General features: G+C 35.5%; 2 protein-coding genes and 1 long non-coding RNA gene across 4 annotated transcripts in view; 2 read left to right on the forward strand and 1 right to left on the reverse strand.

Moving 5' to 3' along the window:
• LOC136027460 (ADP-ribosylation factor-like protein 2) overlaps nucleotides 1-30,857 on the reverse strand; it is a 274,558-nt gene extending 243,701 nt beyond the window's left edge. For both annotated transcript variants that reach the window (XM_065704749.1, XM_065704748.1), the window contains exon 1: nucleotides 30,642-30,857. In XM_065704749.1, the coding sequence (XP_065560821.1) occupies nucleotides 30,642-30,702 (61 nt within the window). In that variant the 5' untranslated portion in view covers nucleotides 30,703-30,857. The remainder of the gene's footprint in view (nucleotides 1-30,641) is intronic.
• A 21,789-nt stretch (nucleotides 30,858-52,646) lies between these two features.
• LOC136026782 (serine/threonine-protein kinase 32A-like) lies at nucleotides 52,647-110,281 on the forward strand. The gene is made up of 4 exons (XM_065703481.1): nucleotides 52,647-53,094; nucleotides 67,437-67,530; nucleotides 92,827-92,952; nucleotides 110,176-110,281. The coding sequence occupies exons 1-3, from the start codon at nucleotides 52,875-52,877 to the stop codon at nucleotides 92,828-92,830; spliced, it is 318 nt and encodes a 105-aa protein (XP_065559553.1). The 5' UTR covers nucleotides 52,647-52,874; the 3' UTR covers nucleotides 92,831-92,952; nucleotides 110,176-110,281.
• Nucleotides 110,282-136,641: 26,360 nt separating this feature from the next.
• The window catches only part of LOC136027461 (uncharacterized), a 13,506-nt gene continuing 5,968 nt past the window's right edge, over nucleotides 136,642-144,179 (forward strand). Inside the window, exons 1-2 of the long non-coding RNA XR_010617602.1 lie at nucleotides 136,642-136,737; nucleotides 143,780-143,999. This is a non-coding gene — a long non-coding RNA (uncharacterized LOC136027461). The remainder of the gene's footprint in view (nucleotides 136,738-143,779; nucleotides 144,000-144,179) is intronic.

The following is a 144,179-nucleotide window of genomic DNA, read 5'->3' on the forward strand; positions in this document are numbered from 1 at the left end:
CGTCATTTATATATCCCCCTGTGCCCCCCGGTGTCCCCGTTGTAGTTGTGTCCCTGTGTCCGGGTCGTCATTTATATTCCCTATGTCCCCGTCGTCATTTGTGTCCCGGTGTCCCAGTCTATATATATATATGTCCCAGTCCCAGTCATATATATAGACTGTCCCAGTCTATATATATATATGTTTTTAACTACGTAAAACTTGCGAATATACAACATTCTTTGCTGTCCCATCGTCTGTGCTTATAAATAGATTGTCAGGTTTACCGACTCTTGAACATGCAACGCATAATGGTCCATGGGAAAACAATCCGTATTCAGATCTATACCTCATGATTCTATTGATTGCCCTTGAGCTTTGTTGATGGTGATTGCTAATCAACCATTTCCTTTGTTGCCGTCGTCATTTATATATCCCCCTGTGCCCCCCGGTGTCCCCGTTGTAGTTGTGTCCCTGTGTCCGGGTCGTCATTTATATTCCCTATGTCCCCGTCGTCATTTGTGTCCCGGTGTCCCAGTCTGTGATTTCTATTTGAGTGTCCTGGGCGTCATTTATATTCGTCAGGATATTGTAGGGCATCGTAGCATCGATGAGTTTGAGCAATTCTTGTCAACTGATTGTTTCGCCTATAAAGAATATAATCTCGAAGTAAGAACTGATCACCGGCCACAACGATTGCCACTTTGTTGATAGTTGCGTATCAGGAGGCATCAATTCGATTGCTGTTTTTAAGCAGAAGCACTAAATAATTATTTTTGTGGAAAAGATGATATATATAAATATATATATATATATATTTTCTTTTTAGTTTTTTTGCAGTTTTTACCTTTTTTAGTTTTTTTCTTCTTTTGTATCAATGCTAAAGCCAAACCTGGAGCCTCTCGGACCTAGAACCTGAAACATAACGCTTTACCAACTCAGCTACTTCGGCGTGAATACATTCGTTTTGAGCAGCTTCCTCGGGTGTTGCCATTGTAGGTTCTTCAGTCATTTTACAATTAGAAATTTCTCTTTCAACGGTCTTCTTACAATTAGAAATTTGTCTTTGAACGATATTCTTAAATACCTGTGTCCTGGTCGTCATTTATATTGCCTGTGTCCCGGTCGTCATTTGTGTCCCGGTATCCCAGTCTGTAATTTCTCCTTGAGTGTCCCGGTCGTTATTTATATTCCCTCTGTCCCGGTCGTCATTTGTGTCCCGGTCTGTAATTTCTCTTTGAGTGTTTTTTCTTTTTAGTATTTTTTAGTTTTTTACATTTTTTCTTTTTTCAGTTTTCTTTTTCCTCTTTATTTTTCAGCTTCACTATGAAATACATATCGCCGAACCTTTGTTTTTTTAACTAAAATCTGGTAGGCATTGATGACCTTATCCAAGTCAAAATCCCAAACCCAATCATCATCGCTATCATTTTCAGTTTTGATATGTTTTGACTCTCGCTGTCCAGGTGGATCTTCTTCTAACTGCGCGGTTTTGCGTTCTTTAGCCTCAAGCCTGTTTCTTTGCTGTTCTTTTGATTCCTCGGCACGCTTTCTTTTCTGACTTTCTCTATCAGCAGCAAGTTTTTTGGCATAGACTCTTTGAGCATCTTCATCGGCTTTTGCCATTGTAAGTTCATCAGTCATTTTAAACTTAAACATTAATAGATTTCTACGTGAACATATGTCTTAAATATCTTGAATGACGTCACTGTCAAAGCAAAAAGTGACGACAACTAATTTCATGACGTCAGTCGACACAGAAAAATGAAGTCACCTGATCCACAGACAGATCCACAGACAACTTATTTTTATATATATATAGATAGATAGGCAAGATTCGAGCCCTTCTTTACCGACACATTTGGGAATGCGGTGGGAGAGATATCCTAAATCTATCCATAGCACAGAACTTTTTTTTTTATATTAATGAAAAGTCGGGTGTTGCGTATTTGCAACATTCGCAAAATGAGCTGCCAATACTTCACCCGCACTTGCAGAATTTTGAGGCGTATATTTGATCTGCGTTGACAGTATTGTGACAAAACTATACAACTAAAATGAGAGGAGGGTAGGTCAGTGATTTTATTTATTGAAAATATAAATGTACTTGTTTGTAAATTTTAAAAATACATTTTTTAATGGCTAATTTTACTAATAGCTAAAGAAAATTGAATTAGAAAAATTTTTCAAATATAAAGTCTCCTAAGTAACCTCCTCCGAAAAAAAGAAATGAACCTCTCAATATTTTGAAGCTTAAGGAGGAGTGAATGCTGTGAGCGCAATTATGTAAATCATCATATTTCGAAGTCCATCAACATGAGCTAGAATTTTGAAATTAATCACATCTGAAGATGATGGTATATGTGGCTTTCATTTGCTCATTATTCAAGCTCTGATTCAATACTATCAGTACTCCTCCATTCTCATGGTGCTTTTATGCGAAAAGCCATGTCAATAGAAAATATATTTAAACTTTCTTTGCGTCCGGTTCTCTTAAGTAGCACGACCTGATTATATATCTGTTGGAATATAATTATGATAATTATGTGCCATCTGTAATATGTTAATGATGTTTAGGATGTTTGCAATGAGGTTTAGGCTTTCATCTTTAGAGTCTCAGGTGTAAAGTCTGGAGCCATCGACACTTATTTACACTATTAAGTTAGTCTTATGTGTGTGCCATGCCATTCAAATATGATAAAGAAGTCTTAATTAGACTGTTTTCACCTGAGCTTACTCTGGCGCCATCTTTTTTGCAAAACTAGTTACATTAAATTTGCTCGGAAGAACGCCAGATGACAGACCACTGCCCCAAGAGCCCCTGTCTAACCGTAAGAAGCGGAAGCGATGCCGCAAGCGTGGCGGAAAACGAGGTCAGCTGATAATCCCAGTTATCGTTTCATTAAGATCAACTAGTCTTGCTCCGAAAACCTCGCACCATCAACGTATCCTTGTTAAGATAGACTGTTCTACAAATGCCAATATGCCATCTCTTGTTCCCTTCAATCAAGCTCCGGTATGTTCGACTAGTAGTGATCTGCCTCCCCCTTTATTAAGGTCAGTGACTTTTAATTCGAAAAATAGAATGCCGAATTTTCTCGTTATAAACTGCCAGTCATTATGTAACAAAATGGAAGAAATTGAAGTTATCGTCCGGCAAAATAGTATTCCAGTTATCGCAGTTACAGAAACTTGGAATCTTGATAGGTTGTCTGGTCATATGGCAGGATACGAAATTTTCCTGAGCACACGTGCTGATCGAGTTGAGCATAGACTAGGTGGAGGTGTTGCCTTGTACATACGGAAAGACATCCCTTGCAAATTATTACCGGAATTATTTGATCCAGCTCATGAAGTAATCTGGGCTATTTGCAAACCTAAATCTCTTCCCCGGCGCTTTTCTTGTATTATAGTCGCTTCAGTATATTACCCGGAAATTGCAAGAAACCGGGGTGACTTGGTCTTCTACCTCCAAACGACTGTTGATCACCTGAGAAGTATGTAGCCCTGCTTTTATTATAGGAGGAAACTTTAACCAAACCAAGAAGAGTTGGTTATCATCTTGTTTGTCTTTAAAACAAGTAGTACACATACCCACCCCCTCTTTGGGGGGAATATTGGACCTTATACTCACAAATTGTGATGATTTTTACTCCCCTCCCTTTTTTCTTGGTCCTGTTTGTACGTCAGACCACAACGCAATTCTTTGGAAAGGAAGAGATTCTTTACCAAAGCCCAAACTATCCCGTGTCACCGTTCGTCCTTGTACGGAGTCGGTCATCTGTGAATACGGTCGATGGATTGGCACATATGACTTCCCCGAAGTGTACAATATCGGGCTCTTGGAAACTAAGGTATCCGATTTCAATGCCACGTTATGCAGTCAATACCTAAAGATCTTTACAAAAAAATTATTTGTTGTTAGTGAATGCGACAAACCATGGATTTTTCCAGCTATTAAATCACTAATTAAAGAGAGGTCTCGCCTCTACTCCTGGGGTGATATAATCATTGGCAAGAAATTGAGAAATCAAATAGTCTCTTTGGTAAAGAAAGCCAAAGCTCGGTATGGTCGTAAAACCATGCCCCCCCAATTACTTACTTCAGACCCGAAAAATTGGCACAACGTTGTGAAAAAGGTGGCCGGCCAAGCCTTTGACAGCAGTGTAAAGATCAGCAATTATGGCGGGTCCTTCATCAGTGCAGAAGAAGTAAGTGAATTCTTCACCAAGATCTGTACTACCTATCCAACTATTATGGCTCATGAAAAGTCCACCATACTTGAAAAATATGAGCCAAAATGTGACCCTGAGAATAACATAATAGTCAGTGAGTTCGATGTTTTGCTTGCACTTGGAGTACATCAAAGCAAGTACACATCTGTAAACTAAATGCCTTTCGTATACCTCGATTTTCGAAGCGATTGTTGTCAAATCCTTGTCAAGGTTTCATCTTTGAGCGTGCTACTGGTCACAACTTTAGATCTAAATTTACTAAGATATGTAATTTTTTGAGCAGCATATGCTCAAAATAAAGATTTGTAGCTATTGATTTCCAACAGTAGGACATGTGCATGTAATTAATCTCGCTTTTCGTTCTAATATCTCTTGAATGCCATTTGGCTCTATAGCTGGGTTTGTGTTTGAAAAAAATATTGGTAATGACCAAATCATACATTTTGCCAAACAGAAAAAGTCTTTAATTCCTGTTACATCAAGCTTAAAGACATAAGTGGCTCATGGCAGACTTTTCCCTGATTCTGGCATTGAATTTACCTCCAATCAAGATGAGATCTCATTTTGGGATCAATTGATTCAGTAGGTTGCCTATGATTGACACTCTTGCTTCTCTATCTGGGATAGACTATCACTCTAGAAACGACCTCTTCGCGAGGGATCCAAACTTGATCCCAACTCCACCATACTAAGATCCATCAAGAGATCCAAACTTGAAAAAGGTGAAAGAAGATTCCTCCTCAGAAGTTCAGGATTTCTTGTCAGATTTCATTTACATTGGGGGGGAGCTACCTTTGTGTCTTTGTTTCTATTGCTGGATAAGTTTTGTCCCTGCAGGTCATCAGAGCTTCAGCAGGAAAGTATGGTACCGCTTTTAATGATCGATTGCTATTGACAGTTAGAGCTGGCTAAGTAGTTTGTCAAAATACTCCTTGCAATGATTATCTACAACTCGTATTGCGGAATAATTTGAGAGTAACCTGACGATATTGTCTTTGATGAAGGTACTAGTAGGCTTATGTGATTTACTCCTGATTTATCTAAGGGGTTGAAATTTCTTACCGTTTTTGGATCTAGAGGTAGCGGCTACCATATCCTTAGGGATTTTTCCCCAGTGCTAGTTCTTATCATTCCCAGAGAATTGGCGGTATTCTCTTCTCAGACACTTGAACAGCTCCTTTTTCTGTTTGATATATGTTGCTTGTGGTTAGCCAGCTGGACTCTACACGTTTACGTCAATTTTTTGGAGAGAGTTTTGTGGTATCCCATCTCGGCTTCTATTGCCTCAAGAATTGCATTGGTTAAGGTCAAGCATTCTTCATCCAGGATCTCGGTTTGCTCGTCCGTCGCTTGCATATGACTTCTGGGCATATGATTACTGGGCTTGTGTTTGACTAAGGTAGTGGAAATGACAAAATCATTTGCCATAGAAAACTGAAGAAGCCATGATTCCCTTCTACATCTAGCTCTAAGACCGAAGTGGCTAATGGCACACTCATCATTGTACACTTTTCCCCTGATTCTGGCATAAAAGTCACCTCCAGTCAAGAAGAGGTCTTGCTTTAGGACCAATATGTTGAATAGCTTACCTTTGAATCGTACTTTTGCTACTTAATTTAATTTGTTCCCAATGTAGAAGTAACCTCTTTGCGAGGGGGTTTCAAATGATGCCGAATCAACCATACGCAGATATATTAAGACATCTGGAGTTAAAAGAAGAAAGAAGAGTATTCCTCAGGAGTTCAGGATTACTTGTCAGACTTCTTTTAAAATTGTGTGACTTCATGCTAACACTTAACTATATTTAACGCTCTGATTTTTACACAATGACGTTGATTCGAGTTTTTGCACATGTTGTACCACAATAATTCCCCAGCGATGAATGACAGTGCTGTCAGGTGTTTGACAACAATAGGGCTAATTTTGAGTATGAGCATATCATCACCGTCTAACTTTAGAAATCAGAGCTATAGCAAGAACAATAATATTCATCACTGCAGCTACTGCCTTATTCTTAATCTGCCTGAAATTCAAATATTTTCTTATTTCCAATTTACAAAATTGTTCTTCGTTGACTTCTTTATCCATCAGCAACGTAAAGTATAACTCACCAGATTTTCTATTGATGAGAAATTTTTCCTTTTCCATTTGTTTTGATGCTTCAATTTAGTATTTACGACGTTTGGCATATTTAAATGTAAGTATTCCGAAATTTCTTTGGTCTTTGGCCGTTTGTTTGGATCCTGGTTCAAACACTTTAACAATACATTCCTCACCAGAGGTGAAATTGGGGATGAAAATATTCTACTTTCCAAAGCTTCTGCGCACTCCCAAAACACTTTCTGATTAATTTGTAAAAGTTGTGCCAAGATTGCCCCTAAGGACCATGTTGTCATTGGACCTATTCTATAAGCTCTAATCATTTCTTCCTCTATTTTCCTGTCACTTTCTAAAATGAAATCATCATAATTATCAGTATTGCATTTTTCTTTCATTCTTTGGTGATGGCTTTTCAATTCGGTAGGAGGATAAAAAACATCAAATGAAGGTGTAGGTTTTGAAATTTCCTCTTCCGTTTCTCTGGAGGAACCAAAATCGATTATAGTTACTTTAAAATCACCATTTATAAGTATATTATTCGTCCTTAGGTCTCTATGAGCAATTCCAGACTCTTCTAATCTTGCAACTGTTGACACAATTTGTTCGAATATTTTAAGCACTTCATATTCATTCCACCACTGCCTACTTATTATCCCATTTTGTTTCATATCCTGTTCATGCTTGATGGCTGCAGGTAGAGTGCATGTTATAAATTGAGCCAAATCAAGAGAATTTTCTGGCAATTCTGTAACGATAACAGCACTTTCGTAGTCAACATAAGATTCAATATACTTTTGGCAGCCTTCTATATTTTTTACTTTTTTTAGCCAGTAAAGTTCTATCGGGATAATAATTACCCACCTATATGAATTTAGGCTTGCATATACTGGTCTCAAGCTTGAATAAGTCTTACCAATTTGTCTTTTATCATGGCATTCCGGATGTCATCCCTTTGAACAGAATCAAAAGCTATTGTAAAATCTATGAAAAGATACACTTTCGGTTTCTCTTCTTCTATTAACGACAAGTTAGTTTGTGGAGACTGCTGACATTACTCTCTCTAGCCATACTTATAAGGTTCAGCCAGAAGAGGCTGAGGTTATGAACATGTGTTTTGTAGGTGCGCCGTAGTTTATTGAGATCCGACCTATAAGTCTGATCTCAACAATTCAGTTTCCTTTACGTTGGCTGTTGTATTCATTGTAGTTACTTTTGCTTTTCGATCTTTGATCTCTGAAAGATGTGTGTGTGTGTGAGTGTGTGTGTGTCTGTGTTTGTGGGCGTGTGTGTGTGTGTGTACGTGTGTGTGTTTGTGTTTGTGTATGTGTGTGTGTGTGTGTACACTCTTAGAGGGTGCACTTTCATTGTAGTCAGTTACCTCAATTTGTGACAATCCAAGACGTAGTTTGTCCCAACCGACGTCAGCTATTAGTTCGGTTTTCTTTTCAGTTCTGGCTGGTGTTTGAATAGGAGCTTTCTTAGGAGCTATAATCTTTATAATATTTCTCAGCATTTTAGTTTTAGTAACAAATAACGTAGCTTATTCTAAATGAAGGGATATTTTTTGGATAATCGAAACTGTGTAAGATGTTAAAATTTATTACTGTTTACAACCTTATAGTTCCAGAATCTTCTTGACTTTTTTAGCAAATATTAAACATTCATTTGCATTTTTTAGCTTTTGAAAAAAAGTGAAAATTTTTTTATAAGACCAATAATTTGCTGTGAAAAAAATATTATGACGTTTTAAGGGAATATTGCACATCACCTATGACGTCATGGGATGATGTCAAACTGTTAGAAATCATTGCTTGGTTCTTGAACTCAGCTAGAGAATTTCCATAGTAGCCATTGTCTTTGCAGTGATGTCATAGAGACCAAATTCTCTTTCTATTCCAACATTTGAAACTCAGAGCAGGTTTTTTCCCCAAAAACGACGATAATACCACTTTCTTAAAAATTAACTAAAATTAGGTTGTTTTTTTCCGATCATACTAGGGTAAGTGTTTTGTAATTGATCAGATCCATAATAGTGATATTGGGTAAATAAAGCAGAAACATTGACAAAGATTTAACAACAATCGCTTTGAAATCCATGTATACGATAGGAATTTAGTTTAGAGATGTCTAAGTGCTTTGATGCACTCCAAATGCAAGCAATCAGCGAGCAAACCCAGAGCTTGGATGAAGAGCGGGTGACCATACGTGAGACTATTAAGGAGGCTGCAGAAGCTACGACAGGATACACTAAAAAACTATCCAAAAATGAATCTCAACCCTTACAGTCCGGCTGGCTAAGCGTAAGCAACAAATTTCAAACGGAAAATCACATTTGTGCAAGCGAATGCGAAGAGAATGCCACTTGTCTGCTCAGGTTGATGAGCACCAGTACCGGGAGAAAATTGCCGATGACATGGAAGATGATGGTTGAAGATTTGACAACAGGAAGATTCATCTTGTCCTAAGATGAATCGAGAGTGAATAACTTAAGGCTACTATTACCTCCACTGATGATGAAACCGGCGAGCTCCTACAGAATAATTCCGAAATACGAGGAATAAATAGTGGCTGCAAGGAGCACTTTGACAAACTCCTTAACCAGTACCAACTCTCGATGGGAATGGATAGTAATCAGCATTGCCACTGCCCAAGCCACAGCTCTGAAGACTGGCAGCAATGAAACCTTGTCAGCAGTAGAAACAAAGTCGTAATGTGGCTCTTCTCGAGTTAAATTTAGTCCGAAAAACAATTAATTGCCTAAAATATAATAAACCCCTGGTCTCAATGCTATCCCGGCAGAACTTGTAAATATAGATGAACAACACTGGAGTCGAGAGTGAATAACTTAAGGCTACTAGTACTTCTGCTGAAGATTAAACCGGTGAACTACTCCAGAATAATTTCGTTGTACTGTATCAGATTAACGACTCTTCTTGACTTCTAAGGTCCCTGCGTCGGCCCTGCTGTGCATTGCCCGTAACAATTTCAAATGCAAGCAATAAATAGTACCTGCAAAAAGAACTTTGACAAACTCCTTAAACAGCACCAACTCTCGAGAGCAATAGATCGTAATCAGCATTGCCACTGCCCAGGCCACAGCTCTGATGACCTACAGGAATGAAACCTAGTCAGCACTAGTAATAATTTGGCTCTTCCTAAGTTAAATTTAGTCCAAAAACAATTAATTTCCTTAAAAGTAATCAAACTCCTTGGCCCCAATGCTATCCTGGCTGAGCTTGCAAAATATAGAGGGATAACTCTTGTTAGCAGGATCCATGAATTAACCAGTCGTATATGTGAAGAAGAAATGGTTCCACTGGATTGGGAAGACTCTATCTTCCTTCTGGTCTTAAAAAGGGCTAAAGGCGAAATGCAGGCATTACCGTGAATTCTCCTCATCCGTATTGCTGCTATAACTATTTGCCAATGTTCGGCTGCACCAAGGCATGGGAACAATCGACCAGCTATTCGTCTTAAGAAAAACCCATGAACATAGGGCAAAACACCAAAATCTGACAGTGTCTGTATTCATAGATTTTATAAAAGCTTTTGATTGTGTTCTATTGGATGGAACTTTCGGATTCCCCATTGTAAAGTGGCTTTTTAGAGTCCGTTATCATTCATACGTAGAGCGTGTCCCAAATATATCCATCTTCTGACTCCGATGATGTGATTTACTGAGGGGGTGTTGATTCATTTTTCGGATGGACTATTTTGTCAACTTCTACGATCGGTGGATAGTAAATACTCTTTACCAGCAATATACATTACTGACACACTCTATGAAGAGACAGGGTATTCTTTGCGATATTGCTTGGACTATTTCTACAGCAAGAGACGGGGCCATTTTTACAACATTTTATTTGACCCTTCTCACGATCAAGTGGTATTTTACCACTCCCTTTGTCTCGCATACATACGTGTTCTTGAGAGGCAATCCTTTTAGCTGGCTTTAAGCCCCACGCAACGATTTCAAGACATTATTTTCTGCCCACATTGCAAACATATTAGACTCAGAGAGGACCACCAGAGGACCATAGCCTAAGCAATGATTTCTAATAGATTTTTTCCTATCCAGCTTGTGCACTTCCTTTTTGGTAAATACTTCCTGACAGATTGCATAGACAGAATACGGACTGGTCTTTTCAGCTGCTTTTATTGACAATACTGACACAATAATATTTTTACCTGTATTGTATAGACTTTTGACAATTTTTGTTTGTTTGTTAAAAATGACAACAACCCCGTTACATTGGGAATAACAGACACTTATTTTGTCCAGAAGCTATTAATTATTTTTCAAGCAGATTATTATTTTACCCCATATAGACATTTCAAAATAGCTTTTTCAGACAAACTTCATCCCTCTGCCTTATGGTTTTCTAAAAGGGAACTTCATAATTCCTTCACGAGACATATTGTATTACATCATTTCTATCAAAAATTAACAGACTGGTAAATATATCCTTAAGAGTATTTTCTAGAGAAAATTGCATAGAGGATACAGTGCAAACTAAAGATTGTAATTTCTGTCTTGAATATGTTTGTAAGTTCCACACCAGAGATTTTCTGTGCCCAATATCACTATTATGAATCTGATCAAGGAGAAAACACTTACTCTAGAATGCTTGGAAAAAAACAACTTAATTTTAGATAATTTTTAAGATAGTGGTATTATCGTTGTTTATAGGGAAAAAACCTATTCTGCCCTTCAATTGTTGGAATTAGAAGAAAATTTGGTTTCTATGACATCACTGCAAAGACAATGGCTACTATGGAAATCCTTTAACCGAGTTCAAGACTAAAGCGATGATTTCTATCAGTTTGACCTCATCTCATGACGTCACAAGTGATGTGGCAAGGGTTTTGTGTCTGGTATGGCATCAACAAGAGTCTTCGTATTTGCAATATTATGAAATTGTCAGCAGATCCTCCTCCTTGGGTTACGAGAGAATTACAGGAAATAATTGCAATGATTCATCATTCCGAACAATAGCATACTGGCATCAGTTTTTTTCCAATCATTTATTATTACAAATAATAGAGCTCTGATGACATTGTATTATAGTTAATAATATATCATTTGACAAAAAAAAATTGATTCCGCTAAGCTGACAGTTAGTATTCGGAATAATACCTATTGCGTTATTCCCTTAATATGTCATATATTTTTTTTTTCAGAGCAAACTATTGGTCTAAAAAAATAGTTCACTTTTTTTCTCAAACTAAAAAATGCAAATGAATATTTAATCTATATATATATATATATATATATATATATATATATATATATATATATATATATATATATATATATATATATATATATATATAAAGACAAAATATATAATAAAGACAAAACTAAAGAAAAACAAAAAACAAAAAAAAGACTAAGACTGAGACTAAGACTAAGACTAAAGACTTAGAAAAACTAAGAGAAAAACAAAACTAAAAAAACTAAAAATTAAAAAATAAAAAGGTAAAATGTAAATGACGACCGAGACACTCAAAGAGAAATTACAGACTCGGACACCGGGACACAAATGACGACCGGGACACAGGGAATATAAATGACGACCGGGACACAGGGACACAGCTACAACGGGGACGCCGGGGGACACAGGGGGATATATAAATGGCGACGGTGACACAGGGAATGTTCGATCAGCAATCACTATCAACAAAGCTCAAGGGCAATCATTAGAATCATGAAGTATAGATCTGAATACGGATAGTTTTTCCCATGGACAATATTATGTTTCATGTTCAAGAGTCGGTAAACCTGACAATCTATTTATATGCACAGACTATGGAACAGCGAGTTTTACGTAGTTAAAAACATATATATATATATATATATATATATATATATACTAGCTGTTGGGGTGGCGCTTCGCGCCACCCCAACACCTAGTTGGTGGGGGCGCTTCGCGCCCCCCCCCAAGCCCCCCCGCGCGCGTAAGTCGTTACGCGCCATATTAGTTACGCGCCATTGTAGTTGTGTCCCTATGTCCCACCTGTGAATATATATATATATATATATATATATATATATATATATATATATATATATATATATATATATATATATATATATATATATATATATATATATATATATATATATATATATATATATATATATATATATATGTTTTTAACTACGTAAAACTTGCGAATATACAACATTCTTTGCTGTCCCATTGTCTGTGCATATAAATAGATTGTCAGGTTTACCGACTCTTGAACATGCAACATATAATGGTCCATGGGAAAACAATCCGTATTCAGATCTATACCTCATGATTCTAATGATTGCCCTTGAGCTTTGTTGATGGTGATTGCTAATCGACCATTCCCTGAGTCGCCATCGTCATTTATATATCCCCCTGTGCACCCCGGCGTCCCCTTTGTAGTTATGTCCCTGTGTCCCGGTCGTCATTTATATTCCCTGTGTCCCGGTCGTCATTTGTGTCCCGGTGTTCCAGTCTGTGATTTCTCTTTGAGTGTCCCGGGCGTCATTTATATTCCTTGTGTCCCGGTGTCCCGGTCGTCATTTATATCCCCCTGTGCCCCCCGGCGTCCCCATTGTAGTTGTGTCCCTGTGTCCCGGTCGTCATTTATATTCCCTGTGTCCCGGTCGTCATTTGTATCCCGGTGTCCTATTTTTTTGTAGTTTTTACCATTTTTTTTAGTTTTTTTAGTTTTTTTTTTACTTATGTCCTGGTCGTCATTTATACTCCCTGTGTCCCGGTCGTCATTTGTGTCTCGGTGCTTTGTTGATTGCTAATTTATATTATATTTATATTTATATTTTTTATATTTATTAATATTTTTTTAGTTTTCTTTTTCTCTTATTTTTCAGTTTTTTCCTTTTTTTTAGTTTTTTCTTTTTTAGTTTTTAGTTTTTTTTTGTTTTTTACCTTTTTTTAGTTTTTTTTTAGTTTTTTTAGTTTTTTAGCTTTTTTAGTTTTTTTATTAGTTTTTAGTTTTTTTTAGTTTTTGCCTTTTTTTAGTTTTTTCAGTTTTTTTTTAGTTTTTAGTTTTTTACCTTTTTTTAGTTTTTTTTTAGTTTTTTAGCTTTTTTAGCTTTTTTTCTTTTTAGTTTTTTTTGTAGTTTTTACCTTTTTTAGTTTTTTTTCTTCTTTTGTATTAGTGTGAAATAATTCAGACGTCATATGCGGACAAACACGACGTCACTCGACAGACAGACAGACAGACATAACCCACAAACAACTTATTTTTATATATATTTATTCAAATTTTTTTAGTTTTCTTTTTCTCTTTTATTTTTCAGTTTTTCCTTTTTTTTAGTTTTTTTCTTTTTTAGTTTTTAGTTTTTTTTAGTTTTTTACCTTTTTTTAGTTTTTTTGGTTTTTTTAGTTTTTTAGCTTTTTTAGTTTTTTTATTAGTTTTTGTTTTTTTTGTAGTTTTTGCCTTTTTTTATTTTTTTCAGTTTTTTTTTAGTTATTAGATTTTTACCTTTTTTTAGTTTTTTTTAGTTTTTTAGCTTTTTTAGTTTTTTTTTCTTTTTAGTTTTTTTTTTTGTAGTTTTTACCTTTTTTAGTTTTTTTCTTCTTTTGTATTAGTGTGAAATAATTCAGACGTCATATGCGGACAAACATGACGTCACCTGATCCATCCACAGATCCACACACAGACAACTTATTTTTATATATATATAAATGACGACCAGGACACAGGTATTTAAGAATATCGTTCAAAGAAACCTACAATGGTAAAACCCGAGGAAGCTGCTCAAAACGAATGTATTCACGCCGAAGTAGCTGAGTTGGTAAAGCGTTATGTATCAGGTTCTAGGTCCGAGAGGCTCCAGGTTTGAACCTTGGCTTTAGCATTGATACAAAAGAAGAAAAAAACTAAAAAAGGTAAAAACTACAAAAAAAACTAAAAAAAAATATATATATATATTTATATATATAATCTTTTCCACAAAAATAATAATTTAGTGCTTCTGCTTAAAAACAGCAATCGAATTGATGCCTCCTGATACGCAACTATTAACAAAGTGGCAATCGTTGTGGCCGGTGATCAGTTCTTACCCCGAGATAATATTCTTTATAGGCGAAACAATCAGTTGACAGGAATTGCTTAAACTCATCGATGCTACGATGCCCTACAATATCCTGACGAATATAAATGACGCCCGGGACACTCAAATAGAAATCACAGACTGGGACACCGGGACACAAATGACGACGGGGACACAGGGAATATAAATGACGACCCGGACACAGGGACACAACTACAACGGGGACGCCGGGGGGCACAGGGGGATATATAAATGACGACGGCAACAAAGGAAATGGTCGATTTGCAATCACCATCAACAAAGCTCAAGGGCAATCAATAGAATCATGAGGTATAGATCTGAATACGGATTGTTTCCCATGGACCATTATGCGTTGCATGTTCAAGAGTCGGTAAACCTGACAATCTATTTATATGCACAGACGATGGGACAGCAAAGAATGTTGAATTTTATATATATATATATATATATATATATATATATATATATATATATATATATATATATATATATATATATATATATATATATATATATATATATATATATATATATATATATATATATATATATATACTAACTGTTGGGGTGCTACCTCAACACCTAGTTGGTTGGCTTCGCACCCCCCTAGCCCCCCCCCCCCACGCGTAAGTCTTTACGTGCCATATTAGTTACGCGCCATTGTAGTTGTGTCCCTATGTCCCACCTGTGAATATTGATAAATATATATATATATATATATATATATATATATATATATATATATATATATATATATATATATATATTCACAGGTGGGAGACAGGGACACAGCTACAATGGTGCGTAACTAATATGGCAAGTAACGACTTACGCGCGCGGGGGGGAGGCGCTTCAGATCTTATACAGACCGGGACACCGGGATACAAATGACGACACGGGGAATATGACTGACGAAATTACAGACTGGGACACAAATGACGACCGGGACACACGGAAAATAAATGACGACCGGGATACTCAAAGAGATATTGCAGACTAGGACACCGGGACACAAATAACGACCGGGACACAGGGAACATAAATGACGATTGGGACACAGGGACACAACTACAACGGGGACGCCGGGGGCACAGGGGGAATATATAAATGACAATGGGGACACGTTTGATTAGCATTTTCGATCGATTTAGCAAGGTAATGTTTGATTAGCAATCAACATCAACAAAGCTTAAGGGCAACCATTAGAATAATGAGGTAATAAATCTGAATACGGATTGTTTTCCCATGGACAATTATATGTTTCATATTCAAGAGTCGGTAAACCTGACAATGGGACAACGAAGAATGTTGTATATTTGCAAGTTTTACGTAGTTAAAAACATATATATATATATATATATATATATATATATATATATATATATATATATATATATATATATATATATATATATATATATACATATATATATATGTTTTTAACTACGTAAAACTTGCAAATATACAACATTCTTCGTTGTCCCATTGTCAGGTTTACCGACTCTTGAATATGAAACATATAATTGTCCATTGCTACACCGGGACATGACGACCGGGACACAGGAACACAACTACAACAGGGACGCCGGGGGGCTCAGGGGGATATATAAATGACGACGGCAACACAGGGAATCGTCGATTAGCAATCACCATCAACAAAGCTTAAGGGCAATCGTTAGAATCATGAGGTATAGATCTGATAACGGATTGTTTTCCCATGGACCATTATATGTTGCATGTTCAAGAGTCGTTAAACCTGACATTCTATTTATATGCACAGACAATGGGACAGCAAAGAATGTTGCATATTCGCAAGTTTTACGTAGTTAAAAACATATATGCATATATATATATATATATTCTGCTTTGAAATTGCCTCTGAAGGCAGAATGAGCAGAATTGCTCATTCTGCTTTGAAATTGCCTCTGAATTTGAATTCTACAGAAACCCTCACGTGCAATATTTCCAAATCATCTGGGATGGGTAAAATATTGCGGCAATGCAAACTTATTATTTGGGAAATATAAATGACAACCGGGACACAGGGACACAACTACAACGGGGATTTTTCTCTCTTTTGTATATCCTACTCTCTAATACGCTTGTCCTGTTTGGCGTCCTGGCATCTCCTATGAATTGTGGGACAGAATAGGCAGTTCAAAAAACATGTCTAAAAATTATTTTCAAACGGAATAAAGGACTTTACATTTCCCTTCTTTGGAGAGCAAGTCTAGTCACCCTTAAGGTAATGAGACTACAAATTTCCTTGCGTTTTGCTATTTTCCCTAGTGAACATTTACCCTACCCCAAGTCAAGGATGGATCCAGGATTTTTTTGAAGGGGGGGGGGTGCATAATGGGTTGCTCCGATAAACTTGTGGACAAATACATAACAGCAATTTAAAGGAAACCGCACCAATTTCTAAGTCGTAGGTAGGTAGTTGACATGAACTTTAATTTAATATGAAATACGATGAGTTCTATTGAAATTAAAGTCAAGTAGAAATATTTATACAAAAAAAGTAAGTTTATAAGACCACCTCGACATCAAAACAATCAAAAGGCTGTTCACCCTCTACAAAAAATTGATATATTTAATCTTTTCTTCTTAATTTGTAGCATTTTCACTTCTGGCGACTATAGCGAGTTAGTTAAACTTTGTATTTTCAAAATAAATTAGTCTTGAACCATTATTTGGTATCATATATTCCTCACGGAAACCCTCACGTGCAATATTTCCAAATCATCTGGGATGGGTAAAGTATTGCAGCAATGCAAACTTATTATTTGGGACGAGTGCACAATGGCACACAAAATATAGCTCGAGGCTCTGGAGCAATCATTACGAGATTTGCGAGGAAATTTGAAACTGACGAAATAACAGACCGAGACACCGGGACACAAATGACGACCGGAAGACCGGGACACAAATTACGACGGGGACTCCGGGACACAAATGACGACCTGGACACAGGGAATATAAATGACTGGGACGCTCTTAGAGAAATTATAGACTGGGACAATGGGACACAAATGACGACCGGGATACTGGGAATATAAATGACGACCGGGACGCAGGGACACAACTACAACGGGGACGCCCTGGGCACAGGGGGATATATAAATGACGACGGGGACACAGGGAATGTTCGATTAGCAATCACCATCAACAAAGCTCAAGGGCAATCATTAGAATAATGAGGTATAGATCTGAATACGGATTGTTTTTCCCATGGACAATTTTATGTTGCATGTTCAAGAGTCGGTAAACCTGACAATCTTTTTATATGCACAGACAATGGGACATAGAAGAATGTTGTATATTCGCAAGTTTTACGTAATTAAAAACATATATATATATATATATATATATATATATATATATATATATATATATATATATATATATATATATATATATATATATACATATAAATATACATATATATATATATATATATATATATATATATATATATATATATATATATATATTTATATATATATTATACATATATATATATATATATATATATATATATATATATATATATATATATATATATATATATATATATATATATATATATATATATATATATATATATATATATATATATATATATATATATATATATATATATATATATATATATATATATATATATTTACATATATTCTCAGGTGGGACACAGGGGCACTACTACATTGGTGCGTAACGTCTTAAGCGCGCGGAGGGGGCTTGGAGGGGGGAAGCATTGGGGTGGTGCAACTAGTATTTAATAATAAAGTCAAGAAGATTTAGGAACTGCAAGCTTATACAGTAATAAATTTTAACATCGTACATAGTTCCGATTATCAAAACAAATATCCCTTTATTCAGAATAAGCTACGTAGTTCGTTACCAAACGAAATATGATACGATATCTGCTTAATAAATCATAATTCCAAAGAACATTTCTGTTCCAAACCAAGAAGCCAAATATATGATAAAAGAGAAAATATAACTGGAAGCCTTCATTGGTCGGGAAAACATCAAACTTTCAAGAACTAAAGTTGTAAAAACACACCCTGCAAGTCTACCTTGTAACGACAACTGTAATATTATAAAAGATGGAAAGCCAAAAGAAAAGACAGCGTGCAAAAAGGAATCTGAATTGTTGAGATCGACTTATAGGTTGTTTCTCAACAAACTACACTGCACCTACACCACACAAGTTCATAACCTCAGGCTCTTATGGCTGAACCTTATAAGTATGGATAGAGAGAGCAGTCTCTGAAGTCTCTGCAAACTAGGCTGTCGTGTAGGAGAAGAAGAGAAGACACAAGGCAAAACATCAGAAACCGAAAGTCTGTCTATTCATAGATGTTATAATAGATTTTGATTCTGTTCTATGGGATGACATCTAAAATACCATGACACAAGACAAATTGGTCAGACTTATCCAAGCTTGCTACCAGTACATGCAAGCCCAAATTCATATAGATGCGTAGCTCTCCTTAATGCTCGAAATTGAATTTATGTCCGAGAGGGATCCATATCGTTTTCTGTGTTATTTAGTTTCGCTGTCGAATTTGAAGTCGTAGTCCGAAGTCAAAAGTCGCAATCGTATGACCAGAGCAATGACGAATTTTTGAGGCATTGAAGAAAGTCACAGTTTGTTATCGAAGATTTAGACTGTGCAGAAAATACTTAGCTGAATCTCGTTCAGAAGTGTGATTCATTCTATCAAAAGATAGCCTGATTCATACTATGTTCTGGTTGACGTGAAGACAAGCTCCTCGAAGTCAAAGCTCATGGTGAGAATATCACCTAAGATATCCCTCCCACAGAAAAAATGATAGAATTTATATATTATCACCTATGAGCTTTTGATTCAAACTTTCACGAACGAAAATCTAAACAGTTCATTAGCATGATGTTTAGTTATGGCCTATTCCCTGTAATTAATGTTTCTACTAGGGTAACTGTAACTAGTACGACATTGGTTTATAATATTTTTGTGAATGTAAAGCAAAATTTGATGTATTCTCGACCGTGAGTGATAATAATTGATCCAACCGATCACTTCGGGACTGTGGCTACCTGTGAAGCAAGGGGACTTAGTCTTCATGGTTCTGGGACCAGGAAAGATCGTACTTATTTTAATCAGCGGTCTTTGTCTAATTTTAAAAATAATGAGAATATAGATTGGAATTTACTAAATGAGTGTAAATCTTACAATGAAAAAAATGAGCAAAATTATGATAAGATGATTTTTTTGGTCAATTGTGTGTCACTATCACTCCTTGGGTGTCATTAGGTTTCATTAAAACTCCCTCTTAGTCCTCCTGTCCTGGCATCTCCTATGAATTGTGGGACAGAATAGGCAGTTCAAAAAACATGTCTAAAACTTATTTTCAAACAGGATAAAGGACTTTACATTTCCCTTCTTTGGAGAGCAAGTCTAGTCACCCTTAAGGTAATGAGACTACAAATTTCCTTGCGTTTTGCTATTTTCCCTAGTGAACATTTACCCACCCCCAAGTCAGTGATGGATCCAGGATTTTTTTGAAAGGGGGGGGGGCGCATAATAGGTTGCTCCGATAAACTTGTGGACAAATACATACCAGCAATTTAAAGGAAACCGCAGTAATTTCTAAGTCGTAGGTAGGTAGTTGACATGAACTTTAATTTAGTATGAAATAAGATGAGTTCTATTGAAATTAAAGTCAAGTAGAAATATTTATACAAAAAAAGTAAGTTTATAAGACCACCTCGACATCAAAACAATTAAAAGGCTGTTCACCCTCTACAAAAAATTGATATATTTAATCTTTTCTTCTTAGTTTGTAGCATTTTCACTTCTGGCGACTATAGCGAGTTAGTTAAACTTTGTATTTTCAAAATAAATTAGTCTCAAACCATATTTTGGTATCATATATTCCTTGCAGCTTATTTTTGATTAAAATTTTAATAATAGTTCGTTTGATGGTGTAGCAGGAAAAATAGAACAAAGAAATAGAAATAGAATGTTTCCTTAATGTTGCTATTAGCAGCTGATCAAGTCAGAATTTTGAATCTCCCCTCCTTGTTATTACGAATGAAGATTTTCACCCCCCAGTTGGTATTTGTGGTAATACGGACGGATTCCATTGATAAACCTAAATTTAATCAAATACTTTTTGGCGAAAAATTGGTTCAAACTTGTTTGCAAAAAGAAACAGTCTTATAAAATAATTATATAAAACCTGTTTCAGGTTTGCATTCCAGATTGCATAACTTGACCAAAAAAAAAACAAACTAAAGCACGCTTTCTTGCGAGCAGGCTTGGATGAGCTTGATCAATTTGTCTCTTGTCATGGCATTCCATATGTCATCCCTTAGAACAGAATCAAAAGCTATCACAAAATCTATGAATAGACACACTTTCGGTTTCTGATGTTTTGCCTTGTGCCTCTCTTCTTCTAATACACAACAAGTTAGTTTTTAGAAACTGCTAAAACTGCTCTCTCTATCCATACTTGTTAGGTTCAGCCAGAAGAGCCTGAGGTTATGAACTTGTGTGGTGTAGTTGCGGCGTAGTTTGTTGAGATCCAACCTATAGGTCGGATCTCAACAGTTAAGATTCCTTTTTGCACGCTGTGGATCTCTTTGTCTTTTCTTTTGGTTTTCCATCGTTTGTAGACTTACAGTTGTAGTTACAGGGTACACTTATAGGGTGTGTTTCTACAACTTTAGCTCTTGAAATTTCAATGTTTTCCCAACCGATGGAGGCTTTCAGTTTTGTTTTCTCTTTTATCTTACATTTGGCTTTTGGGTTTGGACTAGAAATATTCTTTGGAGTTATGATTTTATCAAGCAGATTTCGTATCAATTTCTTTTGGTAACGAACTACGTAGCTTATTCTGAATAAAGGGATATTTTTTTTATAATCGCAACTATATACGATATTGAAATTTGTTACTGTTTGCAAGGTTGCAATACTAGAATCTTTTAAACGTTATTATCACACATTAAATATTCATTCAAATTTTTTAGTTTGAGAAAAAAAGTGAACTATTTTTTTTTATAGGACCAATAATTTGCTCTGAAAATAAAAATATTACGACGTTTTAAAGTAGTAACGCAATAGGTATTTTCCCAAATGCCAACTGTCAGCTAACTGTCACCTATAATACCATGTCATCCAAGCTTCCATTATCAATAATAATAAATGATTGGAAAAATAACGATTTTAGTATACTATTGTTCGTATTGATCGATCATAGTTATTATTTCCTATATATAGGAATTGCTGACAATTTTAGAATATTGCACGGACGAAAACCCTTATCGATACCATACCGGACGCAAAACCCTTGCCACATCACTTATGACGTCATGGAATGAGGTCAAACTTTTTTGATTATAGTGTAACGTCATTCAAAATTATCTGCAATGACATCATTTCCCCAATAAAAGTTGTCTTTTAAATCGAGTTGGCTCATTCTAGGAAAGCTATAGCATAAGCAACATGAAAAATATCTTCAACAATTGGTTATTAACCCATATGCAAAAATTAAGAAGCATTTCAGCCTTTAAGAGTGATTTACTATGTTCTGTAGAAACAAATGAAAAATTCAAAGAGCCTTCCCTTAATGGTGTTACACCTAAGAAATGTGATTTTGAGCCAGGAAATGAAGCAAAATCAACTAATAATAGGTACAAGTACAAGAAAAAGCTGTATGCAGACTTCATACCCTTTCAAAAGACCGAAGGAAATAGCGGCTGGCACCAATCTATTTGTCACTATGGTCTTCACCCGAATAAGAAGATAGAAACATGTATCTATGACAAAATAAAAAAGCCTGTTTATATGAACAATATGTTCATTAATGTGGAATATAAGCAGCATGTAAACACTGCACCGATTATGAAAAACCTAATGATTGAAATTAATAGTCAAGTTTACCATGCATCTGCTATGATGCATCATTTAATCGATAAGATAAGGAGAATTTTTGACGATGGGCTGCTTAATTGTGTGCAAAAAGTAATTAATATTTGGGATTTCAATTGGTTTTACAAATATGTCTATGCTGGGACTATGGCAAATGCAGGTTTTTTGGAGCCTTTCCAAAAGGTTGATGCCATGTATAATGTAAAATGCAATGGTAGAAGACAACTTGGTTTCAACACATTTCAGCAAAGAGGCAAACGATCAGATTGGTATCAACCCATTTTTGGCCTTCACGAAGAACATTGTCATCATCATGATAAAAGGCTGTTTGGCAAACTGGGAAGCAAAATTAGCTGCAACTTCAGACAAATGCTTAAAACGATAGTGGTAGGAATTAAAAATACTATTGACAAAGCTAAAACTATAATTTCTAGAGCTAGATGTGATGATGAGCCTCTATCCAAGATAAGCAAAGTTTCTAGGGGCAGCGGCAACCTGAAAAAGAGTTCAAAGTCATGCATAGAGATGTTTAATGATGAATACTGCTTGAGCAAGACTGTGCTTGGAAATGGACAATCAGGATTTATCTACCTTGCAAGCGAAAGAAAACCTAACGGAAGAAAAGTTGCTGTAAAAATATTGAAACTAAAAAATGTTAAGACGATCTGCGATGAAATATCCGGAACTATTATCCCGATAGAACTTTACTGGCTAAAAAAAATAAAAAATATAGAAGGCTGCCAAAAGTATATTGAATCTTACGTTGACGACGAAAATGCTGTTATTGTTACAGAATTGCTAGAAAATTCTCTTGATTTGGCTCAATTTATAGAGAACATTCTACCTGCAGCCATCAAACATGAAAAGGATATGAAACAACATGAGATAATAAGTGGAAAGTGGTGGAATGAACATGAAGTGCTTAAAATATTTGAACAAATCGTGTCAATAGTTGCAAGATTAGAAGAGTCTGGAATTGCTCATAGAGACCTAAGGACGAATAATATACTTATAAATGGTGATTTTAAAGTAACTATAATCGATTTTGGTTCCTCCAGAGAAATGGAAGAGGAAATTTCAAAACCTGGACTTGCATTTGATCGTTTTTATCCTCCTTCCGAATTGAAAAGCCATCATCTAAGAATGAAAAGAAAATACAATACTGATCGTTATGCTTTCATTTCAAAAAGTGATAGAAAAATAATGAAAGAAATGATTAGAGCTTATAGAATAGGTCCTGTGACAACATGGTCCTTAGGGGCAATCTTGGCAAAACTTTTACAAATTGAACAGGAAGTGTTTTTGGAGTGCGCCGAAGCTTTGGAAAGTAGAATATTTTCATCCCCAATTTCACCTGTGGCGAAAAATGTATTGTTAAAGTGTTTGAACCAGGATCCAAACAAACGGCCAAAGACCAAAGAAATTTTGGAATACTTACATTTAAATATGCCAAACGTCGTAAATACTAAAATTGAAGCATCAAAACAAATGGAAAAAGAAAAATTTCTCATCAATAGAAAATCTGGTGAGTGGAGCAAATTTAAGTTGCTGATGGACAAAGAAGTCAACGAAGAGCAATTTCGTAAATTCGAAATAAGAAAATATTTGAATTTCAGGCGGATTAAGAATAAGGCAGTAGCTGCAGTGATAAATATTATTGACCTTTCCAGAGCTCTGATTTCTAAAGTTAGACGGTGATGATATGCTCGTATTCAAAATTAGCCCTGTTGTTGTCAAATACCTGACAGCCCTGTCGTTCATCGCTGGGGAATTATTGTGGTACAACATAGAAATTATGTGTAAAAACTCGAATCAACGTCATTGTGGAAAAAATCATAGCATTAAATATAGTTAAACGTTAGCATGAAGTTACACAATGTTAAATGAAGTCTGACAAGAAATCCTGAACTTCTGAAGAATACTCTTCTTTCTCCTTTTTAACTCCAGATGTTTTAATATATCTGTGTATGGTTGATTCGGCATCATTTGAAGCCCCCTCGCAAAGAGGTCACTTCTAGATTGGGAACAAATATCAAATTAAGTAGCAAGAGCACGATTCAAAGGTAAGCTATTCAACATATTGCTCCTAAAAAGAGATTTCATCTTGATTGGAGGTGACTTTTATAACAGAATCAGGGGAAAAGTGTACAATCATGAGTGTGCTATTAGCCACTTCTGTCTTAGAGCTAGATGTAGAAGGGAATCATGGCACACTCATGATTGTACACTTTTCCCCTGATTCTGTTATAAAAGTCACCTCCAATCAAGATGAAGTCTCTGTAAAAGGGAATCATGGCTTATTCAGTTTTCTATGGCAAATGATTTTGTCATTTCCACTAACTTATTCAAACACAAGCTCAGTAATCATATGTCCAGGAGTCAGATGCATTCAAGAGATGATAGGGGAAAAATCAAGATTGATTGCATCCTCATGTCCAGCTGCTGGAAAGCAACTGCTCCGAATAGTAGAACGTACGCTGGAGCAGATAGTGGCTCAAAACATGGATGATATCATCTTTTTATCAAGTTAGATCTAAAGTTTCTACTAGCAGAACACCCCAAGAAGAAATCACGACAGAAATTTAACAACAATCGCTTCGAAAATTTAAGTGTAAGACAATGATTCAGTTTAAATATGTTTAGTCACTTTGGATGTTCTCTAAGTGCAAGCGACTGACGAGCAAACCGAGAGCCTGGATGAAGAGTGGGCGACCTTAAGCAATGCAATTCTTGAGGCAATAGAAGCTGAGATGGGATACCACAAAACTCTCTTCAAAAAATTGGCGTAAACGTATAGAGTCCAGCTGGCTAAGCACAAGCAACATATATCAAACAGAAAAACAGATTTGTTCAAGTGTCTGAGAAGAGAATACCGCCAATTCTCTAAGAATGACAAGAACTAGTACTGGGGGAAAATCTCTAAAGATATGGTAACCGCTACCTCTAGATCCAAAAACAGTAAGATTTATCAGCCCCTTAGGTCAATCAGGAGTAAATCACATAAGTACCTTCATCAAAGACAAAAACGTCAGGCTGCTCTCAAATTATTCCGCAATAAAAGTTGTAGATAATCACTGCAAGGAGTATTTTGACAAACTACTTAACTAGCTGTAACTGTCAATAGCAATCGACCATTAAAAGCGGTGCCATAACCCCCTGCTGAAGCTCTGATGACCTGCACCAAAACTCATCCAGCAATAGAGACAAAAACGCAAAGGTAGATCCCCCCAATGTTAATGAAATTTGACAAGAGATCTTGAACTCCTGAGAAGGATTCTTCTTTCACCTTTTTTCAAGTTTGGATCTCTTGATGGATCTTGGTATGGTGGAGTGGGGATCGAGTTTGGATCCCTCGCGAAGAGGTCTCTTACAGAATGATAGTCTTTCCCAGATAGAGAAGCAAGATTGTCACTCATGGGCAACCTATTGAATATATTGATCTCAAAATGAGACCTCATCTTGATTGGAGGTAATTTCAATGGCAGAATCAGGGAAAAGTATCCAATGCTAAGTCTGCCATGAGCCACTTATGTCTTTAAGCTTGATGTAACAGGAAATAAAGACTTTTTCAGTTTGGCACATTGTATGATTTTGTCATTACCAATATCTTTCTCAAACACAAACCCAGCTATAGAGACAAATGGCATTCAAGAGATATTATAACGAAAATCCAGATTAATTACATGCACATTTACCACTGTTGGAAATCAACAGCTACAAATCTTAAATTTGAGCAGATGCTACTCAAAATATGACATATCCTAGTAAAGCAAGATCTATAGTTGTGACCAGTAGCACGCTCAAAGAAGAAACCTTGAGAAAGATTTGACAACAATCGCTTCGAAAATCCAGGCATACGAAAGGCATTTAGTTTAGAGATGTCTAATTGCTTTGATGCACTCCAAGTGCAAGCAATCAGCGAGTAAACCCAGAGCTTTGATGAAGAGTGGGTGACCCTAGGTAATACTATCCAGGAGGTTGCAAAAGCTATGATAGGATACCGTAAAAAACTATCAAAAATGCATTCAACCCTTACAGTCCAGCTGGCTAAGCGCAAGAAACAAATTTCAAACAGAAAATCAAATTTGTTAAGTCGCCTGCGAAGAGAATGCATCTTGTCAGCTAAGATCTATGAGAACCAGTACCAGGAGAAAACTACCGATGGCATGGAAGATGCTGGTGTAAGATTCGACAACAGCAAGATGTGTCATGTCCTAAAATCAATTGAGAGTGAATAACTTAAGGTGACTAGTACCTCCGCTGAAGATTAAACCAGCGAGCTACTCCAAAATAATTTTAAATACGAGCAATAAATAGTAGCTGCAAGGAGCACTTTGACAAACTCCTTAACCAGCACCAACTCTCGAGAGCAATGGATGGTAAGCAGCATTGCCACTGCCAAGGCCCCAGCTTTGATGACCTGCAGGAATGAAACCTAGTCAGCAGTAGGAATAAAGTCGTAGTGTGGGTCGTCCTAAGTTAAATTTAGTCCGATAAACAATTAATTTCCTGAAAAGTAACAAAACCCCTGGCCGCAATACCATCCCGGCTGAACTTGCAAAATATAGAGGGACAACACTTTTTATCAGGATCAATGAATTAACCTGTCGTATATGTGAAGAAGAAATGGTTCCACTGGATTGGGGAGACTCTATCTTCCTTCTGTTCCTAAAAAGGGCTAAATACAAAATGCAGGCATTACCGTGGAATCTTCTTATCTACATTGCTGCTCAAGTATTTGCCAGTGTTCGACTGCACCAAGGCATGGCACCAATCGACAAGCTATTCGTCTTAAGACAAACCCTTGAACATAGGGCAAAGCACCAAAAACTGACAGTTTCTGTATTCAAAGATTTTATAGCAGCTTTTGATTTTGTTTTATGGGATGGAACTTTCGGGTTTGTCATTCTAACGTGGCTTTTTAGAATCCACTATCATTCAGACCTAGAGCATGTTCCAAATATCTCCACCTTCTTACTCTGATGATGTGATTTACTGAGGGGTGTTGCTTCATTTTTTGGATGGACTAGTTTGTCAACTTCTATAATCGGTGGATAGTAAATACTCTGTACCAGCAATATACATTACTGACACACTCTATTGAGAGGCCAGGAAATATGACGACACTCTATAAAGAGACAGGGTATTCTTTGCGATATTGCTTGGACTGTTTCTATAGCAAGGAGTGGGGTCATTCTTACAACATTGTATTTGACCCTCCTCACGATAAAGTGGTATTTTACCACCCCCTTTGTCTCGCATACCTATGTGTTCTTGAGAGGCAATCCTTTAAGCCCCACGCAGCAATTTTAAGACATTATTTTCTTCCCACATTGCGAACATATGAGGCTAAGAGAGGAAATCCTTTAACCGAGTTCAAGACCCAAGCAATGATTTCTTACAGATTTTTTTTTCTCCCTATCTAGCTCTTACGCTTCCTTTTTCGAAAATAGTTCCTGACGGATTGAATAGATATAATACCAACTGGTCTTTTTAGCTGCTTATATTGGGCATACTGACACAATAATATTTTTACCTGTTTTGCATTGAATTTTGAAAATTTTGTTTTTGTATCTGTAAAAAATCATTTCTATCAAAAATTAAGAGACTTGTAAATATATCCTTAAGAGTGTTTTCTAGAGAAAATTGCATAAAGGATACAGTGCAAACTAAAGACTGTAATTTCTGTCTTGAATATGTTTGTAAGTCCCACACCAGAGATTTTCTATGTGCCCATTATCACTATTATGAATCTGATCAAGGAGAAAAAACTTACCCTAGTATGCTTTTCCTGTGTAATTTAGTTTCGCTGTCGAATTTGTTGAGTCCGAAGTCAAAAGTCGCAATCGTATGACCAGAGCAATGACGAATTTTTGAGGCATTGAAGAAAGTCGCAGTTTGTTACCGAAGATTTAAACTGTGCAGAAAATACTTAGCTGAATCTCGTTCAGAAATGTTATTCATTCTATCAAAAGATAGCCTGATTCATACTATGTTCTGGTTGACGTGAAGACAAGCTCCTCGAAGTCAAAGCTCATGGTGAGAATATCACCTAAGATATCCCTCCCACAGAAAAATGATAAAATTTATATATTATCACCTATGAGCTTTTGATTTGAACTTTCACGAACGAAAATCTAAACAGTTCATTAGCATGATGTTTAGTTATGGCCTATTCCCTGTAATTAATGTTTCTAGGGTAACTGTAACTAGTACAACATTGGTTTATAATATTTACTAGGATGGTTTATATATAATGTTCACTAGGGTAACTGTAACTAGTACGACATTGGTTTATAATATTTACTAGGATGGTTTATATATAATGTTCATTAGGGTAACTGTAACTAGTACGACCTTGGTTTATAATATTTACTAGGATGGTTTATATATAATGTTCACTAGGGTAACTGTAACTAGTACAACATTGGTTTATAATATTTACTAGGATGGTTTATATATAATGTTCACTAGGGTAACTGTAACTAGTACGACATTGGTTTATAATATTTACTAGGATGGTTATATAATGTTCACTAGGGTAACTGTAACTAGTACGACATTGGTTTATAATATTTACTAGGATGGTTTATATATAATGTTCACTAGGGTAACTGTAACTAGTACAACATTGGTTTATAATATTTACTAGGATGGTTTATATATAATGTTCATTAGGGTAACTGTAACTAGTACGACCTTGGTTTATAATATTTTTTGTGAATGTAAAGCAAAATTTGATGTATTCTCGACCCTGAGTGATATTTATCAATCCATCTGATCACTTCAGGACTATGGCTACCTCTGAAGCACGGGGACTCAGTCCTCATGATTCTGGGACCAAGAAAGATCGTACTTATTGTAAATAGCGGCCTTTGTCTAAGTTTTAAAATGATGAGAATATGGATTGGAATTTTCTAAATGAGTGTAAATCTTACAATGAAAAAAAAATGAGCGAAGTTATGATAAGATGATTTTTTTGCTCGATTGGGAGTCACTAACACTCCTTGGGTGTCCCCTAAAACTAACACTCCTGGGAAACCTTGGATGACAAAAGCACTTCTAAGATCAAACAGTTCGTGGTAACGAACTGTAGTAAAGAGCGACCCGGCTAAATAGTAACCACAACTCTAAAGAATTGAATTTTGATATCAATAGCTACATCAAAAGAATTGCATTTTAATGCTGATTTTAAATATATAAGTTTCATCAAGTTTAGTCTTACCCACCAAAAGTTACGAGCCTGAGAAAATTTGCCTTATTTATGAAAATGGGAGGAAACACCCCCTAAAAGTCGTAGGATCTTAACGAAAATGACACCATCAGATTCAGCGTATCAGAGAACCCTACTGTAGAAGTTTCAAGCTCCTATCTACAAAAGTGTGGAATTTTGTATTTTTTGCCAGAAGACAAATCACGGGTGCGTGTTTATTTGTTTGTTTTTTTGTTTTTTTCCCCAGGGGTCATCGTATCGACCAAGTGGTCCTAGAATGTCGCAAGAGGGCTCATTCTGACGGAAATGAAAAGTTCTAGTGCCCTTTGTAAGTGACCAAAAAATTTGGAGGGTATCTAGGCCCCCTCCCACGCTCATTTTTTTCCCAAAGTCAACGGATTAAAATCCCTCGGATTAATCGGATTAACGGATAACGGATTAACAATCCCTCGCTCTTTACGCTAAAGTTTGACTTTTTGCCACTATTCTACTTTTTAAAAAAATTAAAAGCTTTAGCGTAAAGAGCGAGGTAATGTGGGGGGGACAACCCATTTCATATACGGAGTAATTTCTGTTCGTTTTAAGTTTTAATGTCGCTCCTTACTTCCAGCTAAAAAAATTAGTTTTTTTTATTTAATCTCTGACAAAATGGCAAATCCTCTATATGGTCAGTGGTCTCAGTGACCCGTGAAACAGATCGACAAATTTATAAAAAGTACAAATTTGCATTAAATAGGTTGCAGCGGAAAACAAAAAATAAGTATTTCAAAAAAAGTTCCAAGAAAATCACGGAGTTCCTGCTAATATTTGGGAGACCCTGAGATAAGTTATTGGAGTAAATAAAAAGTTGTTTTGCCCTCAGACAATGAAAATTGCGAGGCACCAGATCTAGTAAACGATTTGGCCCAACATTTTACGGAAGTAGGTGAGTGGGTGAAATTATCATGAAATATCTCAGTGATGGAACTTTCGAACAGCACCTACACCCAAAGTCAAGTAATACCATTCTTCGCCTTCGGCCGACTTCGATGCATAATGTGAATGAAAAATATAGTGGTATTCAAAATGGAGCAGGAGGAGCAGAATTTCTATGATTAAAAGTAACAAGTCTTATCTTACCTGTGATTCTTACAGATTGTGTATCATTAGCAAATGGCTGTTTCAAAGAAGGAAAATTCATTGACTATCTGAAGACAGCTAGACTTGTACCTTTGGTTGTACCTTTGGTGACCGAAGTGATTTCAACAACTATAGACCGATCTAACTACCGACTTGATCACAGTTTTTTGAAAAGGTAATGCATATCCAAGTAACTGAATTTCTGGAAAAAAAGAATTTTTTTTTTTACAAGAACCAATTTGGATTTAGGAGAGGTTTTTATGCATAACATACTATAGAATTTCTGACAACTACAATAAATGACACGCTTAATGACAAGCTTAAAGTTGCAACTATTTCTTTGGTACATCCTCAAGGCTTTTCATACCATAGACTCAACAGGCAATTTCTGAGTTGGTGCGAATCTGGGTGAAAAAACTACAAAATAGAAACCAAGAAAATTACTTGTTCTTTTTGCCGACGACACCAACCATTCAGTTATGGCACCTACTGAGAGCCATTTTTTGTCCTTGGTGAAGAAAGATATGATTCGTATAGAGATATGGATTCGACTTAACCAGGTCAAAACTAATTACCACAGGTCTGCCTTTATTATTTTTGTACGATCGGCAAACTATTACCTGTGGCTGAAAGAACTTGATATTGGTGAATCGGTAATGTCACAAAGAAAAGCTGTGAAATATTTAGGCCTTCTGATTGATGATACAATGTGTTTTTCAGAACACATTCAGTGCATATCGTCGGAGATTGCAAGAAACGTGGTATTGTTAAGAAAGCTGAAATACCAGTTTCCTCAAAAACTGTCACGGCTACTTTATTTCTGACTGATTCATCCATGTTGTCGTATTGTTGTTCGGTATGGCCTAATGCATTTGCGACCCATCTTAAGTAGTTGCTGTCATTACACATCAAACGGTGAGAGTGATATATGTGGCTGAGAGCAAAACTTCTCTAAGATCCATCTATTCTTGCATCCAAATACTGCCGTTCTCTGGATTAAGTAAGTTTTAGATTTTCTGGATTAAGTAAGTTTAAGATTTTGTTTATGTTTGATATTATAAATCATTTTGTTCTGGTTTGCTTTCGAAAAATGTTTCTAATGCTGCGGATTTGTAGAGTTACGGAACCAGACAGGTAAGCCAGTTTAGGTGACCGCTGAAGGTATCGACAAGGTCGGCATTTTCCAGTCGTCATGCTCTTCCAGCACTGTGGAATGGGTTACCTTCTTTGTTAAAAATGAGTTAGATAGGAGTGATTTCCATTGCCAGTTGAGAGTCATTGCCTTTATGAACATGAGTTTTATTAAATTTTTCTTCTCTCTCTCTCTCGAGCAGAATCATAACATTGTGTTGGAGTATTGTTAGATGGAAAGTGTGGTAACTTGATGCATTTGTGTAATGTAGAGTATTCTATCAGTAGGTACACATGGCCATTATACTGATCTTCGTGCTTTTTCTATATAAATTAGTTATGTAATATAGATCTCCATTATTAAAAAAAACTTATAATATTACATTAAAGCCTTACGGCTCTGTACGGCTTTTTCACGGCCCCTTACGGAAATTGCAATCTAAAAAAGAATACAAGAAGACGAAGCATTCATAACTAACAAAGCTTTCACTTTTACCAGCAAAAGCTAGTTTTTGTGAAAATCGCCAAATAACTGCAGCATATTCTCATATCTAGGTGAAAATTTCACATTCAGGTGAAAATGTCATGCTCAATAACAGCATGATTCTACTTCACTAAAGTTCATAAAAGAATTTTCAAAATACGCACTAAAGCCAAAGGGTTTCTATCAATTCCTATATTTGCTGACAAAACCTCTTCAAAATGAAACGGTCGGTACTCTAATTCAATAATTGACATTTATTATCGAAAATGAGCCCGAATAAATAAAGCCAGAAAAAAATTGTCCCAGGAAAAATAATATGGAAGAAAATAAGAAGAAAAAATTGAGAGACAAAATAGCATAAAAAGAAAATTTCATATCTTATTATTTGTGTAGATACCTCTTCGGGCAGTTTCACAAGTATGCTTCTACTGTCTGTTTATGCATATTTCCCTCCAAACCGACCCCTAGCTATGAAAAAAGAATTTCAACATCGCTTTGTAAGTGATTCTGACACAAAATACCAAAACCAGATAAACGGTAATTCCCTTAAAAAAAATGTGTTCAATAATAAAAATGCTCCAAGGTTTAAATCAAGCTTTTTGGAACCAGTATCCTGGTCATATATCCTGGTCAGTATCCTGGTTTTAATAGTATAGGGTATTCGCTTTAAAACATACTTTTCATAGTTTTTTAACATTAAAATCGTTCTAAATCTGCCTTCTTCAAATTAATCATTACGAAAATGGAGTCAGATTTAAAAGCTTCAAAAGCTTTTTTTAAAAGTTATACTGATAAGCCTTAACTAGGTAGGTAGGTAAGTAGGTCGGTTTAATTTTTATTCACAATATAAACATAAATAAAAATGACACGAATAAAATATTGCAGCAAAAAGAAAGTCCTAAGGACTTGTGCTGCAAATTCATATTACGATTTATATCTTATAAAGAAATATCTAAACATAACATCTCATGATTTTCCACCTGATTAGCCCATCTTATATATAGATAGATAGATATATAGTTTATTTTAGCCCACCATCAGAACAACAACATAGCAGAGTATAAAGAAAAAAATAAAAAGGAAAAATAAAAAGGCGAAAAACAATACTTCAAGACTGAACGATAAGATTACATTCACTATATACATTCATAGCGCATATATGATGTGAAACGGCAGGAAATCATAAAGCTGCTCAAGGGCACCTTTTCTAGCATTAGTCTCCTGCCCTGCCACAGCTTCATGGGGATCAGGAATTTGATACTTGTTCAAAAGAAATGAGTTTCTCTCGAATAGCGGTATGCGTATCAAAAACTTCAAATATCTTCCAAAACGCGGACCTAACTTTTAGTCTCTCTGTTTCTGTGAACCATTCCCAAAGCGGAGAAAGGTAAAGGACATGTGGTATTGCCACTGCTCTGTACATCCTCGCCAAAATTTGCCGATTGTAAGAATACTTCAGCGGGGCTAGTTTAGCATGGCTCACTTGCAGGTTTGACACAAAGGTACCAAGGCAAAGAGTTCTTGTAGTTTTCTTATCTCAGCCGTACCGAAGAACTAAATATTTGAGCGAAGGTGGCGGTGGGATAATAGCACCATCTACGGATACAGTTGGTGCTGTTGCCTCTTGTTTTGCAGAGCTGAATAAATTCCAAAGTAAAACTCTTCAAGTTTAAAAATCGTTTAGTCACACATTTTACCTAAAAGTAAACGAATTGACGGGGTTACTAGTTCACTAGTTCACTAGTTCAAATCATTTACAATAGCATACTGTCCTAGTTAAGGGAACATTCAACTAACGATTAATATCCTGTAATTTCATAAATGTTATATTTTCAGTTTCACTGGATAGCTTTGAAGTTTTGCGTGCAATTGGTAAAGGCAGTTTTGTAAAAGTAAGTACCATTTCCATTCGTTTCTCTATTGTTGTGTACCAGGACCATCAGATTTGCTTACAAAATTTCTTAAATACGGTAGATTGATTTTGTATATTTATGCAGTTGTAAATCATTCTATAAGGGTTTTAGGAAGCTCTTACACACTAACTCATAATTTAAATAAGGCTGTTCAGCTGAAAATGAAAGAAAAGCAGCGTTTTCTAAGAAGTGTCACATGGGACATGTTTTCCACAAGAGAGTTTCTTTAAAACGCACTTTACAGATTTTGGCTGTTATATATCATGGCTCACTGTTTACTAGGTTGCAGCTACTATTGTGTTGAAAAATAAGCGTATCGCATCACAGCTTGAATTTAAAAAAAAATACTTTGAACTATGTATTTAACAAAAAGAGTGCTAGATCAGTAAAACAAATAATCGGTAAGACTGTTTTGAAGCGAGGGAAGGATTAACTTAATTGTGGATCATACGGCCCTATCTCCGTAGCGTATAATTTAAGTAAATTATTCGAATATGTACTGCTCTCATTTATTGAACACAAGATGGATAATAATGCAAATCAGTTCGGTTTTAAGTCGCGTATGCCCACCGTATACTTGCAACAGTGTTACAGAAACATATCAAACAGTTCGTGGTAAGGAATTGTAATAAGGAGCGACCTGGCTCAATAGTAACCAAAACTCTAAAAAATAGCATCATAGGATCTTAACGAAAATCACACCATCAGATTCAGTGTATCAGAAAACCCTCTTGTAGAAGTTTCAAGCTCCTATCTACAAAAACGTGGAATTTTGTATTTTTTGCCAGAAGGCAGATGACAGATGCGTGTTTATTTGTTTGTTTGTTTTTTTTTTTTGTTGTTGTTGTTATTTTTTGTTTTTTTTCCCAGGGGTGATCGTATCAGCCCAGTGGTCCTAGAATCTTGCGAGTGGGCCCATTCTAACTAAAATGGAAAGTTCTAGTGCCCTTTTTAATTGACCGAAAAAAATTGGATTGCACCTAGGCCCCCTCCCAAGTTAATAATTTTCCCAAAGTCAACGAATCAAAAGTCTGAGATACCCATTTTATTCAGCGTAGTCACAAAAACTTATAACTATGTCTTTGGGGATGACTTATTCCCCAACAGTCCCCGTGGGAGGGGCTACAAGTTACAAACTTTGACCAGTGCTTGCATATAGTAATGGTTATTGGGAAGTGTACAGACGTTTTCAGTGGGATTTTTTGGCTGGGGGAAGGGTTTACAAGAGGGGGATATGTTGGGGGAGCTTTCCATCGAGGAATTTGTCATGGGGGAAGAAAATTTCCATGAAGGGAGCGCACGATTTTCTAGCATTATTCAAAAAAAAAACAATGAAAAAATAAATATGTAAAGTTTTTTCAACTGGAAGTAAGGAGCAGCATTAAAGCTCAAAACGAACAGAAATTATTATGCACATGAGGGGCTCATCCTATCCTAATACCCCGCTCTTTACGCTAAATTATTTTTAGTGATTTCAACTATTTATTCTACGGCTTTTGTGATTCTGGGGTCATTCTCATTGAATTGGGACAAAATTTAATCTTTAGTGTAAAAAGCGAGGTACTGACGAGGGGGTGAACCCCTCATATATGTAGTAAAAACATGAGGTTACAAAAGTACGTTACGTAGGCTGATTTATATGTTACGTTTATCTTTTACTAATAAAAACATTCGTAAAAATCAAAAGTTGTAGTTGCCTTTTTAAGTAACCAAAAAATCGTAGGGCAACTAGGCTTCCTCCACCGTTCCCTTTTTTCTCGAAATCATTCGATCAAAACTATGAGAAAGCCATTTAGCCAAAAAAAAACCTTGCAAATTTCGTGTTAATTATTCCTCTTCGGAGAGCCAAAATCCAAACATGAATTGATTAAAAAACGTTCAGAAATTAAATAAAAAAACAAGTTTTTTTTAGCTGAAAGTAAGGAGCGACATTAAAACTTAAAACGAACAGAAATGACTTCGTATATAAAAGGGGCTGCTTCCTCATCAACGCCCCGCTCTTTACGCTATAGTTTTTTACTGTTTTAAAAAGCAGAGTTGAGAGAAAGAGTCAAACTTTAGCGTAAAGAGCGGGGCGTTGATAAGGAAGCAGCCCCTTTCATATACGAAGTAATTTCTGTTCGTTTTAAGTTTTAATGTTGCTCCTTACTTTCAGCTAAAAAAACTTATTTTTGATTTAATCGTTTAAAAAACGGAAGTTCCTTTTTGTGCGTTAGACTTATCTAAAGCTTTCGATACTGTTTGTAGCTCTCAAGCATGACTTTCTCTGGCACGTCCGAGTGTGAATAGTTCAGTTATCTCTGTATTTCGATTTTAGTAAAATTTCCCGTTAGATCTGGGGTCCGTCAGGGTGGTGCGTTTTCACCTCGTATTTTTAAAGATTGCTTATCCAATGTTCTTAACAAGATACTGTTTTCATACTCTTCAGGGTTGTGAAATGTCTCCTATATTGCAAATGCGGATGATCTTCTGCTTGTTAGCAGGTCCAACTATACTTTAACGAAGTCTGTGTTTCTTGTATCGTGGTTGTATGGGGAAATTAACGCGAACATAAACGCGAATTTTTAGTGTTCAATTCAAGATCTTCTGCAAGCCGCTTGATTGTGGTTTAATATGTATAAAATATATCGAATCTTTCTGATGGCTTGGGATTAATATTTGCAAATCGCTTACGTTATTTCGTTTCCGGGCATTGAGTGATATTAAAGAGAAGCTTAAACTGGGTTACGCGAAAATTGTGCCCAACAGGGGAAGATATAACAGAAAAGCACTGACGAAATTGTACTCGAGTTTTGGTGACCATGCTGTTTTTTTCCCAGCTGGCCTTCATATCCTTTTTGACTAGGGGTTATTAGCGATATCAGAATAGTGTATTTTCAATATTGCAGGTTTTTATTGTATCTGCCCCACAGATACAGTAATAGAAAGATTATGCGGATTTTTGGTGCTTCAGATATTGTAAGTTGTTTTGTCAGTCAAAGTAGCCGTCTTCAACAGAATATTTATGCCACCTTGGGTGTTAACCACCCTCTTGTCCGGGTAGCCATAGCGCATTGAGTGTAATATTTATTTATATGTGTTGATGTTAAATGCATTTTCTTTCTCTTTTATTCTGTTTCTCCACTTCATTTTCTGTATAGTGGGTAATAAATAAATACCATATTATTATTATTAAAGTTGGTTGTGTAGTACCCAGGTCGGGGCTTTTATTTATATCTGAAGTGTGGACAGCAGTTTTCTAAGTTAGGAACTAAGGAAATTTTAAGGTGTCTAAGACCGTGGAAGCCTATTGCCAATTTCGATGCCCAGGAAATTTAAAGAAGTGCAGACTACCTCTTACTGCCTCAATTTTTCCCCTCTCCTCGCCAACAGCATGGTCGAATACTAATACTACTACTAAAAACTCCCCGCAGCACCAAGCTTCCTGAGGTCAACACAGCTACGCACGCTGCTCCTCCGTCCGAATGTATTCAAATCCTCCCTTTTTACACCCTCCCAAGAAGTTCCCATTTCCTTCAAATCTTTCTTTATGACGACCTCAATTACTTACCACCCCAAAGAAGGACAAACTGCTTCCTGTTTAGCCCTAGACGGTTGGCCAAAAGGACAATCTTCGGCACTCTGTCATCCTTCCTCCGCACACCGTGTTCTATCGATCTAGATTTTTCTTTCATTTTAGCACTAGAAAGCGTGATTGAACCATATTTTTTTGTAGAGCCTACTGTTTGAAATACGGTTAGTCAGCCAGGTACCCAGAACAAACCGTAGGCAATTTATCTGGAAAACATGTAGCAAATCTTCATCCAATTTTCTGAGCACCCAAGCTTCAGAGCCATATTTGACCTCTGTCATCACTGTAGCTTCTAATATTCTAATCTTGGTTTGCAGACTTATCTTCCTATTCTTCAAAACTTTTTTTAACTATGAAAAACCACCATGAGCCTAGGCTATTCTACTTTTAACATCTTCAATACTACCATCATCTTTACTAATTAAAGTAATAAGGTAAGTGAAGCTGCCCACCTGATCAATCGTTTTCGTTATCCAACGCCACCTTTTCATCTTCACTTATTCCTAGCCTCAGTGACTTAGTCTTCTTAACCATAATTTTCAAACCTATTATAGCACCCTTAACTCGCAAAACCACTCAAAACTCATTAATTTTGCTCATTATTTCATCTAGGATGCTTAAATCATCAGCATAATCTAATTCCAGAAGAGTTTTTCTTCCCCATTGGAAAGCATGGCCTCCCATTGCCTTTTCTGTACTGAGTATATCGAGAGACAAAGTATATCAAACTGATCCATATAAAGGAGGATATAACACAACTCCTGGTTTAATACAAAAGCAGCTACTAACCTCATTTCCCACCTTAACCACAGCAGTGTTATTCTCGTACATAGCACTAATAACTTTAATGTAGTTGTCCGGTATACCATACAAGGATAAGACCTTTGCTAAAGCTTTTCAATCAACAGAATCAAACGCTTATTCATAATCTATTAAACCGAAAACCAAATGTGTTTGACAAATCAGGCACTTCCCAATTAGCAACATAAGAGTGAAAATTTGTTCGTTACATCCGCTACCTTTTTGAAAACCGCGCTTTTCTTCTCTTAAAACTTTGTCTGCAGCATCTCTCAGTCTAAGAAGTGTTATATTACTAAGTAATCTGTTAATTATGCTTCGATAAATGCTGCGCACGCTCTTTTCGCGTCTCTTATGCAGTGGTATAATTAAGGTTTTCTTAAAATCGTTAGGTACTTCCCCTTTTCTCAAAATTTATATTCATAATCTTCAATAACCTATTCCTAACCTCAGAGGCCAACATATAAAAAAAACTCATTTACCACACTATCAGCACCTGGAGCCTTATTATTTTTTTAAATTCTTTTAGTACTGTCGCTAATTCTTCCTTATAAAACAAATCTTCCTTCACATCCAAGGTATCACAAACTCCATTTTCAACTATATCTTTTCCTGCAACTCCATCTCGGTTTACCACATTATCAAACTGTTGTGCCCATCTTTCTTTAACTTTTTCCTACTATTTTTCACCCCGTTCCTATCTTTAGTTAAATAAAAAAAAAACAAGTTTTTACAACTGAAAGTAAGGACTCACATTAAAACTTAAAACAAACAGATATTACCCCGTATATGAAAGGAGCAGTTCCCTCCTCAACGCCCCACTCTTTGCGCTACAGTTTGACTCTTTATCTCAATTCTAGTTTTTAAAACAGTAAAAACTTTGGCGTAAAGAGCGTGGCGTTAAGGAGGGAACAGCCCCTTTGGATGGATATATGTTTGTTTGTTTTTTTGTTGTTGTTTTTCCCCAGGAGTTACTGTATCAACCCATTAGTCTTAAAATGTCGCGGGAGGGCTCATTCTGAAGGAAATTGAAAGTTGTAGTGCCCTTTTTAAGTGACCAAAAATCAGATGGCTCCTAGGCTCCTTCCAACACTCATTTTTCCCAAAATCACCACATCAAAAGTAAGAGATAGCCATTTTTTTCAGCATAGTAAAAACATAATAATTATGTATTTGGAAACGACTTAATCCCCCACAGTCCCCGGTGGAGGGGCTGCAAGGTACAAACTTAGACAATTGTTTACATATAGTAATGGTTATTGGGAAGCGTACAGATGTTTTCAGGGGGATTTTTTCACGTTGGGAAGGGAGTTACGTGGGATGTTCTCTCCATGGAGGAATTTATCATGAGGGAAGAAAATTTCCATGAAGAAGGCGCAGGATTTTCCAGCAGTAATAAAAAAAACAATGAGAAAGCAAATAAAAAACAGGTTTTTGCAGCTGGAAGTAAGGAGCAGCAGCAAAACTTAAAACGAGCAGAATTTATTATGCATATAAGGGTGTTCGTCTCCTCGAAAATATCTTACTCTTTGCGCAAAAGTATTTTTAGTAAATTCAACTATTTAATCTGTGGCCTTTGCGGTTCAAGGGATAATTCTTAAAGAATTGGGACGAAATTCAAGCTTTAGTGTAAAGAGCGAGGTATTGACTAGAGGCGAACCCTTTTATATACATAACAAAAATACACAAATATAGAAGTCCTTTACGTAAGTTAACTCGTAAGTTAACTTATTTATTACAAAGAAAACCCTTCAAAAAAATAAGAAGTTCTAGTTGTATTTTTAAGTAGCCAAAAATGGGATGGCAACTAGGCCTCCTCACTCACCTTTTTTTAAAATCAAAATCGTCCAATCAAAACTTCGAGAAAAAGCTATTTAGCCAAAAAAATTATTAATATGGAAGTTAGACTTATTAAAATATTCCTGGCCGTCTGGCAAAAAATAAAAATTCTAAATTTTGGTAGTTCTGAGCTTGAAACTTCTTCAGCTGGTTTCTCTGATACGCTGAATCTGTTGATGTGGTTTTCGTAAAGGTTCTATGGCTTTTAGTGGCTGTTTTCCCCTATAAGGCAAATTTTCTCAGGGTCGTAATTTTTGATCAGTACGACTAAACTTCATGAAACTTATATATTTAAAATCAACATTAAATTGTGATTCTTTTGATGTAACTATTGGTATTTGTAAGCAAAGAAATAAGCTTTCCAAATTGGTAAGCAAAAGAAGTTGCTAAGTCTTTTTTAGGCTGCGAAGGTATTAATCAAAGAATACTAATTGCTCCTTCCTGCCTGAGTAAACAAATTCTATATAACCTGATTTCATTCTTCCTACCCCTAGAATATGAGTTTCTGAAACTCCTAGTAAGTTCGGTTTGAATCGTCTGAATTCGTTAGTCAAAATGTTGATACAATAGTCATTTTTTAATGACATAAAAATCTAAGTTCAAAATTTTCATGTCCTTTAAATCATTGAAATTAGCTTGGCCTCAGGAATAGCAATGATCCCGGGTATCAGTGCAGGACGCGGATCACTTATCTTCTCAAGTCTACACCGAAGCGCTTAAGTCGACTTAGAACCGGACAGGAAGGGTTCATGGGACCTCCAGTATGAATGGAGGCTTTGTGCAATGCTGAATTAATCTTGGTCGCAACATGGCTTTCAGCACTTGGCGATTCTCTTCAAAATCCTGCACAAACAGTCTCAGGCCTATTACCCCCAGCTCATTATATATTCATGCCTACAAATATTATGCTAATATGGGGAGGCAGCCCATAATAGAAAAATTAGCTAGAAAGAGGTTTTTCAGCCCGAAAACACCCGTCAAAACAGACAAAACCCAGAAGAATCATCCATTAATTCATTTTTAATTATTTTCTATCAATTCATTAGAATCCTTTGCGAATGCTGCGTGGTTTACTAGGATATAATTTATTCGAGGGGTTCCAGTCTTCAAATGGGGATATAGCTTACCGTAGGGTCTCCAGTCTTGTAAGTATCCCGAAAGGGTCGAGGAAGCCCTTTGGAGAGGCTGTTGTCCATATATCTGGATCTTATGTCCTGCCAAAGTTATCCTCCTATGTAGGATCCTCCCACGATGGTGTTCTGCATCACCAAGCAATTAAAGCCATTACTGGGAGAAGGTTTTTAACTCACAAGACGTGTAAACACGCCAGTGGGCCCTGTTGACTGTACATTTGAGGAGCCTTCTTCCTCCTCCACACGTGTTAATAGCCTTGAGTTAGGGTGCCCCAGTTTCTACTATGGACCCCCTGGAACCAGGTCTCCCCTTGGTCCGTGCCTCCTACGAAGGTACCCTACATATTAGTAGGGTGTTCCCCTAACGCCATCTCGGGACACGCTAAGTGGCGTGGGGGAGGCCCCTCAAAGCTGGTAATTGGTAAATACATTTTCTTATAATTACGATTTAGCTGTCTCAAATAAAAATCACATATTAATGTTGCCATCTATTTTATAGCAAAAAAAGTCTTTTAACTGAAATAGTTTCACAAAGAAAGATGAAGAGGCGAAAAAGAAAACAACAGAACTCGGATAACGAAAGAAAAAAAAGAAAAGGAAAAAAATGAAGACATTGAGTGTTATTCAGCGAACAAAAAATTATACAATTAAAAAACGATATAGTCATATTAATTGTTAAAAATCAATCTCGCGGGAAGCCTTACATTGAGGTTTTGTATTGTCCATTTTTATTCCCAGTTTTTGTGTTTTTCAGGGATGTGGCTCAGGTCAGTTTGTGGTAACGAACTATGAATAAGGAGTTACTTGGCTCAGTTGTTACCGAAACTCTAGAAAACAAAAATTTATATATATATATATATATATATATATATATATATATATATATATATATATATATATATATATATATATATATATATATTAATTCATCAAGTTTAGTGTTACCCATCAAAAGTTACGACCCTGAGAAAATTTGGCTGATGTTCAAAGAAGGAGAAAACACCCCCTAAGACTCAAAGAATCTTAATGAAAATCACAGCACCAGATATAGCACATCAGAGAACCCTTCTGCAGAAATTTCAAGCTCCTATATACAAAAATGCGGAATTTTAGATTTTTACCAGAAAAAAGATCACAGATACGTATATATTTGTTGTTTTTTTTCCAGGGGCGATTGTATCGAAATGGTGTTCCTAGAAGATCGGGAAAGGGTGTATTCGAACGGAAATTAACGGTTCTAGTGCAAATTTTATTGAGCAAAAAGATTGGAAGGTGACTAGCCCCACTCCCACGCCCCTTTTTTCCCCAAAGTTATCGGATAAAAATTCTGAGATAGTAATTTTGCTCAGCATGGTTGAAACATCCAATAACTATGTCAATAGGGATAACATAAATCTCCCCCCGTAACCCGTGCTTGGATTTCCAATTCCAGAGGCTATTTTCAGCGTGCTCGGATTTTCGGGAAAAAATCCATGGAAGGGGGATTTCTGGAATTGTCATTGGTGGAATTTTCAGCAAGCATGGAATTGTACGGAGGGAATATTATAGGGGAATTGTCCATAGGGAATTTTAAAGGAGATGTATTTTATGTGGGAGGAGCTCTCCACGAAGAAGTTTTCCCAAGAGGAGAGGGAATTTTTAATGGAGATTGAGCCAGATTAATAAAAAAAAATAAGTTCTTCAGCTGAAAATAAATTCAACAATAAAATTCGATATAAACAGAAATTATTCTGAATTTGAAGGGGTTGCCCCTCTTCTCTATACCTTACTCTTTACGCTAAAGCTTGACTGTCTTGTCCCATTTCTTATGATCAACTTCGGAAACACGGGAACCGTTTAATTAGAACAGGAATCTTTTTTCAAAGTACTTACAACTTTAGCGTGAAAAGCAAGGTATTGAAAAGGGGGTCAGCGCATTAATATATGGAATAATTTTTTTCGTTTTGAATTTTAGTGCTACTACTTACTTTCAATTGAATTTTTTTTATTTAATCAATACGAAAGGGTGATTTGCCCCTTAAATTCTATTTGAGATTAGGTATGTATTGAGGTATATGCTTTTGGGTCCCGGAATTAGTAATAATCCAGCCACTACCCTATTTACATAGTATATCATCGTGCCATCAATTTTCTTTGATGGCAACCATGCTCAGTGAGCTACTACCGCAATTTTTAGGTACTTTGGGTACATTGAATTAATCACGAGATTAGTAAACTGCTAACTGAGTTTTGATCCTAAAGAGCAATGGCTCGTATACCGATGACCTGATTGTTTTGAGAACAAACAAAATTGAAGAGAGGGAATTTTAGAAGTTTATGTTATTTGTGAATTTTTCTTACCCATTAGGTTTTTGAACGATTCCCCTTGCTCTGGTAGCCACGTCTTTTTATTCACCTTATGGTGATTAAATATTCTTTCTTTCTTGGAGGCTCAAAAGACAATATGAAATGAAAATAAAACAAGGTTCTTTAAGTGCAAGCAAATAACATTACCTATTGAGAAAGACTACGTAATGTTGGTTCAGTATTTCAGTAAACATTTGTTTCTATTTTTAATAATATAAAAAGAATCCACTTTTAGCTTACAGATGGTATAATACCTTTGATTAGCTTCTTTTCTTCCACATATATAAAACAATGAAGGTTAGATTGTGCAAGTTTTTCAAAAAGTGTATTCAACACACGACATGATAGCAGTGCTAAAATAGGGAAAACAGAGAATGCTATCCACAGTGTTTATGCGAAGAAGGGCCCTTTAAATGATTGGACAGTTGTTGTTTTTTACATAGTTTCGTAAAACAATTGCATTCTTTCTTACTTCTGAAGAAAAACGAACCTACCCTTAAAGAATGGTGTGAAATAATACTTAAGTAATTCAACTTGAGTACATCAGAGTTGACTTAACTTACTTAGTACTAAACAACTTAAGTACTTAAGTACTTCAACTTCAGTAAAGCTGAGCAACAAATAAAGACAATGAAATATAATATCTGGTAAGACAGTATTTTAAAAGTCTAATTGCGTCTTCTGTCAGGAATAGTAAAGTAGTAAAAAGTACAAACAATTTTTGAGTCATGACATTTTCTGCAAGTAAACTGTCTGTTCTTCTGTAGTTCTTAGCGTCAAGAGATTTCTTACTAGTAACCTTTCTGTCTTCTGCAGCTCTTAATAAACTTAAAGTGTTTCTACAAGTAAGCTTTCTATTTTTCTGTGGTTCTTAACGTCACGTCTTTTGTAAGTAGACTCTCTGTTTTCTGTAGTTGCTAAAGTCACGACGTTTCTACAAGTGACATTTATGTTTTTATGGCACTTGGTATTAGCCAAGTGACATATAGCAATCGCAAATTCTGTCCGTCTGTCTGTCGGTCCCGGTTTGGCTACTTTAGTAACTTCCAGGTAAGCTAGGATGGTGCGATTTGGCGGGCGTGTCAGGGACCGGACCAAATTAAATTTGAAATAGTCTTTTTCACAATTTGGCTATCCCGGGGGGGGGGAGAAGAGTGGGGGGCTGTTTAATTCGGAAAAAATAGAAAAAATGAAGTATTTTTAACTTACGAACGGTGGATCAGATCTTAACGAAATTTGATGTTTGGAAGGATATTGTGTATCAGAGCTATTACTTTAAATCCCGAACGGATCTGGTGACATTGGGGTTGGGGGGGTTGGGAGGGGAAACCTAAAATCTTGGAAAACACTTAGAGTGGAAGGGTCGAGATGAAACTTGGTGGAAAAATAAGCAAAAGTCCAAGATATATGATTGACATAACCGTAACGGAACCGCTCTCTTTGGGGTAGTCGGTGGGGGGGGGGTTATTTCGAACATTTAGAAAAAATGAGGTGTTTTTAACTTAAGAACGGGTGATCAGGTCTCAAATAAAATTTGTTATTTAGAAGGATATCATGTCTCAAGGCTCCTTTTTTAAATCCCGACCAGATCTGGTGACATTGGGGGGAGTTTGGGGGGAGCCTAAAATCATGGAAAACGCTTAGACTGGAGGGATCGGGATAAAACTTGATAGGAAAAATAAGCAGAAGTCTTAGGTACGTGATTGACATAATTGAAACGGATCCACTCTATTGATGGAGGAGGGTTAATTCTGAAAAATCAGAAAAAATGACGTATTTTTAACTTACGAGGGAGTGATTGGATCTTCATTAAACTTCATATTTAGAAGGACCTCTAACTTAGATCTCTTATTTTAAATCTCAACCGGATCCAGCGTCATTGGGGGGTCTGTTAGTGGGACCGGAAATCTTAGAAAACACTTAACTTGTCTAAGATACGTTACTGACATAATCGGACCGTATCTGCTCTCTTTGGTGGAGTTGGAGGGGGGAGTAATTTGGAAAAATGAGGTATTTGTAACTTTCGAACGGGTGACCAGATCTTAATGAAATTTGATATTTAGAAGGATCTTGTGCTTTAAAGCTCTCATTTTAAATTCCGACCAGATCCTGCGACATTGGAGGGAGTTGGAGGGGGAAACCAGAATTCTTGGAAAATGTGAAAATTGCGGTATTTTTATCTTACGAATATGTGATCTGATCTTAATGAAACTTGATATATATAGAAGGATCTTATGTCTCAGATCGAATTGGAAAACTTAAAACGAACAGAAATTACTCCGTGTATAAGAGGGGCTGTTCCCTTCTCAACGCCCTCCTCTTTACGCTAAAGTTTGACTCTTTCTCTCAATTCTACTTTATTAAACAGAAAAAACTTTAGCGTAAAGAGCGGGGCGTTGAGAATGGAACAGCCCCTTTAATACACGGAGTAATTTCTGTTCGTTTTAAGTTTTAATGTTGCTCCTTACTTTCAGTTATAAAAACTCGTTTTTTATTTAATTTCTGAACGTTTTTGAATTAATGCATGTTTCATTTTGGCTCTCCGCAAATAAATTAATAAAATGAAATTTGCATATAAATTCTTGTTTTAGCTAAATGGTTTTCTCTTAGTTTTGATCAGACGATTTTGAGAAATAAGAGCTGAGGAAGGAGGCCTAGCTGCCCACCAATTTTTCGGTTACTTAAAAAGGCAACTCAAACTTTTAATTTTTAACGAACGTTTTTATTACTAAAAAATATTCGTAACTTGAGAATTAACTTACGTAACAAACTTCTACATTCTTATATTTTTTTATGTATATGAGGGGGTTTTTCCCCTCGTTAATACCTCACTCTTTACTCTAAAGCTTAAGTTTTGTCCCAGTTCTTTAAGAATTACCCCTGAATCAGAAAGGCCATATAATATATAGTTGAAATTACTAAAGACACTTTAGCATAAAGAACGAGGTATTTAGGAGGAGAAGAACCCCTCATATGCGTAATAATCTCTGTTCGTCTTAAGTTTTAATGCTACTCCTTACTTTCAACTGAAAAACTTTTTCATGTTTATTTTTTCAGTGTTTTTTTTTTTATTATAGTAATACTAGAAAACCCTGCGCCCTTTTCATTGAATTTCTCTTCCCCATGACATATTTAACCAAGGAAACATCCTCTTACATAGCCCCCTCCCCTCAACCCCTCCCCCTCCAAACCAAATAAATCCCCCTGAGTCTATACACTTCCCAATAACCATTACTGTTTGTAAACACTGGTCAAAGTTTATAACTTGCCGCCCCTCCCCTAGGGACTGTTGGAGAATAAGTCATCCCCAAAGACTTAGTTATTACGGTTTTTGACTATGTTGAACGAAATAGCTATCTCAAAATTTTGATCCGTTGACTCTGGGAAAAAATGAGCGTGGGAGGGGGCCTAGGAGCCCTCCAATTTTTTTGGTCACTTAAAAAGTGCACTAAAACTTTTCATTTCCGTTAGAATAAGTCCTCTTGCGACATTCTAGGACTACTTAGTCGATATGATGACCCCTGGGGAAAAGTAAAAAAAAACAAAACAAATAAACACGCACCCGTGATCTGTCTTCTGCTTTAGCGAGCTGACTTTAAAGAATGCACTCATTTATTCTAAGAGACCTTAATGTTATTTGGCCAAGAGAAAACATGCAAAGAGGATTTAAGACTAAGTCTTCCCAAATTATTTTAGAATTTGATATGGCAATCCAAACTCCTTCGGCACCGTTGTCGTCATCATTTAGAATGTTTATTTTGTAAAATAACGCTGTACTTTAACTGAGTTCAAAGGCTTAAGAGACAATCAATGTAAAAATGTCCTTGTACCCTTGAGTAAGGCAATAGGAAAATTAAATTCATAACAAAAAAATATGCACCTTTTCTTAAAAAAAAAAACAAAAAAAAAAAAAAAAAACAATTCAAACCAAGCAAATGAGTAATTAAAAAAGCACTTCAAACCAAGCAAATGAGTAATTAATAGTATTTGAAGCATGTAAAAGAAAAAAATGCTTGAAACACGTAAAAGGAAATTCAGATCCGTATTCAAATGAAACTATAAATATGCATTTAAATAAGTTTCCCACGTTCAAAAACAGTTTCTAAGCACGTGCTTCATGTTTGTGTTGCTGTGATTCTTGGTGTTAAGAAAATAATCTGTTATCTTTCGACGAGATAAAAATCTATTGGCTTGCTCGGCAAAATTGGCTGAACTGATTGGTGGATCCAAGAAGAAGGGGCAGGAGGGTTCACAGCCTTGACAATGGGGAAATATACTTTCATATTCACAGTTATAAAGATATTGCAAGAAAAACAGTATTTAGAATTCCCAATCTCCCCCCCCCCTCCGAAAACCATGGATCTACCGTCCAATCCACCGTGAAATACTTTTCATGTGTTGACAGCTCAAATATTAAAATGCCCATATTTTATATTTTTTTTCAGGTATGCATAGTTCAAATGAAAAGGAACAAGAAAATGTATGCTATGAAATATATGAACAAAGAACAATGTCTAAATAAGGGTGCAATTCGCAATGTAGTCAGAGAAGTGGAAATACTAAGCAAATTGGATCACCCTTTCTTAGTTAATCTTTGCTTCTCTTTTCAAGGTAAAAATTTACTTAACATGTTCAAGAGTGCAATATCTTCTGTGCAGTATTTTCCTCCAAGTAGGTTTGCCCTCTTGGTGCAACGAGGATCTTAAGAATTCTATACCATAGGAACCTTAAGCAGAAATAGTAGGAAACAGATCTCACTTTGTCTCAATTCATAGGAGGATTCTGCCTTCTTCTCCTTTTTCATATTCTTTATTAGAAAGGTTTTGGGGCAACCAATGGAGGCTCCATCTCCCTTTCCTTCTTAACCAATATTCATTTTGAAGCAGTAACTAATATGAAAAGAAAAGTAGGGCGGAATTCTGCTTTAGCTGTAATAGCACAATTCGTCTTATTTGCGCTATTGTTCAAAAATGAAATGTCCTTATTATTGTTTCTTAAGCACTGGGCTGAAAGCGTAGACCTTAGTCATATTGCAGCCATCGATTGAAACTCAACTAGTTTGACCTAAAGTGACGAAGTTGTTCCAAGAAATAAAGTAAAATATTGTTTTATTGCTTAAGACTAGGTCTTAAAGCTGTCAGAATCTAAAGTTCAAAGAAAGCGGTTAGCTTAGTACGCATAGGTATCAAGCTCCGTAAAAACATTTCTACTCTGGTTGATCAAGTCGATACTGACGAAAACTCATCAGTCAAGATGGTGTTTCAGAATTTAATGGAGGCAGAGTCAGCTGTTTTAAGATTAAGTGTCGTGATTAAAGTTTGATATTCTAAGATCCTTGGGATCATTACTATAGTCAGTGTCAATAATTCACTACTTCAGCAGCCGTGGTCCATCAGCCTAATTGTAATTGATATATTGCTGAATTTAATTAATTGCAACCTATACATTAATTTTCTGACTTAAGCTGAGTAAAAAATATATTAATATGCTATGGTATAAAATATCCGTATATTCTAATGGAGCTATAATTAATGAAACAATTAATCAAACTGTTTACTGTAATATATGCATAAAAATATATGTAGAAATATGCCAAATAAAAAATGTGGCTCAGCAACAAAAGGCAATTATTGAATTTATTTTATTTTGCATTAATCACCATGTCACATCTAGTAAATCTCCATCCGCTTTTCGGAGCACCCATGCCTTTGAGCCATATTTGACAACTGTCATCACTGTACCTTCCAATATTCTAATCTTGGTTTTCAGACTTATCTTTCTATTCTTCCAAACTTTTTAAATTGTGATTGAACACCCTGAGCCTTGGTTATTCTACTTTTAACATCTTCACTGCTCCCACCGTCTTTACTAATTATACTACCAAGGTAAGTGAAGCTGCAAACCTGCTCAATCTTTTGTTACCCAACGTCACATTTACTTCTTCACTTATTCCTAGCCTTAGTGACTTAGTCTTTTTAAAACTAATTTTCAAACCTATTCTAGCAAACTGAAATCGCAAAACCCTTAAAAGTTCATTCATTGTTCATTCTGTTTCAAATTTAACACGAACATAAACTACAATTATAAGAGGTACTGCTATGAATGAATAGATAAATTGTAAAACGAACAGAAATTATAATAAATTGTCACGATTTTTCTTTAGCCTAGCAAAATGGTTAACACGCTAGGTTTGGAATCCTTTGTACTTGAGGACAGGAGGTTCGAGTCCTGGCGTCACTCGTTTTTTTGGTTTGAAACGGAGACCAGCGGCGTGACTCTGCAAAGTTAGTCAGAGTCGGTCCAGCTCTAAATGAGTACCTGGAGAAATCTGGAGAAGATAAACAGCAAGGGTATATGAAATAGCAGGGTAGACGGCCCCAGCCCCCAATGCGCTTCCTGTCTGAAGGACAATGAAACAGAAATCAGCACCGCCGGTAATTACCGTAGAGTCCAATGCCATATTATTTAACTTCTTTCTTTACCTTTAACAGCCCCTAGGAAAAAGCCTCCACCCTCCCACAAGCCCATTCAAAGTTAAACCTGTGTACACCATGATTCCTTATATTTCTTGTTTGACGACAATCTGGAAGGAAGAAGTTTTACCAACCTTTCATAGTTACAAGGTGCTTATGTTTTTAAAAAACTTCAACTTCAAAGACATCGCAGGTGTGTAGATTCAGAATTTTATTAAGGGGCAAGAGGGGTATCAATCCGGAGAGTCATGGGGCATAGGCTATATAATAATTTTTCTCCAAATTACCTGGGGGAGGGGGAACTACCCCCTTCCTCCTTACAAACGAAACCATTGTATGTCTGATAAATTAATTAAGCAGAAATGGATCAAACAGTTTGTGGTACCGAACAGTAAGTAAGGAGCGACCCAGCTCAATAGTAATTGAAACTCTAAAAACTGAATCTTGATACCAATAGGTATATCGAAAGAATTAAATTTTTATGCTTATTTCAATATATAAGTTTCATTAAGCTTAGGCTTACCCATCAAAGGTCACGAGCCTGGGAAAATTTGCCTCATTTTCAAAAAAAGTGAATTTTGTTTCAGAAATGTGGAATTTTGTATTTTTTGCCGGAAGAAAGATCACAGATTTGTGTTTATTATTAATTTTTTTATTTGTTTGTTTTTTTCCCAGGGGTGATCGTGTCGACCCAGTGATCCTTAAATATCGTGAGGGGGCTCATTCATACTTAAAGTAAAAGTTCTAGTGCCCTTTGTAAGTGACCAAAAAGATCGAAGGGGCACTAGGCCCCTTCCCCACCCGTTTTCCGCAAAATCGTCCAATTAAAATTTTGTCATTTTATTCATATAGTTGAAAGGCCCAATAACTGTGCCTTTAGATATGATATGACCCCCAGAGCCCAAGGGATAAGATCTTTAAGTTATAAAATTGTTCATTGTCTACGCATAGTACTTGTTATTGGTTAAAAAGCATATATTTTAGGGTGAGAAGACGAATTTTCTACTGTTTTTTTTTCCACGGTGGAACTTTCTATCGAGAGGTACGTTTCCAGTTGAAGAGCTTGTCAGAGGAAATTATACACTGGGAAAATTTGCCAGAATTCTTAACAATTTTTTATTTCTTCCTTTCTCTTTTCGGCCTCGATTTACGCGTGGAGTTATTAAGGGTAATCGTCACCGGGATTGAATTGTCTAGAAGTTATATTTGTGGGGAGAGCATTTCTCCGTGGAGGTGGGGCCTCATCTCCCAAGACTATTTTAAAAAAATAAAAAATAAATAAAAAATACATTTTTCAACTGAAAGTAAGAAGCAGCATTAAAACTTAATACGAACAGAAATTATCACACATATGAAGAAGGTTACCTCCTCCTCAACACCTTGCTCTTTACGCTAAAGTTTGAATCTTGTCCCAATTCCTTAAGAACAACTCCTGAAACGATAAGGTTGTTTAATCGGAACAACAAGACGCTTTTTTTCAAAAGTACTCAAAAACTATAGCGTAATGAGCGAGGTGTCAATAGGAGGCAATCCCCTTCATATATGTAATAATTTCTGTTCGTTTTAAGTTTTAATGTTGCTCCTTACTTTCAGTTGAAAAAACTCTTTTTTTTTATTTAATTCAGTTGCAAATTCTTCAATGCTTCTTGAAGCTGGCGGAAGTCGCTTGAGTCTGAACATCGCTCGTAAGTTTATGGATTTATTTTCCTATTCATTCATTTGCTTGGAATTCCCGCTATGTAACAACGCGTTTCTGGCCCCTTCGAGAGAGCTTATGTCTATCCTAATGGGTTCCTAGACATTGGTACCGTCTTCGCCTATTTTTAAATAGCTATTTTCGGGAGGTTTTACGTCTAGAGGCTTTTAGCTAATTCATCAAACAGTCTCTCAGTAGCTGTTTACAGGGAAGATACCCTGAATCCCAGTCGTAAGTTTCACTTCCCGCTAAATTCCCAACATCCTTCAAGATAATTCTTCAGTGTCCCTCCCCCATGTTTTATACGTTTCAGATTTCTGGAAGGTCGTTCCTTTTGTGTTTTGCAAAATATCGACTAGATTTACGATACTGTCATAGAAATACAATAAAAGTTCAAAATAATAGATTGCAAACCGTTGATTATCTATCTCTCAGGCAATTGAAACATAATAAAAAATAGCTGCGCTTGAATCTGGTCCACTTCCAGTGCAGCAATTCTTTCGTTTGCTTATTTTCTAGCTTATTTGTGCTTACTGCTCATCTTGTATGATTTTATAATTTGTTAATAAGTTAATTTTTGCTATTTTATTGCGTTTTGTTAATTTTTTAAATTTGTTCTTGTATTAATACCATATGTCATATTTTATATTTATTTTATGTGTCATGATTATGTATTCTTATATGTGTCATGGGGGTCTTTCACAATTTATATTTTGCACCAAAGTTTGAAATTCGTTTCTGTTCTCTTTTGTTTCTTCTTTTTTTTGTCCTGTCTTTATATCTCTTTTTTTCTAAGGAAATTTAAAACAAATAAGTAAAGGAGTAAAATACTAATATTTACCTACTATCATGATGATCAGTTTATTTATAGATGCAGAAGACATGTTTATGGTCGTTGACCTGTTGCTTGGTGGTGACTTGCGCTATCACCTCCTTCAGAGTGTTTATTTTCCAAAGGAAGACATTCGATTGTACCTGCGTGAGATAGCCTCCGCTCTTGATTACCTCAGACTTAACTCCATAGTTCGTAGAGATGTAAAACCAGAAAATTTATTATTGGACGCGGAAGGTAAGTTGCACTTCCAAAGACTTCTGATATTCTGATAATCATAACTTTAGGGATGCTTTAAAAGTGGAAGGATAAAGTATAGGATAGAAATCCCTTATAATAATTTATGGAACACTGGGCTTCAAATGGCCCCCCTGTATTTACAGGAACAGGTTGCAGGCCTTTCCTTCAACCTAGTGGAAGGGGGATTGAGCCCAAGGCCACTTATTTCTAAGCAGAGAGCCACTTTGTCACTACAGGGTAGTTTGCTGGGGTAGTCAAACAGTCCGTGGTAACGAGCTGTAAGTAATGAGTGACTCGGCTCAATAGTCAACAAAACTCTAAAAAATAGAATTTTGATATCAATAGGTACATCAAAAGAATTGGCTTATTATGCTGATTAAATAAAAAAAATAGTTTTTTTTAACTGAAAGTAAGGAGTGACATTAAAACTTGAAACGAACATAAATTACTACGTGTATGAGAGGGGCTATTCCCTTCTCAATGCCCCTCTCTTTATGCTAAAGTTTGTTTCTTTCTCTCAATACTACTTTGTTAAACAGTAAGAAACTTTAGCGTAAAGAGCAGGGCGTTGAGAAGGGAACAGCCCCTTTCATACACGTAGTAATTTCTGTTCGTTTTAAGTTTTTTAATGTCGCTCCTTACTTTCAGTTGAAAAAACTAGTCCTTTTTATTTAATTTCTGAACGTTTTTGAATGAATGCATGTTTGGTTTTGGCTCACCGCACATAAATTATTAAAATGCGATATGCATATTAATTCTTTTTTTGGCTAAATGGCTTTAATATATTTTAAATATACGTAACTTAAGAATTAACTTACGTAAAAAACTTCTATATTCTTATATTTTTATTATGTATATGAGGGGGTTTTTCCCCAATTTATTACCTCGCTCTTTACACTAAAGCTTAAATTTTATCCCAGTTCTTTAAGAATGACCCCTGAATCAGAAAGGCCCACTGAATCAGAAACTACTAAAAATACTTTGGCATAAAGAGCGACGTATTTTTGAGGAGAAGAACGCCTCATATGCGTAACAATCTCTGTTCGTTTTAATTTTTAATGCTGCTCCTTACTTTCAGTTGAAAAAACTATTTCATGTTTATTTTTTCAATTTTTTTCATAATAATGGTAGAAAATTCTGCGCCCCATTTGAATTTTTCTTCCCCCATCACATATTCCTCCAAGGAAATATCCTTCCACACAGCCCCCTCCCTTCAACCCCCCTCTCCCAAACCAAAAAAAGTCCCCCTGAAAATGTCTGTACTCTTCCCATTACTGTATGCAAACACTGGTCAAAATTTGTAGCTTGCAACCCCTCCCCCTGAAAATGTCTGTACTCTTCCCATTACTGTATGCAAACACTGGTCAAAATTTGTAGCTTGCAACCCCTCCCCCGGGGACTGTGGGGGAGTAAGTCATCCCCAAAACCATAATTATTATGGTTTTCGACCATGGTGAACAAAATGGATATCTCAAAATTTTGACCCGTTGACTTTGGGAAAAAATGAGTGTGGGAGGGGGCCTAGGTATCCTCCAATTTTTTGGTCACTTAGAAAGTGCACTAAAACTTTTCATTTCCATTAGAATAAGCCCTCTTGTGACATTCTAGGATCACTGGGTCGATACGATGACTCCTGGAAAAAACAAAACAAAACAAAAAAAAAACAAAAAACAAATAAACACGCACCCGCGATCGGTCTTATGGCAAAAAATACGAAGTTCCGCATTTTTGTAGATAGGAGCTTAAAACTTTTTCAATAGGGTTCTCTGGAAAAGCTGAATGCGATTGTGTGATTTTCGTCGTTAAGATGATGTCACTTTTAGGGGGTGTCTACCTCCATTTTCCAAAATAAGGCAAATTTTCTCAGGCTCGTAACTTTTGATGACAAAGACTAAATTTAATGAAACTTATATATTTAAAATCAGCCAAAAAAAGTGATTCTTTTGATGTATGTTTTAGTATAAAAATTCCGTTAAATAGAGTTTCGTTTACTATTGAGCCGGGTAGCTCCTTACTACAGTTCGTTACCACCAACTGTTTGATTCTAAGTATATACGATTCATTAACTTTAGGTTTATCCATTGAAGGCCACGAGCCTGAGACAGTTGCCTGATTTTTGAAAAAAAGGTAAACACCCGCTGAAAATCAAGGAATCTTAATCAAAATCACACCATCAGATTTAACGTATCAGAGAACGCTACTGTTGATGTTTCAGGCTCTCATCTTTAAAAAATGTGGTAAAAATGTCTTTGTAAAAAAAAAAAAAATCCGGGATGAATCTTTATTTTATTTATGTTTTTCTCAGGGGATCGTATAGAACCACTGGTCCTGTAATATCGAGAGAGGGCTCATTTCAATAAAATTAAAAGTTTTAGTGCCCTTTTGAGTAATCAAAATGATTGCAGGGCAGTTAGCCCCCTCCCACGTGCCTTATTCGCCAAAGTCGTTCGATAAAAATTTTCAAATTGGCATACTGTTCAGCATAGTTGAAAGATTCAATGCCTATGCTTTTGGAGTTAACGTGATCCCCCACGGCCCCTGGGGAAAAGTCCTTAAGCTACGAAATTTCCCCATTGTTTACGTACAGTATTTGTTATTGGGAAGTATGCATACATTTTTCGGAAGAGAATTTTCAATGGGAAGGGAAGTTCCCAGGGGTGAACTTTTCAGGTGAGATTTTTCTCCAGGGGAATTTCGCAGAACTTTTACTTATCTTACTTTCTCTTGGGTGACTCAATTTTACAGATTGAAATGTTAATGTTAATTGTTCGGGGCGAATTTTCACCGGCATTGAATTGTCTAGAGGATCTTCCCGTGGAAGGGAAGCCAGATTTCCTAGTATTGTATAAAAAAAAAGGATCGAAAATTAAATAGTTTTTTTTTCTCAACTGAAAGGAAGGAGTAACATTAAAACTACAAACGAACAGAAATTCTTACGTATATGAGGGGAGTGGCCCATCTTCAATACCTCACTCTTTACGGTAAATTTTGACTTTTCGTCCTAGTTCTTCAAAAACAATTCCTGAAAAACAAGGGTCGGTCAATTGAGACTATCAGAAGCTTTTTTAAAAGTACTAAAAAACTTTAGCGTGAAGGGCGAGGGAGGGGGATTTTCCCTGTCCATATACAGTAATTTCTGTTAGTTTTAAGTTTAAATGTTGGCTCTTACTTTAAGGTGAAAAAACATGTTTTTATAATTTAATGTTAAAAAAAAGGACTCGAAACTATCGGTCAAAAACTCCCCATGGCCTTTAAGCCGTAAAACAGTTTTGACTAGGGTTCTAAACTAGACTACAAAAACATGTCGTAAACTATATTTAAGGTCTAGAAAAAACTTTAGTCCTTTTTAAAGCCCCTTACACGTAATTTGTTTCAAAAGCCCTATTTAATAGGTAATAATTCACACATGAAGTAAAGTCGTATGCTTAAAAAAATCCATGAATCAATGTATACTACGTCAGAAGTGTTCTACCCGCTTCCCCCTTGAGTAAATACAATACACAAAACTTTCAACATCTTTTACAAGCATATACGCCCCGACCACCCTACCTTCTCAAAAATTGGTTCTAGGCTTCAACCCCCTCCCTGAAAAATACCCTCCTGGAAAATCCCCACCGGAAAACACTACCCGGAAAATATTCCCCCGTGGAAAATATCCCCCAGGAAAATGCCCTTCTGGAAAATACCATCCCGCAGAAAATACTCCACCCCCCTCCCCCCTTCGGGAAATATCCCACCAGAAAATACCCCCACGGAGAAAAAAACCACTGAAAATACTCTCTTCGGAAAATACCCCCGGAAACTACCCCCACATCCCCTCCGGAAAATACCCCCTGCAGAAAATAGCCCCCGTGAAAAATAAAGTTTTCCAAATTTCAGAATTTTATTTGATTTTTTTTTTAGTTTCGTTGAGAAGTCCTAAGGAAAGGGAAAGAGAGGAATTTACACACCATAACTTAGAAGAAACATCTGCAAATCCATTTTTGTTGAAAAGACTTCCATATGAACTTCTGCAATTTTTGTCAATAGCAGGTGCCAAATTAAAAAACGAGAAGAAGAAAAAAAACTTATGCGAAAAATCATCAAAATTAAGCTAAAAACATATGACACCAAAAAGCTTAAGAGCGTTTAGCCTTCCTTTGAAAGGATAGACGGCTTTGGGAACCAGCAAATTCTTATTAAACCCCTTTCATATATGTAATAATTTCTGTTTGATTTAAGTTTTGATGGTGCTGCTCACTTTCAAATGAAATACTTTTTTTTTTTTTTTAATTTCATTATTTACACATACTATTTGTTAATTGGAAACATACAGAACAAGCTTTTAATAATTAAATAAAAAAAACTAATTTTTTTTAGCTGAAAGTAAGGAGCGAAATTAAAACTTAAAACGAACAGAAATTACTCCGTATATGAAATGAGTTGTCCCCTCCACCATCCTTCGCTCTTTACGCTAAAGCTTTTAATTGTTTTAAAAAGTAGAATTGTGGCAAAGAGTCAAACTTTAGCGTAAAGAGCGAGGGATTGTGGAGGGGACAACTCATTTCATATACGGAGTAATTTCTGTTCGTTTTAAGTTTTAATGTCGCTCCTTACTTTCAGCTAAAAAAATTAGTTTTTTATTTAATTTCTGAACGTTTTTGAATTAATGCATGTTTGGTTTTGGCTCTCTGCACATAAATTATTAAAATGAAATTTGTATATTAATTCTTTTTTTCGCTAAATGGCTTTCTCTTAGTTTTGAACAGACGATTTTGAGAAATAAGGAATGGAGAAGGAGGCCTAGTTGCCCTCCAATTTTTCGTTGCTTAAAAAGGCAACTAGAACTTTTAATTTTTAATGAACGCTTTTATTAGTAAAAAATATACGTAACCCAAGAACTAACTAACGTAACAAACTATCATAACCTTATATTTTTATTATGTATACGAGCGGGTTTGTACCCTCGTTAATACGTTAACACCCTCTTTACACTAAATCGTAAGTTTTGTCCCAATTCTTTAAGAATGACCCCTGAATCAGAAAGGCCGTAGAATAAATAGTTGAAATTACTAAAAATACTTTAGCATAAAGAGCAAGGTATTTATCTCCTCCTAAATACCTCGCTCTTTATGCTAAAGTATTTTTAGAACCCCTCATATGCGTAATAATCTCTGTTCGTTTTAAGTTTCAATGTTACTTCTTCCTTTCATTTGAAAAAACGTTTTCATGTTTATTTTTCATTGTTTTCTTATAGTGATGCTAAAGAATCCTGTGCCCTTGTCAGTGAATTTTTCTTCACCCATGACAGATTCCTCCAAGAAAAGATCCTCCGACACAGCCCCCCCTCAGCCCTCCCCAAACAAAATAAAATCCCCCTGAAAACGTCGGTACACTTCCCAATAACCATTACTATATGTAAACACTGGTCAAAGTTTGTAACTTGCAGCCCCTCCCCCAGGGATTGTGGGGGAGTAAGTCATCCCCAAAGACATAGTTATTGTGGTTTTCGACTATGCTGAACAAAATAGCTATCTAAAAATTTTGATCTGTTGACTTTGGGAAAAAATGAGCGTGGGAGGGGGCCTAGATGCCCTCCAATTTTTGGTCACTTAAAAAGGGCACTAGAACTTTCCATTTCCGTTAGAATGAGCCCTTTTGTGACATTCTAGGACTACTTGGTCGATACGATGACCCCCTGGGGAATAAACAAACAAACAAACAAACAAACAAACAAACAAATAAACACGCACCCGTGATTTGTCTTCTTGCAAAAAATACAAAATTCCACATTTTTGTAGGTAGGAGCTTAAAACTTCTACAGTAGGGTTCTCTGATACGCTGAATCTGATAGTGTCATTTTCGTTAAGATCCTACCATTTTTAGGGGGTGTTTCCCCCTATTTTCATAAAGAAGGCAAATTTTCTCAGGCTCGTAACTTTTGATGGGTAAGACTAAACTTGATGAAACTTATATATTTACAATCAACATTAAAATGCATCAAAATTCTTTTGATGTAGCTATTGATATCGAAGTTCAATTTTTTAGAGTTTTGGTTACTATTGAGCCAGGTCGCTCCTTACTACAGTTCGTTACCACGAACTGTTTGAAAAGTAAGGAGCTTCCTTAAACCAAAAATGAACTGAAATAATCTCAAATAATCCTCAAAGTCAAAACTATAGAGTTTAATAGAAAAAAAACAAAAAGGTATAAAATGTTTTTTCCCATGAAAAGACTTTGTTAATAAAAAGCGAACAGAAATTAATTCAAAGACTTTTTCCGCAAAATAAATTTTTCAAAAGATAGTAAAGAGCTCAATTAAGCCAAAAATGAGTAGAAATAAATTCAAATATTTTTCTCACCGTAAAACTACCCCAAATCAAAGTCAATAAATAAATTAAACCCATTACGAACAAAAATTACAATAGATAATCGAAACAAGCTAAAACAGGCAAAAGCAGCATGAATAGGGCTAACAAACCCCACGCCTTCTCAAGATCAGGACACAACTTTACTAAAAACAAAATACATTTTAAATGGCTTCGCTTTTTTTACTTTAATAAATAAAGAAGTATTAAGGTAATAAAGAATAAATATCAGAATACGTATATTAAACTGATAATATGTGGTTATTTGAGCTTTTTTATGGTACTTGATATCTACCAAGTAACATATAGCGTTCGCAAATTCTGTCAGTCGGTCTGTCTGTCTGTCAGTGTACAGTTTGTCAGGTGTAAGAGGAGCCAGACCAGATTAAATTAGAAATTGTCATTTTCCCGATTCGACCATTTGGGGATAGTGGGCGGAAAGTTAAATCGGAAAAATTAGAAAAAATGAGGTATTTTAACTTTCGAACAGGTGATCAGATCTTAGTGAAATTTCACATTTAGAAGGACCTTGTGTCCTAGAGCTCTTATTTTAAATCCCCACCGGATCTTGTGACATTGGGGGGAGTTGAGGGGGGAAACCTAAAATCTTGGAAAACGTTGAAAGCGGAGAGATCAGGATGAAACTTAGTGGGAAGAATAAGCACAAGCTCCAAATACGTGACGGACATAACCGGACCAGATCCGCTCTCTTTTTTGGAGTTGGAAGGAGGGGGAGTAATTCGGAAAAATTAGTAAAAATGAGGTATTTGTAACTTACGAACAGTTATTCAGATTTTAATGAAATTTGATAATTAGAAGGGTTTTGTGATTTAGAGTTCTCATTTCAAACCCAGACCAGATCCAGTGACATTGGGGGGGTTGGAGGGGGAAGCCAGAATCCTTGGAAAACTTGATAATTGAAGTATCTTTATATTACGAATGGGTGATCGGATCTTAATAAAACTTGATATATCGAATGTTCTTATGTCTCAGATGGAATTAGAGTTGTATCTGAGGACGAAGCCAGCTGGAGGGGGAAAAGAGAAATCTTGGAAACTGGAAATCTTGGAAAAGGCTCTGAGTGAAGAGGTTGGGATGAAACCTGATCGGAAGAATAAGCACAAGTTTTAGATACGTGATTGAAATAATTGGAAAGGATCCGTTCTCTTTGGGGGAACAGTGGGATGTTTTCAGAAAAATTAGAAAAATTGAGGTATTTTTAACTTAAGAATGAGTGACCGGATCTTAAAAAAAAATTGTTATTTATATTGAAATCATGTCTCAGAGCTCTTATTTCAAATCCTAACCAGATCTGTTGACATTGGGGGGAGTTTGAGGGGAAAACCGGAAATCTTGGAAAACGCTTAGAGTGGAGAGATCGGGATGAAACTTGATGGGTAGAATAGGCAAATGTCGTAGATAGTTGATTGACGTAACTTGGCTGGATTCGCTCTCTTTGGGGAAGTTAGGGGGTGAGGTTCAGTGCTTCGGCGAGTTTGGTGCTTTTGGACGTGCTAGGACGATGAAAATTGGTACGCGTGTCAGAGAGCTGCACAAATTGAACTGATAATGTCGTTTTCCCCAATTAGACTATCTGGGGCTGAAGGGAGAGGAAAAATTAGAAAAGATGAGGTATTTTGAAATTACGAGTGGGTGATCAGATCTTAATGAATTTTGATATTAAGCAGGACTTCGTGACTCAGAGTTCTTGTTTTAAATCCCAACCGGCATTAAGCCTCTGTTTTTTGATTTCCAAATTTGCTAGAGCTCATACCATATGAGCTCTTGGCTCTTCCAGCCTCATAGCAAGTGCCATATGAGCTTTTTGCTCTTGTTTTTATATTAAAGTACAAATTATGTTCTAGTCTTGAGAAGACATGGGGGCTGTCAGCCCCACTCCTTTTAACTTTTACTCGCTTTGAATATGAATAGGTTATCTACTGTAATTTTCGTTCGCTTTGGGTTTCATTTATTTATTAGTGGTGATTTAAGGTAGTTTTACACTTGAAAGATAAGAAAAATAAACTCATAGAATTTGACAACGCTTTCGTCCTTAAAAACTTAAACAAGACGGCCATTGTGTTTGAGGAATCGTGCTTAAGGAATTAGGATAAAAATTCAAAAATTTAGCTTAAAGAGCAAGGTTTTGAAGAGACCTCAAGAAATTATTACTTTCTTATACTAGTGCTTTCTGTTTGTTTTTGAGGTTGCTTCTTACTTTCTGTTGGGAAAAAAACTTGTTTTTTCAAATTTTAATTTCTAACCCTTTTAAAATAATACTTGGAAATCCGGCTCCCCCTCCAAGACCAATTCCTTACCCCGACGAGAAATTCTTACGTAGAAAATTCTTTTCACGTAAAATACCCCCCTTCTACCAGGGAAATAATCCGTAGATTATTCAGCTCTAACTGAAAATTCCATCCTGAAAATTTCTTGCGGATGAACTCAGGTGGAAATTTCTTCTCAGCGCACTTTCATTTGAAAAAGACTTTAATTTCTTGTTGTTTTTAAAATCATGCCGGTAATCCCCTCCTCCGTGGAAAAGTTTTCCAGCAAAAAGCCAGCAAAAGAGTATTTCCCAGCCAAGATTTTTTTTTGGGGGGGGCTAAAGAAACTTTAAAAAACGTATCAAAAATGTGAAATCGATATCTAGTCCCTTATGATTCCTAGGAGTATTTTTGGTCTACGCTGTTATCATGAAAGTAAAGAGTAACATTAAAAAAAGTAAACATTAAGCCCCAAAATGGGCAGAATTTATTCTGTATAGGAGGGTAATGTCCCTTCATCATCCACATCTCCACCTCATGGTCGCAGAAACTTCAGAGTGTTCTCATTAGAAGAGAAATTGAGAGTTCTAGTCCTTGTTTTAAGGTCCAACAGGATTGGAGACCAACCACCTGCGTGGGGATAGTATTTTCTGGGGAGGGATATTTTCCGAGGGAGGATTTTCTAAGGGTATATTTTCCACAAAAGGGGGGGGGGGAATGAATTTTCCAGGGGGTATTTTTCGGGGGTATTTTCCACAGGGGGGACTATTTCCCACGGGGGCATTTTCCGGAGGGGTATTTTCCGCTGGAGGTATTTTTAGTAGGGGGTGTTTTCCGGGGAAGTTACTTTTTGGGGAGGTATTTTTCTGGGGAAGCAGGCTAGTAAAAGGTGGCTCCAACTCCGCGAAAAAATCCCCACGAATATATTCTCTAGACAATTCGGCAAAGAGATTGCAAGACTGAGAAGAATTTCGTATAGAATTTCTGAAAATCCCACCAGTGTAAAATCTCCTCTGAAAAATTCAACCCTTGAAACTTACCTCCCAATGGAAAATTCTCCCCTTGGAAAATTTCCCCAGCAGAAAATTTGTCCCCCCCCCCATAATGTTTGCACCCTCCCAATAACAAATATTATAAGTAAACAATGGGCAAATCTTATAACTTAAAAATCTTTCCCCAGGGGCTGTGGGGGTCATGATATCACCAATTGAGCATAGTTATTCGGCCTTTCAATTATGCTGAACAAAAAGGCTATCTTAAAATTTTGATCGGACGATTTTGAGAAAAATTCTTGGGAGGGAGCATAGTTGCCCTCCAAAATTTTCGGTCACTTCAAAGGGGCACTAGAACTTTTAATTTTCGTTAGAATGAGTCCTCTCTGGATATTCTAAGACTACTGGGTGGGTACGATCATTCGTTGAAAAATCAAAAAAAAAATAAATACACAAAACCGTAATGTTTCTTTTGGTATAAAAATACACAATTTCACGTATTTGCAGATAGGACGTTTTTGCTTGAAACTGATAGAGTTGGGTTCTCTGATATGCTAAATCTGACGAAGTCATTTTCATTAAGCTTATATGACTTTTAGCGGGTGTTTCCCCCTTTTTGAAAATAAGGCAAATTTCCCTAGGTTAGTATTCCTTTGGTGTTTAATGCTAAGCTTAATGAAACTTAAATATTTGAAATCATCAACATAAGTCGATTCTTTTGTTATGTCTTTTTGTACCAAAATTCCGTTTTTTAGAGTTCCGGTTACTATTGAGCCAGTCGCTCCTTACTTGTAGTTCATTACCACGAACTGTTTGATGATTCCTACTTGTCATTTCCACATAGTTAATTATTCGCTTTGCCGCGCCGGACAAAGCTACAAAATAAAAAGATTATATTCTTATCTGTTATACATTATTAAAAGATAATCATTTAACAGTTATTAGCTAGTATAATCCGCTAACAATTATTAGTCATTACAATAATTAACTAATCGTATTTATTGCAATACAACTAATTTCATGATTGTTATAACAACTACGTTATAACGTAAATGAATTTTAGCTACTCTACTTATGGGGAATATTCTGTAGATATATCAAATTATGTTAACTTTCCGGACAAAATAAGAAAATGGGGAGAGAGAGAGAGAGAGAGAGAGAGAGAGAGAGAGAGAGAGAGAGAGAGAGAGAGAAAGAGAGAGAGAGAGAGAGAGAGAAAGAGAGGTAGAGAGAGAGAGAGCGAACGCTGTATGAAACCTACGAAAAATTTAGGGATTTTTGCCAACGTACAGAAAGCTTTTTGGAAAATGCCACACCACATCATGTTTGGCTAGAAAATTACGTGAAATTAAGATAAAATTTCTGGGGGGTGAAGATTAAAGTGCAACTTCGGAATCAAGCTGAAAAACAAGGAAAATTGCTTCTTAGCATGGGGAGCAGTTGTGCGTTTTATTTTTCTTTTTTTTTCGTGAGGGCTAGGGTGCTAACACAGGAGGGTTGAAAGATGTTCAGTAGTGGTTTTTTAAGGCTTCTATGTTGATCCTGTTAACTTGGTGTTTACCGAATACTCTCTAAGACACTTAAATAGAACCCTCCCCTCCCCCCTTAACCCCTTTTTATTCCAGTGATTCCATGACCTTCTTCCTTCCTTGATTTGGCTCCTGCTGATTTCTTTCAGCAGATTTCTAATTTTCCAAAATTAAATTTATTACTGAAAGGAAAGAGATTTCACTCAGTTCATGATAGCAATGAAAGCGTCCAGAGTTCGCGCAGAGTTCGTGGAATATTTTCAGGATTGACTCCAGAAGTAGACTATTTAAATGAAAAGTATTCAATGTGTGGTATTCAATTTAAATGTGTAGTATTCAATGGAATACTTTTAAGGATATCATTTGCAGTAGCCAGTTGGCCAAGCCATTTTTAAATTACAATGACAGGCTTAACACTTTCCAATCACACCTCCTGTTATGTTATTGAAGTTCCGTTTTCAGTGTTTCTGTTTCTATTAACAAAGGTTGCACTTTACTTGTCACTTATTATAGTGAAGTGTTCGATACAGTAAATTTTGATACCAAATTTTCTGAAAATAATCTTAAGATATAATAATATACAATAAGACAGTTTAAGCAGCATGGCAAAAAAATAGGTAGCGAAAATTCGCCTCTTTATACCTTCGACAATCAAACAGTTCGTGGTAACGAACTGTAGTAAGGAGCGACCCAGCTCAATAGTAACCGAAACTCTAAAAAACGAAATTTTGATACCAATAGTTACGTATAAAGAATCGCATTTTAATGCTGATTTTAAATATATAAAATTCATCAAGATCAGTTATACCCATCAAAGTTACGAGCCTGAAAAAATATGTCTCATTTCAGAAAATAGGGGAAACACCCCCTAAAAGTCATTAATCTTAAAGAAAGTCACACCATCAGATTCAGAGTATCAGAGAATCTTACTGTAGAAGTTTCAAGCTCCTATCTACAAAAATGTGGAATTTCGCATTTTTTGCCAGAAGACAGATCATGGATGTGTGTTTATTTGTTTTTTTTTGTTTTAGTTTTTTTGTTTGTTCTATTGTTTGTTTCTTTTCCCCAGGGGTGATCGTATCGACTGATTGGTCCTAGAATGTCGTGAGATGGCTCATTTTAACGAAAATTAAAAGTTCTAGTGCCCTTTTTAAGTGACCGAAAAATTGGAGGGCATCTAGGCCCCCTCCCACGCTCATTTTTTCCCAAACGTCACTAGATCAAAATTCTGAGATAGCCATTTTATTCACCATAGTCGAAAAACCTAATAACTATGTCTTTAGGGACGACTTACTCCCCCGCAGTCCCCGTGGGAGGGGCTGCAAGTTACAAACTTTGACCTGTGTTTACATACAGTAATGGTTACTGGGAAGTGTACAGACGTTTTCAGGGGGATTATGTTTTGTTTAGAGGGGAGATTTGAGGGGGGGTTTACGCAGGAGAATATTTCCGTTGAGAAACTTGTCATGGAGGAAGAGAATTTCAATGAAGCAGGCACAGGATTTTCAAATCAGGATGAAAACGTTTGTAAAAAATTAAAAGTTCTAATTGGTTTTTTAAGTAATCAAAAAATTGAAGGGCAACTAGGCCGCCTCCCCCGCTCCTTTTTTTATCAAAATCTTCTGATTAATTCCAATTAATTAATATACAAATTTCGTTTTAATTATTTATGTGCGGAGAGCCAAGATCAAAACATGCATTGATTCAAAAACGTCTAGAAATTAAAAAAAAAACAAGTTCTTCAAATGAAAGTAAGGAGCAACATTAAAACTTAAAACGAACAGAAATTACTCCGTATATGAAGGGGGCTTTTCCTCTTCAACGCCCCCCTCTTTACGCTAAATTTTCTTACTGTTTTAAAAATAGAGTTAAGAGAAAGAGTCAAACTTTAGCGTAAAGAGCGGGGCGTTGAGGAGGAAAAGCCCCTTTCATATACGGAGTAATTTCTGTTCGTTTTAAGTTTCAATGTTGCTCCTTACTTTCATTTACAAAAAAAAACTTTTTTTTTATTTAATCTCACCTCAAAGTCTCTGTGCTTTGCTACATTAGCTTTGCAGCAAATGCCTTTAAAGTCCCTATCGGTTTGACCATTAGGGAAAAGTTTTTTTTAGGTATCGTTAGGACAATTTTTTACCGCCCCAAACGCTCGGAGTTTCAGTGCTTTTAAATTTTGACAGGCACAATTTCTAACTAACTTTTGCCGAAAGCTTAGTTCTTTTCATTTTAATAATTTGAAAATGTGAAGGAAAAAGTTTTTCATATTGAATCAAATAGCAATAGAAAATCCAAAACGACCAGATATAAAATTATTCAGGAAGTCAAGCTTAAAACAAACTGAAATTATTATGAATGAATAAATAAAACTTAAAACGACCAGAAATTAAAACGAATATTTTTGTCAAAATTAAAACGAACAGAAACTGCAACAAAAAAGAATCGGATAACTGCTCCCTGTAAGCCCTCTAGAGACTAAAGCATTATTTGTAGTTTTCTAAGTTCTTAAGAGTTCCAACCCTACCGAAAAAACAAAACAACACATTTCTGCCTTTTCTATCAAAATTATATCTTTGAATAATGAACGAATTACTTACATAATTTTGGAGGCCACTATTCCTGGGGTGGTTAGGGCCATGTTGATCCCTGAGGCATCCTTACTGGACCTTTTGACTACTTTTAATAGTACAGTATCTCAAGATTTTGATTGTGTACCTTGGGGGGTGTGGGGTACCTAGGGACAAAACAGCGATGATAGCCCTCCAATCACTATTGGTCTTTGAGACAGGACTCAAGCTTTCAATTTCTAATCGAATAAGAGCCTCTATCAATTTTGTATGATCCCTTTTTCCGTATAAAGTGGTAAAAAAAATCAGCAGTAATAAAGACGACGCACTTTGTTCTTTACTAATTCAACTCTTGCGTGCTGACTCCGGCATTCCTTATTAGTAAAACCTGATAAGGGTTACCAATAGAATTTTTGAAGTGTCCTCTGAGTGTACCCTGAAAAAAAAGTGTTTCCTAAAAACCATCTTGTCTTTCTTCCAAAAAAAAATCGGTCTTAAAAAAAAGTATTGTTAGTTTAATGTGTAGTTTCTGTGATTTTCATTTGTAGCAGTTAGCAATAGCAAGCTCCTAGTGATATTAAAAATTTCAAAACACTTTCGAAATAAAATAGGGGAACATAAACTCTTCAGATTTCCATTTCAGGTCACGTCCATCTTACTGACTTCAATATAGCTACTTGTTTGCCGCCAAAGCAGAGAGCCATGTCTGTCTCCGGAACAAAGCCTTACATGGGTTAGTAAGTACTTTAATTCCCCCTTAATTGAATTCTCGCTATTTCCCTATCAAACTTTCAGCAAGTCTTCGGTCATTTCTAATGTCAGAGTTGAATTGAATATTTTGCTTCAACAGATAGGGAGTCTAGACTTCACCAGGGAGTGTCAATAAAACTAAGCTCTGAAGAGAAATAGCAAGTTATGTCAAGCGAGAAAGATCAAGTAATGTCCCAATGCAAATTCCGGCTTGTATGTGTGAATGAAAAAAAAAATTCTTAAAGTTTCTTCCACTGATTTTTCGAATTAAGAAGCTGCTTTGAGTACAAATGCATTAAAGCATATTAAGAAGCCTCTATTTTTACTAGCACAAAAACAGGAAGACATTATTTACTAAATTCAAGATTGAACCGGCTGGAAAAATAAATTTTTGAACCGGTAACCAATAAAAAGTGAAGCTAAGTAAGGATTTTTATTTTTGTCAATCAGGGGAAGCAAAGTTGGTAAATTGAACCTGAACATTTAGCAAATCTTCATTATTTGAAACTGAAGGGTTATTTGCGATAAGACATGTCCTACCGGCAAAAATAAGTTGTAGTTGTGGATATCAAATGGAAATCGAAGCTTGCCAATAAGACCAAATAGTGGATTTCATGGCGAGTATAAGTAGGGAGAAATTTATTTGATATCTGTCCACGCTTCAATTGTCCTAATTAACTAACCTCAGCGGACCAACATTTGCAGTTGGGTCTCAGCTTTGATTTTGCAAGGTTCTCAAAATTTTATTTATTTGACGAAGTTATTGATTTACAGTAAAGAAAACGGAATAATTAGTTAGTTATTATAGGGACATAAGCGCAATTATTTGACTTCGGCATTAAAAACCACCAATCGGGAGCACTTTCCACAAGCAGCCATGATTTATGAGCCTAGGCCTAGAAAAGCCTTCATGAGCCTAGAAAATCCTTGTTGACTAACGAATATTGGTCTGGAGGTTTTCCCCTTATCGCGAATATTGAATTAAAATCACTAGCTGCCTGGCCAATTATACCCTTTACATTCTAAATTAAAAACTATGGGTTTAGATGGGAAATGACCATAAGAATGAGGGATATCCCCAGATAGCGACAAACACTTTACTGCCTTTCAATCACAAACACCAAAAACAAGAAGAACAATAGGGCATTTTCCAAGACAGTGAGAAACAAATTAGAATGAATAGTTTGGCCCTTTTACCAAGGGCCGTCCTCGGCAATACAAAAATATATAAGACGAAAAAACTTACAACAGGATAAAATCGATAAAATTAAATGAACAAATTTTCAAAACAGTCCCAGCATCCTTACCTCAGCAAATTTCAACCGTAAGTGTTAAATAAATTGTGATATAACCTGGCAATTCATTGAAATGAAAGAGAATGATTTAAAAACACGTTTTTAATGCTAGCCTTGCTTTTTTGGCTGCTGATCTCATAGGTCTATTTGTGGCAGTTTCTGTATATAGGTATATTTATGACAGGAGAAATTCCCTATTATTCTTCTTCTTTTCGGTGTTTGTGATATCCCTAGATCAGGAACAAACCGATCTACCAATTTTCCGTTTAAAACCGATTACCAAAGAGGAGTGGTCACCTTTAGAGCTGAACTTCCAGTAAATGGGAACTGTCCCCCTTTGGCAGGCTTTGTGGTAAAAATATAACGTGCTAGGGATAAGAAGGTGCACTTTTATACATTTTTAAATTAATGTAAGTTTTGTGTTTCTTATGCAATGATAATTGAATAAAAACTAAATGGCAATGCTAATAACGAGTCTGAATGGCACTGACACTGATATTGTCAAACCATCAAAGTGTTGCATTTTAACTGAAATATCTGCCTTTCAAGTGTCAAATTTCTTGTAAATATTCGTTTGATTATCTGATATTATAGAAACATATATTAGTTAAATACTTCCTTGAGGCCTCATTTCTATTTACTCGAGGATACTCTACTTTTCTTTTGGCCCCAGATGGATTGCCAAAAAGTGTGGTTTTTGGTTACCCAGAAAACCTATCGGTAAAACAAGAGATAAATATCTTAAACTTTCTATAATTATCTCAAACATTAGAAATACATAATCTAAAATTCTATCAATATAAAAAAACGTACGCTTCCCTTTCATGCTGGTTTTTGTATTATGTATATGAGGGGGTGTGCCCCCTCGTCAATGTCTCACTCGTTACGCTAATGTTTTTAAGTACTTTCAAAAGAGCTATTTATTTCAATAAAAAGCCCTTTTTTATTCAGGGGTTATTTTTAAAGAATTGGAGCGAAATTCGAACTGTAGCGTAAAGAGCAAGGTCTTGACAAGGGGCCGAACCCCCTCGTATACATAATAAAAAAGTTATTTTGTAAATGAAAGGGAATGCCCCCTGCACAACGCCCCGCTCTTTACGCTAAAGTTTGAATCTTAGTCACAACTCTACTATTGAAAACAATAAACACTTTAAGGTAAAGAACGGGGCGTTGAGGAGGGGACAGCCGCTTTTATACGCGGAATAATTTCTGTTGGTCAGTCGCTCCTTACTTTCAGTTAAAGAGTGTTTTTATTTAATTTCTGAACGTTTTTGAATTGATGCAGGTTTTGATTTTAGCTCACCGTACATGAATAATTCAAACAAAATTTGCATATTCTATCAATATAAAAAAACGCACGCTTCCCTTTCATGCTGGTTTTTGTATTATGTATATGAGGGGATGTGCCCCCTCATCAATGCCTCACTCGTTACGCTAAAGTTTGAATCTTAGTCACAACTCTACTATTGAAAACAATATTTGCATATTCATTTTACTTTCTTTAGACTAATAATAACCTTATTATAACCTAAGTTTGATTTTTATTTTAGTTTTTCAAGAATGACTCCTGAATCATAAAGGCTATTTAATTAGAATTATCGGCTCATGTAAAAGTTAAAAAAGAAACTTTAGAGTAAGAGCGAGCTACTGAAGAGAGGCAACCCATCTCATATACGTAATTAAATAAAAAAAAACAAGTTTTTTTTTTAAATGAAAGTAAGGAGCGACATTAAAACATAAAACGAACAGAACTCCGTACATGAATGGAGCTTTTCCTCCTCAACGCCTCGCTCTTTACGGTAAAGTTTGACTCTTTCTCTTAACTCTACTTCCTAAACAGTAAAAACTTTAGTGTAAAGAGCGGGGTGTTGAGGAGGAAAAGTTCCTTTCATATACGGAGTAATTTCTGTTCGTTTTAAGTTTTAATGTCGCTCCTTACTTTCATTTAAAAAAACTTGTTTTAATTTATTTAATTTCTGGATGTTTTTTAATTAATGTATGTTTTGATCTTGGCTCTCCGCACATAAATAATTAAAATGAAATATGCATATTATTATTTTTTTGGATAAATGGCTTTCTCATAGTTTTAATCGGAAGATTTTGAGAAAAAAGGAGAGAGGGAGGAGACCTAGTTGCCATCCAATTTTTTGATTACTTAAAAATGCAACTAGAACTTTTAATTTTTTTACGAATATTTCGATTAGTAAAAAAATATACGTAATTTACAAATTAACTTACGTAACGAACTTCTATATTCGTATATTTTTATTGCGTATATGAGGGATTTCGCCCCTCGTCGATTCCTCGCTCTCTACGCTAAAGCTTAAATTCTGTGCCAATTCCTTAAGAATGACCCTTGAATCACAAAGGCCGTAGAATAAATAGTTGAAATTACTAAAAATACTTTAGCGTAAAGAGCGAGGTATTACGAGAAGGTAAACCCCCTAATATGCGCAATAATTTCTGCTCGTTTTAAGTTTTAATGCTGCTCCTCACTTTCAGTAGCAAAAAAGTTTTCATATTTATTTTTTCATTGTTTTTTTTTTTCAATAATGCTAAAACATCCTTTGCCCCTTCATTGAAAGTGTCTTCCCCCATGACAAGTTTATCCATGGAAAGATCCTCTCACGTAACCCCCATCCTCCCCCCTCAACTCTCCCTCCCAAGCCAAAAATCCCCCTCAGAACGTCCGTACACTTCCCAGTAACCATTATTATACGTAAACACAGGTCAAAGTTTGTAACTTGCAGCCCCTCCTACTGGAACTGCGGGGAGTAAGTCGTCCCCAACGACATAGTTATTAGGTTTTTCGACTACGGTGAATAACATAAATATCTCAGAATTTTCATCCGGTGACTCTGGGGAAAAATGAGTGTGGGAGGGGGCCGAGGTGCCCTCCAATTTTCTTGGTCACTTAAAAAGGGCACTAGAACTTTTAATTTCCGTTCGAAAATTTTCCCTTCGAGGACCACTGAGTCGATACGATCACCTTTGGGAAAAAAAAAAATAAAAATAAATAAACAGGCATCCGTGATTTGTTTACTGGCAAAAAATGTGACATTCCACATTTTTGTAGATAGGAGCTTGAAACTGCTACAATAAGGTTCTCTGATACACTGAATTTGATTGTGTGATTTTTGTTAAGATTGTATGACTTTTAGGGGGTGTTTTTCCCTATTTTCTAAAATGAGGCAAATTTCTCAGGCTCATAACTTTTGATATGTAAGACTAATCTTGGTGAATGTTATATATGTAAATATTGGTATCAAAATTCCGTTTTTTAGAGTTTCGGTTACTATTGAGCCGGGTCGCTCCTTACTACGGTTCGTTGCCACGAACTGTTTGATATTTTCTGTTCGTTTTAAGTTTTAATGTTGCTTTTTACTTTCAGTTGAAAAAACTTGTTCTCTGATTGTTTTTTAAATAATATCGGGAAATCCATCACGCCCTCCCTCCATGAAAAATTCCATGGACAATTCTATTATATCATTTTTATACAATCCTGAAAAGGGCTTATGCCAGATCTGCCCCTCACTCAGTCGAACTATCTGTCTAGGCTTTTTCTACAATTAAACATGGTTTGATGCCCACAACTACTTGATTTTAATTCAAATGAGTGGATTGTACAAAAAAGATAATTTATGTAATATTAAAGAATATATATGAAAAATCTTCACTAATACACTTAGAATCTACTTTTCGTCCATGTAGATTTTTTTAAAAACCTACCTCTCCCAGCAGGTTTCCCATTATCAAATAAAATTCCATTAAAAAATAAATTCCATTCCTTCTTAGTCGCAATGTGAATAAATTCCTTTTCTAATAGTAGTAGAATAGTTTCCGACATAAAATTTTACCCTATTTCCACTTTTGATTTAATTTTAAACAGCCTTAAGCAATGGTGTTGAAATTAATTGACTCTTAAACCTCAATGACATTTTATTACATCAAAAGTACTTAATGTAACTAGGCTATTTTTAGTTTTTTAAAAAAAGAGCCTTAAGTGTTTCAAGAAAACTGTGTCAACCCCATATTCCGTGGTAACGAACTGTGATAAGGAGCGACCCGGCTCAATAGTAACTGGAACTCTCAAATACAGTTTTACTCTAAAAATCCGTGTGTAGAAGTCTTGTCAAGTTTATTCGTAGCATCAAAAGTTACAAGCCTCAGAAAATTTGCTTTATTTTGGAAAAAAGGGAGAAACAACCACTAAAAGTATTAAAATCCTAATGAAAATCACACCATCGGATTCAGCATATCAGAGAACCCTACTGTAGAGGTTTCAAGCTCCTATCTGAAAAAAAATGTGTAATTTTGTATTTTTTGCTAGAAGAAAGATCACGGATGTGTGTTTGTTTGTTTGTTTTATTTTTTTCCCAGAGGTGATTGTATCAACCTAGTGGTCCTAGAATGTCACGAGAAGGCTCATTCTAGCAAATTAAAAGTCCTAATGCCTATTTTAAGTGATCGAAAAAATTGGGGGGGGGGGGGCAACTAGGCCCCCTTCTACGCTCATTTTTTTCCCAATTTCATCAGATCAATATCTTGAGATAACCAATTTGTTCAGAAAAGTCGAAAATCTAATAACTATGTCTTTTAAGATGACTTAATCCCCTAGGGTCCCCAGGGGAAAGGCTACAAGTTATGAACTTTGCCCATTGTTTACATATAGTATTGGCTATTGGGAAGTAAAAACACGATTTTAGGGGGAATTTTTCTTGTGATGGAGAGTCGGGATTGGGGGCTACGTAGGAGGAAATTTCCATGGAGGAATACATCATGGGGGAAGAGAATTTACATGAAAGGAATGCTGAATTTTCCAGCATTATTTAAAAAAAATAAAAAATAAAATTTAAAAAGACAAGTTTTTTCAACTGAAAATACAAAGCAACATTAAAACTTAAAACGAACACAAATTATTATGTATATTAGGGGATTCACCCCCTTCTAGACTCCTCACTCTTTACGGTAAAGTATTTTTAGTAAGTTCAAAAGATTTTAAAAAGATCTATTTATTATAATTAAACGGCCTTTGTTATTCAGGGGGTCATTCTTAAAGAATCGGAACAAAATTCAAACTTTAGCGTAAAGAGCGAGGTATTGACGAGGGGGTGAACCCCCCTTATATACGCTATAAAAATATACCAATATAAAAACTTCCTTGGTAAGTTAATTCGTAAGTTACGTATATTTATTATTAATACAAACTTCTTAACAATTTTTATACTAAGAAAATTAAAAGTTCTAGTGGCCTTTTTAAGTAACCGAGAAAATTCGGGGGCAACTAGGCCCCCTCTCCACCCCCTTTTCTAAAAATTGTCCAATAAGAACTTTGAGAAAGCAATTTTGCCAAAAAAGCAAAAATTAAAATGCAAATTCTGTTTTAATAAATCATGTACGATGAGCCAAAATCAAAAACTGCATTAACTCAAAAACTTTTAGAAATTAAATAAGGAAACAAGTTTTTTTTTTAACTGAAAGTAAGGAACGGCATTAAAACTTAAAATGGACAGAAATTATTCCGTATATGAAAGTGGCTGTTCCCTCATTAACGCCCTGCTCTTTACGTTAAAGTTTGACTCCTTCTTACGGTTCTATTTTTAAAAGAATAAAACTTTAGCGTAAAGAGCGGGGCGTTGAGGAGGAAAAGCCCATTTCATATACGGAGTAATTTCTGTTCGTTTTAAGTTTTAATGTCGCTCCTTACTTTCATTTAAAAAAAAACTTTTTTTTTGTTTAATATCCGGACGTTTTTGAAGTAATGCATATTTTGATCTCGGCTCTCCGAAACCATAAATAATTAAAACGAAATTTGCACTTTAATTTTTTGGGGCTAAACGGCTTTTTCATAGTTTTAGTCGGAAGATGTGAGAAAAAAGGATTGAGGGAGGAGGCCTAGTTGCCCTTTGATTTTTTGATTACTTAGAAAGGCAACCATAACTTATAATTTTTTACGAACGTTTTCATAAGTAAAAGAATTAAATTACGTAGCGAACTTCTATATTCGTATGCTTTTATTGCATAGATGAGGGGGCTTACCCCTCGTCGATACCTTGCTCTTTACATTAAAGCTTAAATTTTGTCTCAATTCCTTAAAAATGACCCCTGAATCAGAAAGGCCGTAGAATAAATAGTTGAAATTACCAAAAATACTTCAGCGTAAAGAGCGAGGTATTACGAAGAGGTAAACGCCCCATATGCCTAATAATTTCTGTTCATTTTAAGATTTAATGCTGCTTCTCACTTTCAGTAGAAAAAAACTCCATAATTTTTTCATTGTTTTTTTTAAATAATGCTAGAAAATCCTGCGCCCACTCCATTGAAAGCCTCTTCCCCCATGAGAAGTTCCTCCATGGAAAAATCCTCCCACTTAACCGCCACCCTCAACTCTCCCCCCCCCCCAAAACCAAAAAAAATCCCCCTGAAAACGTCTGCACATTTCTCAGTAACCATTACTATATGTAAACACAGATCAAAGTTTGGAACTTGCGGCCCCTCCCACGGGGACTGCGGGGGAGTAAGTCATCCCCAAAGACATAGTTATTAGGTTTTTTGGATATGGTGAATAAAATGGCTGTCTCAGAATTTTGATCCGGTGACTTTTGGAAAAAAATGAGCATGGGAGGAGGCCTAGGTGCCCTCCCATTTTTTGGGTAACTTAAAAAGGCTCTAGAGCTTTTAATTTCCGTTAGAATGAGACTTTGTGCGACATTCTAGGACCACTGAGTGGATATGATCGCCCCTGGAAAAGAAAAAAAAACAGACAAAAAAACAAATAAACACGCATCCGTGATTTGTCTTGTGGTGAAAAATGCGAAATTCCACATTTTTGTAGATAGGGGCTTGATACTTCTACAGTTTGGTTCTCTGATGCGCTGAATCTGATGGTGTGATTTTCCTTAAGAACGTATGACTTTTAGGGGGTGTTTTCAGAAACGAGGCAAACTTTCCGAGGCTCGTAACTTTTGATGGGTAAGACTAATCTAGACGAAACTTACATATTTAAAATCAGCATTAAAATTCGATTCTTTGGATGTAACTATTGGTATCAAAATTCCATTTTTTTATTGTTTCCGCCACTATTGAGCCGGGTCGCTCCTTACTACAGTTCGCCACGAACAGTTGTTACCATTGTCGCCACTACAGTTGTTACCACGAACCGTTTGAAACGCTAAGAGCTACTAAAATTTCAAACTTATAACTAATACCAGCAGATATAATTTTACAAAATGATTCAAATTTAAAAAGAACAAATATCTCTATGAATGAATAAATGAAACCCAAAAAAAAAAAAAAATCGAAAATTAAAGAGCTGATCGGACAAAAATGTTTCCGGTTCATATCTACGCCTTATACCGCCTTCCTTATACCTCAAAGAGCATGGAATCCTCTGGGCCTAAACAAACGCCCATGGCATTTTTAAGCCAATCAGGCATCGTACATCAGAAATGCCCCCTCACCTTTTTTTTTACTACTGAGCCAAATAATTGACAGTTTGCATTATTTACAGGTCTTTAGAGAATGCGGTGGCTCTGTTACTCTAAAGACGTATTTATAGGACTTTTCGCCTGCTTTGAGAAAAATAAACCATCTCAAAATTTGATTTGATGTCCTGGGGGCTATGGGGTCAGGTAGGTAGCAAAGATGGCATTGGGGTGGAGTTGGCTACTCTCTTCCATTTACTTTTCCGACTAGAAATTATAATTCACAACCTGTGAATTATACCCACAACCTGTGGGTATAATTGCAACCCACAACCTGGCCCACAACCTGTGGGCCAGGCATTGCTGTCTCAATAGTGAATGTGATAATCGAGAGATAGAAAAATCAATGTCAATAATTCCAGGTAATTACCTATGTGCTTGAGTATGGGTAATTTTCCCATGGACAATTTATGTTAGACATGCAAGTTAATTGCTTGAAAAAAAATCACAAGTAGAAGATTTTTTACATTCCAAGGTTTTAATGCTTATTTCTAGGAAAATCTGTGTTTGAAAGCAAAGTGAAAAGCCAATCATGGGCATTGAAACTAAGATGGAAAAAATGTGGAAGATGGACTTTCTGCAAGGATCAGGTTGTGTAAGGTTGGCCTCTGCAAGGATCGCCCTTCTTACCTTTTCAATTTGAAACTCAGAAAGAAAAATATTCTTCCGGTTGTTACAGATTTAAATTAGAGTAACATGTAAATAATTAGAGAACTACCTGCAATGGCACGTTTTCCAATCCTTAAAGAGAATTCAATCGAAAAGCAATTTCCTGAACAAATTTTCCCTTCCATGACAATGTTATCTTAACTTAGGAAACTGGTTTCCCTTATACTAGCATTTATCTCTATTAAAAAATGCAAAACAGCGGATGAAACTGAGTAAAATGTTCAACTACTCTTTCATGTTCATTACAGAGAGAATATTTTATGTTCGAGAGAGAACATAAACCAGAATACCAATTCGCCTTATGGCCAGTGAGATGTAATTAAATAAATTTAATCACTTCAATGCTAGATTTTCCTCCGTTGAGTGGCAGTTCTGGTCCTTCTTGGGCCCAAGACAAAATCTTGATTAACACCCCCTTTCCTGTTTCCCACAAAATTTTTAGGCCAAATTTTAACAACTTTTGTATTTATTAACAAAATTGTAATTGATTTATTACTAGATAAATGATCGATTTCTTAATTGTTATTTTGATTTATTATTTAAATTATTTAGTTATTACTAATTATTATTGATTATTTAGTTTAATTTCTTTAACTACTATTATTTAATATGTATTTCATTTTTAATTTATTTTATATTATAAATTAGTTAATAATCAACCGTGTTTTAATAAAAATGGGATTTCAAAAACTGTACAATGATTATAACCCTTAAATTATTTATTTAAAATTTTGCGCCCATAAAAGGCACCCAGGAAAAGTGCCCTCTCTGTCCCATTCCAAAAACCGCCTCTACCTCTGTATGAGTCCTAGACAAAATTCCTCATCTGTCCTTCAAATTTGATGTAGCTTTCACGTGCCCGAATACGAAAAACGTTAACATATTGAAAATGAGACTCCAATATAATTTTACGTACTCTTTGGAAAGCGATTACTATATTTATATTTAAAATTTACAATGTTAACCTTCCAATTTGAACGAACCAACCATAAATAAAATCGAAAAGCAGGTATCAGCAGTTTATTGTATATGTGTATTTTCCACTAAGCCTTCAATGAGCAATGAAATGTGTCTCATTATTATACAACCCTAATAAAAGGCAATTGATGCCAGAAGTGACTCTCACTCAATTGGACTATCTGTCTAGGCTTTCTCTACAATTAGCCATGAATTGATGCCAACAACTATTCCCTTTTGATTAAAAATTCCGTTGATTTTTGGATTAAAATGGAAAATTTGTGGGCATCAAGTCATGGCTGATTGTAGAAAAAGCCAAGACAGATAGTTCAATTGAGTGAGAGTCACTTCTGGCATCAATTGCCCCTTATTAGGGCTATATAAAAATGATATTAGTTCATTTCTTAATAGATATGTCTAATCTATTATTCGTCCATGCGTCACTCCTAGGGCAGTAGAACCAAAGTAGACAGTCATAGAGCTAAGGTAGTGATGGAACCTATAGTTTTCCAACCCCTGACTAATATAGACATTGACCCCAACTAATATAGACATTACCCCCGACTAATATAGACACAACCCTCGGCTAATATAGGCATTGTGAAACACATTAGACACGGGATACGGATTGTTTCTTATATTTCATTGAATCCGTGATTTAAATAAAAAGAAGGGGCAAACTTGCCCAAGCCTTCTGCATTACAAAATCCATTTGAATATGAATGTGTTCTCACATGTAGTAAATAAATTAACACTAAAAAAGTGGCAGTAAATACTTAACATTGAAACCACTCACTAGATTACTATTCTTTTTCTGTTTTATTTTTTGGAAAACAAATAAAAGAGGTATATTTAAATATTAACTTTTTGGTTTCTGTTTTTGTTTCAAGATTAAAGAGACGCTGTTGCGTTTCTTAATATAGACAAAACACAATTATTAAACTACCTTCTTAAGCTATTTGGTGGCACAGTCTGGTCAGGCGACAGTTTGGTCTATTGATTGGTGATACAAATAAAATATAAGGACACTTGACTTTTTTTGTGATTTTGAACAAAGTCTAGAAAGTAAATTGTGCTCTTTTTGCCACCTGCTGGGAAAAAGAATTTGAACAGTTGGCTATAGTCGGTCAAATGAAAATGTAACAAAATTTTAGATACATTTAATAAATATTCAATCGTTAAACGAGATATAATTGTGTATATATATGTGTATATATTTCCTTCGAAAATGGCTCAATAGTTTTTCAGGAACCCGGGACACTAAACGATCTAGATGGGTCATGATTTTCTCAATATGGACCAAACACAATAATGAAACTACATGCCCATCTATAATCGCAGTTGTTTCAAAACTTTATTTCTGAAATTTTGTAAACTTTATTTTTTTTATGATAGGCTACTACCTAGAATTAAAGGTGCGATGAACTATTTATCCGATATAATCTTTAAGAAGTTATTTTTTTTAACTTGATATTTGATGATTAAAACAAATTGAATTAGTCAATTTCTGTGGTTGTTGAAAAAAAACATCCAACAGAGTATGTACAAACTATTGGGAAGTTCTTAATTTTACTTTCTTTCATGACTGTCCTCCTATGAGCAGTAGAGGGGGATATGAAATGGATACTTTGGCTGATATCGCCTTCAAGAAAAGATTCCGTGATGACGCTTCGGGCTAGAACACAGTAATCAGGGCGTTCTGATTAAGTCACTTCTGTTGCGTTAGAAAGGAAGTTTGGAAGAAAATTAACACTGGATTAACTTGACAGTGTCAGAAACTCGTAAATTTGAATTTTATTCGTCCCTAAAGTCCAATTCACAATATGATTAGAGATTTGGTTTTTCCTCAAGGAACATTCCACCATCAACCTTTTATCTGATCTAAAAAGATAGGAATTTTACTTTAATTGCTTCTGTGGCAGGGTTGCCACCTGTAGCACAAAAGTGCTATTTGGACACTATTTTATTACTTGTAGCACTGTGGCATGTGCTCAGGATTGCTAAAATATCACAAAAGTGCTATTTTAGATCTGTTTTAGCACCATTACAGTCAATTTTTATTACTATAGCACCGAAAAGCGCTGTGTAGCTCGCAAGTTTAGGCAATTGTAGCACTATGGGGACTGACCGTTTTGGCAAACCTGTTCTGTTGTGGTAAACAGGGAGGCTGAAAAAGAAGAATGTATATAAGATTAAGGATTGGCATCAAATAAACTGTTGAACTTTTCTTTTAATCGAGATTGAGTTGTTATTAACTTTAGAATCATAGATGTAGTCAATTATTTGACTGAGCAAAATACATTATGACCCAGCGTTTTTAAGATATAGAATAATCAGTGAATATTGATTTAATTATATCTTTAGCAGAAGTGGATCCACTCTGTGCTGTAGTCGTGAAACTGGCAGTCAAAACAAAACACCCTAAATGTTTGTCAAGCTGAAGTCGCCTAAATTTTCTTTTTGACCGAAGCTAAACTTCAATCAGTAGAAGCAGAGATTTGATTAATGGTTTTATGCATTTCTTCCTCAAAAATATTTCATGATCAAACGAAAGTATGACAGATAATAACCATATTTTTTTTTTGTTTTAATTTGGTTATTTCTGTGGTGGTAGAAAGGAATATTGAAAAGAAAAAATAAATTAAAATATGCTCACCGAATATTCCCCCTTGGAAAATTCTCTCCAAATGTAAACTGAGCGGCCAAAGAGGGAATAACAATAATAAAAAGAACGAAGCAAAGCGTATAACTGTAAGTCAGCTATTATGAGGGAGGGGTGGTGAGTCATTTTGCAGTTGAGGGAGGGCAGATGCCCACGAAAAAGCATTTTAATACCAAAAATGCCTAAATTCCCATAAGATTTCAGACCTCACTCTCATTTATGGCTATTGCACCATTTATATTGGATGCTTCCTGGCCGAGTGGGTTGGTGCGCTGGATTCGGGATCACTTGTCTCAGAGAATGCGGGTTTGAGTCCCAGCGTACCGAATTTTCAGTTTGGGACGGTGATCAGTGGCGTGACTCTGTAAGCTTAGCCAGAGTCGACCCAGCTCTAAATGGGTACCTGGAGAAATCTGGGGAAGGTAAACAGGAAGGGTGTGCGAAAGCACAGGATGGCTGGCCCCCAACCCCCCATTGCACTTCTTGGCTGAAAGGCCAAGAAACGGAGATCAGCACCGCCGGTATGGACTGTAAAGTCTAATGCCGTATCCTTTACCTTTTACCTTTACCATATATAAAATGAATAATTTGATCATTATTATTTTCAAGAAAAGATTTTGTGGTTTATTTCTTTCCGTGTTTGGTTTCTCACGCGAAACAGGCGTAACATTTTGACTCAGTTGTTTGCTTTGGCGGTATAAAGCGGTTAAAAAATAAAGTATGTAATTTATTGTTTATCAGGTAAAGGTGAATGAAAAGAGATAGCAAGGTAAATTGAATTTTTGACACATGGAAAAAATCTTTACCACAATTCTTCCAAAATGACAGAGCAAGAACTTTTAAGAAAACAGTAAGGTTCTACAATCTTATTTGCAATAAATCTTATCGAATCCAGGAAGACCTATTTTCTCAAAACATGAGACGAATTTATTGAATAGGAAGAAAATAAGGAGTTTACATCTCTAAGTGATACTTCTAAGTGTAAATGCATCTATGACAATCCATATAGTGTTACTTTGATCTAAGTTTTACTCCTTGCAAGTTCATACTGAGGCTAGGCTAGGAATAGGAAGGTTTTTGGTTAGTTTTTGAGAGAGTAAAAGCAGTGGGTACACTGCCTATTATGCTCAAAATGTAAAAATTGCAGTTCTCAGCGTCCACGAATGAATTGAGCATTTTGATGATACGATGTTTATGTTTTTATTTGTTAATTAACTCGTTGACCTTGACTTGCCTTAATTCAAATGGCATGACGCATGGGCTGCTAATGTTTGGACAGTCTGTTCAGTATTGAATTTTTTAATGAATAAAAATAATTACAATTTATAGACAAATTGTCCAGTAAATGTAATATATAGTATGCATTTTGGGTTAAGAATTCTTATCTATAAAAAATAACGAAGAATCCCAATACTTGGGCTTGAATGGGACTTTCCAAAAATGTAGCAATATTTATAACGATGTTTATAAATGTGGTACGGATTCATAAACGAAACACATATCCCCTAAACTCCATTAAAAGTAGCTAAAACAAAAAGCATTGGAAACGGAAATAAAATGTATCATAATTCATAGTATTTTTGGCAGTGATAATTTTGGATTTAGTAAAGTTTTCCATTTTCTTTCTATCATTTTAATATCCTTAGCCTTAGTAGTAGTCGCAACATTTGCAGTAGCTGCAGTAGCTATAGTAGTAGTGATGGTAGTAGTAGGAGTAGTAGTAGCTATAGTAACAGTTGTAGCATGCACTTATCGCCTTTAGCTCAATTGATCATGGCCCTCATTATTCTCCGATCCGATTCTTGAGATGCGCTCTTTTGACGACCTGCATGCATAATTATACGTAGTGTCTCTTGATTTATTTCAACACTCATCTCAACATTCTCTGAAAGCTTTACCAAAATTCTTATAGCCTTTTTGGACACCAAGAGACAAACATCCTTTTCGCGATACAAAATACTATACGTAAACAATTGGTGAACTGCTTAACTTAAAGTCCTTGCCCAAGGGTTGTGGGGGGTTGATATCTTCAAAGACATATTTACTGAAATTTAAAACTATGCTGAACAATAAGACTATCTCAAAATTTTTATTGGGTATCTTTGGGGAAAAAAGCTTCGGAGGTGGCTAGTTGCCCTCCAATGCCTTTTCACTCTTTAAAAAGGGACTAGAACTTTCAATTCTAATAGAATGAACTCCTTTCAAAGTTTTTATGACAACTGATATCGTATGAATTGCCTGGATGAGAAAAATTATAAATATTGAGCCTAAGTTCGTGTATAATACCAGCGCTTTGCTTTGTTTACAAGTCCCAGTGTCCATACCTTGTCCAAGAGAGACTCCTGGAGACAGAGCCGTCACGCGTTGGGGAACGCCCCCTCCCTAATGTTTCTGGGCATTCGTTAAAAAAATGAGTCGGTAAAATCGATTTTTCCGACTGTTTTTGTTCGGTTAAATAAAGACCGCGAAAATACTGAACCGCGAACTACTACATTTTGAATAGTGAGCTTTTGGTGACTTCAGACTTTCAATTGATTTTCCAATATCAATCTATCGAATACAGTTCATGAAAAGCAATTTTTCAATTTAAACAAAAGGCGCTTATGAAATATATTTTGTTTACGAAAGCTTATGACTGATAAAAGATGGAGACTCAAATATTTACGATTTTTTTAGAGCATTCATTTTGAATTAACTTCATCGTACAAAGTATATAAATGAGCATCACCGCAATTTTAAATTTGTATACCATTACCTGTAGGTACCTACCACTTAAATAGCCATGAAAGATTTCACGAACTTCTCACTAAGCAAGTAATGTCTACTCGTGTTTTGTATTTACTGAATTTTGAAACAACACTTTCTTTGAATCAAACAATTCATTGTAACGACTCGGCAACTCAGAGCGACTCGAGTGACTAAAAAGCAACTCGGCTCAATATTAGCCGAAACTCTAAAACGTATAAATGTTTATATCAATAGATACGTCGAAAGAATTAACTTGTTGTGCTGGTTCTAAATAGATAGATTCATCCAGTTTAGTGTTACCCATCAAAAGTTACGACCCTAAGAAAAGTTTCTTGATTTTGAAATAGGAAGAAACACACTTAAAATCCAAGGAATCTTAATGAAAATCACATGATGAGAGTAAAAGCACCAGAGAACCTTCATGTTGGAGTTTCGAGCTCATATACAAAAACGTGGAATTTTACTATTTTTGCTCAAAGACAGATCAAGGATGCATGCTTTTTTTGTTGTTTTTTTTTCAGGGATAATCGTATCAAATCGCTACAAAGTCTAATGAAAACATCCTGGTTTCCAAGAGCATGCTCCCCCGCAGCGAGACGTATTTTGCTCAAAGACAGATCAAGGATGCGTGCTTTTTTTTTTTTTTTTTTTTCAGGGATAATTGTATCGAAATAATTGTTCTAGAGGATCGAGAGAGGGTGCGTTCGAACGGAAATTAAAAGTTATAATGCCCTTTTCAAGTAACAAAGAACACTGGAGGACAACTGGCCCCCTTTCATGCCCATCCCGTGCCCCTTTTTCCCCAAAGTTCTCTGATCAGAATTTTGAGATATGCTGAACAAAATATATTTTGTTCAGCACAGTTGAAAGATCAAATAGCTATGTATTTAGGGGTAAAATGACGAAAACAAACACAAATCATTCCGTGTAAGAAGGGTTTCCTCCTCAGTACCTTGCTCATTATGCCAAACTATGACTGTCTGTCCCTATTTCTTAAGAACGCCAACTGAAACAACATGCCGTTTGATTAGAATAGGAAGCTTTTTTAAAATTGTTGAAAATATTAGTGTAAATAGCAAGGTATCAAGGAGGGGGAAACCCTTCTTATACGGAATAACTTCTGTTCGTTTTGACTTTTAATGTTGCTCCTCATTTTCAGTTGAACCAAACTTGTTTTTTTTATTTAAAAATAGGCAATGCAAGAATGAATAGTGCTGCAGTAAAGAGCGATGTGGGCAAAATTTTATACATGGGGGTTGTTTGTCTTAGGTCAGGGCCCTTCGTATCGAAGGAGTTGTCGTAGAAACTTCAAAAATCGCTCATTTGATTGAAAATTGAAAGGGCTGGTATCATTTTTAAGAATCGAAAGTGACTAGAGGACAACTAGCCCCCCTCCCACGCCCACCATTACCCCAAACACATCCAATCAAAATTTTGAGGTAGCCATTTTGTTCAACGTAGTTGAAAAGTTCGGAATTTATGTCTTTGAGGATGGTGCGCTTTTTAATAGTTGAAAGTGAGTTTTCTGCAACTAGCCCCCCTTAAACGCCCACCATTTCCCCTAACATATTCAATCAAAAGTTTGAGATAGGCATTTTGTTCAACGTAGTTAAAGGATCCAGAAATTATGTATTTGAGGATGGCAACCCCCATAGTCTTTAGAGCAACTTGATTTCTGCCCACAGGGCATATAAGGTTTTTATAGAAAAGGGGTCGTATGAACTTCGGAGGGAGCTCATTGGAATAGTGATCAGAAGTTCTAGTGCACTTTATAAGATTCAAAGTGATCGGAGAGTGGATAAACCCAAGTACCTTGTATTTTCCTGAAATGCTTCTGATAGAAATTTTTAGATGGCTATTTATTGAATGGGACAAATCCCTTCATTTTCCAAACGCATTCAGTCAAAAATTTGATACAGCCATTTTGTTCAGCATAGTAGAACGGTCCAGCAACAATGTCTTTAGGGATAATGGGCATTTCAACCCCCCACAATTATGCAATTGGACCATTAGGCTTGAAAACTAAATGTTGCTTTAAACTAAATCAAAAGGCATTGTGTTTATGGTTGCCAATAAGATCCCTCAGAAATATATCGAGAACGACTGGGGTATTAAGTTGGAACTTTTGGGGCTACTTCTATTGTTACTTCTACTCTAACAATTAAAATAAGTTAAAGGAGTTTTAGTGTATCCAGGCTATCAAACAACATTGATAGAATCTTTTTGTAATGATAAAGTTTTATTTTTCGGGTCAATTTTAGGAGTTATAAAATTAAATTAGAAATACTGTTTGTGTCAGGGTCAAAAATTGTTGTATAAGTTTCTCAAACATGCACTTAGCAGCCCAAACTATGAGTTCTTGCAGAAAAAAAAGATATAAAAAAATTAATATGAAATAGACTATGTCTATAAAAACGAACAGAAATTAATTTGAAAACATTTCCCACTAAACAAGCTTTTCTAAGAAAAGTAAAGAGCTTAATTAAGCCAAAAATGAGTAGAAATATAGTCAACTAATCTTCCAAGCCTAAAAGTACCACAAATCACTATCAACCAGTAAATGAAACTCAAAACGAACATAAATTTCAATAAATAGCCAGGTCAAACTCAAAGCGAGTAAAACTTAACATGAGTAGGGCTGATAGACCCCATACCTTCTTGAGATCAGAAAATAATTTGCACTTTCCGGAAAACGAAATATGTTTTAAATCTTTTCGCTTTTTTTTTCATTAATATAAAATTGGTCAAAATTTTAAAGAATGCATATTAGTATATGTCAATTAAACTGGCAATCCACGGTCATATGTTGTTGTTTTTTTTTTCAGTAAAGCGCAAATTTATGTTCTAGTCTTAAGAAGGAATGGGGTTCATCAAGTTCCCCTTGATCCCCCAGGTTGAAATTTAAAGCCTTCTTGACCCTCTCCCACTTCTCAATATTCTCTCAAAGTATCTTCTGAATCTTATGAGCCGTTTATTGACGTTTCTGAATATTACAGATTGGTATTTTGATAACCTGGATGCCTATTTTATCTTTTGAATTTATCCTACCCTTCTTTGCAAGCAACAATTCAGCGTCCGCTTGGGCCCCCTTAATATTCTCTGTAAGAGTAAATGTGTTACCTTTAGCCTTTCTGGAAGTACTACATATACGCCATTTCGACAACCTGGCAGCATATAGTGACTTCTGACCCACCCCGCCATTGAAATACTGATAAATTGGAAGTCAATAAATTGGAGCTTATAGTGCAATCACTTCTCCATCCTCGAAGCCGTTTCAAAGACAATACAGACATGTTATTTCGAGGACTCTAAGTGTCTCGTCAATTTACCCCCCCCCCCTTCCACCTTCAAGTCAAAAGAATACCTCAAATTGACCCTCTTACTTTCCAAAACTCCCTCCAAGTTTTAACTTGGTCTCTTAATCCATTCCCAAGACATTGCAAAGGATTTCAAAAATCAACTGCGAACAGGGTCCGTAGGTTTACCTAGGTACATTTGCCATTTCAGGAGTACACAACTCCTAGGAATCTGGATCAACAAACATTCCATAGGAACTCACTCATAATATAACTAACTAGGAAAAAAAAGTTTTTTAGCCCATTTGATAGCCCCTTTTTCCGACTCCCAACAAAAAATATGATTTTTTTTCCTCAAAGATTATAGTCTTTTACTTTAAGCTTATCAGAAACCCAGGATTAAACATGCCCCGCTTTTGTAATCTAAAATCTATGTGCAAACAGCGAAAGATTTCCATAAGGATTGCAAAGATTTATATCACCCCTGACATATTTGTTAAAGCGACATATTTGCTATTTTTGAGCAAAATAGCTACCTCAAAGTTTCATCAGAGATTTTTCAGGGGGATAGGAAAAAGAGCACGGGAGAAGCTATAGTTGCCCTCCAACCACTTTCAGCTCTTAAAAAGGGAACTCAAGCTTTCAATTTGTAATTTTGATGACTAAGTTCGCTCCCAGGGTATAGCAGATATGGTATTTTAATAACTTTGGTGAGTGAACTCAAGGGTGCATCCTGAATATTGTTCGTGGGAGCGGGGGCTACTAAAAAAAATACAAGAACGCATCAAAAATTTGTTAATCTATTTTTGTTATGTTTTTACGAATTGGGCAGAAATTCCGAGGGGAGGGTCAAACCTGATAGTTCCCCCCTACATACGCTCTTAAATTATCTTTATTCACACTTGCCAATAGTAAGGACAAATCTTGTATTATAATATATATTATTTCTTATTACGATATAGTACTGTATTCTTTTAATGTTAATAACTGCATGGTAACAAATCCGATCGTAATTTTACGCTAAATTATGGTGCAGCAAATGATCTTTACGCTAAAAAGCGTACTTTTACGAACTGACGCTTATTTAATGTTTTTAAGTCAGAGGGTTAAACAGCTATGATGGTTGCTTTCGGTAATGATTTTGATAACTCAGAAAATCCTACTGAATATTCTAAACTAAGAAACTTTTTCTTTTGTTTTCAATCTATTTAATGCAAAAAAAATCATAATCAGTCTCCAACAGTTGCAGCAGTTCATGGAAATGAAGGAAGGGGAGGGGATTTTATTTTTCAAACCTAGGGGATGGGCAACTTTGTGGTTTTTCAACTTTTCAACGAAAGTATGAAAAAAAAATTACTGGAAATACTTAAAGAGAGTATTTTTATTTATGGATGAGGAATATTTGGGGGCCAGAATCCCCTACTCCCTTCCTCAATAACGCTCTGGTCTTTCTTCGTTTGAAAAAAAAAAAAAAAAAAAAAAAAAAAAAAAAAAAATCTTGCATCCTAGTTCTCCAGACAACAAGAATGAGATCTGCCAATTAGATAGCTACGGGTGTCCAATTTTGGTATATTGTTAGAAAAATAATGGGATATTTTTATCAGGATATAATTTCTGTCTTTTTTAAAAAAAGGACAAGTGCTGGAAAGGTCTGAAAATACTATAAAAGCTATCTGTGTAGATTTGTTGTGTCAAGAATGTGGGCTATTACCATGAGAGACGCTTTAGGTTTGCTATTCTACATTAATTATTGAGATTTGAACAACAAGATATTTCACAGCAAACAGATTAAATGTTAATGAAACAGGCCCATCATTATTAATGATGGTGCTTGTATTTTAAAAATATTAGAGGGGTAACTACTTATGGGGTCAAACATAACTTAAATCTTGACTATCATTCCTGGCTTTCAAATGGCCTTTATTAGTAATTTAAACTGGTACACTAAACTTTCACATCGATTTTTACACCAAATAATAAAACAAAAATGTGTGGTGCTCGTAGTTAGGGAAAATAACGTACTGTTTTCTTTTTTATTGGTAGTGACTTAAAGCCATTTAGATTTAATGGATGCTTTGAATGCAATATATATATATATATATATATATATATATATATATATATATATATATATATATATATATATATATATATATATATATATATGACTAGCTTACCCGTCGCGTGCTGTTGTGATCTCAAAAGAAAGCAACTTCAAGGAAAATTCTTCAGAAAATTTTCCCCCGTGGAAATTTCTCCGCGGAACCCTCTGTGAAAAATTTCTCTCCTCGTATTAAAAACAATCAAATTTTTAACTTAAAAGTATTTAAAAAATTAGGTTACTATGATTGACTTTCCATTTACCATCTAGATCCCATTTGTTCCAAGTAATTGTGCTCATGGGCCTCAACTTCCAGTCTACGCGAAAAATATTTGAAAGACCCTGGGTGGGGAAAAACAAATTGGACCCAAAACCCTTGCAACAGTGTACTCAACAACTTCTTAAAGTTTCTTGTCGGTCCTATGAATAGTGTAGGGGTTCATACAAGACTGACAGACCGAAATCGAATTATTTATGTAGAAGATTATAACTAAAACAAATACTTAACTAAACTCTGGCCTATTTATGATATATATTTTGAAAGACATAATGGTCCTTCAAAAGACTGAATTTCCATCCCTGATTAATTTAGACCAAAGGACCAACTTGCCGAGGAAAGTCATGTATATAACAATGATGTTTAGAATCTGCAGATACTTTTCTTCGTTTTCTTTGTACGGGAGCTGAAAGGCTGGCTTATAAAGTAACAGAAAAGCGATAGCCCTTGACATTTCTCTTTTGAGGTTAGAAACGAAATGTTTTACGGAAACAGACAAACTTCATGCAACGAGCATTTCGGTGAAGGCGTTTCACCAAATTGACTTGTGAAGCAAAAGATAAAAGACGGATGAGCTGCTGAATGTCTTAAGAAAAATTATATTCAAACCAAGGGATTTTTCAATTTTTGTGTCACTACATGAATAGAAAACTGTGCAAGTGACAAGGACAGCAGAGATAAAGGATTGCGAAAGAACAAGAAGACAACCATGATTGAAACCAACAATAGTTAAGTTCTGAAGTCCGTAGTTATTTTAAACACTTAAATATTGACAAATAGATCGATTTCAGTCTTCTGAGCCTGATGACTTTCATGTATACTGATCACATTCAAGAGGCATTCCAAAAGGTGCTATAGGAGCTTGCTACCGTAATCCTGATTAGGATCCCCTAAACCAACTGAATCCCTCTAGTTTACAAATCAGTTGGAAATAGATGCTCCAGATACCTACATACTATTACAGCGTTCTAGGAAACAATTGACACCAGGTAATTAAATAGAGCATTACCCAGTTTCAGGGTTCAACCCTTTCAGGGTTGTAGATAGATATACTAAGCTTAAAAAGATTTTTCTAAGTATTCTTTCCTACACATCTCATCATCCAAATAGAATGTTTTTTTGTAAACAGCTTACTTTAAGCTTACAACTTTAAACTTACTGTAAACTTACAACCCAAACCCTCTTTTATAAAATCAGAGGGGACCTGATACTGTTGAAAAACACATAACATCCCACTCACACTCTCCTGTGAAATTTATGAGGTACGATAAAATGTATCTTGAAGTGTCTCAGCTAAAGTGAAAAAGTGGTGAAAAACGGGAAAGTTGAAATGTGGTGTTATTCCGCACAGTATAACGAATCTTGGAGTGTTTCAGCTTGAGGGGTGACGTGATTAAAAAGGGATGTGAAACTGGCTGCCATTTCTACTATCAGAACACACTTTTAATGTTAACTACGATGCCCGAGCCGTATCTTGGTCAGGGTTGCCATCACGATCAGTTCATAAAGAGCTACAGTTGGCCAAATTTGCGTGCTTCACTGCGAATTTTGGTGCTTAAGCTGAAAAATTGGCTGTAATAGTGCAAAAATAGCCATTTCGTGCTATAAATGCCAACCCTGAGCACGCTCTACGGTGTACACATAAAGAAATAGTTCTATAAAAGCACTTTCGTGCTACAGGTGGAGACTCGTATCTTGTTCACACTTGTTAATAAAATTGCCAAGATGTATGAATAATAGGTGTTGTTCTTAATTTTACCGTCACAATTGTACTACAGACACAATAAACTGAAATTGCACAACATTGCTTAAAAAGCTTACATCAACATTGATTTGCTCCAAACTATTGTCTACTAATGTTGTGTCTTTATATATGTGGTATATTTATATATGTGGTTTCCTATATGACGGATAGGAAAACCGTCTTTACAAGCTTCAATCATTTCAAATATAGAAAAAACTACAATTCTTTAGATATTAATTATGATTGACCAATCACCATTGTTACGTTTGAAAGTTGAACAATTTTTAGTTTGAAAAATAACAAACATAATTGATGCTGTAGTCGTGCATATTTTTCGTTTATCAATAATCGTAACTATAATGAGGCTAGAATTTATTCAGAAAAGTCAAGCAACAAGGGAGCTATGTGGTGCCTTCGTTAATTCTCTTCTTTTTTTTGTACGGTGTATTCTTCTTGGGTCATGTTAGAAAAATATTACTGCAAGCTTCCTTCCTTTTTACTTTCAAAATAATTGTGTCTTATATTTCAATTATGATTCATCCTTCATAAATTTTCTACTTAAAAGTTGAGCTGCCTTAATATCAAAATATAACGAAGGGGATACATAATTGGCACCTTAGTCTTTCATAACTAGGATTTTTGTATAGTGTTCAATTACTTATAGCTGAACCATATTATAGGGGAATCGCTATAATATGGCCTTGACATTGCTCAGGAAAATCAATCATAAAGGAGATTTGTAATGACAATTTACTATTTATGTGGTGCAAAATCTAAGTCCCTACTGCAGCACCAAGTCGCGTGAGGCCAACACAGCTACACAAACTCTTTCTCCATCCCAAGCTTCCCTCTTATCCATCCCATCCCAAGTTTCCTATCTCCAAGGATTTCCTGTTTCCCTTATTTCTTTCCTTACGGTATTCTCAATCCCCATTTGGAGATAGCCTTCTTTTCTTTTGGTCCTAGATGGTTGTTCGACAAGGTCGATTGTTGGCAATCTACCATCCTTCATCCGCAGAACGTGTCCTAGCTATCTCAGCCTTTTTGTCATTATAGCCCTAGAAAGCGGGATTGAACTACAATTTTCCTACAGTTTACTGTTTCCGATAGGGTCAGGCAGTCGGGTAGTCAAAAAATCTGTAGGCAATATTTGTGGAAAACATCTAACAAGTCCTCCTCTGTTGTTCGGAGTGCCTACACTTCAGAACCATACTTGATGTTCTTCCTGTACCTTCCCGTATTTTAATCTTGGTTCCCAGACTTATCTTCCTCTTTTTATGATTTTTCTGTGAAAAAAAAACCTTTGCCTGGGCTATTCTACTTTTAACATCTTCACTGCATCCACAGATTTTCCTAATAATACTTTTTCCTAAGTGGTTCCTAATAACCACTGAAACTTCAATTATTTGCTAACATTTTCATCTAGAATTTATAAGCCCTCTGCAAAATCTAAGTCTAGGAGAATTTTATTTATTCAATACTGTTATTGTAATTTGGTTTAAATTCGCATCTAATTTGTTACACAAATTGGTCTTTAATTAAACCTTTTCTCTAGTGAATACCGCCAGTCCAAAACAAAATCAAACTATCCTTCTTTCTCATAGCGTGCTTACTCCAAATTAAATTAGAGTACAGTATTTTTTTCATCTGATAGCTGTGACTTAAATCATAATCTAACATTTCCATTTATAAGGCTTTTCATGTTGATTTCCAATAAATCTTTGAAGAAAAATAAAGTTGCCAAGGAAACTAGCCAGCCCCTCTCCCTTTCTTCTTTTTCCCCCAAAGACATCTGATTAAAATTTTAAAAATATTCATCTCACCTTCAAAAAAAAAAATATTTTGTCTCACCTTCAGTAAAAACTCGTAATAATTCTAATTAGCCATGAAATGTAGTTCCTAGTACCCATGCAACTACCTAAAAGCTTCCAAGATCCTAAGAAGTTTACTTAGGTAGTACTTTAAAGATTAGTATTTTACATATGCCTGTTTGTAATTCATAGATATCTCTATATCTATTGGAATTAAATGAGTTTTCGTTTTATTTCAGTTAATGGAAAGAGATGAAAACATCCGAATCACTAACAGTGACAAGCTGCGGTCATATTCGTTTGTCGAGAACGTATCTGTGTCAAAACTTTACGCCAAAGAATTGCAACCACAGTTTTTACCATCGGTAAGCTCTTTTATAAGTACTACTAATCGTTTGTTATTACTATTTACCTTGAAGATATGTTTAGTACGTAATAGATATATATGTAAATTAGTTAGTTTAACGCTTGATTTAGTAATTTTAATGTACCTTAGACATATAATTTCGTCATCTTTTATTGCAACATTATTTAGCACTTCTTTTCATTTGAACTATTGCTGTTTTCATGACTCTGTTTTGATTCTAACTGAATTTATTTAAATTCCATTAAAACAGACTTGCAGTACTGTCCGTTAGTGTGTCAATTCGTGCAATAAACATTTGGGGCTAAACCTCTGTATTAATTTAAAAAAATAGGATTTTTGAACTGATATTAATAAGCAACATTAAACTCAAAATGGACAGAAATTAGTCCCTACTTAAAGGGTGTCTCCCTTCTCAATACCTTGTTCTTTACACAAAAACTTTTAGCCCTTGAAAAAACGGTTCCTATTCTAATTAAACGGCCCCTGTGTTTCAGTAGCAGCTCTTAAAAACGAGCCAAACAGTCAAACTTAAGCATAAAGAGCAAGGTATTGAGGAGGGGGCGTTCCTTGTGTCACAGAATAATTTCTGTTTGTTTTGAGTTTTAATGTTGCTCCCAGCTTTCAGTTTAAAAAAACTTGTGTTTTTATTCAGTTTCTGATCGTTTTTTAAATGACGCTGATAAATCTGGCTCACCCTCCATGAAATATTCCTCCCCCCCCTCATGGAAACCTTCCCGTGAAAGTTTGTCCAGCATAAAGTGCACCCCAGCCCCCCCCCATCAAATTCCCTCCAGACAGTTCCATCCTCACTAAAATTCTCCCCTGTAAAAATTACTTAAGGAAGATTCGGCCTGAAAATTTGTCCTTTCATTTTTTGCTTACTTTCCTTAGCATACGTCATCAAAAAGACTAATTTCTAATCGATTTCTAAATCCCCCTAGAAATGTCCCCTTCCACGGAAATTTTTTCGGGAAATCGAAAGAAACGGAAAATATCCCCGGATAATCCCCCCGTAACATCTTCACATACAAAATTGAGTTGGCAAAGAAAATGTAAGACAACTAAAAAAAAAATTGTATACGAATCTTGTCAAACTCCCCTAGTGAAAAATTTTCCATGGGATATTCACTCCCCCCCCCCCAGAAATATCCTTGTCCAAAGAAGATTTTCCCTATGGAAATCCACCCCGAGCACAAAATAACAAAGATAGTTATTTGATCTTTCAACTACACTGAACAAAATGGCTATCTAAAAATTTTGATCAGAAAACTGTGGGGAATAGGGGCATAGGACTTTATAACTTTTATTATACTTTTAGCATTATAACTTTTAGTTTCCGTTCGAACGCACTCTCTCCTGATCTCCCAGGACCATGATTTCGACACGATTACCCCTGGGGAAAAAAACGAAAAAAAAATTTAAAAACAAATAAACAGGCATCCTTGATCTTTCTTGAAACTTCTACAGTAGGGTTGTCTGGTATGCTGAATCTGATGATGTTTATTTTCATTAAGATTTTTTGAATTTTAGGTTGTGTTTCCACGTGTTTCAAAAATCAAGCAAATTATCTCAGACTTTTGACGGGTAACACTAAACTTAATAAATTCTATATACTTGGAATCAGCAACATAAGTTAATTCTCTTGATATATCTAATTACATGAAAATTCGGTTTTTAGAGTTTCGGTTACTATTGAGCCAAGTCGCTCCTCACTTACAATTCGTTGCCACGAACTGTTTGATAATTTTTTTAATCTCAAGCAACATAAAAAGCCTCTTTGCAGATGGTTACTCTGGCCACCTGTCTAAATTTCCAAGCGTTATTGCAAAATATGTATTATGAAAAATGGCCACGCAGAAAGTGTTGATAGAAGCCGGATTTAAATATGGGAAAATCCGTAATAGCCAAAACATGTTTTAAAAATAACAGGAAATAAGCTATTTAAAAGGACTACAGACTGAAAACTTTTAACTAGCATAATTAATTAACAAAAGAGAAATTGATGTTAACGAAACTGTTGGAGCTTACGTTCAAAGTCTTTTATTTTTCCAGTTTTTGGTGTTTATTGATTAACCCTCGTGTCTATTCGGTAAAATACTTACTTTCTGTTTTATATGTTTTGTTTTTATATATGTTTTATATAACATATATAACATATATATATAACATATATATATTTTTATTAAAACATGTTTTAAAAATAACAGGAAATACGCTATTTAAAAGGACTACAGACTGAAAACTTTTAACTAGCATAATTAATTAACAAAAGAGAAATTGATGTTAACGAAACTGTTGGAGCTTACGTTCAAAGTCTTTTATTTTTCCAGTTTTTGGTGTTTATTGATTAACCCTCGTGTCTATTCGGTAAAATACTTACTTTCTGTTTTATATGTTTTGTTTTTATATATGTTTTATATATGTATTATATTTACTTAAACTGCCATTACTATTTTTATTAGCCAATTTGACTTACAGGTGTTATCAATCTAAGATTCCAAAAACAGGTGCAAAGTGTGAAAGAGTGCCGAGGGATAATACCCTCTTTCCAAATAAGAACTAAAAAAAAAAAAAGATACTTTAAAAGAGCATTATCTACAGTAAAGTAAAAACTACGATTTTTTTAGTCTTTACAGAGTCTCCCAGCACAAACTGAAATAATAACTCCACTGAGGACGTCTGAAATAACGGTAACATAGATATACCACTTTATCCATACTTTTGTGGCCATATGATTCTCTTATATCTGTAAAAATTACATTTAAATATATATTTTTTTAACAATAAGGCGCGAATTCACGCTGAACTCGACAAAAAAAAAAAATTTCTGGTAATATCAAAGTACTCAAATCAGTTATTTTGCCTTAGTTTAGAGAGCCATAGGTAAAAAACTGATTCAGAATCAAAAACTTCTTTTTAAACAGTGTATGTTCAAGGCATAACACCTACGCACAGATTTCTTCTTCGCTGTAATCAGGTTTGTACGCAGGATTTTTTTGTGGAGGGGAAGAGGGTAAACAGAAAACATGAAAAGTATTTGGCAGCGGTCATCGCTTAAATGCAGCTGTAATTTGAGAGTAGTTTGATGTCTCTGTTATTGAATGCGGAGGTTTCGAGTAGGGCTAAATCCAGCAAAGTATTTTTTACCGGTCTATCTAAGACCTGACATATTACAAAGCAAACACGCAAATTTACAACTAGATTCGAACACTTGAAGGAAGATTTGATATTAGATTTGAATACTCGAATGAAGACTTGCCCAAGAATAGGGCTTGAAAAATAAATTTGTTCTACTGTGCATATTCATCTGAAACCATTTTTTCGAGGAATTTATTCTAACAACGCCTTATATTCCTTCCTTCAAGATGAGTCTAAGCAGTTGTTTAAAAACTCAACTTTTAACTCGGGAAAAGACTAGCGGTATAAAGCAACTTTGGATTGCCTGGAACCATGATATATTTTATTAGTAAATGTGTATGGGAGTTAAAGTTGGCTATAACATCTTCAGAACCAAACGGCTCAATAGAACTGATAGTCTTTGATGGTCTGACTTTATCAGCAGTTGTGGCCCCCTGTCTTCCAGCGGTCCTTTTTCGATCCAGTTTTACAGTGGGCTTAATGCTGGTATGGATCTCCCCTTTTATAGATATTCTTTTCCTGCTGACGCGCCAATATGTAATTTCTTGCTCGTATGTTGTTTAGCCTAATCTGAACCAGAAAAAACCTGGTGACGTCAAAGGAAATGGTGATATCTCTGCCATAGTGACAATCTCAAGAGATGAAACGTCTTAAGAGATGACACTCTTGAGAATACCTCAGCACTGGCCATTGACTGCATATCTTTGAAGAAAAATGACACTCCCAAGGCTGTCCAAGGGGCTTGATAAGTCAAATAGCTCTTCCCGACTTCAGAATCGTATCTTGAATGATGATAACATTTATAATAGTCCGTGCATGTTAATTGTTTTCTGTGTTATTTCTGTGAATAGCTAATATCTTTGAAAATTTTTCGCTCTTGAGACTTTCAATTTTACTAGTGGAGAAAGTTCTTGCAAAACAAATGATAAGGATTACAAAGTAAACAGATAGAACTTGTCCAATAGCGTTGAGTAAAATTACTGGAATCTTCTCCGGACGATCTTTTCCAGACGAACAATTCCTCGTTAGTAAAACTGTGTTTTTGCTTTTTTTTTTTTTTGCTCTTAAAAACAGATTTGAGCAGAGAGGCCCATGGATGGAGAATGTTATTCCATGCTTACTTGAAAAGAGGATGACCTCACGTTTTCTCCTTGCTACAAGTATTAGTACTTTTTAATCCATTTTCACCAGCGCTATGGATGAAGCTACGCATAAGAAGTCTGAGAAATATGGCTCAAATCTAACTTTTGAAAGGTTTTAAAGGAAGGGAGAGCTTTAAGGTAAATAGCAGGGTAAACCCAACAGTAACTTTTGGAGCGGGGTGGATAAATTCAATGAGGGCTCGTAGTACTGGTTAAAAGGGAAAAAACAAAGTTTTTTGAATATAAAGTATGTTCTTTATTGAGATAACACTGTAGATATGTAATTATAAAATAAAACCACACTGTATTTTTTGTGAGCTAGATTATCCAAAACGTCTTCTGCATTGAATGGAAAATCCTGATGGATAATAAAGGCCTCCTAAGGGATCTAGCCACCCTCCCAAGCTCATTTTTTCCAAAAGTCACCAAATCCAAATTCTGAGATCGTTATTTTATTCAACATAGTCAAAAAAACCTAATAGCTATGTCTTTGGGAACGACTTACTCCCCCAAAGTCTCCGTGGGAGGGGCTGTAAGTTACAAACTTTGACCGTGTATACATATAGCAATGGTTATTGGGAAGTGTTTTCAGGGAGATTTTTCTGGTTTGGGGAGATGGGTTGAGGGGAGGGGGTTACGTGGGGGATCTTTCTATGAGGAATTTGTCATGGGGAAGAGAATTTCCATGAAGGAGCGCAGGATTTTCTAGCAATATTTAAAAAAAATGAAAAATAAATATAAGAAAAATTAAAATAAGGAGCAGCATTAAAACTTGAAACGAACAAAAATTATCACGCACATGAGGGGTTCACATCCTGCTAATACATTTCTCTTTACGCTAGAGTATTTTTAGTAATTTCAACTACTTATTTTACGGCCTTTGTGATTCAGGGGTCATTCTTAAGAAATTGGGACCGAATTTAAGTTTTGCATAAGGTAATTAACTTCGTCACTTAAGTGAATTAAATAAAAAAAAACAATTTTTTCAGCTGAAAGTAAGGAGCGACATTAAAACTTAAAACGAACAGAAATTACTCCGTATATGAAATGAGTTGTCCCCCCCACAATCCCTCGCTCTTTACGCTAAAGCTTTTAATTGTTTTAAAAAGTAGAATTGTGGCAAAGAGTCAAACTTTAGCGTAAAGAGCAAGGGGTTGTGGGGGGGTCAACTCATTTCATATCCGGAGGAATTTCTGTTCGTTTTAAGTTTTAATGTCGCTCCTTACTTTCAGCTGAAAAAATTAGTTTTTTTCATTTAATTTCTGAACGTTTTTAAATTAATTTATGTTTGGTTTTGGCTCTCCGCACATAAATTATTAAAATGAAATTTGTATATTAATTCTTTTTTTGGCTAAATGGCTTTCTCTTAGTTTTGATCAGACGATTTTGAGAAATAAGGGGTGGAGAAGGAGGCCTAGTTGCCCTCCAATTTTTTGGTTACTTAAAAAGGCAACTAGAACTTCTAATTTTTAATGAACGTTTTTATTAGTAAAAAATATACGTAACTTAAGAATTAACTTACGTAACAAACTTTCATAACCTTATATTTTTATTATGTACACGAGGGGGTTTGTACCCTCGTTAATACCTCGCTCTTTACACTAAATCGTAAGTAATTCCCAATTCTTTAAGAATGACCCCTGAATCAGAAAGGCCGTAGAATAAATAGTTGAAGTTACTAAAAATACTTTAGCATAAAGAGCAAGGTATTTATCTCCTCCTAAATACCTCGCTCTTTATGCTAAATTATTTTTAGAACCCCTCATATGCGTAATAATCTCTGTTCGGCTTAAGTTTCAATACTACTTCTTCAAAAAACGTTTTCATGTTTGTTTTTCATTGGTTTCTTATAGTAATGCTAGAGAATCCTGCGCCCTTTTCATTGAATTTTTCTTCCCCCTTGACAGATTCCTCCAGGGAAAGATCCTCCGACATAGCTCCCTCTCCTCATCCCCACCCCCAAACAAAATAAAATCCCCCTGAAAACGTCTGTACACTTCCCAATAACCATTACTATATGTAAACACTGGACAAAGTTTGCAACTTGCAGCCCCCCCCCTTGGGATTGTGGGGGAGTAAGTCATCCCCAAAGACATGGTTATTATGGTTTTCGACTATGCTGGACAAAATGGCTATCTCAAAATTTTGATCCGTTGACTTTGGGGAAAAAATGAGCGTGGGAGGGGGCCTAAATACCCTCCAATTTTTTTGGTCACTTAAAAAGGGCACTAGAACTTTTCATTTCCGTTAGAATGAGCCCTCTTGCAACATTCTAGGACCACTTGGTCGACACGATGACCCCTTGGGAAAAAAAAAAAAAAACCAAATAAACACGCACCCGTGATTTGTCTTCTGGCAAAAAATACAAAATTCCACATTTTTGTAGATAGGAGCTTGAAACTTCTACAGTAGGGTTGTCTGATACGCTGAATCTGATGGTGTCATTTTCGTTAAGATCCTATGACTTTTGGGGGGTGTTTCCCCCTATTTTCCTAAATAAGGCAAATTTTCTCAGGCTCGTAACTTTTGATGAGTAAGACTAAACTTGATGAAACTTATATATTTAAAATCAGCATTAAAACGCGATTCTTTTTATGTACCTATTGATATCAAAGTTCAATTTTTTAGAGTTTTGGCTACTATTGAGCCGGGTCGCTCCTTACAACAGTTCGTTACCACGAACTGTTTGATTCACAAGTTATGTATATTTTATACTAATAAAAAATGTCGTAAAAAGTTAAAAGTTCCAGTGGCCTGTACAAGCAACCGAAAAATCGGAGGGAAACTAGGCCTCCTCCTCCCCTTCTTTTTTCTCAAAATCGTCCGATCAAAACAATGAGAAAGCCATTTAGCTAAAAATAAATAATATGCAATTTTGTTTTATTATTCATGTGCGGAGAGCCAACATCAAAACATATATTAATTCAAAAACGTTCAGAAATTAATTTAAAAAGGACATTTTTTAACTGAAAGTAAGGAGTGATATTGAGACTTAAACCGAACAGGAATTACTCCGTATATGAAAGAGACTGATCCCTCCTCAACGTCCCGCTCTTTACGCTAAAGCTTTTTACTGTTTTAAAAAGTAGAGTTGAGAGAAAATGTCAAACTTTAGCGTAAAGAGAAGAATGTTGAGGAAGGAATGACCCCTTTCGTAATTTCTTTTGTTTTTAAGTTTTAACGTCACTCCTTACTTTCAGTTAAAAAAAACTTTTTTTTATTTAATCCTTTAGAACTGTTGCATTAAAATCAATAATGATCAACATGTTTACTTGTGTTTGTACGCTTATAATGCTAGTGATAAATCTAATGAGATGATGTATCGGCACTAAATTTTGTCAACTTATTATTTTGGTTAGAATTAATTGATCCAAAATTTATGAATTTTTATAAAATTTTTATAAATTTATGAAACACTGCATGCTTCATATATAACTGAATACCGGTGGTAATATGTACCTTGGAATTTTCATCTGCATGAGAAAGTTAAATATAATTTTCTGGGAAGGATTGAAAAAGAGAGGAAGTAAAAACAATATTTAAAACAATCTATTTCAGTATTAAAAAGAAATGTTTCAAATCTATTTTGTATACTTGAACTGAAAAACGGTAATAAATTAATTAAAAAATCTACAAACGTAAGAAATGGAATTGAAACACAGAACAAAACCGATTTATTGCTGAAAATTAGAACTTGGAATGCTATGACGTTAAAAAATAACTATCGTATCATCATTTTGACTGACGAATTCAAACGATTCGAAGTAGGCTCATTAAGAGTTTCAGAAATACATATTCGAGGGGTAGGAAATATGAAATTAGGTGGTAAAGAATTTGTTTACTCAGGCAGGAAGGATGGGGTGCATTGACATGGAGTAGGGCTCATGTTGAATAAGGAAGCTGCCAATTCTTGTTTAGCTGAGAAGGTATTGATAATAGAATACGAATCGCTTATTTTATGACTAAAAAGTTCAGGATATAAGTTATACCAGTATATGCCCCGGTAGAGCCAACTGACGGAGATACTAGTGACTCAGATGAATTTTACTTACAGTTACAGGAGAAAACAGACAGGGACCCAGCTAAAAAAAAATGTGTTTTTACTAGGATATTTTAATGCCCAAGTTTGTAGAAATAGGGATATATGGTATCCTAGGCTGAGTAAATTTGGCACAGGAAAAGAAAACAATAATGGTTACAGACTTTTCCATATTTTAGGTATAGCAATCCTGTTATAACCAATATGGTGTTTGGCCATAAAATGGCCCATAAGTTAACATCGTATTCCCGTGAGGGTACTACAGCAAACCTTAGTGATTTTGTTATAGTAAAGCAAAGACTGACAGGATCAATACAAGGTATTAGGGCACATAGAAGTGCTGTTATTGATGTTAAAATTAAAGATCACCGTCTAGTAGTGTTTAGGGTTAGTTTAAAGCTGAAAATTTGGAAGGATAACTACCTCCCATGAAGTTGTGATGTTGGTAGACTCAAGGATAAAAATCTGAGAGAAACTTTCCAGGAACAGTTAAATGCTAAACTTATGATTTTAATATTTGACAATGTGGAAGATGGTTGGAATAATTTTCAAAAATTTTTTGTGAAGTAGCTAATAGTTGCTAATAGTTAGGACTGCAGCTAGAGATATTAGTGAAAAAGTTTCATGTTTAATAGAGAGGAGAAGGGGCTTGTACAGAATTATCTAAGTGATACATCGAATGAAAACAAAAGGAATATAAAGAAAGTAGAGACGGTATTACAATATGAACTAAGGAGGTGTGAAGTGGAGGCCATGGATAAAGTTGCCGAGGATCCGGAAGCTGTAGCTAGAAGGCATAATAGTAAAATATTGTACTGGCATGTTAATAAATTGATAGAAAGAAGTCAATATGCACTTTTCCCAGTTAAAGATGAGAACGGGGGCAAAAATATTGATAAAGAATGAGTTAAAGAGAGATGGACAAAACATTTTGAGAATAAGCCAAATGGAGATAGAGCTGAAGGAACAGACATAGAGGAAAATGAAAAAAAAACTTGTGAAATCTTGGATGTGAAGGTAAGATATGTTTTGTGAGGAAGAATTAGCGACAGTACTAAAAGGACTAAGAAATAATAAGGCTCCAGGTGCTGATAGTGTGATTAATGAGTTTCTTAAATATGGTTTCTCTGAGGTTAGGAATAAGTTACTAAAGATTATAAATATACTTTTTGAAAAAGGGGAAGTGCCTAGGGATCTTAGGAAAACCTTAATTAAACTATTGTATAAGAAATGTGATGAGATTGAGTTTGGTTTTTTAGGCATTAGTCTGGTCTCTTTAGGTAGCAAATTACTTCGTAATATGATACTGTTTGACTGAGGAGACAAAGTGCTGTGTACTTTTGACTGTAGGTAAAGCTTTATGAGAAGAACGGTGTGACTTTAAAAAAGGGTGAGGATGTGCCAACCAAATTGCCACTCTTAGACTAATAAATGAGAATTCCCTTCGTTGTCAAACACCTTTGGTCCTCAGTTTTATCGATTATGAGCCAGCGTTCGATTCTGTTGATAGAAGAGCTTTAGCAAAGGTTTAATTTTCTATGGTATACCAGACACATACATTAAAGTTATTAGTGCTATGTACGAGAATAACACTGCTGCGGTTAAGGTAGGAAATGAGGTTAGCAACTAGTTTTGTATTAAATCAGGAGTTAAGCATGGTTGTCTTCTACCCCTGTTTATATGGATCATCTCGATGGATTTGTCTTAAGGAGCAGAAGAAAGGCAATGGAAGACCACGGAATCTAAAAGAGAGGAAAAACTCTTCTGAGCTTGCTGATGATTTAAGCATCCTAGACCAAAGTGTGAGCAAAATGAATGAACTTTCAGAGGTTTTTCGAATTCAGGGTGCTAGAAAAGGTTTGAAAATTAATGTTAAGAAGAGTAAGTCATGAAGGCTAGGAGTAAGTGAAGATGAAAAGGTTACGCTGAGTAACGAAAAGACTGATCAAATGGGTGGCTTCATTTACCTTGGTAGTATCATACAGTTCGTGGCAACGAACTGTAGTAAGGAGCGACCCGGCTCAATAGTAAACAAAACTCTAAAAAACGGAGTTTTGATGCTAAAAGATACATCAAAAGAATCGAATTTTCACGCTAATTCTAAATATATAGGTTTCAATTAATTTAGCATCAAAAGTTTTTCATTAAAAGTTACGAGCCTGAGAAAATTTGCCTTATTTTGAAAAATAGGGGGAAACATCCCCTAAAAGTCATACAGTCTTAACGAAAATCACACAATTGCATTTGGCGTATCAGAGAATCCTATAGAAAAAGTTTCAAGCTCCTGTCTAAAAAAATTTGGAATTTCGTATTTTTTGCCAGAAGACAAATCACGGGTGCATGTTTATTTCGCTACACTGGAATGAAACTATCCTACCTCCAAATGAGCGTCGATTCAAACTATCCTACGTCCAAAACCGCTACTTTTCAGGAGAGCTATTTGAAATTCTTAAGATTATTTAAAAACTATTAAATGTTTAAGAAATTTAAGATTAATTTTTGGATATAGGATAGTTACAGATCTGAGAAGCCCTGCTGAAGGAAGGCACAGTCCATCCTATATCCGTGCTATATCAGATATTTCACCATATGTTATTTTAATTAATATTCAAAGTATGATAAAATGAAAAATTACTATTCGAAGTATCAAAAGGGAAAAATAAAAGAAAGTTAATCTGAATCATACAACTCCGCAGAACCTTCTTTTAAATAATCAAACGGAAGGTCTATGAAAAACTGGTGGTAAGCTTCAGGAATCAAATTTTTTGAATATTGCGGTACACTCTTTATTGGAACTGGACCAGAATACAGCTTTAGCAAATCGTACAACCCATCTGACTTCTTCGCTGAACCTTTTTCGATCCAGTTTTACAGTGGGCTTAATGCTGGCATGGATCTCCCCTTTTATAGATATTCTTTTCCTGCTGATACGCCAATATGTAATTTCTTGTTCGTATGTTGTTTAGCCTAATCTGAACCAGAAAAAACCTGGTGACGTCAAAGGAAATGGTGATATCTCTGCCATAGTGACAATCTCAAGAGATGAAAGCTATATCAGATATTTCACCATATGTTATTTAATTAATATTCAAAGTATGATAAAATGAAAAATTACTATTCGAAGTATCAAAAGGGAAAAATAAAAGAAAGTTAATCTGAATCATACAACTCCGCAGAACCTTCTTTTAAATAATCAAACGGAAGGTCTATGAAAAACTGGTGGTAAGCTTCAGGAATCAAATTTTTTGAATATTGCGGTACACTCTTTATTGGAACTGGACCAGAATACAGCTTTTGCGAATCGTACTTCTTCGCTGAAGCTTTCCCCTTCTTGACCCCCTGATTGTTTCAATCATCTTGATGTCTTCAGCTGCCCAGCTGGTCCGAGCACTAATCATGTCAGGCAATGTGTAATCAACTTTCATCACTCGGATTTCTGTGAAGTTCATTTTAACCCCGTTGATATCGACGTTAAAATTATCACTGATCTCTCTTCATAGCTTGTCAAGATCATAGAAATCAGAGATTCCCATTTCCTTTACTTTATAAGGACTCTTCGAACATGCAGTTATTGCAATTTGAAACCACTGAGAAGGCACATAAACTTTTGGTTCTTAGCTGCCCAGCTGGTCCGAGCACTAATCATGTCAGGCAATGTGTAATCAACTTTCAACACTCGGATTTCTGTGAAGTTCATTTTAACCCCGTTGATATCGACGTTAAAATTATCACTGGTTTCTCTATTTAGCTTGTCAAGATCATAAAAATCAGAGATTCCCATTTCCTTTACTTTGTAAGGACTCTTCGAACATGCAGTTTTTGCAATCTGAAACCACTGAGAAGGCACATACACTGTTTGGTTCTTAGCAAATCTCTCGATGACAGCATGGACCGAATCGTTTTGATTTTGCTTGTGCCCGGTTTCAAGATACATGTGAGTAATTACTATCCTAAATTTCCTGGCCCAGAGTATATAAGGGGAAACAAGGTTCTTGTTCATGTTTTGTCCTCCACAATTGTCACTTATGAAAACGAATTCTTTTGCTCCTTTCTCTACCTTACTCACAATAAAGCTGTAAACACAACTCCCTATTTCCGAAGAGCCTCTTTTAGCAATGCCTGCATGCCACATGTAGCAATTTCTTTCACGAGTATTGCAGTTATATATACTGAGATTGTAACAGTGAAGTTTCGACTTATAGTAATAAGAAGAAACTTCTCCACGCGCAAACTATAGGACCTTTTGCAAGTCAAAGCACGCTGTGATAATCTTTTCCTGGTCCATCTTTCCTCTCTCTTGTTCCTGTGCCATAGACTTTCTACTTTCTTCCTTGTTTCTGTTGTGCTCACTGTGCTGTATAGTCAAGTGTTCTTTCATCTGAGGGCTAGCATTTTCCATCTCAACACACTTGTCACATTGGTTTTTTTTGGGACGGAAAAAGCTGAGATTGAATTCATGCTGAAAAAGTTCTCTGTATTTGTCGAATCTTGCACCTTGTCTATTGTTTTCCAGGCACCAGCCTCGATAGAGTCTATAAAGATGAGTATGACTTTTGATCCCATCTTCCAAATACTGAGATTTAGATCTATCTCTGCAGCAATGGATTGGGGCTTTTTTCAAAAGTTTTATATGCTCCCTGCATGATTTAAGTTCTCTTATATCAGTGAATATGCAGGATTCCTCTTTTCGACCTCTTTCATCTCTTTTCATAGCTCCCGTACCAGGCACTTTTTTCTTCAACGCAGTTTTCACCATCTGTTCAGAAATTCCTAGCGTATTTACGAAAAGCAGTCGACAAACTTTCTCAGGCTCCTCATTAATGCGCAAGGAATACGCTACTGAAAACACCCTCCTCTCTTCTTTTTCAGTGTTTGATACCAGCATTCAACATCTTCTTTGCTTTGTATTTTTTCCAGCTGGAAGGTCTTCCCTTCTTCTTCTTTCCTTGGGCAGTAGGACTTTCTTTTGTTACACTAAGCTCACCAGCAGACGCACTGTCATTTTCCTCTATTCCACTAAGTTTATTAGCAGAGGTATTTTCATTCTCCTTTATTCCACAAAGTTCAATAGTAGAGGTATTCCCATTCTCTTCCATTTCACAACGTTCATTAGTAGAGGCATTCCCATTCTCTTTTATTCCACAAAGTTCAAAAGCAGATGCAGCACCAGTAATGCCTAGCTCACAAAAGTTCTCGGATTCATCCTGAATGGTAGCTTCGCTTGCACCTAAGGCAGAATTGTTATGCACAGAAAGATCTGCACTAGAGCCTTTTTCGTTAGTTTGAAAGTGCACGTCAAGATTCAGAATAGGAGTGTGTGACACATGAGGAGCGTTAGGAATGCACTTCATCATTCCCGGATCAAAACTAGTCTTTACTGTCAAATGCGAATCTACACGGGTTTCATTCGTTTCAAACGAGCTGCCAGTTTCTGTAATCATGGCCAATATCATTCTTCCCAACTCTTCTGAGTAAATTACTGAGGTTTCTGGGTGACTCAAATAATTAGTGTTAGGGTTGCAGTCAGATTTGTTGCCAGTAGTTGTTGTCACAGCCAAACCTGGAAAAAAACTGTTATAGCTACGTCAAACATAAGTACTGTTTTTCTAGGGCAATCAAATCTTATGTTGAAGCCCCAATAATTGCAGCAACAGTGAGTTAAATAAAATAAGCTTTCTATTTTGTTTAAGTTGTTGCCAGATTTAAAGGTTGCCTCGTTAACTGTTTAGAGAAAATCTGATTTTATTTTATTTTTTTTTATTTTTACTATTTATATGCTGCAAATATTCAGCCTATTCAGTTCAGTTCACTTAATACTACCAAACCCTATAAAATAAACAAGCAGTATCCAGGAAGTCTAGAAGACTTGTATCCAGGAAGTCTAGAAAACTTGTAAACAAGTAATGGACTTGTAAACCTATAAATCCTACTCTAAAAAATATTTAGACTGAAGTTGTTAGAGCTACAAGCTACAATCTCACTCTTTTTTACAACATCCGAGCAATCCTGGCTCATTTGAACCTATTAACGCCACTGTCCACCAGTAACACAGGTTGTCCGGCACATTTTAGTAGTCACATCGACCATTTCACATTCCCCACTGTAGAGCTAGAGAACAGGCAGAAGGGACGATGTAAAGTTTGAACTAAGAGATTGTGTCTAACCAGTAAGACCTTATCAGTCTTAGTGGAAAGGTCAGATAATGCTGTAAAAGTAGATCAGATGTTGTAAAATAGAATCCATCAGATCTAGTGGGCACAGTGCCAGTGGTGGGGATAGCTCAGGGATGGCAGCTACCAAACGTTTAGGCACTCTGCCCCAGTCTGCCACAAATCCCTGATTTTTGGATACTCTTTACAGAACGTTAGATATATCCAGCATTTGGCATAGATACCATATGCCAAACGCTGGATAACTGTTGCCAATAAAGTATTGATGGTGTATTGATGAGTATTGAAGCTCAAACATAAACCAATTAGATTTCAGCCACAGTGAGATAGGTCAGGGTTAGAGTGCCAACAGGTATCCAACGTTTGGCATAGTTTATCCGGCGTTAGGCATAGGCCTAACGCCTATCTATGCTTAGATGATACGTATCTATGCTTAGATGATACGGCTTTAGATGATAGATATAACTAACGTTTGGCATAGTGTATCCAAAATTCAGGGTTTGTGGTTGACTGCTCTACCCAGGAATGAGCTGACGTGACTGGCCAGAGTGCACCAGAGGGGACCTGAAGAAATCCTCAATATCTAAGGAAAGCATAATCCCTCAATAGTTTGCTGTCTAATGTTGCAGTACCATTAAAAAGGCAAAAAAAAGGAACCAGAATAAGAATCAGACAATTTTCTCTTACCTTTCCTGGCTTTCGCTCTAGCTATTTCCATTAATATTCTTCCTCTATTCATTTTGCAACTTCACCCCCCCCCTTCATAATTGCAAGTTTGACTCAATGCCACAATTCTACTTTTTAAAACAATCAAAAGCTTTAGCGTAAAGAGCAAGGCGTTGAGGAGGAGACAACTCATTTCATATACGGAGTAATTTCTGTTCATTTTAAGTTTTAATTTCCCTCCTTACTTTCAGTTAAAAAAACTAGTTTTTTTTATTTAATTACTAGTAAAGACGGTGGGAGTGGTGAAGATGTTAAAAGTAGAATAGTCAAGGTTCATAGTGTTTTTTCACAGTTAGTTTTATTTTGGAAAAATAGGAAGATAAGTCTGCAAAACAAGATTAGAATATTCGAAACTACAGTGACAAAAGTGGCTCTGGAGCATGGGTGCTCCTAAAAACAGACGAAGATTTGCTAGATGTTTTCCCAAGAAATAATCTACGGAATTGTTCTGGGTACCCGGTTTACTGACTGTATTTGAAACAGTAGGCTGTACGGAAAATGTGGTTCAATCCACTTTCTGTGGCTATAATGAGAGAAATTTTGAGATGGCTCTGCGGGGATGCTCTGCGGATGAAGGATGGCAGATTGCCGAAGATTGTCCTTTTGGGCCAACCGCCCAGGGTTAAACGGAAAGATTTAAAGGAGTGGGAGTTTCTTGGGAAGTTGTAAAGAGGGAGGCTTTGAATAGATTGGGATGGAGGATGAGCGTGTGTAGCCGTGTCAGTCTCAGGTGGCTTGGTGCCGAGGTGACTTGTTAGCAGGAATACTAGTTGTATCATTATTCTGTAAAACTAAATTAGATAAACTAATTTATAATATTTTCCTAAATTTTTGGAATTTTGAAAAACCAGTGTTTTATCGACTGCACAAAACTTTCGAAAAAAAGATGCTGTTTTGGGAGAAGAAGGTCTTTAAGCAACCTCCAGAAAATATAATATAAATGTTAAAGCTCTGAATAGATTCTAATCCGAGCAGCTTCACTAACGATTTCTTAGCAAAATTATAATCTCCAACTTGCAGAAAATTTTAGCAAATCAAGTCATACAAAAAAGATGCTCTAAAATGCTTTGCTTTTCTACCGTAAGAAGTCATCTTTGACTATATTATGTTTCGATTTTACAAAAATTATACACTATTAAATACTACATCTTAGAGCATTTTATGTTTTTAATTCACAAACATTGCACAATATTTATATTTTAAGCAAAATTTTATATTTCAAGATTTTTTATTATGTATAGAAATGTCATGAGTAATTTTATTTGAGCTGGGCTCATATGCTGCAGAGACTGGTATGCAATAATTAATATCCCTTTTAATTTTATACTTCAATATATTCTTCCGTTGGCGAAACCTTGTGTATTTCTTAATTTGTTTCAAAAACCAAAGGTTGGTAAGAAATAAGATAGAAAGATGGTTTCAGGTTTATTTTAGTCTAGGACAAAAATAAAACTGGAAAAAAGGATTCGTTATTCAGTTTTAATGTCATTCATGTTTCTAATGCAGAATGGAAGCAATTCCTGTAGCAATACTTTTCTCTAGCTGACATTAATTTTATTAGAATTCAATCCCTCCAGCTATATTTTTGAACCCCACCCAGTCACGAATATTCTGAAAAAAAAAACTATTCTGGGGGGATTTTCATGAGAAAATGCCATTTTTAATATTTTCATTGATAAAAGAGTAAAAAAAACAAAAACCTGTTCCCCTAGATTGATAAAATATATTCCCACCTCCAAAAAAAGAACAGAATTGACGCCATTGAACAAAGCCATTCTTGTCCCTAATAGGACAGTGAATACTAATGTGGAAAACAATATTCAGACCTTTGTTACTTGCTTATTTTAATTATTTTATTTTCGATTAAAATTCTTCATTTTATCTGAACTAAAAACTAGTGTACTAAATTTGAAAGCTAAACTCCAAATGTACCAGGACACAAGTGTGCATTTTTAAATCACTACTACTTTGCCTATACACTATATTCTAATTTCATATATATATAGAAAAACCATTTGAATTGTGATCCCACTTTGGAGCTGGAAGAAATGATAATCGAGACAATGCCACTCCATAAAAAGAAGAAAAGACTAAATAAACATAGAAGTGTCAGTACAAAAGAAACTATAAAAAAGGTAAGGACCTTTTCTGTTTGTCACTTTAGATGTTAGTTCGGTAACAACCAAACCTAGTCATGATCTAGTTTTCTTTATCAGCCGTAGCTCTGTATTTCCTCACACAGTAACCAATTTTGGAAAAGTGGCGTTTTGTCACACCCTAAGACTTGAGATTTTCTAGAGCTTATGCACCAAGGGCGAAATTGTCCTGGTATAGTAAATTACAGTGTTTTCTAATGTTTACTTTCTTGTAACCATATCTTTTGTCATCATATATTTTGTTGTTTTCATTTTATTTAATCAACAATACTAGTATACCTATAGCCTAACTTCTATCAAAATTTGCCACTATTTTGTTTCAACTATGCACCCTTATACTGCCTATAGGGGTAAGGATCTTCTACTTAAATCATATTCGTGTGCCACATCCATTACGCTGTGCTTCTTGACGTCACGCTTGGTATGCTCAAACCATACAGCGCCCTTAGCCGCATTTACATACTGACTCACGTCTGCCATTATAAACTGACCTGAAACGCCTTACAGAGATAAAGAAATTATTAAAGCTTATCTACCTACTCGGCAGCCTACATCGTACTGCCTACATCGAAATCTATAAAAGTGGAACCAAATATTTCTATTAATTCAAACATTTTTAAACTATCCCAAAGGAACTTAAACTACGATACAGGTTCAAGTTTGTTACCAAAATTTTTCTGACACATGCTGCAAGTTTAAAAATTTTCAATTAAAGTGAATTTTCCGAATTTCCAAAAATTTTCAAAAATTTTACTGAAAATGACCAATGAGGAAATTACTAGTGACTTTTTTTGTTAAACTGGAAAAGAACGCTATTGATTGTGCAAAATAATTTGTCATGGGTTGATAAAATAAGGTTGCTTGAAGGATATACCCCAGAAACCTTTCAATACTTTTGGATATCACAACCGGAATTCAGCATGATTGAGAAGCAAAAGAATCCAGATTTACCAGCTCTTTGGCACTCTCTTCCACTTGCAAACCTTGGCTGCTCGCCTAGCTAAATACCACCTTAAAAAGTTTTTTGTCGCCCTCTAATAAGAACCATCCCACCTGGAGTCTCCTTTGCTTTTTTCTTTGATTTTGTGATTTTTCTTACAAATAAAACTTGTATGTATAATGAAGACTCTGTGTCTATTAGGTTTCTTGTTCCAGGGTGAATATTCAATGCGCAATCATTTACACAATGAAATATCTAAAATCCCTTGCTATATAACATCTCACTGACTAGGTACTTAACTTAGCCTGTCTAGGTCACGTTACAAAATTAATAACATTGTAAAAAGCAGGTGCATGTCAAATGTAAACAATTTCCAGGAATTGATTTTCTCCCCCAAATTTCAATTATTCCAGATATAGAAAATACGTGATCCATACATTTTTCGAAACGTTTTGCATTAGAAAGTATTCCCCGAATTTAAATATAAGGAAGGCTTGCTTTGTCAAGCTGTCTAGTGCTCCATTCCTTTGAGAGGAAGTCTCTTTTGATTCCTGAAGTGGAAAAAAACTCTGTAGATTCTAAATTCTCTCTGAGTAAAAAATCTTGAAGAAAGTCAAATCTCAAAGAAAGAAAAAACCCTCTGAAGAAAAAAAAACACCTTGAAAGAAAAATGAAATCCTGAAGAAAAAACCTCTCAAAGTATTATGTTAAGTCGCACGTGTGCATCGTCATTTATTAATAACTCATGTATGCGCCCTCCTCAGTTACAAGTGCGGGTTTTCCGAGGGGTATGAAGAAACAAATCACGCTGGAATGCATCATCCTTAACACAGCTAAACATTCCCTTTTACGTAACAACTAAAGAAATCTGGAAGAAAATGTATTGGAGAAAATGTATTGAAAAACGTCCTGACGAATGTCCTGAAGAAAACACTCCCTATAACGTAGCGTATAAGTTTGCATCTTCACTAGCGGCCCCCTGAAGGTTTTTTTCCTGGCCCTCGTAGGTTTTTAAACGTAACAATTGACTACTTCTTGAAGAAACCATCCCCTGTTATGTAAAAAACATTTACATTCTGAAGTAAACAAACCCTATTACGTAACAAGAACCTGCTTCTTGAAGAAGTTAAAAAAAAAGTGTTCAGATCGAGATTCTAAGAGATAGGGGCTCTTTAAGGTAATTATGCTGTCATTACTCATTTCCATAGGATAAATTCCCGAACAATATATGAATGTTTTCCTTACTTACTTGACTTATGCGACTTCGATATTATTAAACTATAAACATGTTGTCTAAAATGTAAGTAAAGAGCGACATCAAAATTTCAAACGACTGAAAACTGCTCCATAGGTAAGGGGGTTGATCCCTCCTCAACCTCTAATTCATTAAGTTAAAGTTTTATAGTACGCTAAAGTGCCTTCTTAATCCAATACAACGGCTCTTTTCTTAAAAACTTGGGCCAAGTCGAATTTCGACGTAAATTACAAAAGAAACCATTTATCCGCAATTGAAAGTCAGCCGTCCTCCCACAGAACCTATATGAAAATGTGGTTTTTAAATCATCAGACACTACCTACCCCCTATACAATGATCCACCACCCCTACTCTACAACAATTGATTCGCAATTACGTATCACAGCACATGAATCAACGAGTGAATTCAAATCCAAGTGAATCAACTTAGGTAAATGAAGTTTTGAAATAAGTTTCCGTTAGAATGAGCCGTCTTGCTACATTAAAGGACCACTTGGTCGATGCGATGACCCCTGGGAAAAAAAAAATAAAATAAACACGCACCCGTGATTTGTCTTCTGGCAAAAAATACAAATTCCCCATTTTTGTAGATAGTAGCTTGAAACTTCCACAGTGGGGTTCTCTGATACGCTGAATCTGATGGTGTCATTTTTGTTAAGATCCTACGACTTTTAGGGGGTGTTTCCTCCTATTTTCCTAAATAAGGCAAATTTTCTCAGGCTCGTAACTTTTGATGTGTAAGACTAAACTTGATGAAACTTATATATTTAAAATCAGCATTAAAATTCGATTCTTTTGATGTAGCTATTGATATAAAAATTTTCTTCTAGCAAAAAATACGAAACTCCACATTTTTGTAGATTGGACCTTGAATTTTTTTCTATATGGTTCTCTGATACGCTGAAGTCGATGGTGTGATTTTCGTTAAGATCCTATGACTTTTAGGGGATGTTTCCTCCTATTTTCCAAAATAAGTCAAATTTTCTCAGGCTCGTAACTTTTGATGACAAAGACTAAATTTGATGTAACATATATTTAAAATCAGCATAGAAATCCGATTCCATTGATACATCTTTTAGCATCGAAATTCCGTTTTTTAAGTTTCGTTTACTATTGAGCCGGGTCGCTCCTTACTATAGTTCGTTACCACGAACTGTTTGATAACACAGCTGCGGTTAAGTTAGGAAATGAAGATGGCAGCTGGCTTTGTATTAATCGGGAATTAAGCAGGGTTGTGGTCTGTCTCCCTTTGTATGGGTTATTTTGAAGGATTTTGTCTTAAAAAGCACAGGAAAGGCAACGGGACATCACGGAATCAAATGGCAAGGAAAAATTCTCCTGGACTTAGATTATGCTGATGATTTAAGCATCCTGAATAAAAGTGTGAGCAAAATGAATGAATTTTGAGAGGTTTTGCCTTTTAGAAATGTTAAGAAGACTCTAAGTCACTAAGGCTAGGAATAAGAGAAGATAATAAGGTGACGTTGGATAACGAAAAGATTGATCCGGTGGACAGCTTCATTTACCTTGGTAGAATTATTAGTAAAGACGGTGTGAGCAATGAAGATGTTAAAAGTAGAATAACCAGGGCTCAAGATTTTTTTCACAGTAAAAAAAAATTTGGAAGATTAGGAAGATAAGTTTGCAAACCAAGGTTAGAATATTGGAAGCTACACTGATGATAGTGGTCAAGTATGGCTCTGAAGCATGGGAGCTCCGAAAAGTGGATGCAGATTTGCAAGATATTTTCCAGAAAAATTTCCTACAGATTGTTCTGGATACTCGACTGACTGATAGTATTTCAGACAGTAGGTTGTAAGAATGGTGTGGTTCAATATCGCTTTCTAGCGCTATAATGAGAGAAAGGTTGAGATGGTTAGTGCACGTTCTCCGGATGAAGGATGACAAATTGCCTAAGATTGTCCTTTTTGGCCAACCGTATAGGGCTAAACAGAAAGCAGGTCTTCCACAGTTGGGGTGGGAGGATGTCATAAAGAAACATTTAAAAGAAATGGGAACTTCCTGGAAGAGTGTAAAGAGTGAGGCTTTGAATAGATTGGGATAGAGGAGGAGTGTGTGCATCTGTGTTGGCCTCAGGTGGCTTGGTGCTGCGGTGAGTTGTTAGTAGTAGTAGTAGTAATCAATGGTAGATAGATTTTTAAATCTGGAGCTGCATCGAATTTATTTCTATGATTTTTCTTGATAAATGCATAAGATGAAACAACCTCTTAATAAGTGCAGAGCTTTGGAAAGGCAGCATATGCTGAAATATCAAGTATTGCCTCTGTATCTGATTGAATAAAAAAAAGTTTTTTAACTGAAAGTAAGGAACGACCCTAAAACTTAAAACGAACAGAAATTACTCCATATATGAAATGGGCTATCCCCTCCTCAACGCCCTGCTCTTTACGCTAAAGTTCGACTCTTTCTCTCAACTCTACTTTTTAAAACATTAAAAACTTCAGCATAAAGAGCGGGGCGTACCAATAGTTTCATCAAAATGATCGCATTTTTATGCTGATTTTGAATATAGAAGTTTCATCAAGTTTAGTCTTACCCATCAAAAGTTTCAAAAATTTGCCTTATTTTGGAAAATAAAAATATTTAAAACGTATCAGGGAACCCTTCTGTAGAAGTTTCAAGCTCCTATATACAAAAATCACGGATACGTGTTTATTTGTTTTGTTTTTTTCCAGCAGTGATTGTATCGAGCCATTGGTCCTAGAATGTCGCATGAGCTCATTCTAGCGGAAATTAAAAGTTCTAGTGTCTTTCTAAGTGACCAAAAAAGCGGAGGGCACCTAGGCACCCCCCCACGCTCATTTTTCCCAAAGTCACTGGATCAAAATTTTAAGATAGGTATTTTGTTCATCATAGTCGAAAAAAACTCATAATTATGTTTTTCAGGACGATTTCATCCCCAACAGCTTTCGGGGGAGGGGCTGCAAATTACAAACTTTGACCATTGTTTACATATAGGAATGGTTATTGGAAATTGCACATACGTTTTCAGGAGGCGTTTTTGAAATTGAGGGGGTCGGGTGAGGGGATTACATGGGAAAATCTTTCCATGGAGGAGTTTAAAATGAGGGAAGAGAATTTCCATGAAGGGGACTAAGGATTTCTAGCATTATATTAAAAAAAAACAATGAGAAAATAAATAAAAAATAGTTTTTTCAGCTGGAAGTAAGGAGCAGTATTAAAAACTAAGACCAACAGAAACTATTACGTATATAAGGGAGTACGTCTCCTCCACAAAATCTCGCTCTTTACGCTAAAGTATTTTCAGTAATTTCAACTATTTATTCTACGGCCTTTGTACTCAGGGGTCATTCTTAAATAATTCGGACAAAATTCAAGCTTTAGCGTAAAGAAGAAGGTATTGACTAGGGGCAAACCCCCTCATATACATAATAAATATATACAAATGGAAAAGTTCGCTATGTATATTAATTCGTAAGTTACGTATATTCATTACTAATAAAAAACGTTCGTAAAAAAATATAAAGTTCAATTTGCCTTTTTTAAGTAACCAAAAATCTAAAATATGAGAAAACGCCATTTAGCCAAAAAAAATGCAAATCTCGTTTTAATTATTCATGTGCGGTGGGCCCAAATCAAAGCATGCATTAATTCAAAAACGTTCAGAAATTAAATAAAAAAAAATAAGTTTTTTAACTGCAAGGGACGAGCAACATTAAAACTCAAAACGCAAAGAAATTATTCGTATATGAAAGGGGTTGTCCCCTCCTCAACACTTCTCTATTTACGCTAAAGTATTTTATTGTTGTAAAAAAGTAGAGTTGTTAGAAAGAGTCAAACTTTAGCGTAAAGAGTGGGCGTTGAGGAGGGGACATATACGGAATAATTTCTCTGCGTTTTAAGTTTTACTGTCGCTCCTTACTTGCAGTTAAAAAAAACTTGTTGTTTTTTAATTTACCAATAGAGCGAGCTTCACTCAATGTTTGTAATAAGATGATCGTTCATTTTCTGGAATGACAAAACGATCTATATAGGTCTCGACTTGGGAGAAATTCCGTTTTGGGGAAATATTAATTTGCAAAAACACTGTTCATATGAATGCAATCACAAATATCCAGGTTTTGCTTTCTAAAGCAAATAAAATGAAATCAAAACTTTTTTGTGAAAGAGATTAAAATAAGAGCTAAGAGCTCATATGGCACTTGTGACGATGCCGGACGAGCCAAGAGCTCATATGGCAGGAGCTCTAGTAAAATTCGAAGAATCAATAGATTGAATTAAAAGGAAAAATCCGAGGCTTAAGGCCGGTTGGAATTTAAAATATGAGCTCTGAGGCACGAGGTCCTTCTAAATATCAAAATTCATTAAGATCCGATCACCCACTCGTAAGTTATATATACCTCTTTTTTCTAATTTTTCCTGTCCCTTCAGCCCCTCAGATGGTCTAATCAGGAAAACAACTTTATCAAGTCAATTTGTACAGCTCCCTGACACACCTACCAATTTTCATCATCCTAGCACGTCCAAAAGCACCAAACTCGCCAAACCACTGCACCGCACCCCTTAAATCACCCAAAGAGAGCAGTACAGTTAAGTCAATCACGTGTCTACGACATTTGCTTATTCTACCCACCAAGTTTCATACCAATTTCTCCACTCTAAGTGTTTTCCAAGATTTCCAGCTTCCCCCTCCAATTCCCTCCAATATCAACAGATCTGGTTGGAATTTGAAATAAAAGCTCTGAGACACGAGTTCTTTCTAAATATCGAATTTCATTAAGATCCGGTTACCCGTTCTTAAATTAAAAATACCTACATTTTTTCTAATTTTTCCAAATCAAAACCCCCCAGCTCCCCAAAAAGAACAGATCCATTTCAATTACGTCAATCATGTATCTATAACTTTTTCTTATTCTTTTCATAAAGTTTCATCCAGATCTCCCCATTCTAAGAGTTTACCAATATTTTTGTTTTCCCCCTCCAACCCGTATGTCTCCGGATCCCATTCTAATTGAAAATTGAATATATGAGACATAAGATCCTTCTGTATATCAAGTTTTATTAAGATCTGATCACCCATTCGTAAGATAAAGATGCCTCAATTTTCACATTTTCCAAGAATATTGGTTTCCCCCTCCAACTCCCCCCAATGTCACCAAATCTGGTCGGTATTAAAAATAAGAGCTCTAAAGCACAAGATCCTTCATTATATCAATTTTCATTAAGATTTGATCACACATTCGTAAGTTAAAAATACTCATTTTTTCTAATTTTTCCGAATTACCCCCCCCCCAACTCCGCCAAAGAGAGAGGATCTGGTCCAGTTATGTCAGTCATGTATCTTGGACATGTTTTCATTCTTCCAACCAAGTTTCATCCTAATCTCTCCGCATTAGGTGCTTTCCAAGATTTCCGGTCCCCCGCCTCCCCCCTTCCCAATGACACTGGATCTGGTCAGGATGAAAAATATGAGATCTGAGTTACGAGGTTCTTCTAAATATAAAATTTCATTAAGATCCGATCACTTCTTCGTAAGTTAAAAATACCTTATTTTTTCTAGTTTTTTCAGAATTAACCCCCCAACTCCCCCAAATAGAGTGGTCCTTTCTCGTTATATCAATCACGTATCTAGGACTTGTTCTTATTTTTCACACCAAGTTTCATCTCGATCCCTCCACTCTAAGCGTTTTCCAAGATTTTATGTCCCCCCAACTCCCCCAATGTCACCGGATCTGGAGTGGATCCGGTCCGGTTATATCATTCACGTATCTGGGCTTGTTTTTATTCTTCTTACCAAGTTTCATCCTGATCTCTCCGCTTTAAGTGTTTTCCAAGATTTCCGGTTCCCCCAGCCCCCCCAATTACTCTGGATCTGTTTCGGATTGAAAACAAGAGATCTGAGTTATGAGGTCCTTCTAAATATGAAATTTCATTAAGACCCGATCACTCCTTCGTAAAATAAAAATACCTCATTTTTTCTAATTTTTCATAATTAACCACCCCAACTCCCCCAGACATTCTGATTATGCCAATCACTTATCTAGCACTTCCGATTATTTTTCCCACCAAGTTTCATCTCGATCCCTCCACTCTAAGCGTTTTCCAAGATTTTAGCCCTCCCCCCCAACTCCGCCAATGTCACCAGATCCGGAGTGGATCCAGTTCGGTTATGCCATTTACGTATCTTGAACTTGTTCTTGTTTTTCCCACCAAGTTTCATTCTGATCCCTCCACTCTAAGCGTTTTCCAAGATTTTAGGATCCCCTCCCAACTCTCCCAATTGTCACCAGATCCAGTCAGGATTTTAAATAAGAGCTCTGAAACATGATATCCTTCTAAATATCAAATTTCATTAAGATCCGATCACATGTTCGTAAGTTAAAAATACCTCATTTTTTCTATTTTTCCGATTTAACCATCCCCCCTCTCCCCCTCCCCACATGGTCGAATCAGCGAAACGACAATTCCTACTTTAATCTGATCTGGTCCTTGATATGCCCTCTAACTTTCATCGTCCTAGCTTACCTGGAAGTGCCTAAAGTAGTAAAACCGGGACAGACAGACCGACAGAACTTGCGATCGCTATATGTCACTTGGTAGATACCAAGTGCCATAAAATTGTCTTTTATTTCACTGAATGAACCTCTTTCTCTCGTACTATTATATTCTAGTGGTAATAAAGTATGTAACACATTTAGGTTTTCTGAAATACAAAAACTTATGAGCATAATCATAGGATATTATCTAAGCTTGAAGTTATTTGAGAGAACAAGTGTGAATCAATAGGACAGAATCAGGTCAATGAATGATGTGGTATTTTAAATCATTTGAGTCCCCTCTGAAGTTTATACAAGCATCTCATCCATAATTTTTTTTTCCCTTGGGTATAAGTTATCACCCTTCCCCGGGGCTGAAGGTGGATATATTGAACCCGAATAATTTGTCATCTAATCATTTGACTATTTCTAACTTTTGATCAAAATTTTTGACCATACATTGGACTACTCAAAATTTTGATCAGGTAAATTTTGGGAAAGGAGGGTGTGGGGGTGCCCTCCATTCATTTTTGATGAATCTTAAAATATAACTTGAACTTTAAATTTTCAATCAAATGAGCCATCTCTGAAGTTTATAAGACAACCTCTTACATTAAACCTTTTATGCCGCCGGGGATAACTTTTCCCTTGGACTGTTGCGATTAACAACAATTGTCCCTGGACAATGGGGGGTTGTGTCCGCCCTGGAGTTTTCGTTATTTGATCTTTAAGGGATTTTGAACATGACTAAATCAGAATTTTGATCGGAAGCATTTGGGAAAAAAGGGCTTTAGGGAGGGGTCTAGTTGCCCTTCGATCACTTTTGACTCTTAATAAGGGCACTAGAGTTCCAATTACAACCAAATGAGTCCCCTCTGAATTTTATACGACAATCCCTTCCATAAAACCTTATATGCCCCAGGGGCATAATTATTTACAACACTTGCCTCTGCGTCCTGGTGGATGTATTATCCCCGGAGTTTTTGTTATATGATCTTTGATCAATTTTGAATGAAATGGCTATATAAAAAATCAATCGGAAGTATCTGTGGAAAAGAAGGATGGGGGAGGGGGTACTAGTTGCCATCAAATCACTTTTAACTATTAAAGACGAAAACACTACTTTCAGTTTTTAATCATTTGAGTCCCCTCTGAAGTTTATACGACCACCTCTTCCTTAAAAACTCTATATGCCCCCACGGCATAAGTTACAACCCTTCCCCGAGATCGGGTGGTATGTTGAACCAAAAGTTTTGTTATCTGATCCTTGTGCTATTTTAAACAAACTGGCAATTTTAAACAACTTTCAATTTTGAATCAAATGCGCCACTTCTGAAATTTATGCGACGATCCTTTGCATAAAATCTTATTTGCTCCAGGGGCATAACTTAAAACGCTTGCTCCACGGCTCTGGGGTGAGGGAGAGCTGTGTCAACCCCAGAGATTTCTATCTGACTATTGAACTATTTATAAATGGCTATATAAAATTTTTACCGGGTGATTTTGGGGAAAAAGGGCAAGGGGGGCTAGTTTCCCTCTGATTTTTTTTGCTATTAAAAGTAAACCAGAATTTTTAATTACTAATCAAATGAACCTCCTCTGAACTTCATACGGGAACAACCTACATAAGAATCATATATGCCCCAAGGGAATAACTTACAGCGCCTGCCCCGGGCCCTGGAGGGTTGCGTCGATCGTGGAGTTTTTGTTTCTGATTTGAACTATTTTTTAAAGTGCCTCTGGAGAAAATAAGAAATAATAAAACATTAAAGCCTTATGGCATGGGCGAGGGCTAGTTGCCCTCGAATCTCTTTTTACTCTTAAAAAGTGGACTAGAAGTTTTAATTTCCAATCAAATGAGTACTCTCAAAAGCTTATACGAGAATCCCTTCCGAAAAAATCACATATGACCCCAGAGCATAACTTTCAACGCCTGCCCCTGGGCCCTGAGGAGTTTTGTCAATACCGGAGTTTTTGATGTTTAACCTTTTAATTATTTTTAACAAAATAGCTATCTCAAAAACATTCACCGATGGGTTTGGGGGAAAATATCCGCGATTTGCACAAAATCCAAACAAATTTGAACTGCCAACGACGGATACTAAAGAACAACTGAGAAATAAGAGAAAAAATTCATTCACTCAAACAATCAAAGCAGCAATTGAATGAATTGGAGAATTAAGTCAGCTGATTTCTGATTTCAACCATTGAATTTCTTATTGACACCCTTTGAGACCTAAGGAACTGATGATGCATTTGATTATGTGATTGGAGTAGTTCAACGTTTAATTCAGGAATTTCTCAAAAGAGAAGCCGATACTTTAGTAATCCCGATACTTTAAACCAGAGTAGAGTTAAATTTTGAAGTGATGAACTTTCAGAAATTAATATCATTATATATCAAATATTTCAGTTTAATTTTATTAGTTCTCTCCAAGACTGTTCAAGACACATATAATTTTTAGTAAAGCGCCAATGACGCATTAGGTTTTTGACTTTTACAATGAAAGGAGGCCAAACACAAATTCTTGTTAGTAGGAATATTTTTGCTTCAAGCTTGATTTGCATTCAAGTTAAATTTCAATACTTTTAAGATTTATTTATTTATTTATATATAATACTAGCAGTTGGGGTGGCGCTTCGCGCCACCCCTACACCTAGTTGGTGGGGTCACTTCGTGCCCCCCAAGCCTCCCGCGCCCGTAAGTCGTTACACGACATATTAGTTACAAGCCATTGTAGTTGTGTCCCTGTGTACCACCTATGAATATAGATAGATTTATATATGTGTTTTGAAATACGTAAAACTTGCGAATATACAATATTCTTGGCTTTCCCATTGTCTGTGCATATACAAAGCCTTATGTACTAATAATGACGTCATGTGCAAACGCTCTTTTTATAAAAAAAAACAAACAAATATGCATACAAACAACTCGTTTTTATATAGATGGATAGATAGATAGATACAATACAAATTAACTGCGTAAATCTTGCGAATATACAACATTCTTCGCTGTCCAGTTGTCGCTGCATATAAATAGATTGTCAGGTTTACCGACCCTCGAACATACAACGTACAATTGTCTATGGGAAAAACAATCAGTATTAAGATCTATACCACATTTTTCTATTGAATGACCTTGAGCTTTGTTGATGGTGATTGCAAATGCTAATCGAATTGGTAATTGCAATCTTTTAAATTGAAAAGGTAGATCCGTTGGAATCATGGAAATGCGAGGAATAAGAACAGCCTCACCCTCAAATGGCCCTGTCAAGATTGTGGCCTCTATTACGTTTTTCATTGTTTTTTTTTTTTGTTTTTTTTTTACGGCAAGTCGCGTGCCATTGCAAAGCTTTGGTAGGTTGATATTTCTTAACAGTATTATTGGTACGCCTATTTTTAGTTGTAGCACGTGTGGTGGAAACCCTGAAAGATCCACGGAATTTAAAAATTCAGATGGATAATTAACCGCCTCATTTGGTTCCAAAACTGTGTCGACTGACTTGTAAAGGACTGCCTGGTCTCGAATCCTGGTCAAAACAATATTGTTGATTTCGTAGACGTCTATATTTTTAGGTGCAGGAATCGCTCTTTCACTTAGCCATTTATTATTTTTTTAATTGTTTAGAATATTCGGAAATACTTTTTCAATCAATTCATTTTTGGACGTCACTAAATTACAGAATTCAGCAGGTAGTTGTATGCGTCCTGAAATTGAGTCTACTGGGAGCTTTCCGTTTTCGATTGCCAGAAAATGATCTGAAAATGTTTGACCAAATTCATCGTTTTGCAATCGGACACGCATATTTGTAGTTAATTTTAATATTTGTAGAATTTTTCAGGCAGGCATTCATTTCGTCTGCAGTGGTTGATCTAGGTATTATAGGTAATGTTTGCCTGAAATCTCCCGCAAACAATATTAATGTGCTGCAAGAGGGTTTCGAATTCTCTCGCAAATCTTTCAAATATTGATCCAGAGCCTCGAGCGATTTTTTGTGTGCCATTGTGCGCTCGTCCCAAATAATAAGTTTGCATTGCTGCAATACTTTACCCATCCCAGATGATTTGGAAATGTTGCACGTGGGAGTTTCTGTAGAATGCAAATTCAGAGGCAATTTCAAAGCGGAATGAGCAGTTCTTCCACCAGGCAGCAACGTTAATAGCGACGAAGACCACACTGCCTTTCCATAACAAACAAATACAACGTAGAAACAATAGAGAAAGTTTTTTCAAGACAATGGAAATTATTTATGTAGATATTTCGGCCCTATGTCCAAGGGCCGTCTTCAGCACAATACAATACTATATATATACATAAAAGAACTTACATCAAATTGTGAGAATTAAAACTGATTAGTTAAAAACAATTATAAAAACATTTTTTCTTAAATATAGCCCTAGCATCCTTACTTCAGCGAAGTTCAACCAGGACTGGCGAAAAAGAATGAAATGAAGAAATATAAACTCATTCAAACTAAAGAGAATAAAATGATTAGATGCAATTTCTTAAAGCTAATCTTGCTTGTTTAGCAGCCTGTCTCAAAGGCCTTTTCGTAGTTGGTTCAGTGCTATTATAAATTGGTTTAGTAAAATATTTTGTTAGATCATTTTTAATTAAATTTGAGTATAAAGAATTTAGTGAGTATTCCCCCAAGTCCCTGTTCAAAGAAATATTTTTATTTATTTTGAGATTAATTTCAATTGATTCTCGAACCACCTGTTTTATTCCCAAATCATTACTAATGAGTGAAGAGTTTTCAAAAAGTATCACGTGGGACGGATTATTAAATATATGCCAACCTAGAGCAGAATCAAAGGAGTTGTTGGAACCATTTGAAATTAAGGCCTTGTCTATGTCATTTTTATGCTGTTGTAACCTTTTGTCTAGATTCTGATGGGTCCTGCCGACATAGTATTTTCCACAATCACAGGGTATTTGATAGACCCCTCTTTGGCGAGTAACTGGGGTCTTATCTTTACCCGAATTTAAGAAATTGATGATTTTAAAATTATTTGCAAAAACTACGTACAGATTATTTTTTGTGCAAATATTTTTTAATTTTGTTGTAATCTTTGGGATATACGGAAGATAGACAATATTTGAGGGCTTATCAATAGCCTCACATTGTGAACTATCTTCTTCGATTTTACAAGAATGTCTTTTTATTCTACGGCTAATTATTTTATTTACAAAAGGAATGGGGTATCCATTACCAAAAAGAATATCTCTGATAAAATTTATTTCTGCATTTATATATGAATGGGAGCAAATATTTAGGGCACGATCAATGAGGGAAATTACAACTGTTCTTTTAACTTGTGGGGGGTGATTTGAATTAAAGTGAAGATATCTATTGTTTTGTGTTGGCTTTCGATAAATAGTAAAATCCAGTTCATCAGCATTACGAATAATTAATACATCTAAAAACGGTAGTTTATTTTCAATTTCAACTTCAAGGGTGAACTGCAAATTTCGGTCATAAGTGTTAAGATGATCTAAGAAGCCTCGAAGTTCAGCTTCCCCATAATTCCAAAGTAAAATTACGTCATCCATATAACGACCCCAATAGACTTGTTTTAGAAAATAAGAATTCAATGCCCAATTCTCAAGATTCTCGACGTAAATATTTGCTAGTAGCCCGGATAAAGGTGCCCCCATGGGTAACCCATTTTTTTGCTGATAAAAAGAATCGCGAAATTGAAAATACATAGAAAACTTATTACAAATTTTAACAAGAGTCATTAAAACTTCACAATCAATTCCTGTCGCTGAAGTCTCGATCAAGTGGTAATTTTCTTCTATTTTGTTTTTTAATAATTCCTCTGAAATAGTTACATCTATATTTGTATACATGGAAACAATGTCGAAACTACTAACTATTGTGTTTTCTGAAATACTTGTGTTGCTAAGTTTTTTAACCAAATCTGCCGAGTTATGAATATAGGAATTTTGAGAATACAATAAAGGTTTGAAAGCTGCACAAAGCCATTTTCCAATATTGGCAGCGGGAGCTTTAGTACAAGCTACAATAGGTCTTAAGGGAATACCCTGTTTATGTATTTTTGGTAAACCGTAGAGTTTAGGACAGAAACTACCACGGGGAAAAAATTTATTGTATAGTTGTGGGGTGATTTTACCATTTTGTTTTAGCTGCTTTAATTCATTTATAATATTATTAGTGAACTGATCAGTAGGATCATGAGTTATTGTTTGACATGTAATTGTGTCATTTAAATGCGAAAGACTTTTGTTGTCATAGTCTGTTGTATTCATGACAACAAGTGAATTGCTTTTGTCTGCTTTAGTTATTATAATAGAAGGATCTTTTCGGAGATTAGATAGTATTTTTATGTCATGCAAATTTTCCGGTGTGGAATTGGTAGGAGGCCAAATTCTTTATACTCAAATTTAATTCAAAATGATCTAACAAAATATTTTACTAAACCAATTTATAATAGTACTGAACCAACTACGAAAAGGCCTTTGAGACAGGCTGCTAAACAAGCAAGATTAGCTTTAAGAAATTGCATCTAATCATTTTATTCTCTTTAGTTTGAATGAGTTTATATTTCTTCATTTCATTCTTTTTCGCCAGTTCTGGTTTAACTTTGCTGAAGTAAGGATGCTAGGGCTATATTTAAAAAAAAATGTTTTAATAAGTGTTTTTAACTAATCAGTTTTAATTCTCACAATTTGATGTAAGTTCTTTTATATATATATATATATATATATATATATATATATATATATATATATATATATATATATATATATATATATATATATATATATATATATATATATATATATATATATATATATATATATATATATATATATATATATATATATATAGTATTGTATTGTGCTGAAGACGGCCCTTGGACATAGGGCCGAAACATCTACATAAATAATTTCCATTGTCTTGAAAAAACTTTCCCTATTGTTTCTACGTTGTATTTGTTTGTTATGGAAAGGCAGTGTGGTCTTTGTCGCTATTTTCGTCTAGCTTATGGGGAGCAGTTGACCTATGATATCTTTTATTTTATTAGTCTAGGTAAAAAACATGCTAATATTATCAATCAACAAAAATTTTTAGAATCCTGTAGAAAGGAAAACCTTATTCCCAAGTCTTTAAGATATAAATTACATTTAAATACCCGAAAAGAAGCGCAATTTGCCCATACACTACAGTTAAAACCCCTAGTCCATATTATTAAGGACAAAAAGCAGAAACGACATATTATTTCTTCAGAGAGAAAATCGTTGGAAACTTTTTTGCTGGAAAACCTGTCCACCGTTGATTTTGCTCAAGTTGTTAGATTAGAAAGGAATTTGTTTAGCCACGACTTTCGCTTGTCCAAGGAACGCCTCTATAAAAAATTAGAAGGCTTACGAAATGAATCTTCGATGAGAAACCGTATTTATTCTCCAAGATTCACTCCTGGGCCTGCTATCGTTAACCTCTCTTCTAAAACATTGGAACCCCAGGAAATCGAAACACTAGAAAAAGGTCCAAAATTTTCTTTTCTACCGAAACAGGTTCCTGTGGCAGATATAGTTTCCTCTCTAGAGTCCGCTTTGCATAAACACTATCCTTCTGTCTCTAACCCGGATGAAGTTAGATCTGGTCTAATAAATATCCTCTATAATAGCCAAAAAAAGTTTAAGCCTCCTACCAATTCCACACCGGAAAATTTGCATGACATAAAAATACTATCTAATCTCCGAAAAGATCCTTCTATTATAATAACTAAAGCAGACAAAAGCAATTCACTTGTTGTCATGAATACAACAGACTATGACAACAAAATTCTTTCGCATTTAAATGATACAATTACATACCAAACAATAACTCATGATCCTACTGATCAGTTCACTAATAATATTATAAATGAATTAAAGCAGCTAAAACAAAATGGTAAAATCACCCCACAACTATACAATAAATTTTTTCCCCGTGGTAGTTTCTGTCCTAAACTCTACGGTTTACAAAAAATACATAAACAGGGTATTCCCTTAAGACCTATTGTAGCTTGTACTAAAGCTCCCACTGCCAATATTGGAAAATGGCTTTGTGCAGCTGTCAAACCTTTATTGTATTCTCAAAATTCCTATATTCATAACTCGGCAGATTTGGTTAAAAAACTTAGCAGCACAAGTATTTCAGAAAACACAATAGTTAGTAGTTTCGACATTGTTTCCATGTATACAAATATAGATGTAACTATTTCAGAGGAATTATTAAAAAACAAAATAGAAGAAAATTACCACTTGATCGAGACTTCAGCGACAGGAATTGATTGTGAAGTTTTAATGACTCTTGTTAAAATTTGTAATAAGTTTTCTATGTATTTTCAATTTCGCGATTCTTTTTATCAGCAAAAAAATGGGTTACCCATGGGAGCACCTTTATCCGTGCTACTAGCAAATATTTACGTCGAGAATCTTGAGAATTGGGCATTGAATTCTTATTTTCTAAAACATGTCTATTGGGGTCGTTATATGGATGACGTAATTTCACTTTGGAATTATGGGGAAGCTGAACTTCGGGGCTTCTTAGATCATCTTAACACTTATGACCGAAATTTGCAGTTCACCCTTGAAGTTGAAATTGAAAATAAACTACCGTTTTTAGATGTATTAATTATTCGTAATGCTGATGAACTGGATTTTACTATATATCGAAAGCCAACACAAAACAATAGATATCTTCACTTTAATTCAAATCACCCCCCACAAGTTAAAAGAGCAGTTGTAATTTCCCTCATTGATCGTGCCCTAAATATTTGCTCCCATTCATATATAAATGCAGAAATAAATTTTATCAGAGATATTCTTTTTGGTAATGGATACCCCATTCCTTTTGTAAATAAAATAATTAGCCGTAGAATAAAAAGACATTCTTGTAAAATCGAAGAAGATACTTCACAATGTGAGGCTATTGATAAGCCCTCAAATATTGTCTATCTTCCGTATATCCCAAAGATTACAACAAAATTAAATGATATTTGCACAAAAAATAATCTGTACGTAGTTTTTACAAATAATTTTAAAATCATCAATTTCTTAAATTCGGGTAAAGATAAGACCCCAGTTACTCGCTAAAGAGGGGTCTATCAAATACCCTGTGATTGCAGAAAATACTATGTCGGCAGGACCCATCAGAATCTAGACAAAAGGTTACAACAGCATAAAAATGACATAGACAAGGCCTTAATTTCAAATGGTTCCAACAACTCCTTTGATTCTGCTCTAGGTTGGCATATATTTAATAATCCGTCCCACATGATACTTTTTGAAAACTCTTCACTCATTAGTAATGATTTGGGAATAAAACAGGTGGTTCGAGAATCAATAGTAATTAATCTCAAAATAAATAAAAATATTTCTTTGAACAGGGACTTGGTGGAATACTCACTAAATTCTTTATACTCAAATTTAATTAAAAAATGATCTAACAAAATATTTTACTAAACCAATTTATAATAGTACTGAACCAACTACGAAAAGGCCTTTGAGACAGGCTGCTAAACAAGCAAGATTAGCTTTAAGAAATTGCATCTAATCATTTTATTCTCTTTAGTTTGAATGAGTTTATATTTCTTCATTTCATTCTTTTTCGCCAGTCCTGGTTGAACTTCGCTGAAGTAAGGATGCTAGGGCTATATTAAAAAAAAAAATGTTTTAATAAGTGTTTTTAACTAATCAGTTTTAATTCTCACAATTTGATGTAAGTTCTTTTATATATATATATAACATTGTATTGTGCTGAAGACGGCCCTTGGACATAGGGCCGAAATATCTACATAAATAATTTCCATTGTCTTGAAAAAACTTTCCCTATTGTTTCTACGTTGTATTTGTTTGGCAGCAACGTTGCGGCTATTCCTGACGACGCAATTGCCAACGTTATATCATTTTTTGATCGATTTGATGCCAGAATCAGTTTTATCACAAACGTTTTACCAGTACCTCCTGGCACATCCACAAAGAAAATTTCTCTAACGTTGTTATCGACACAATGCATTATCGTATCATATATGTCTTTTGTTCCGACGTTAACTTGGAAATGTTATTTTGTACATACGACAATAGATCACTCGTACTGTAACTTTGTTCACGATCCAATTCTACACATGTCGAAACAGCAGCGGTACGATTAGGTGAAGGCAATCCCAAATCCTGAGGAGGTTTGTTTGCCATACATACGCACAAATCTTCTATAATAACTAAAGTATAGTTATAAACTTCTGATGTAAAATCGAAAGTCATATGTGACGTCTCTAACCGTTTTTGATGGAGTATATCTTCGGATGTTTTTTATTTATACTGTTCCCATAACTCTGTAGGAGCTGAGGGAGAGCAAGTTGTTAGTATGATGCCAAACAATGCACAAATTTGACTTAGAGTTGATGTTTCGCACGCGTCATTGATGCAGTTATCCCAGTGTTAGTCATTTTCCAATAAATTCATAGCTTGGTCTGCACTACGGTAAGTGTCATGTATAGTACCGTTTACAGTTATCAAATACTCAAAGGACGTCGGACCGGGTACTTTCACCAAAAGTAGGCGTAGAAAGAAGCATTCGTGTTGATTGGGGTGAACGGTGTAGAGTCTTCCTATCGTGATATTTTTGAAGATGGTAGGTTGGCCGTCGACTGACTTACCCTTTTTTCGACGTTCAAATACTTTATTTTTAGTATTCCATGTCTAATACGAAGGCACTTCAGTATACAGCAGTTTTTTTGCAAAAGAATCATTTTTGCATAGCAAAAAGAAAGCAGTTAAATTTGTATCCGGTGGATTCAGGGCTCTTTGTTGCACGTTGGATTCCGAAAAATAAACACATTGACCGTTCTGTAAATGTACCACTAAGTGAACAACAGCTGGACTACGTTCATGCATCGGAAATGAAAGAATTCGCCAAACAGCTTCATTACTGCTTATGTTTCTTCCAGCCTGATATTGTACGATTTCGTCGATATCTTTGATTTCGGACTGCAAGCCAAAAACTGCCATGTCACTGCCTTTGTTGACGAATTTACATATGTATTTGGTTGCCTTTACGGAGTTACAATATTCAACGTTTATTTGTGCATTAAATGTTTTTGATAATAATGGGGAATATGGAACAACCCACTGGTTATCTACTTCGATGGTGGTACCGTTACGCTTCTTTATTATTGCTGTTTTACCGCCATCTTCAGTAGATCTTCTTCTATATTGTGGGTAACCATCATTGCCAGTAATTGTGTTGGATACTAAAAGTCGAGAATCTTGCTTCGTGCACCTTCCTTTAGCCCTGCATGGTGAGTTTTCGTTCAGTGCACCGCAAGGTCCATGTATCATATTTTTACAACAATATCATATAACCCCTTATCGCCATTTTCATCAGGTATTTCAGCGGAAATCACATCATCAATTTCGTTAGAAGTAATATTATTATGTAGCCGGATTAGTATATGTGCGTGTGGCAAACCTCGTTTTTGCCATTCCACTGAGTACATCCAGCATCGCACTGACCCAAACACTTCAAGTGTTTTGCCGGAAGACACGAGCCGTAATGTCATGTCTATGAAACGCCGATTGAATTGAAGTAAAAGCTCCTGTATCTAGTCCCAAGATTGATTACATGTAAATGTAATAAATAAATCTGGACGACTATAGAGACGAACATACGCAATAGCATGACGGGGACTGCCAGCATATGACGAAGGTAAAATCGTTAATCTTTCAACTTTTGTGGTATTACCATCATTTACAACTGCATCTCGCAAATGAATGCATTGTTCAGAGCGGAGCTTGGTCTGATTCAGACCGATATATAACAAACGTTCTGATTCAATTTTTGCATACATATCAACGACGTTTTGGTGAAACAATTGACGGCATTTTAAAATATAATTGTCTTTATCCTGCCGAATCATTGGTCTATAGGAATAATTATGCATTGCACTGCATGTCTTATTCATTTCTTTGTTAGTGGCTGGATTCATCAATTTAATATTAAAGTGATAGCCGTCGACTCCATCCCAAAAAATTATAGGATATTGTAGAGCATCGCAGCATCGATGAGTTTCAGCAATTCTTACCAACTGAGCGTTTCGCTTATGAAGAATAATATCTCGAGGTAAAAGCTGATCACTGACCATAACGATTGCCACTTCGTCGATAGTTGGAGCATTGTATCTACGCACATGCTGGCCAGGAGGCGTTTTGTCAGCAGAAATAACAATTTTATGCGTATCAGTAGGCATCAAATCGATGGCTGTTTTGAACAGACGCACTAAATTATTATTTTCGTGGAAAAGATGTTGCAATTTGGAAAAGATTGTCCTTCCAACGTTCGGAGAAATTTCGCAACGTGTATTCAATTCAGAATTTCTATCACTGATGAAGTACAATTGTAAAAATGTATGATTCTCGCCTGAGAATGGTAGAAGGAACCCTGCTCTATGATAAATTTGCCCTTTTACTTTGAAAGTAGGCATAAATTGATCTTGATTTTCGATTTGGGCACCAAACTACGTCATTTGGAAACATGAGTTATATTTTCTGATGTTTGATAAAAAACGCTTAGATTCTGACGTAGTTCCAGTAAGCAAAGTTTTCAATGGCTCTGGTGGTGAAGCCAGTAGAGGAAGTTTAACTTTCCCTGAGGCGCAACAAATTCCCGTTGTTTCACCATTAAATTTCAAGGCCTTGCAGTAGGGACAAATTTTAGACATAGTCCCGATTTGAACACATCTACTATAATCATCGACTGTGCTGTACCTGAATGCCATGCGACAATTTTCATGTTGCTCTTGTGATTCCTCGGCACGATTTCTTTTGGCATTATCTCTTGAAGCCGCAAGCCTGTTTTCACGTTGCTCTTGTGATTCCTCGACACGCCTTCTTTTTTCACTTTCTCTTTTTGCAGCAAGTCTGGTAGTTCCTCGACACGCCTTCGTTGACATAAATTGCACATTCCTAATCTAGCATTATCTCTTGAAGCCGCAAGCCTGTTTTCACGTTGCTCTTGTGATTCCTCGACACGCCTTCTTTTTTTACTTTCGCTTTCAGAAGCAAGTCTGGTTTCGCGTTGCTCTGGTAGTTCCTCGACACGCCTTCGTTGACGTAAATTGCACATTCCTAATCTGGCCCTTTATCTTTGAACCGCGAGCCTGGTTTTGCTTGTTGGTAACATTCTATAGCATTGACAGTTGGAGAAATTTCCACGTGCCAAGCTTGCTTAAGCTCAACAATTTATAATAAACCTCAAAATTTTAAGTATCTTTTTTAAGGTTTTCAAATTACATTAATCTGTTTTCAAAATATTTCGAAATATTTATGCAATTTCCAGTTTTTAGATTTAAACCCTCAGCACAAAAATACATACAACTTATTTTCATATATATAGAAGATATAATCTGGCTTAACAGACAAAGTGTAACTGACATAACACAAACAACTTATTTATATATATATATAGATAAATTATATGTATCATATTATTATAAATGTAAATATATATAAATTATAATAATTATATATAATTAGTAAACAAATAAAGTTTGTTTGCTAACATTTTTTATTTAATTTCTGTTCGTTTTTTGTTTCATTTATTTTTTAATAGTGTTTTCTTGCAGTTTGTTCATTTATGTCAGCACTTGTTGTATGTTCTTTTGGTGCGATTATTTAATTAATTTCTGTTCATTTTGGGTTTCATTCATTATTTAATAGTAATTTCTTGTCGTTTATACAATTACCGATTACCATATACGATATCTGCTTCGATAAAAACCTCATATATGAACAATGGAACACCTTTCATAGCTTAAAGCTCTTGCTCTGGGGGCAGTGGGAGGTTTTTTGAACCCCCGAGGATAATTAATTTAATTACTTCACCTCTTTACTATTTCAGATATAATGGCCATCTCAAAATTTTGATTGCCTACGTTTGGGGAAAACAGGGCGTGGAAAGGGCGGTAGTTGATACCCTCCATTCACGTTTGACTCTTAAAAATGATATTAGATGGGTCCCTTTCAAAGTTTATAACACCACCCCTTGGATATGAAGTGCCCCTGGAAAAAATTGAGCCTATTGACCTTTACGTTGGGGGGAGGTCAGTTACCATCGGATCACTTTTGACTCTTAAAAAGGGAACAAGAACTTTAAATTTTTAGTCATTTGAGTCTCCGAAGTTGACACGACCACCTTTTCCGTAAAAACTTTACATGCCCCAAGAGCATAAGTAACAACCCATCGTCAGGTCTAGGGGGCTGTATATAGACCCTGTAGCTTTGTCATCTTACCGATGGAATATAAAAAAAATGGTTATCCAAAATTTTGATTGAATGCATTGGGGAAAGAAAGTGGGGGGTGGGGGGTATATGCCCGCCGATCACATTTGATGACTATTAAAAATGTAAATAAGAGTTTCAATATTCAATCAAATAAGCCACCTCTGATGTTTATAATACCACCCTTACGAAAAAACCTTATCTGCACCCGGTACATAACGTACAGCACATCCCCAAGGCTTTTTGGGGGGCTGTGTTGACCCCTTAGTTTTTGTTATTTGATATTTAAACTATTTTGAACAAAATAGCTATCTCAATATTTTGATCAGATGAATTTGGATAAAAAGGGACTTTTGGGGGGGGGCTACGAACTTTGGGAAAAGAGGGTAGGCAGAGGGGTGGATAGTTGCAATCGGATCACTTTTGACAATTAGAAGGGATTAGAACTTTCAATTTCTAATCATTTCAAGTCCCCTCCTAGGTTTATACGATTATTTTTTCATGAAAACTATATATACCCCCAGGGTACAGGTTAGGACCCTTTCCTCGGGCTTTAGGGGAAAAGTTATCTTGAGACCGAAGATTTTGTTTTCTGATCGTAGGGCTATTTCAAACTAACTGACAATCTCAAAATTTTGATCGGATGTATTTCCGGAAAGGAATATGTATTTGGGTTGGGGTTAGATACCCTCCGATTCCTTTTGGATCATAAAAGGGTAACTAGAACTTTCAATTTCCAATCAAATGAGCTGCCTCTAAAGTTTATACGACCTTCCCTTAAATAAAAACCTTATATGCCCCCAAGCATAATTCAAAAGACTTGCCCCCAGGTCCTGGGAGGTTTGTGTCAACTCTGGAGTATTTATTATCAGATTTTTGAACCATTTTGAACAAAACAATTACCTAAAAATTTTTACCGGACGCGTTTGGGGAAAACGGGTGTGGGGGGCTGGTCGTCCTCTCATCTCTTTCGATCTTAAAAAATGAACTAGATCTTTTAATTTCCAACAAAATAAGCCAGTAAAAAGAGCGTAGGGAGGGGCAAGTTGCCCTTCGATCTCTTTTGAATCTTAAAAAGTGAACTAGAATTTTCAATTTCCACTGAATGAGCTCTCTCCAAAGATTATATGAGCATCATTTTCATTATTTCATGATTGAGCATCATTTAGGTTCTGCAAGAACCAAACACGTCCCCAGTGTGTAACGCATAACGCCTGCCCTCGGACCCTGGGGGCTGTGTCGACCCCGGAGTTTTATTATCTGATGTTTGAACTATTTAAACAAAATGGCTATCTCAAAATTTTTATCGATAAGGTTGGGAGAAGAAGGGCGCGGGTGGGCTAGTTTCCCTCTGATATATTTTGACCCTTAAACAGTGAATTACAACTTTCAATTTCCAATCAATAAGTCTTCTCTGAAGTTTATACGAGTATCCCTTCTATAAGAGTCATATATGCCCCCACAAAATAACTTTTAGCGCCTGTCTCCAGGTCCTGGGAAAGTGTACCCCAAATTTTGTTACATGATCTTTGAACTATTTTTAAGAAAATAGCTATTTCAAAATTTTTGTCGGGTGTATTTTGGGAAAAGGGCGTGGGGGTGGCTAGTCGACCAATAATCTCTTTGACTCTTAAAAGTCAATTTGAATTTTTCAATTCCAAATCAAATGAGTCCTCTCTGAAGTTTATACGAGTATCCCTTCTATAAGAACCATACATGTCCCCAGGGCATAACTTACAACGGGTGCCCAAGGGCCATGGGGGATTTTTTTAACCCCGGAGTTTTATCATCTAATGTTTGAACTATTTTTAACAAAATGGTTATCCCAAAAATTTTGTCGGACGGGTTTGTGTAAAAAGGATATGGGGGGTTACTGGCCCTCTGATCTCTTTTGACTCTTAAAAAATGAATTAGAACTTTCAATTTTCAATCCAAAGAGCCCTCTCTGAACTTTATAAAAGTATCCTTTTTATAAGAACCACATATGCCCCCAGGGCACAACTTACAGCGCCTGCCCCAGGCCCTGGCGGAGGGGTGTGTTGACCCTGGAGTTTTTTTTACAAGATTGAAATATTTTTAATAAAATGGCTATCTCAACATTCTTATTCGATTGGTTTGGAGGAGAAGAGCGCGGGGGGCTGGTTGCCCACTGATCTCTTTTGCCTCGTAAAAAGTGAACTAGAATTCTCGATTTCTATTCAAAGGAGCCCTCTCTAGAGTTTATAACAGCACTTCTTCTATAAAAACCATAAATGCCTTCAGGGCATATCTTACAAGACCCGCCCCCGGGCCCTGGGGTTTTTGTCGACCTCGGAGTTTTTATATGATCTTTAAACTATTCTTAACGAAATGCCTATTTCAAAATTTTCGTCGGGTGTATTTGGAGATTGAAGGGCGTGGGAGGGGGGACTAGTTGCCCTCTGATCTCTTTTGACTCGTAACAAATGAACTAGAACTTTCAATTTCCAATCAAATGAGCCCTTTTTGAAGCTTGTAAGAGCATTTCTTCTATTAGAACCATTTATGTCCCCAGGACATAATTTACAAGGCCTATCCCCGGACCTTGGGCGGTTTTGTCGACCCCCAGGTTGTTATTATCTGATGTTTGAACTATCTTTAACAAAGTGTCTATCTCAGATTTTATATCAGATGGTTTTGGGTAAAAAAAAGGGCGTGGGGTGCATTTTAACAACAAGGCTATCTAAAAAAATTTTATCAGATGTATTTGGGGAAAAAAGGGCGTTGGGGGCTAGTTACCCTCCAATCACTTTTGGATCTTAAAAAGCGGACTAGAATTACCGATTACCAATCGAATGAGCCCCCTCTGAAGCTTATGTGATAACTCCTTCCATACGAAGTGACTCTGGGAAAGAAAATATAAATAAAACTTTGGACCCAAATATGGCCTTTACCATTGGCAACGCTATAGTATTGCCTCTGATAAACACCAGCAATATTTCAAAAAGATGATTTTTAATATATAAAGCATATATTAAAATACAGTTAGGAAATACAAAAACCTTGAATCGAAGCAATTTGTCTTTAAATTATTAGAAAACGCTCACGCGCTTAATGAGAAATTGGAACTTGATGAACTAAACTTGCTTGCATTAAAAGGCGTATCTATGCCTGATTCTCTCTTATCTATCCTCTCTATATCTCTTGAAATCAGATCTGGTAGTGTTTTCTTTTATTTTTTTACTTACTTGTAAACCTACTGCTTATAAATATTCATGCTTAATTAATTGAGTAATGTCCAGCTTAAAATTATATCAAGATTACAGCGAAGAAACCTGACAAGTGAACGAAGAATGGCGAAGGATGCTTTATCGAGGAATTCCCAACTTACAACAGGGAGAAAGAGATTGCTCGGATTGCGACAGAAGCTAAGGAAAACGCTTGGGAGGTAGAATTACTTCTCGTAATCTATCTAACTACTTCTTTTCCCTTAATAGATCCTAAAGTCACCAATTATATTGCTTTTATTTCCCCGTGGAGCTTTCTTCGGAGATATCTCTAAGAATTAGAGAGGTTTCTGAGTTTGTTGTTTATCTTTACTTATAAGTTCTTTGCACATAAGAGTTGCACTACTTTTCTGAAATGCCCATAGGTTCTTCGGTTGAAGTTAGCATAAATTTTAAATTCATAAAGCACGTGATTATGGACCTTTTCAACAAGTTACTATGAAATTGGGCTTAGCTTATAACTTGAGACCTTCCAGTGTGCCACAATTGACATGGCATTGTGCTACCTATTTGGCATGTGAGGATTTACTTCACTCTCTTTCAAGTATGTGTATAGGTTTATACAAATGCTATTTTTATAAATGATGAATAATTGTGTATATATTTATTTTTTCTTGAAAAAGCGTCCATATTTTTTCGGCGAAGTTGACATCCTGGGATATTCTGGCCTGAAAAAACAATCTAGATAGGTCAAAAGTTTGAGAAAATTCTTTAAGGGCCTTAATTTTTGGGAAAAAAAATTGTGAATAACGTCATTTTTATATACATTAGTATTGCAATGACATTGTCACACTGGTCACACTTACTAGGAAAATTGAATATTTTCATTCAGGGAAAAGTTTACATTAAATTGATTAAAGAACAAAAAGCTGGTAATTGCAAAAATATTTGTATATATTTTGACAAGGGGTTACAACAATTCAAAAATCATAAAAAAGAAACCAAAAGTTTGAAGCTTAGTCGAAATGGCTGTTAGAAATTTGACTTGCTCTAATAATCAAATATCTTTGAAAAGATTTAGCATGAAAATACATTAAATTTCGTAAAGAGCAAAAAACTGGTAGTTGAAAAAAAAAGTAGGAACAATAGGGAATTTTTTTTTATAAGACAGTGAAATTGAATTTAGTGGATACAATTACATTAAAATGTGATAATTCAAACTAATAATGCTTTTAAAAACATTATTAGTTTTAATTCTCACTCACATATTATATATATATATATATATATATATATATATATATATATATATATATATATATATATATATATATATATATATATATATATATATATATATATATTTCTGGTGTTGTGCTGAAGACGACTCTTGGACATAGGGCCGAAGTATCCACTGAATTCAATTCCACTGTCTTAGAAAAAAAATTCTCTATTGTTTTGACTTCGTGCTTTGTTTTTTTTTTTTTTCGTTTTTTATATGGAAAGGCAGTATGGTCTGCGTCGCTATTTTCGTCTAACTTCATCTAACTAGTTACAAAAATATTTGAATAAATTTTATCAATGCGTATAACAGCAAAAACCTTAAAAAAGAAAACCAAAAGTTTAAAGCTTAGTAGATATCGTTGTTAGGTATCGGACTTGCTTTAATAATCAAATATCTTTGAAAAGATTTTTCAACAACATTAAACAACTTTAAAAATCGCTGTTGAGCAAAAATAATTAAAGAGAAAAAGATGTTCATTTTATTGCAAACACAAACTAATTTGGAGCAGAACTATGTCTTGTAATCAATATAGCAGATTCTTTTCTTTCTTGTGCATGCTGAAGTTGTCAATTGCATCGGTTTACCCCCCCCCCTCTCTCTCTCCCACAGGGATTTCACTGGAGATTTGTAAAATTAACCCACGCAAAATAGCTCAAAACAAAGAGAAAAATACTGCTTATACAATCTGAATGTTTCTTGCACAACTTTTCTCTTAATTATAATTGATTAGTTCCTAATCAAGTTGGCTATTAACGATCTAAGGAGAGCTTGATTATTTAAGCCACTCTTCGTAATAGCCTAGTAATCTGTAAATGAAAGGGTACCTAACAAATTGTAAGGAGTTTGTCAATCTAAACCTAAGTAACTTTTCAATAATTTTCTCAATGAAGATGTATATTATCAAGTTCTAGCATTTGTCATTACGTCATGAAAAATACTCCTTTTTATGCTAAAGTAGATCCTGGCTAGTACCCAATCTAGAGCCGTATTCTGTGGTCCTATTTCTTAACTTTGAAGTGACTTTGTTGACTCAAATGCAAACCTAAAAGTATCTCGGAAAATGTCATTGGCATTCAGACAACAAAGTACAGCAGAAATATATAACGAACAGTAGCGAAAAGTTTCAAAAGATTTTTGAAACTCATTAACTTAAGCCACTGTTCATGACTCCTCCCTCGCGCACGCGCAATGGCAAATGTTTAGCGTATCAAGACAAGACGAGGGACCTATTGTTCTGACGGTTTAGGAAGCTTCCCGAACTAACGCGTTTTGATGTTGTATCATTTCTGGAGGAAATTTTTGCTACTATTTGTTATATATATTTCTGCTGTACAACATACTTATTAGTAGGATAAATAAATGCATAGATAGATGTGTATTTCAAAGGCCCATTGCCATATACACACAAAAATATAAATAAATAACAAGCAAGGAAATTAGACAATATGCCATGAGACTTCCCTGCGTTCAAAGGGCTAGGACGTCAGTTTTGTGACTCTAGATTTTAATCATAAAAGCTGCCAAATTCAGGATCAAGATCGCTTATTTTACTTATTGTTTTAAATAGGAGAACACATTATAACCGATCCACAACATAGTCACACCTGTCGATAAACGTAATAAAAATGCATAAAAACAAATTTTTAACATATTTTTAAAGTCTTTTTGTAACCTCAACCACCGAAAAAAGAAAATCCTGGACATGGCTTTTCCTGCTAATGCTTCCTATTTGTATCTTTATCCAGATTAATCTTATTGCAGGTAGGAAAAATGCAGTTCGAAGCTTCTATCTTTTATAATTAAAAAAAATGGTAATACTTTGAATCTTTAATATGATTGATGTATCCCAAACTCACCGTTTGAGCGTAGAACAGCAAAAAAAATGATAAAATCTAATCGTGCGTTATTTTGACTTTATCTAAAAATTTATCTAAAACTTAATAAAGCATTGCCAATTTTGAAGTTAATTATAGTTAAAATTTTAGTCATACTGGTATTTTATTCTGTCTTTTTCTAAACTGCTTTTCCAGCCAAAATAAATATGCTACTTATTTCTAATTTAGAAAATTAATATCTACATGTTGCTCCTTCACTTTATACTTCCAAAGTTTCCTTGAAAGTTTTTGGCATTTCCGCAGCTTTTCATTATCGGCAACACCCCTCCATATTGACCAATCTCTAATTTTTAATCTTTTACGTGATTCTGCGCCATTACGCTAGTTATTTTGAGCGATTCAGTCAACACGCCAGGTGACTATATTAGTCACTATATATTAGTCACTATTTATTAGTCACTATATTAGTATATATTTTTTAAAGTTATTCAGATAACTAGTTATCTCATCAATGCATATTAGCCATTTCTCATGCATAGCGGCACAGAGTTAGGCTTTAAAATCTCTTATGTAAAATTCAAAAGCAGTTTACCGTCATATGAAGGAATTTATTAGATATGACTTTCAAGGAATTTTTAAACTGGGCATGTAACTCCGTATCCAGATTAATCTTAATCCGTATCCAGATTATTCTTAGACTGTATCCAGATTAATCTTATTACAGGTACGAAAAATGCAGTTCGAAGCTTCCATCTTTTATAGTTAAAAAAAAATGGTAATACCTTGAATCTTTACTATGACTGATAAATCCCAAATTCACCGTTTGAACGAAGAACAGCCAAAAATTGACAATATCTAATCCTGCTTTATTTTGACTTTATCTAGAAATGTGACTATAATATGGTCCTGGAATAAGATTTGTAAAGCGTTGCCATTTTTTAAGTTAATAATAGTTTAAATTCTAGTCGCACTGGTATTTTATTATGTCTTTTTCTAAACTGGTTTTCCAGCCAAAATAAATATGCTACTTATTTGTAAATTAGAAAATTGATTCCTATATGTTTCTCTTTCCCTTCTAAAGTTTTCTTGAAAGTTTTTGGCATTCCTGTAGCTTTTCACTATCGGCAACACCCCTTTATATTGACCAATCGCTCATTTTTAATCTATTACGTGATTTTGCACCATTGCGCTAGTTATTTTGAGCGATTCAGTCAAGACTCGAAGTGACTATATTTTATTTTTTTTGAAGTTATTCGGATAACTAGTTATCTGATCATTAGCTATTTCTCATGCACAGCGGTACAGATTTAGGCTTTAAAATCTCTTTGTAAAATTCAAAAGCAGTTTACAGTCATTTATCAAATGAAGGAAATTATTACATTAGATATGACTTTTTAAGGAATTTTTAAACTGTGTATGAAACTCCGTCACTGTGTTCTAAAAAAGCGACAATTTGGTGTAGGGGGGCGAATTATATTTCGAAATTCCACTAAAAATGCCAAAATAAGGTGTATTCTATAAAAAAAAACCTAGTAAAGTATTTTTAAAATCTAACATGGGTGCGGTAGTGAAAAACTCCCCACTGCTTACTTTGTTACAATATTCAGTCTGCGCCAAAAGTTTTAATGACAAGAGTTTCGTTCAGTTTTCATTCAAACAAAAGTTTCATGAAAGAAAAAAACGCTTTGTCTTTGTTTGGGAAAAAGTCATTGGTGTTGCCTGAAAGACGCTGAGTGCTAATTCAAATACGTTTGAGGAATAGAAAAAGAAACTTTGGATAACACAATTTGCTTCTGGTCGTCGTTTTAGTTTGAATCTACAACAAGCTCTTTGGTCCTCCGCCCCCTAAGGAATTGATCAGGCTCGTGTACGGCAAATAGGGACAGGACTGAGCAAAGGGCTTAAATTCTTGGATTTTTGCTACTTTGCTTTACATTAGTCTACTTTTGTACAGTTTTTCTTCTACTTTTTTAATTCATTGTTTCTTTTTACTTGTACCTCCAGACAAGGAAAAAATGTGGAACTGAAATCTCCTTTTAATATCAAAGAATAAAAAAAAAGAAAAAGAATGTTTTTTATTATAAGGCCACCGAAACTGCTGGACGAAACGAAATGATATTTTGGAGGGACAACCACCCCCCTTCAACAGTGCTATATGGCTGAGTTAGAAATAAAAGCGCTGAAATTTTCCGAAAAACAATGTGAACGAAACAATTCTGATAAAAAACAAAACTATTCGGATAAAAAAGGAGGAAAAACTGATAAAAGCCAAAACTGGAAGAACAAATAATCTAAAAAGGAAACATGCGAATAACAAGAAAATAACAAACAGATAAAACGAAAATTAGTAGAAGTAAAAATAGAAAAGTAAAAAATTCTAACTCCAAAAAGGCAAGTCTCTCATCAATGTTAGGGGCTTACTTTGTTTTTGTTTTGTTTTTTCTTTGATATGGTAGCCTAATCTGCCTTACGAAACAATCTTCATTTCATATATTTTTCTGGGGAAACTAAAAACCTCCAAGGATCTCAAGAGACACTGGCATCAGAGAGGACCAGTACACCTACCATAGCAAATTCGGTGGTATATTCAAAGATAACTAGGAAAAGGATAAATTTACCATGAGGTTTGTCCGAAGTAACCTTGGCTGCAAGAAATCGGGTATCCAATTTTTTTTTTGACAAGACCTAAAAAAAACACGAAAGCAAACAAAGAGCGATGTGAAGACTTGAAACGAATTGAATAAGTCAAACATAAGACGTGGCACAATAATAACCGAAACTCTAAAAAACTGCATTTTGATTCTAATAGATATATCACAGGATTTAGATGATTATGATAACTCGAAACATATAAATTTAATTAAGTTTAGTGGTACCCATCAAAGGCTACGAGCCTGAGAAACTTTCATTATATTCCAAAAAGAGGGAAAATATACCTTAAAAGTCAAAGAATCTTAATGAAAATGACACCATCGAATTCAGCGTATCAGAGAACCATATTGAAGAGGTTTCATCCTCCTATATGCAAGAATATGGAATTTTCTAAAGATCACGGATGCGTGTTTGCTTTCTCTTTTCCATCTCAATTTTGCAATTTGGAGATGTTAAGAGTAATTATCCGGGGTAAATTTTCACTGGGATCGAATTGTCAAGAGTACATATCAGTGGGAAGGGGGATTTCTCCGTGGAGGCACAGCAATATTTCCTGGCATTGTTTAAAAATGATCAAAATTTAGAAAAAGACAAGTTTTTTCAACTGAAAGTAAGTGAGCAGTAGTAAATCTAAAACGAACAGAAATTATTACGTATATGGAGGGGGTTGCCCCATCCTCAACACCTCGGTCTTTACGTTAATGTTTGAATTCTGTCCCAATTCTTTGAGAACGAATCCTCAAACACAAGGGTTGTTTAATTAGAAACATAAGAAGTTTTTTAAAAGCTTTTAGAACATTAGCGTAAAGAGCGAGGTGTTAAGGAGGGGACAACACCTTTCATATACCTAATAATTTCTGTTAGTTTTAAGCTTTAATGTTGCTCCTTACTCTCAGTTAGAAAAACTTCGTTTTTTATTTAATTCACGTATTGAACCAAAGGAAAACAAAAAGAAGTTATTATAAATGAATAGGTAAAACCAAATCAAACAGAAAGTAAAGTGAATAATCAATTCAAACTTCTAAGTGACTAAAATTACCACAAATAAAAGTTGGGCTTGCACCAAGGTAAACGCATGATCGTTATTTTCGCTTACCTCAAAACATTATTTATGTTAAATGCATCAGCTTTTTGTGTCAAACCATCCGAAAGAAAAAATAAATAAAAATTATTAACAGAAGCAGCTCGAATCCTGAAAGATTACCACTTGACCATTTTAAACGTCGTAAAAATTTTCGAGAGATATTGAGCAGAGTCTGTTTTTATCGATCTTACTTACTCAGTAAAAAAAAAAATGATAAAAAGAGGAAATATCGCTAAGAACTCTTTAACTTTCTAGGCGATAGTCAAGAAAGGACTTATCCTAGAAAAGATTCAGATGATCATCTTAAGGTAATACAAATATTCCAGAAACATTGAGTATTCTTTTTTTCCTTTTTATTTATTCAGGGAAAACAAACACGAAAATCATAAAAGACTTTTCATTTCTAGGCGATGGCCAAGAGCGATCTTAATCCTGAAGAAGTGCCACTTAACCGATTTAAAGTAACAAGAATATCCGAGAAACATCGAGTATCATCTTCAGAAGTTAAAGCTAGGATCGAAGGATCTCTTGCTCAATTAGAAAACAAAAATATCCCCGAGGACAAACGTTCAGAGTTGCAAGAGTAAGGTTAAACTTGGACAAAAGCTCTTGATCTAGCGTCAAAAGGTGAGACTCGAGTGAAGTTGACCAAAGTGACAAACTCCCCTGCAAACTCTTGTAATGTGGCGATTTGAAAAAATATGATGTGATATATGAATATGAATGTGATAATAGATATATCACAGGATTTAGCTGATTATGATAACTCGAAACATATAAATTTAATTAAGTTTAGTGGTACCCATC

This window comes from Artemia franciscana, chromosome 5 (assembly GCF_032884065.1).
Source record: "Artemia franciscana chromosome 5, ASM3288406v1, whole genome shotgun sequence".
In the NCBI taxonomy this organism is placed as follows: Eukaryota; Metazoa; Arthropoda; class Branchiopoda; order Anostraca; family Artemiidae; genus Artemia; species Artemia franciscana.

Bases quoted from the DNA above. Each gene is read 5' to 3' on its own strand.
- LOC136026782 (XM_065703481.1), top strand. From the start codon at position 52,875: ATGATGATCAGTTTATTTATAGATGCAGAAGACATGTTTATGGTCGTT. The intron at 53,095-67,436 runs GTAAGTTGCACT...TTTCCATTTCAG, and splicing joins TTTATTATTGGACGCGGAAG to GTCACGTCCATCTTACTGAC.